Source organism: Gordionus sp. m RMFG-2023, chromosome 1 (assembly GCF_954871325.1).
Source record: "Gordionus sp. m RMFG-2023 chromosome 1, tfGorSpeb1-WG-v2, whole genome shotgun sequence".
Taxonomy (NCBI): Eukaryota; Metazoa; Nematomorpha; class Gordioida; order Chordodea; family Parachordodidae; genus Gordionus; species Gordionus sp. m RMFG-2023.
Genome location: NC_088775.1, coordinates 53,392,738 through 53,536,916, shown reverse-complemented (window position 1 = coordinate 53,536,916; position 144,179 = coordinate 53,392,738). Strand labels below are relative to the sequence as shown.

Sequence of the window (144,179 nt, the reverse complement as noted above, 5' to 3'; positions counted from 1 at the left end):
GATATATTTTACAAATATATTTACTACCAAATTTGGTAGATCGAATATTTAGTAAGTGGTCGGTTTTGAGCTCGCCATTCGGTCAAATCATAATATATTCAAAAAATTAATTAGGATAAGGCTTAACACGTTATTGTTGACGTATAAACCAAGAATGAAGAATTTTCCATGTATAACGCCAGCAAGGCAGTATTTCTGTTTCAAATCGGTTATCGGTCAAATCACAATATTTTTAAAATATTTTTTGGATAATGATTTGCACGTATTCATAGATAAATTAACAAAAAATGAACATTTTCCAAATAATATTACTAACAAATATTGTAGATCGAATATTTAGTAAGTGTGCGGTTTTGAACTCGCCATTCGGTCAAATCATAATATTTTCAAAAAATTAATTAGGATAATGCTTAACACGTTATTGTTCACGTATAAACCAAAAAGGAAGAATTTTCTATTTATAACACCAGCAAGGCAGTATTTCGGTTTCAAATCGGTCATCGGTCAAATCACGATATTTTTAAAATATTTTTTGGATAATGATTTGCACGTATTTATAGATAAAATAACCAAAAATGAACATTTTCCAAATAATATTACTACCAAATTTGGTAGATCTAAAATTTAGTAAGTGGTCGGTTTTGAGCTCGACATTCGGTCAAATCATAATATTTTCCAAAAATTAATTAGGATAATGCTTAACACGTTATTGTTCACGTATAAACCAAAAATGAAGAATTTTCCATGTATAACGCCAGTAAGGCAGTATTTCGTTTCAAATCGGTTATCGGTCAAATCACGATATTTTTAAAATATTTTTTGGATAATGATTTGCATGTATTTATAGATAAAATAACCAAAAATATATATTTTACAAATATATTTACTACCAAATTTGGTAGATCGAATATTTAGTAAGTGGTCGGTTTTTAGCTCGCCATTCGGTCAAATCATAATATATTCAAAAAATTAATTAGGATAAGGCTTAACACGTTATTGTTGACGTATAAACCAAGAATGAAGAATTTTCCATGTATAACGCCAGCAAGGCAGTATTTCTGTTTCAAATCGGTTATCGGTCAAATCACAATATTTTTAAAATATTTTTTGGATAATGATTTGCACGTATTCATAGATAAATTAACAAAAAATGAACATTTTCCAAATAATATTACTAACAAATATTGTAGATCGAATATTTAGTAAGTGTGCGGTTTTGAACTCGCCATTCGGTCAAATCATAATATTTTCAAAAAATTAATTAGGATAATGCTTAACACGTTATTGTTGACGTATAAACCAAGAATGAAGAATTTTCCATGTATAACGCCAGCAGGGCAGTATTTCGGTTTCAAATCGGTCATCGGTCAAATCACGATATTTTTAAAATATTTTTTGGATAATGATTTGCACGTATTTATAGATAAAATAACCCAAAATGCATATTTTCCAAATATATTTACTACCAAATTTGGTAGATCGAATATATAGTAAGTGGTCGGTTTTGAGCTCGCCATTCGGTCAAATCATAATATTTTCAAAAAATTAATTAGGATAATGTCTAACACGTTATTGTTCACGTATAAACCAAAAAGGAAGAATTTTCTATTTATAACACCAGCATGGCAGTATTTCGGTTTCAAATCGGTCATCGGTCAAATCACGATATTTTTAAAATATTTTTTGGATAATGATTTGCACGTATTTATAGATAAAATAACCCAAAATGCATATTTTCCAAATATATTTACTACCAAATTTGGTAGATCGAATATATAGTAAGTGGTCGGTTTTGAGCTCGCAATTCGGTCAAATCATAATATTTTCAAAAAATTAATTAGGATAATGCTTAACACGTTATTGTTCACGTATAAACAAAAATGAAGAATTTTCCATGTATAACGCCAGCAAGGCAGTATTTCGTTTCAAATCGGTCATCGGTCAAATCACGATATTTTTAAAATATTTTTTGGATAATGATTTGCATGTATTTATAGATAAAATAACCAAAAATATATATTTTCCAAATATATTTACTACCAAATTTGGTAAATCGAATATTTAGTAAGTAGTCGGTTTTTAACTCGCCATTCGGTCAAATCATAATATTTTCAAAAAATTAATTAGGATAATGCTTAACACGTTATTGTTCACGTATAAACCAAAAATGAAGAATTTTCCATGTATAACGCCAGCAAGGCAGTATTTAGGTTTCAAATCGGTTATCGGTCAAATCACGATATTTTTAAAATATTTTTTGGATAATGATTTGCACGTATTTATAGATAAAATAACCAAAAATTTATATTTTCCAAATATATTTACTACCAAATTTGGTAAATCGAATATTTAGTAAGTAGTCGGTTTTTAACTCGCCATTCGGTCAAATCATAATATTTTCAAAAAATTAATTAGGATAATGCTTAACACGTTATTGTTCACGTATAAACCAAAAATGAAGAATTTTCCATGTATAACGCCAGCAAGGCAGTATTTCGTTTCAAATCGGTCATCGGTCAAATCACGATATTTTTAAAATATTTTTTGGATAATGATTTGCATGTATTTATAGATAAAATAACCAAAAATATATATTTTCCAAATATATTTACTACCAAATTTGGTAAATCGAATATTTAGTAAGTAGTCGGTTTTTAACTCGCCATTCGGTCAAATCATAATATTTTCAAAAAATTAATTAGGATAATGCTTAACACGTTATTGTTCACGTATAAACAAAAATTAAGAATTTTCCATGTATAACGCCAGCAAGGCAGTATTTCGTTTCAAATCGGTCATCGGTCAAATCACGATATTTTTAAAATATTTTTTGGATAATGATTTGCATGTATTTATAGATAAAATAACCAAAAATATATATTTTCCAAATATATTTACTACCAAATTTGGTAAATCGAATATTTAGTAAGTAGTCGGTTTTTAACTCGCCATTCGGTCAAATCATAATATTTTCAAAAAATTAATTAGGATAATGCTTAACACGTTATTGTTCACGTATAAACCAAAAATGAAGAATTTTCCATGTATAACGCCAGCAAGGCAGTATTTCGTTTCAAATCGGTCATCGGTCAAATCAGGATATTTTTAAAATATTTTTTGGATAATGATTTGCACGTATTTATAGATAAAATAACCAAAAATGAATATTTTCCAAATATATTTACTACCAAATTAGGTAGATCGAATAATAAGTAAGTGGTCGGTTTTGAGCTCGCCATTCGGTCAAATCATAATATTTTCAAAAAATTAATTAGGATAATGCTTAACACGTTATTGTTCACGTATAAACCAAAAATGAAGAATTTTCCATGTATAACGCCAGCAAGGCAGTATTTAGGTTTCAAATCGGTTATCGGTCAAATCACGATATTTTTAAAATATTTTTTGGATAATGATTTGCACGTATTTATAGATAAAATAACCAAAAATTTATATTTTCCAAATATATTTACTACCAAATTTGGTAAATCGAATATTTAGTAAGTAGTCGGTTTTTAACTCGCCATTCGGTCAAATCATAATATTTTCAAAAAATTAATTAGGATAATGCTTAACACGTTATTGTTGACGTATAAACCAAGAATGAAGAATTTTCCATGTATAACGCCAGCAAGGCAGTTTTTCTGTTTCAAATCGGTTATCGGTCAAATCACGATATTTTTAAAATAATTTTTGGATAATGATTTGCACGTATTCATAGATAAATTAACAAAAAATGAACATTTTCCAAATAATATTACTAACATATATTGTAGTATCGAATATTTAGTAAGTGTGCGGTTTTAAGCTCGCCATTGGGTCAAATCATAATATTTTCAAAATATTAATTAGGTAAATGCTTAACACGTTATAGTTCACGTATAAACCAAAAATGAAGAATTTTCCATGTATAACGCCAGTAAGGCAGTATTTAGGTTACAAATCGGTTATCGGTCAAATCACGATATTTTTAAAATATTTTTTGGATAATGATTTGCACGTATTTATAGATAAAATAACCAAAAATTTATATTTTCCATATATATTTACTACCAAATTTGGTAGATCGAATATTTAGTAAGTGGTCGGTTTTGAGCTCGCCATTTCAAAAAATTAATTAGGATAATGCTTAACACGTTATTGTTGACGTATAAACCAAGAATGAAGAATTTTCCATGTATAACGCCAGCAAGGCAGTATTTCGTTTCAAATCGGTTATCGGTCAAATCACGATATTTTTAAAATATTTTTTGGATAATGATTTGCATGTATTTATAGATAAAATAACCAAAAATATATATTTTACAAATATATTTACTACCAAATTTGGTAGATCGAATATTTAGTAAGTGGTCGGTTTTGAGCTCGCTATTCGGTCAAATCATAATATTTTCAAAAAATTAATTAGGATAATGCTTAACACGTTATTGTTCACGTATAAACCAAAAAGGAAGAATTTTCTATTTATAACACCAGCAAGGCAGTATTTCGGTTTCAAATCGGTCATCGGTCAAATCACGATATTTTTAAAATATTTTTTGGATAATGATTTGCACGTATTTATAGATAAAATAACCAAAAATGAACATTTTCCAAATAATATTACTACCAAATTTGGTAGATCTAAAATTTAGTAAGTGGTCGGTTTTTAGCTCGCCATTCGGTCAAATCATAATATTTTCAAAAAATTAATTAGGATAAGGCTTAACACGTTATTGTTGACGTATAAACCAAGAATGAAGAATTTTCCATGTATAACGCCAGCAAGGCAGTATTTCTGTTTCAAATCGGTTATCGGTCAAATCACAATATTTTTAAAATATTTTTTGGATAATGATTTGCACGTATTCATAGATAAATTAACAAAAAATGAACATTTTCCAAATAATATTACTAACAAATATTGTAGATCGAATATTTAGTAAGTTTTGCGGTTTTGAACTCGCCATTCGGTCAAATCATAATATTTTCAAAAAATTAATTAGGATAATGCTTAACACGTTATTGTTGACGTATAAACCAAGAATGAAGAATTTTCCATGTATAACGCCAGCAAGGCAGTATTTCTGTTTCAAATCGGTTATCGGTCAAATCACGATATTTTTAAAATATTTTTTGGATAATGATTTGCACGTATTTATAGATAAAATAACCAAAAATTTATATTTTCCAAATATATTTACTACCAAATTTGGTAGATCGAATATTTAGTAAGTGGTCTGTTTTGAGCTCGCCATTCGGTCAAATCATAATATTTTCAATAAATTAATTAAGAAAATGCTTAACACGTTATTGTTCACGTATAAACCAAAAAGGAAGAATTTTCTATTTATAACGCCAGCAAGGCAGTATTTCGGTTTCAAATCGGTCATCGGTCAAATCACGATATTTTTAAAATATTTTTTGGATAATGATTTGCACGTATTTATAGATAAAATAAACAAAAATTAACATTTTCCAAATAATATTACTACCAAATTTGGTAGATCTAAAATTTAGTAAGTGGTCGGTTTTGAGCTCGCCATTCGGTCAAATCATAATATTTTCAAAAAATTAATTAGGATAATGCTTAACACGTTATTGTTCACGTATAAACCAAAAATGAAGAATTTTCCATGTATAACGCCAGTAAGGCAGTATTTAGGTTACAAATCGGTTATCGGTCAAATCACGATATTTTTAAAATATTTTTTGGATAATGATTTGCACGTATTTATAGATAAAATAACCAAAAATTTATATTTTCCATATATATTTACTACCAAATTTGGTAGATCGAATATTTAGTAAGTGGTCGGTTTTGAGCTCGCCATTTCAAAAAATTAATTAGGATAATGCTTAACACGTTATTGTTGACGTATAAACCAAGAATGAAGAATTTTCCATGTATAACGCCAGCAAAGCAGTATTTCGTTTCAAATCGGTTATCGGTCAAATCACGATATTTTTAAAATATTTTTTGGATAATGATTTGCATGTATTTATAGATAAAATAACCAAAAATATATATTTTACAAATATATTTACTACCAAATTTGGTAGATCGAATATTTAGTAAGTGGTCGGTTTTGAGCTCGCTATTCGGTCAAATCATAATATTTTCAAAAAATTAATTAGGATAATGCTTAACACGTTATTGTTCACGTATAAACCAAAAAGGAAGAATTTTCTATTTATAACACCAGCAAGGCAGTATTTCGGTTTCAAATCGGTCATCGGTCAAATCACGATATTTTTAAAATATTTTTTGGATAATGATTTGCACGTATTTATAGATAAAATAACCAAAAATGAACATTTTCCAAATAATATTACTACCAAATTTGGTAGATCTAAAATTTAGTAAGTGGTCGGTTTTTAGCTCGCCATTCGGTCAAATCATAATATATTCAAAAAATTAATTAGGATAAGGCTTAACACGTTATTGTTGACGTATAAACCAAGAATGAAGAATTTTCCATGTATAACGCCAGCAAGGCAGTATTTCTGTTTCAAATCGGTTATCGGTCAAATCACAATATTTTTAAAATATTTTTTGGATAATGATTTGCACGTATTCATAGATAAATTAACAAAAAATGAACATTTTCCAAATAATATTACTAACAAATATTGTAGATCGAATATTTAGTAAGTTTTGCGGTTTTGAACTCGCCATTCGGTCAAATCATAATATTTTCAAAAAATTAATTAGGATAATGCTTAACACGTTATTGTTGACGTATAAACCAAGAATGAAGAATTTTCCATGTATAACGCCAGCAAGGCAGTATTTCTGTTTCAAATCGGTTATCGGTCAAATCACGATATTTTTAAAATATTTTTTGGATAATGATTTGCACGTATTTATAGATAAAATAACCAAAAATGAATATTTCCCAAATATATTTACTACCAAATTAGGTAGATCGAATATTAAGTAAGTGGTCGGTTTTGAGCTCGCCATTCGGTCAAATCATAATATTTTCAAAAAATTAATTAGGATAATGCTTAACACGTTATTGTTCACGTATAAACCAAAAAGGAAGAATTTTCTATTTATAACACCAGCAAGGCAGTATTTCGGTTTCAAATCGGTCATCGGTCAAATCACGATATTTTTAAAATATTTTTTGGATAATGATTTGCACGTATTTATAGATAAAATAACCAAAAATGAACATTTTCCAAATAATATTACTACCAAATTTGGTAGATCTAAAATTTAGTAAGTGGTCGGTTTTTAGCTCGCCATTCGGTCAAATCATAATATATTCAAAAAATTAATTAGGATAAGGCTTAACACGTTATTGTTGACGTATAAACCAAGAATGAAGAATTTTCCATGTATAACGCCAGCAAGGCAGTATTTCTGTTTCAAATCGGTTATCGGTCAAATCACAATATTTTTAAAATATTTTTTGGATAATGATTTGCACGTATTCATAGATAAATTAACAAAAAATGAACATTTTCCAAATAATATTACTAACAAATATTGTAGATCGAATATTTAGTAAGTTTTGCGGTTTTGAACTCGCCATTCGGTCAAATCATAATATTTTCAAAAAATTAATTAGGATAATGCTTAACACGTTATTGTTGACGTATAAACCAAGAATGAAGAATTTTCCATGTATAACGCCAGCAAGGCAGTATTTCTGTTTCAAATCGGTTATCGGTCAAATCACGATATTTTTAAAATATTTTTTGGATAATGATTTGCACGTATTTATAGATAAAATAACCAAAAATGAATATTTCCCAAATATATTTACTACCAAATTAGGTAGATCGAATATTTAGTAAGTGGTCGGTTTTGAGCTCGCCATTCGGTCAAATCATAATATTTTCAAAAAATTAATTAGGATAATGTATAACACGTTATTGTTCACGTATAAACCAAAAAGGAAGAATTTTCTATTTATAACGCCAGCAAGGCAGTATTTCGGTTTCAAATCGGTCATCGGTCAACTTACGATATTTTTAAAATATTTTTTGGATAATGATTTGCACGTATTTATAGATAAAATAACCAAAAATGAACATTTTCCAAATAATATTACTACCAAATTTGGTAGATCTAAAATTTAGTAAGTGGTCGGTTTTTAGCTCGCCATTCGGTCAAATCATAATATATTCAAAAAATTAATTAGGATAAGGCTTAACACGTTATTGTTGACGTATAAACCAAGAATGAAGAATTTTCCATGTATAACGCCAGCAAGACAGTATTTCTGTTTCAAATCGGTTATCGGTCAAATCACAATATTTTTAAAATATTTTTTGGATAATGATTTGCACGTATTCATAGATAAATTAACAAAAAATGAACATTTTCCAAATAATATTACTAACAAATATTGTAGATCGAATATTTAGTAAGTTTTGCGGTTTTGAACTCGCCATTCGGTCAAATCATAATATTTTCAAAAAATTAATTAGGATAAGGCTTAACACGTTATTGTTGACGTATAAACCAAGAATGAAGAATTTTCCATGTATAACGCCAGCAAGGCAGTATTTCTGTTTCAAATCGGTTATCGGTCAAATCACAATATTTTTAAAATATTTTTTGGATAATGATTTGCACGTATTCATAGATAAATTAACAAAAAATGAACATTTTCCAAATAATATTACTAACAAATATTGTAGATCGAATATTTAGTAAGTTTTGCGGTTTTGAACTCGCCATTCGGTCAAATCATAATATTTTCAAAAAATTAATTAGGATAATGCTTAACACGTTATTGTTCACGTATAAACCAAAAAGGAAGAATTTTCTATTTATAACACCAGCAAGGCAGTATTTCGGTTTCAAATCGGTCATCGGTCAAATCACGATATTTTTAAAATATTTTTTGGATAATGATTTGCACGTATTTATAGATAAAATAACCAAAAATGAACATTTTCCAAATAATATTACTACCAAATTTGGTAGATCTAAAATTTAGTAAGTGGTCGGTTTTGAGCTCGCCATTCGGTCAAATCATAATATTTTCAAAAAATTAATTAGGATAATGCTTAACACGTTATTGTTCACGTATAAACCAAAAAGGAAGAATTTTCTATTTATAACACCAGCAAGGCAGTATTTCGGTTTCAAATCGGTCATCGGTCAAATCACGATATTTTTAAAATATTTTTTGGATAATGATTTGCACGTATTTATAGATAAAATAACCAAAAATGAACATTTTCCAAATAATATTACTACCAAATTTGGTAGATCTAAAATTTAGTAAGTGGTCGGTTTTTAGCTCGCCATTCGGTCAAATCATAATATATTCAAAAAATTAATTAGGATAAGGCTTAACACGTTATTGTTGACGTATAAACCAAGAATGAAGAATTTTCCATGTATAATGCCAGCAAGGCAGTATTTCTGTTTCAAATAGGTTATCGGTCAAATCACGATATTTTTAAAATATTTTTTGGATAATGATTTGCACGTATTTATAGATAAATTAACTAAAAATGAACATTTTCCAAATAATATTACTAACAAATTTGGTAGATCGAATATTAAGTAAGTGGTCGGTTTTGAGCTCGCCATTCGGTCAAATGATAATATTTTCAAAAAATTAATTAGGATAATGCTTTACACGTTTTGTTAACGTATAAACCAAAAATGAAGGATTTTCTATGTATAACGCCAGCAAGGTAGTATTTCGGTTTCAAATCGGTTATCTGTCAAATGACGATATTTTTAAAATATTTTTTGTGATATTGATTTACACGTATATATAGATATCTAAACCAAAAATGAACATTTTCCAAATAATATTACTACCAAATTTGGTAGATCGAATATTTAGTAAGTGGTCGGTTTTGAGCTCGCCATTCGGTCAAATCATAATATTTTCAAAAAATTAATTAGGATAATGCTTAACACGTTATTGTTCACGTATAAACAAAAATGAAGAATTTTCCATGTATAACGCCAGTAAGGCAGTATTTAGGTTACAAATCGGTTATCGGTCAAATCACGATATTTTTAAAATATTTTTTGGATAATGATTTGCACGTATTTATAGATAAAATAACCAAAAATTTATATTTTCCATATATATTTACTACCAAATTTGGTAGATCGAATATTTAGTAAGTGGTCGGTTTTGAGCTCGCCATTTCAAAAAATTAATTAGGATAATGCTTAACACGTTATTGTTGACGTATAAACCAAGAATGAAGAATTTTCCATGTATAACGCCAGCAAAGCAGTATTTCGTTTCAAATCGGTTATCGGTCAAATCACGATATTTTTAAAATATTTTTTGGATAATGATTTGCATGTATTTATAGATAAAATAACCAAAAATATATATTTTACAAATATATTTACTACCAAATTTGGTAGATCGAATATTTAGTAAGTGGTCGGTTTTGAGCTCGCTATTCGGTCAAATCATAATATTTTCAAAAAATTAATTAGGATAATGCTTAACACGTTATTGTTCACGTATAAACCAAAAAGGAAGAATTTTCTATTTATAACACCAGCAAGGCAGTATTTCGGTTTCAAATCGGTCATCGGTCAAATCACGATATTTTTAAAATATTTTTTGGATAATGATTTGCACGTATTTATAGATAAAATAACCAAAAATGAACATTTTCCAAATAATATTACTACCAAATTTGGTAGATCTAAAATTTAGTAAGTGGTCGGTTTTTAGCTCGCCATTCGGTCAAATCATAATATATTCAAAAAATTAATTAGGATAAGGCTTAACACGTTATTGTTGACGTATAAACCAAGAATGAAGAATTTTCCATGTATAACGCCAGCAAGGCAGTATTTCTGTTTCAAATCGGTTATCGGTCAAATCACAATATTTTTAAAATATTTTTTGGATAATGATTTGCACGTATTCATAGATAAATTAACAAAAAATGAACATTTTCCAAATAATATTACTAACAAATATTGTAGATCGAATATTTAGTAAGTTTTGCGGTTTTGAACTCGCCATTCGGTCAAATCATAATATTTTCAAAAAATTAATTAGGATAATGCTTAACACGTTATTGTTGACGTATAAACCAAGAATGAAGAATTTTCCATGTATAACGCCAGCAAGGCAGTATTTCTGTTTCAAATCGGTTATCGGTCAAATCACGATATTTTTAAAATATTTTTTGGATAATGATTTGCACGTATTTATAGATAAAATAACCAAAAATGAATATTTCCCAAATATATTTACTACCAAATTAGGTAGATCGAATATTAAGTAAGTGGTCGGTTTTGAGCTCGCCATTCGGTCAAATCATAATATTTTCAAAAAATTAATTAGGATAATGCTTAACACGTTATTGTTCACGTATAAACCAAAAAGGAAGAATTTTCTATTTATAACACCAGCAAGGCAGTATTTCGGTTTCAAATCGGTCATCGGTCAAATCACGATATTTTTAAAATATTTTTTGGATAATGATTTGCACGTATTTATAGATAAAATAACCAAAAATGAACATTTTCCAAATAATATTACTACCAAATTTGGTAGATCTAAAATTTAGTAAGTGGTCGGTTTTTAGCTCGCCATTCGGTCAAATCATAATATATTCAAAAAATTAATTAGGATAAGGCTTAACACGTTATTGTTGACGTATAAACCAAGAATGAAGAATTTTCCATGTATAACGCCAGCAAGGCAGTATTTCTGTTTCAAATCGGTTATCGGTCAAATCACAATATTTTTAAAATATTTTTTGGATAATGATTTGCACGTATTCATAGATAAATTAACAAAAAATGAACATTTTCCAAATAATATTACTAACAAATATTGTAGATCGAATATTTAGTAAGTTTTGCGGTTTTGAACTCGCCATTCGGTCAAATCATAATATTTTCAAAAAATTAATTAGGATAATGCTTAACACGTTATTGTTGACGTATAAACCAAGAATGAAGAATTTTCCATGTATAACGCCAGCAAGGCAGTATTTCTGTTTCAAATCGGTTATCGGTCAAATCACGATATTTTTAAAATATTTTTTGGATAATGATTTGCACGTATTTATAGATAAAATAACCAAAAATGAATATTTCCCAAATATATTTACTACCAAATTAGGTAGATCGAATATTTAGTAAGTGGTCGGTTTTGAGCTCGCCATTCGGTCAAATCATAATATTTTCAAAAAATTAATTAGGATAATGTATAACACGTTATTGTTCACGTATAAACCAAAAAGGAAGAATTTTCTATTTATAACGCCAGCAAGGCAGTATTTCGGTTTCAAATCGGTCATCGGTCAACTTACGATATTTTTAAAATATTTTTTGGATAATGATTTGCACGTATTTATAGATAAAATAACCAAAAATGAACATTTTCCAAATAATATTACTACCAAATTTGGTAGATCTAAAATTTAGTAAGTGGTCGGTTTTTAGCTCGCCATTCGGTCAAATCATAATATATTCAAAAAATTAATTAGGATAAGGCTTAACACGTTATTGTTGACGTATAAACCAAGAATGAAGAATTTTCCATGTATAACGCCAGCAAGACAGTATTTCTGTTTCAAATCGGTTATCGGTCAAATCACAATATTTTTAAAATATTTTTTGGATAATGATTTGCACGTATTCATAGATAAATTAACAAAAAATGAACATTTTCCAAATAATATTACTAACAAATATTGTAGATCGAATATTTAGTAAGTTTTGCGGTTTTGAACTCGCCATTCGGTCAAATCATAATATTTTCAAAAAATTAATTAGGATAAGGCTTAACACGTTATTGTTGACGTATAAACCAAGAATGAAGAATTTTCCATGTATAACGCCAGCAAGGCAGTATTTCTGTTTCAAATCGGTTATCGGTCAAATCACAATATTTTTAAAATATTTTTTGGATAATGATTTGCACGTATTCATAGATAAATTAACAAAAAATGAACATTTTCCAAATAATATTACTAACAAATATTGTAGATCGAATATTTAGTAAGTTTTGCGGTTTTGAACTCGCCATTCGGTCAAATCATAATATTTTCAAAAAATTAATTAGGATAATGCTTAACACGTTATTGTTCACGTATAAACCAAAGGAAGAATTTTCTATTTATAACACCAGCAAGGCAGTATTTCGGTTTCAAATCGGTCATCGGTCAAATCACGATATTTTTAAAATATTTTTTGGATAATGATTTGCACGTATTTATAGATAAAATAACCAAAAATGAACATTTTCCAAATAATATTACTACCAAATTTGGTAGATCTAAAATTTAGTAAGTGGTCGGTTTTGAGCTCGCCATTCGGTCAAATCATAATATTTTCAAAAAATTAATTAGGATAATGCTTAACACGTTATTGTTCACGTATAAACCAAAAAGGAAGAATTTTCTATTTATAACACCAGCAAGGCAGTATTTCGGTTTCAAATCGGTCATCGGTCAAATCACGATATTTTTAAAATATTTTTTGGATAATGATTTGCACGTATTTATAGATAAAATAACCAAAAATGAACATTTTCCAAATAATATTACTACCAAATTTGGTAGATCTAAAATTTAGTAAGTGGTCGGTTTTTAGCTCGCCATTCGGTCAAATCATAATATATTCAAAAAATTAATTAGGATAAGGCTTAACACGTTATTGTTGACGTATAAACCAAGAATGAAGAATTTTCCATGTATAATGCCAGCAAGGCAGTATTTCTGTTTCAAATAGGTTATCGGTCAAATCACGATATTTTTAAAATATTTTTTGGATAATGATTTGCACGTATTTATAGATAAATTAACTAAAAATGAACATTTTCCAAATAATATTACTAACAAATTTGGTAGATCGAATATTAAGTAAGTGGTCGGTTTTGAGCTCGCCATTCGGTCAAATGATAATATTTTCAAAAAATTAATTAGGATAATGCTTTACACGTTTTGTTAACGTATAAACCAAAAATGAAGGATTTTCTATGTATAACGCCAGCAAGGTAGTATTTCGGTTTCAAATCGGTTATCTGTCAAATGACGATATTTTTAAAATATTTTTTGTGATATTGATTTACACGTATATATAGATATCTAAACCAAAAATGAACATTTTCCAAATAATATTACTACCAAATTTGGTAGATCGAATATTTAATAAATGGTTTGTTTTAAGCTCGGCATTCGGTCAAATCATAATATTTTCAAAATATTTTTTAGGATAATGTTTATCACCTAAATATACACGTATAAACCAAAAATGAAGAGATTTTGATCAATAACGCCAGTAATATGTTCCTTACAAACTTTCAACTATTTTTCGATTCTAAACCTACTCATTAATTATATTTAAAAAAATTTTTCAAAAACATTTTTTTTATTTTACATAAATCAATTTTTAATTAATTAAAAAATTGATATATCAAATAATTTAAAATTCTATTTTTACTTAATATTATTGGAAAAAAATATATTTACTAGCTTATTACAACTTAAAATTTATTTTTCAATTACGAAATTTAACAAATTTATATAAGAGGGCGTTAAATACATAAATATGAAAATATATTCTTAGGAAACCAGAATAAATATTGGATAGCGCTTTTTTGGTATTTGGGTGTAAATACATGTGAAAAACCTAAAAAAAATTTAAAAAATAGAGGTTTCTATTTAATTAATGAGTAGGTTTAGAATCGAAAAATAGTTGAAAGTTTGTAAAGAACATATTGCTGGCGTTATTGATCAAAATCTCTTCATTTTTGGTTTATACGTCTATATTTAGGTGTTAAACATTATCCTAAAAAATATTTTAAAATATTTTAAAAATATCGTGTTTTGACAGAAAACCGATTTGAAACCGGCCCAATGACTAAATAGTGTCTTGCTGGCGTTATACATGGAAAATCTTTTATTTTTGGTTTATATGTGAACAATAACGTGGTAAGCAATATCCTGATAATTATTTTGAAAATATTAAGATTTGACCGAATGGCGAGCTTAAAATCGATCACTTACTAAATATTCGATCTACCAAATTTGGTAGTAATATTATTTGGAAAATGTTCATTTTTGGATTAAATATCTATATATACGTGTAAATAATTATCCCAAAAAATATTTTAAAAATATCGTGATTTGACCGATAACCGATTTGAAACCGAAATACTACCTTGCTGGCGTTATACATAGAAAATTCTTCATTTTTGGTTTATACGTTAACAAAACGTGTTAAGCATTATCCTAATTAATTTTTTGAAAATATTATCATTTGACCGAATGGCGAGCTCAAAACCGACCACTTAATAAATATTCGAGGTAGTAATATTATTTGGAAAATGTTCATTTTTGGTTTAAATATCTATATATACATGTAAATCATTATCCTTAAAAATATTTTAAAAATACGTGATTTGACCAATAACCGATTTGAAACCTAAATACTGTCTTGCTGGCGTTATACATGGAAAATTCTTTATCTTAATTTTTTATCTATTATATAATATCATATTAATCCAAAAAATAAAATATAATTTTATTAAATTAATATCGATAAAAGACATTTGATACAATAATTATACCAAAAACAAAAGCGAAAAATAAATATAATTAAACGAGGATCATATTTCCCTAATATTTTCATCTATATCATCATTTCCTCATATATTTTAAAAAATATTTAACAAAATAGAAATTATGAATAATCAATTAAATTATGCGATGTAAAAAAAAATATTTTAAAAAATTTTGGTATTTGTGATGATAAGAATAAAAATTAAAAAAAATTAATATTTGTATGCGATGTCAATAAAAAAAATTTAAAAAAATTTGGTATTTGTGACGATATGAATGAATAAAAGTTACAAAAATTTATTTAAAAAATTTGGTATTTGTGATGATATGAATAAAAATTAAAAATAATTAATATTTGTATGCGATATCAATAAAAAAATTTTAAAAAAATTTGGTATTTATGACGATATGAATGAATAAAAGTTACAAAAAATTAATATTTAAAAAATTTGGTATTTGTGACGATATGAATAAAAATTAAAAAAAAAATTAATATTTGTATGCGATGTGAATAAATTTTTTTTAAAAAACTATGATTAGGATGAAGCATTGTTTCGATACAAAAATCTATTGTAAAATTAAAAAATTGATTTGATATATATGAAAAAGAGTACGACGTTTAGGGCCTTATTATTTTTCAATTTTAATTTTTTTTATTGATCTATTTTTTTTATTCTAATTTTTTGACATGGTTTTTTATAATTTTTAGGCTTTAAAAGTATTAATTCCCCGCATGATGACATAACATTTTCTCCTTCCCGTTTTTTACTTCCTTTTATAAAATTTTCTACCTCTTTTTTTTATCTTCTTCACTAAATTTCTCCCAAATTGATAAATCTATCTGAAATGACTTATACCCCTCAGCCAAATAATATTCTCCTTTTCCTATCAAAGCTCTTTCGAGATCTTTTTCTTTTTCTTGTATTTGTACTTTATTATATATTATATCAATTAAATTAATTAAATTACTTGATTGCCAATTTGTATAACTTTTAAATACATGATTCATGAACTCACAATTCTTGTTAGTCCATAAATCACTTATAATTTTATTTTTTATTGGGATAAACACATGATTGTACTAATTCTTTTCTAAATAAATGTTAATATATTCTATAAAAAAAATAGTAGTGATTATTTTCGCAAAATTTTCGTATTAAGTTTATCAAAAAAAATCTCATCAGAATTGGAAAATATCAAGCCATTGTTACCAAAAATTAAAAATATTATTTTATTTCTTATTACTTCGGGAACCCCCTCTTTATCTCTCAAATAATTTTTAATATTTTCTTTTATATGTCTTGTGCATAATAATTGCACAGAATTCGGAAAATTTTGTTTTATGGAGGTATGTAGAGCTTTTTCATCATCTGTCCCAAAAATTATATTGTTTTTATTAATTAGATTTTTTTTAAAAATTCCCTCTAAATCTGAAAAGAAATTATTATAAGTTTGATAATCTGCATTCCCATGCAAATGAACTGGGCCGAGAAAAATTGGATAGTCATCATTAATAGACCCAAGTTTGATAGACTTATGCTTAAAAACTGAAGCCGTAACATATAAATCACTGAGATTAAATGTACGATCGAAACCAAGGATTGATGGATTATTTTCTGCACACATATATTTTATATTTTTTATCATTAAGGGTGTATAAAGAATAATAGAAGTAATTTTATCTTTTTTATGTATTACACTTTGTACAAAAGGGTGCTTTTCAATATTAGAAATTATATTTAATATATTATCAAAAAAATTATTTGAACAAACTATTTTATTTTTTCGATTGATATTATATTTTACATTTCGGAGCTGCTTAATATTATGAGGACTCGTTTTAAAATCATTATTTATAATTAAATTTTTATATAATTTAGGAATTTTTTCAGTGTTAATACTTTTCTCAATTTCCCTTAAAATAGTTGGATGGGTACGTATATACTCTTTTTCATATTTATCTTCATTTATAACATTTACTAGGTAAAAACCTAGATATTCAACTAAATACACGTTTTTTAAATTAAGTTTAGAGGTATTATCAAATTTATTTATAATACTAAATTTTCTTTTATAGTTTTCATCCCTTTTTAAATAAGTATAATATATATTATATATAAACATGTAACTTTTATCTGGTGATTTAATTATTATGTCATATATAGGTTTATTATTCCTCCTAGTATACTTGCAAAGGCAATTATTTTATAAAAACATATGGGCCTAATATATTATTTTTATCTAAGAAATAAATATATATTTTTAAACTGGATTTGACACTACTCCAAGCACCACAATCATCAACATATGCATTGCGATATCCAATATTTTTTATATTATTAGTATTATTAATTATATAATATTTATTATTTTTGATACCTATTGGTATAGAATTTAAAATATTTTTAGGATCTAGTATAAGCTGTATTACCTGTGTAGTCTCGATTAATGAATTTTTTAAGATAATATCACTACTATCGCATGGTAAAAAATTATTATTTTGTAAAAGTTTGATGATAAAATGTTTTTTATTGAAAAATTTGTGAATTTTTTATTATTAGTATATTTATTATCATTAATTGGGGAAAATTTTATATTATTCAAATTTGATTTTATAGGTATAAATTCATGCGATTTCTTAAAAGATTTATTATCATAATTACTGCTTATACCATTTATTGGGGAAGAGAATATTTAATTTAAATTTGATTTTATAGGTATAAATTTAGGCGATTCGTTAATAGATTTTTTAACATAATTATCATTAATTGGGGAAAATTTTATATTAAATTTGATTTTATAGGTGTAAATTCATGCGATTCTTTAATAGATTTATTATCATAATTATCATTAATTGGAGAAAATTTTATATTATTTAAATTTAATTTTATAGGTATAAATTTAGGCGATTCGTTAATAGATTTTGTATCATAATTATCATTAATTGGGGAAAATTTTATATTATATAAATTTGATTTTATAGGAGTAAATTCATGCGATTCGTTAATAGATTTATTATCATAATTACCGTTGATATCATTAATTGGGGAAGAGTTTATATAATGTAAATTTGATTTTATTGGTATAAATTTAGGCGATTCGTTAATAGATTTTATATCATAATTATCATTAATTGGGGAAAATTTTATATTATTTAAATTTGATTTTATAGGAGTAAATTCATGCGATTCATTAATAGATTTATTATCATAATTACCGCTGATATCATTAATTGGGGAAGAGTTTATATAATGTAAATTTGTTTATAGGTATAAATTTAGGCGATTCGTTAATAGATTTTTTATCATAATTATCATTAATTTGGAAAAATTTTATATTATTTAAATTTGATTTTATAATTATAAATTTAGGCGATTCATTAATAGATTTTTTATCATAATTACCCCTGATATCATTAATTGGGGAAGAGTTTATATAATTTAAATTCGATTTTTTAGCATTATCCGTAATAGTTATAAAATCATGGGATTCATTAATAGATATAGTATCAAATGAACTATCATTATTAACTATTTTATCACGTGGGTTGAAATTAAGCTTTTGTAAATAAATAAAATGATTTATAGAAATATTTAAAATATCATCGGGTATACTACAAGATGTCCACATCATGTTAATTTTTATATCAGAACATCTGCTAACATCCCGACCATATATATCAAGGGTATAAGGACTTGGGCTTAATAAATTAAATCATTAAGGGGGACAAAAAGATTTAATAGGCGTATTTAAAGCACCATTTAAAACGAAAATAATAATCATGCCCGACCAATCCCCTATTTTAAGTATGTTATTTAAGGTATGATTATAAGAATAAAATAAAATACGTTCTCTCATGGAAACTGGTACAATATAATTAACATTTTGTAAATCTTAAAAGTCCCTAATTGAGCATGACCTCGATTGCGGCTATAATACGTAAATAAATGTGGTACGTTTCTTCACCGAAAATTGCTAATGACACAGCACGATATAGGCAATTTCCATCACCATCGTTTTCCTTGGTGAAAATCTTAATAATATAGTTTGTTTTTAAAAAAATATTCATTATTTTTTAAACAATTAAAAATGATTCAAATAAAAGTTTAATATAGTTCATATTATCTAATCAATATTCATATAAAAGCAGATTTTCCTTTTAAACGGCCTGGATTCGAGAAAGTGGATCCAACAAAGACTCCAATTACTCGGGCTACGCCGGTTAATATTTTAAAGAAATCCGGCGCCGCGAATATGCGGAGATTTTTGTTTAACAATCAACAAATATTTAGCCATAGATAACGATTTACTAACAACTTTCGTCGATCTGACAAATAGGATCACGGGTGGTAAAATATTTTTAACGATAGATTTAAGAGATGCATTTTTACAATTCGGAGTTAGTCCAGAATGTAGAGAAAAAAAATACCAACCCGGGTAGAATTTTTATTTTACAAAATTTTTTGGTACGGCCATTGTCTTTTTTATATTTTAAAAATTAAAATATGGCCTGCTACATATACCCGGGGCCAAGGTTAAAAGTCTCTGATTGTTTTTGTAATATATATATTTATATTTACTTCAATAATATTGTTGGTTGAATTCTCTCTAATATATGCTTAGTAATTACATCAACATACCCGACTAATCCATTTGAAGAATGATACATCATAGGCACAACATCTTCACTTTTTATCTCTTTAAGAATTTCGAGAGCCACCTCAGAAGATGGCCTATCTATTAATCTAATATAAAAAAATTTAATATTTATAATTTTATAAAACTAACCGTTTCATATAGGGCAGGAAATCAGGCATTTTATCACAAAAAGAATATTTATAATTATATAATAATAATAAATTTTAACGGAAAATATTTAAAATTATTTATTTATTTGTTTATTATTTTTTTATGCACATTAATTTTTATTTTTTTTAGGATTTTTTTGTATAAATTTTTAAATTTTATAAAATAAAAAAACAAGAGGAACCCGAGAATTTTCGATGGAGGTGAGGGGAGGGATGATTTTTTATAGAAATTATTTTTTTTGGAGATTAAAAATTTATTATTATATTTTCAAAAAAAAATTTAGGATAATGCTTAACACCTTATTGTTTACTTATAAACCAAAAATGAAGAATTCTACATGGAGAGCGCCAGCAACGCAGTATTTCAGTTTCAAATTAAAATGAACATTTTCCAAATAATATTACTACCAAATTTGGTAGATCGAATATTTAGTAAGTGGTCGGTTTTGAGCTCGCCATTTGGTCAAATCATATTATTTTCAAAAAATTAATTAGGATAATGCCACGTTATTTTTCACGTATAAACCAAAAATGAAGAATTTTCCATGTATAACGCCAGCAAGATAGTATTTAGTCATTGGGCCGGTTTCAAATCGGTTTTCAGTCAAATCAAGATATTTTTAAAATATTTTTTTGGATAATGATTTATATATATATATATTTAAACCAAAAATGAACATTTTTCCAAATAATATTACTACCAAATTTGGTAGATCGAATATTTAGTAAGTGGTCGTTATGAGCTCGCCATTTAGTCAAATCATAATATTTTCAAAAATTTAATTAGGATAATGCTTAACACGTTATTGTTCATGTATAAACCAAAAATGAAGAATTTTCTATGTATAGCGCCAGCAAGGCAGTATTTCGGTTTCAAATCGGTTATCGGTCAAATTACGATATTTTTAAAATATTTTTTGGATAATGATTTACACGTATATATAGATCTCTAAATGAACATTTTCCAAATTATATTACTACCAAATTTGGTTGATCGTATATTTAGTAAGTGGTCGTTTTGAGCTCGCCATTCGGTCAAATCATAATATTTTCAAAAAATTAATTAGGATAATGCTTAACACGTTATTGTTCATGTATAAACCAAAAATGAAGAATTTTCTATGTATAACGCCAGCAAGGCAGTATTTCGGTTTAAAATCGGTTATCGGTCAAATCACCATATTTTTAAAATATTATTTGGGATAATGATTTACATTTATAGATATATTAACCAAAAATGAACATTTTCCAAATAATATTACTACCAAATTTGGTAGATCAAATATTTAGTAAGTGGTCGGTTTTGAGCTTGCCATTCGGTCAAATCATAATATTTTCAAAAAATTAATTAGGATAATGCTTAACACGTTATTGTTCACGTATAAACCAAAAATGAAGAATTTTCTATGTATAACGTCAGCAAGGCTGTATTTCGGTTTCAAATCGGTTATCGGTCAAATCACGATATTTTTAAAATATTTTTTGGGATAATGATTTGCACGTATTTATAGATAAAATAACCAAAAATGAATATTTTCCAAATAATATTACTACCAAATGATCGAATATTTAGTAAGTGGTCCGTTTTGAGCTCGCCATTCGGTCAAATCATAATATTTTTAAAAAATTAATTAGGATAATGCTTAACACGTTATTGTTCACGTATAAACCAAAAATGAAGAATTTTCTATGTATAACGCCAGCAAGGCAGTATTTCGGTTTCAAATCGGTTATAGGTCAAATCACGAAATTTTTAAAATATAATGATTTGCACGTATTTATAGATAAAATAACCAAAAATGAATATTTTCCAAATATATTTACTATCAAATTTGGTAGATCGAATATTTAGTAAGGGGTCGGTTTTGAGATCGCCATTCGGTCAAATCATAATATTTTAAAATTATTTTTAGGATTATAATTTGCACGTATTTATAGATATATTAACCAAAAATGAACATTTTCCAAATAATATTAACACCAAATTTGATCGATCGAATATTTAGTAATTGGTCGGTTTTAAGCTCGGCATTTGGTCAAATCATAATATTTTCAAAATATTTTTTAGGATAATGTTTAACACCTAAATATACACGTATAAACCAAAAATGAAGAGATTTTGATCAATAACGCCAGCAATATGCTCTTTACAAACTTTCTACTATTTTTCGATTCTAAACCTACTCATTAATTAAATCTCAAAGAAACCTCTATTTTTTAAATTTTTTTTTAGGTTTTTCACATGTATTTACACCCAAAAACAAATAAAGCCCTATCCAATATTTATTCTGGTTTCCTAAGAATAAATTTTCATATTTATGTATTTAACGCCCTCTTATGGATTTAAATTTGTTAAATTTTGTAATTAAAAATTAAATTTAAGTTGTTATAAGCTAGTAAATATATTTTTTTCCAATAATACTACGTAAAAATAGAATTTTAAATTATTTGATATTTAATATCAATTTTTTAATTAATTAAAAATTGATTTATGTAAAATAAAAAAAATGTTTTTGAAAAATTTTTTTTAAAAGATATTATATCATCAAATTATGATTGAATATGAATAATTGCTTTTTAACAAGACAGTATTTACTCATACCGACGAAAAATGAATATAAAATAAAACACATATGTTATTTACCATGATTTAAGCGGAATTTAAGTTACATGATAAAATAATAAAAAATACAAATACTAAAATGTTTTAAATCATGCCTTGAGGGATTTAATAAAAATATATTTATATATAATATATATCATGTATATAAATGATGATTATATTAAAATTTATTTAAAAGATTTTAAGAACTATACCATCTATTATAATAATCCTCAAAAAACGTCAATCAAATTTAGCCAATAGTTTTCTTTTAAAACATATTTGTCCAATAAAAATGATTATAGCGTAATCGGTCCAATAGTAATCACCTTACCAAGCTCAGCATTCATACACTTACCATTTCATTCACTTCACATATCATAGCAATGATATCCAGCAACCAAGTATAATTTTTTCAGTTTTTTTATAATTATATTATTTTTATTAGATTCTTCAACAAAACCCAACTACCAATATAAGAAAAAACAAACCAATTTAAAAAGCAGAATAAGCGAAATGCTTTGTTACCATCATTCCAGAGGTATGTGATGCTATATGGAAAACTTTAAAAGATATTCATATGTCAGTTCCAACTAGAGATCATTGGGAGAAGGTATTATAAATTTAGATATATTAATATATTTTTAGATTGCACAAAAATATTTTGACCTGGCTCATTAGATGGTAAGCACTTTATATCAAAGTAAATTTTTAATATTAATAAATAATTTTTAATTATTTTAGAGTTAGAAAAACCAATATCAAACACCTTAAAAAACTATGAAACCTTATCCTATGAAAAATACCAGTCCAGAAGCAAAACATTATAATTAAGATTCCTAGGTATATGAGAATTTATTGTTATTCCTATCTAAATAAAATAATATATATATAAATAACATAGTAAATTATAATGTCACAAAAAAATAGGGTATAAATTTACTTATAAAAATCTAAAGTCTGATAAAATGAAAAATATATAACTGAGCCATGAAAATTTTTGTATCCAGGGTCTTAATTTATTAGGTATACATAGCAATTAAGATTGATTGTTAAGGGAGAAGTTAAAAGAGTATTTATGAAGGTCTTAAAAGCATTTAAATAATTTTTTATGATAAGTGTAGGTTTTATATGAAATTCATGTGTATATTTAATAGTTCCTTTCTAAAAAAATCATTTTTATTATTATTCCAAAATTGGAGATAGAATAGATACCAAATTTTATTTTTATAATTTTAAGAAATATTATTCTATTCTCCAAATAACTTTTCTTTAAATCCAAAAATTTATTGAATAATAATTAACTAAAATTTTATTTTAAGCTGCGTCCAAAATGTTTTAAAAAAATCTTTAAAATTTTTACATTAATAACAACATCTTGGACACATTTAAGTTTTAAAAAAATTAAATTCAAAATGTTTGATATGATTCAATTATTAGTTATTTATTAAAAGATATGTAAATATTAAATTGTATTTATTATTATATATTACCTTTCAGTTATTAAACTTTATATGAACTTATTATTTGATAATGGTTATATTTAAATTTTATTTATATACTTAATAAATAAATATATGTTGTAAATAATTGTATCAATATTTAATAAACAATTGGAAAACTAATAATAACTTTTATTTTGAAAGATAATTTTTCCATAAAATATATATAAATTATTATATTTGAGTTATATAATAAAATTATAATAGAAATTATATAATATCTTTTAAGAGTAGGAATAGGAATATTTTTATTAATAACTATAGGGTTTTCATTTTCTTTGTTGGCATTATCTTGATCTAGCTATTATTCAATAATAAATAACAAATAATAGTAACATAATATACAGAATCATTAGACATAGGGATAGAATTTCATTAAGGTATGATGCAGTTAATTTTATATACATATATAAAATAATACTGTTCCGAGATGTCAATTTTTAGATTCCTAAAATTAAAACTATTTTATATTTTTGTCTTTTAATATTTTACATTTGTTGTCAATTTGAAAATTGACACAGAATATTTGGTAATATCATCAATATTTTCTTTCAACCATATATATTGTTTGACATATAGTAGATCCTTATTTTCCAGCAATGTTACGATCTAAGTTATTGTAATATATTTATTGTATGGTTTAAGAAAAAATTGACAGATATTCCAAGAGAAATTGCAGAGATTATTAGTAGTGTAATATTTTGAAGAATAAATAAAAGAATTAAATAATTTTGTAAAAATTGTCCACTTACTAATACTTCAAATTTTTAAATGCATTGTGACTTTTTATATATTTTATTTCAGTTCTCAACTACCAAAATTATTATGGTCTTTGGCAGGTTTAAGAAAATTTTTACAAGTGCGTGGACCTGGCTTGGAAATTTTTTTAATATTAGGCATAGGTGTAATATTTAACACAGAATATTTATATGGCCCTCAGGTAAAAGCTAATTTAAATATTTTTTTTATTCAAAAAATAGTATTCACTCTTAGTCTAAATGGGTAGGGGTGAGCTGGGTTAAGATAGAATAAAAAATTGATATGGTTTTTAGAGATTTACCTATCTCCAGGTTTGGGAAAAAATTTTGAAAATTACTATGGGTTGGACAGGCTTGAGAAAATTTTTTATAAAATTATTATGAGTTGGACTGGGCTTGGAAAATATTTTTTATAAATTATATTGGGCTGGGCATAGGGAAAATTATGAGCTTGGACGTTTGATAATTTTTTTATTATTAACTATGGGTCAGACATTTGCCTAAAACAAATTATTTTGCAGGCCTGGGCTCGGCCTGATCAAAAAACCAAGGCCCATGAAAATCTGATTATTATTGTATTTTTAAATTCATTATGATTATTTAAATGTTTTATTTCAGTTCTCAACTACCAAAATTATTATGATCTTTCATTCAGCTTAGATGAATTTTTCAAAATTATTATGACTTTGTACTTTACCTGGGAATTTTTTTTAATATTAAATATTATGTATAAATGATCAGTAAATTTAACATATTGGTATTATCAAGTAAAAGCTTTAAATTTATTCTTACTCAAACCATAGTATTTAGTCTTAGTTTTAATAGATTGAGCCTGGCCTGAAGAGGGGAGGGGGTAAAAAGAATTAAATTGGATATAATTTTCAAATAACAGGTAACATCTAGCATAAATATAAGAAAAAAATTCTCATTCCCCGTCATTTTTGACGGGCTATCTACTAGTTTGATATAAAATGAGCAACGATTAAATCTAATAAATCATCTGTATTCATTATATTTTCATTGTTATTCCATTTTGATATAAAAATATTCAGAGGTTTTTTATTATCTTTGTCTATATAATATTTAGAATAGAACAATATTAAGCCAAAATAATTTGCAAAATCTTTTATCAATATAACCCTAAATTAAAATTATGAAGAATGAAACTTTTACTCTTCTTATTCCTTGAATTGATACTATAAAAATACCACTATTTGCATTAAAAACAAAATTAAAATGCAATTTTAATATTAATTTACCTCAATAATTCTTCGGTTTACTTCTAAACCCTTGCTAAATTATAAAAAAATATTTTAAAATCATATGAAAATAACCTAAACAAAAGAGCACTCAATATTTCCCAACATGTTGAGCTTTTGTCCAAATGTGAAAAGTTTGAGTTCTATGTATTGTCTATAGCCTTTAAACTTTGATAGTTATGTTGGGATGGATAACAATAAAATTAGTCCCCATGGAGTTAAAATCCTGTAACATTAATTATTTCTAACATATAAGAACTAGCACTATTAATAGATAATAGTTTATCCACAAATTTGTGTAGAACGATAGGAGTATAAAGTAACAATAATTATAAATTGAAAAATATTCATTGATCTATAAACTAAGGAAAAAAAGTCATAGAGTTTTTATAAAACCTTACGAGAAAAATATATTGTTTGTGGAATATATCCTCTAAATAAAGTCGATGGAATTCGAAACATAAGGTATATATTAATATTGATCAACCAAATATGATTATGTTAGAATTGGATTAATATCCACATTTATTATTTGATTATCATTTTATTTTTAAGATTAAATTAAATTTTATTATATGATAAATTACATTTTTATTTTTAAGAATAATTACATTTTTTTATCTCTTTATATCAGAGTTGTACAAAAGATCTTCTTTAAAGATTTTTGAGCGAGATCTAGCTCAAAAATTTGAGCAAGATCTTTGAAGATCGTAAAATTTGAAGATCTTTTATTTTTTAAAAATTTTGTGTAACGATCTTCAAAGATCTTCATGATATTTATTTTTTTACCCCTTTATTAAAAGCCCAGATGTTTTTCAATTTTCATCAAGGCAGGAGGAGAGGTATAAAACATAAAAGAAATATTATATTAATAAAATTGAAAAACATATGGGCTTTTAATAAAGGGGTAAAAAAATAAATATCATGAAGATCTTTGAAGATCGTTACACAAAATTTTTAAAAAATAAAAGATCTTCAAATTTTATGATCTTCAAGGATCTAGATCTTTGAAGATCTTTTTATTTTGAGCAAATGTACAACTCTGCTTTATATATCTTTTTTTTAAACAATAATAAAAAAAAATAACTAATACAAATTGATGTATAAAAAAATGTTAATATAAAACCGATTAAAAATACAAATTGATATAATATAAAATAAATCAATTGCCAAAATAAATAATAAAATAACATATATCAACACATTCAACATTCCACCCTCCAAAGAAATTCGGCTTATGATTTCCTTGGATAAGTTGAGTGGTAACGTCATTAACATTCATGATCACCACGCAATACGCCACCCATTGGTGCAGTTTTCTTATCAAGCCGAACGATGGCTTGGTAAAGTAAAGACAACCCCTAGCTAATTTCCAAACCGGGTCGCTTGTGCATGGCATCGGACATCTAGATTCCTTTCGAGCAAGTTTTATTTTGTCGTGCTTCAGCCAGAAATTCAATTTCTGAGTCGTTGCATCGATCTTGGCGCACGGAATTCTCCTTGAAGGTATGATCTTAGGCACAGCATCGGGCTTCAAGTGAACTTTCTCTTGTCTGACCATTTTGGGCTTGTAGGAGTAATTGATTCGAGGTCTTTTTTTTGTTGTCGAGATTATTATCTCGAGATCATTCTCAACATTACCCACTAAGAACGTTTTTAAAATGTTGTTGAAGGTGTGGAGCCACATACGCCCTAGCAGGGGGATCTTATCACAATCCACTAAAATGGCCTCCAGTGTATGTGAGTTTCCTTCATACTTAACGTTTAAAATGGCAAGACCTAATATATTGATAGCGCTGCCGTCATAACCAGTAAGTCTCATGTCCGTCTTACGTATCGCGGTTATGCCTACAGTCTTAGCTGTCAGCTTCGGAAGTATACTACACTTAACTTGGTGCCGGTGTCAACTTGCATCAACGTGAGTATGTTGTTGATGCTCACTGTCACGTTGTACGCGTCATATGTGATATCCTTGACCCCCATATTGTACACTTCCAAATTCTGCAGATTATATTCTTTAAGGTCTGTGTTTGAGTCGTCGGCATCATCGATTACTTCGATGTTCATAGCATGGTTCGTATTCAATTGACAATCACGATCTTTGTAATGAGAAGATTTATTGTAAGTATTATTGTCAATTTTGTACTGGTTGGCGACGAATATTTCGGAAAACCATTAATATTTTGAGGGTTGTGTCTGTGCTGACCATGACGGGACTAGTTTGTTCGGTTATCACCTCTATAGCAGTCATTCCGTCGATCAGGGCTTTGATGATGGTCACAATGAGAGTCGTGGCGATTGCCATGGACGTTGTACCCGCTATTGTTGTATCGATCGTCGTAGTAGTTATCGTTTCTATTATCGAAACGGTTGCGGTTATAGTGACAATTATCGTAGCTTTGATCAAAACGATATTCGTGGAAGTTGCTGTGCCGTCCGGTGAATCGTTTGTCGCTGTCGTTGTCGTAGCGTATATCGTAACGTTCATCGAAATGCTGTGCGGGGCGATTGTCATTAATGAACTGGGGTTGCTTGATAAGAGATTTACCATGTGCGTGAGAGTCCTTAATAGGTTTTGTTGTTACATAACTATTTATGACTCTGCCCATGTGAATAATCTATTGTACACCAGGTTATTCATTCAAATGAAAACAATTTCATCTCACCCTTGATGCCACTTGGGTCATCGGTGTTTTCCTCTAGACCTAGATTGTAAATGTCTTCTATAGTCATAGAGCTCTTGACCGCTTTCCTGACAACTTTGGAATACGAGGATACTCTCACTCTCAATAATTCTCTGAATGCCATCGAATTTACATTCTTTATTGAGTGGTGCTGATAACGCAAAGGTCGCGAGTTCGAGACTCGTCTTGGCAACCATTAGAATTGTTTAATATCCACATTTATTATTTGATTATCATTTTATTTTTAAGATTAAACTAAATTTTATTATATGATAAATTACATTTTTATTTTTAAGATTAATTACATTTTTTTATCTCTTTATATATCTTTTTTTTAAACAATAATAAAAAAAATAACTAATACAAATTGATGTATAAAAAAATGTTAATATAAAATTTTCACCGATTAAAATTAAATACAAATTGATATAATATAAAATAAATCAATTGCCAAAATAAATAATAAAATGATCAACATATTCAACAGATTACATCTTAATATATGAGAGAAATTGATTTTTTGGTATTAGATAGATTAAGTGATTATCTTCCCCCACAGAGAAATAAATGACGGTGGTGCCTATTTTCTCACTTTCACAGTTTATGTGCTTAGACACTTGGAGAATACATATTTCTTGTGTCATCTCCTATTCATAATATTTATTGTGTCATATATGATTGGAAATGCACCTGATAGCAATGCAATCTTGCAATCAAGATGCTTAATTGATTTATTCCATAAAGTATATAAAGGTCACATGCCAATTAAAGCCAATCGAAGAGAAATATGTCATATATGTTTGGTTGTTACGATAAACTGAAGTGTTAAAAAGCTCAATTAGTGTAGATTTTTAAAAATGGCTAGATTAAGATTTTAGCTAAAATAATATTTTGTAAGCATAAGCATTTATGCTAAGCAAAATCTTTAGGCTTATATAATGTTATTTTTGTTATAATCTTAATCGGGCCTTTTTTTTTTTAAATCAACCCGAATTGGGCTTTTTAAAAACACTACTACTGATTCATACATATAAAATGCTCAATTCACCAAATTTCAAAAAATCATATATGTTTATACTAATGTATTAATAAAAAATTATAAAAGAAGTTTTACTAAGAGTCTTTCACTAAAAGACTAAATTTGAGATTCCCTCATCCTTCTAATTTCCTTATAGTTTTTCTCTCACTTATAAGTAATGAGTTCATCAAGTTAAAAAGGCTAGCGATACTATTATAAAGAGAGAATGTACTCAGCAATATCTAAGGTAGTGATCTGCATCGGGCCTAATTTTCAAGCCCGGCCCAAAAAATTTTTAAATATAGAAATTTATTTTTATAATTACTCAAAATAAAAGATATATGTTATATAACGTCTAGTTTTTTAAATAAAATCAAATATATTTATTTATACAAAAAAAAAATTTAATATAAAATTGATAAATTCAGATATATTTAAAAAAAATTTCAAGGTCCGACACGACCCGGCCCGAAGCCCGTTCGGGTCAGGCCGGGCCGGGCCTACTTTTGCAGATCTCTAATCTTAGGCATAATAATACTTATTACACAAATTTATAATGAGTTCATCAAGTTGAAAAAGCTAACGACACTATTAGAAAGAATGTACCCAGCAGTGTTGTTAAACGCTACTTTTAGAAGTAGCGCGCTATCGCTACCGCTATTTTTAAAAAAAAGTAGCGCGCTATCGCTACCGCTATCGTTTTCAAATGAGTAGCGCGCTAGTAGCTACTTTTTACGCTACTTTGATTTTTTTTTAAAATATTTTTTTTTACGTAACTTTATTTCCACAAATAAAATATTGATATAAAAACATGACTATAATTTGTTACATATATATAATTTATTTATTGTTGCACTTTAATAATAATAACATTTCAGTACTGTCATCCCCAAGTCTAGATCGACGTTTAAAATTATAAGCTTTGCCATACTAAATAATCGTTCAGCACTAGCACTTGAGGGCAACGCAGTATTAAATTTAATAAACAAACTTTTTATATGAAAAAAATCATCAAAAATATTTAAATTAGTATTTTTAGATTTAAAAAAAGCATCTAGAGGTTAATTAAAAATACTTCAGTATATTCTTTAATAAAAGTATGCTCCTCCACATTAAAATACTGTATTCCCATTTGATCCAATATATAATTCATTTCCATTTTTTTCTCATCTAGAAACAATGCTAAAAGTTTCATAGCATTGTAAACACTATTCCATCTTGTAGTGTTTGGTGTCAATAAATAACGTCCTAATTTTTTTTTGAATCAGACGTCTTTGATGACTTATTTTGTTTATTCCAAAGAGCTTGGCATTTAGAAAATGTAGATCTTGATACTCTTTTAAATCCTCATTTAAAAATGCTTCTTCAGCATCCACTGCAACTAAATTTAGGTTGTGCCAGGAACAACGATGATGGCTAGGTAACATAGAAGACTTTATTGAAGATCCTAAATATTATAAATTTTATTTTATATTGGTGAAAAATTAAATATAAAATAATTTAAAACCAAGGATGTCATGAACATCAATTATCTCAAACTCCATTTCATCATCCTCTTCTTGTTTTCCATCTTCAATATTTTTGTCAGGAATATTACTAGTATTGTTATTATTATTATCTTCCCCAAATATTCTATATTATTTATATCATATTATAAAAAATTATAATAAATTTAAAACCTGAAGGCCTTCAGGAAATTAGACCCATTAACCGTAATCATCTTATAAACCTTGTTTTGAATTTTGTAAGACCTATGGATTTCTGCAATAATATTGGCTAGAATGTCATAAGTCTGACAGCCAATTATTCTCTTTAGAGCTAACGCTAGATTTTCGTTTAAGATTTTTAGGATCAATCCAATGTGCAGTTACTCCTAAATAAGCTCTAAAAATATGAAATATTATAAATCAGAAAATAAACATTTTTACCTTCTATTGTGAGTCCAGCAATCTGCCGTTGTACAGACGTAGGAGACATCTGATAGATTTAATATCAAAGATTCTTTCATTTCCTTAAAGCTCTCCAAAATTCTTGCTATCAATCTGCCGGCAAAATATCTTGGTCCGTGGAGAAAAAGTGTTTATCATCTTTATAAAAGAATCATTTTCCACCAAGGATAATGGTTGAACTGTATCTATTATAAAGTTCATAATGACTTTGTCAGCCAATTTTTGGGATACACCAGGTGTTGATGAATCCAAATTGATTAATTTTGTTTGTATTAAATTTGATTTGAAAGTGGGTTTATCTTCTTCCATTACCGCAAAACTTTTGAGATATTTTTCAATCTCTTTATAATTTGAAGTGTGCACAGTCTAAAATTATAAAATACTTAGAATAAAAATTATGTAGGAGATAAGTACATAAAAATGATTGAAATAACTATTTTAAAATGTTTTAAATAATTTAGATAAAATTTATGAATATATACAAAAAATGATTGGTTTTTTATTTTAATTTATTTTAAAAATTAAAGATTAGCCTACACATTGATATTAAATTTGTTTAATATATTACCTTTAAATGTTTTTTCAAATTAAAGCTGCTCGTATGATTTGAAGAGATAATTTTGCGGCACATCTTGCACCGAAACCGATATCCAGTATTAATTTTTTCTTCAAGGTTAAAGTATTTCTTGAATTTTGGGAAAGGATCATCTATATTGCTCATTTTCCAAAGAAATTTCAATATCTTCAACAATCTCACACTAGTGTTGTTAAACGGCTCGTTTTGAGCCTTAAAAACGGCTAACTCAATATTTTAGCCAGAAAAATATTCCCTAAGCCTCGAGATTTCGCTAATAGATGTCCAAACCTTTATTCCTTCTACAAACAAAATCTTCAGGCTTGCGTAATACTATTCTGGATGAAATATTGAGTTAGCCGTTTTTAAAAATCGGCTCAAAACGAGACGTTTAACAACACTATCTCACACATAATAAGATTTATAATGCTTAATATAAAATGTAAAATGAAATATAAAATAAGATAAAAGCAAGGACATATCAATAACGGAATTTCAAAAATATATAATTTAATGAATGCGCGAAATATAAATTAAATACAGATTGCTATTTAACAACTGTTTATATCTAATATATAACAATAATGTATATTTTGAAATATAAATATAAATTTCAAAATTAAATTAAATAAAAGGATTATAATTTTAGATTTTATAAAAAATATATTTTAATTATTTTTAGATGTATTTATTATGTAAAATTAAAAGTAGCAAAGTAGCGAACTACTTCGCTACTTTCTAAATTAGTAGCGAGCTACCGCCATCGCTATTTTTTTAAAAAAGTAGCGCGCTATAGCTACCGCTACTGAAAAAAGTAGCGCGCTATTTTAACAACACTGGTACCCAGCAATGCTTAAGATATTATAACACTTATTATACATATTTTAACGGAAGTGATAATATTTTTCTAACTTTAACATTTTAATTTGATTTTATATTTTACAGATATTTAGGATTATTATTAATAAACCTAGTTCTAATTTTTTTAAATGAAATTTTACATTCGCGGTTTGCTGGTTGATTACGTGCATAATTATGTAAATTTCTAAAAATGGCTGGAATATCATCTAATATTTTGCCTATTAAAAACTTATATTTATGACTTTAAAAATTGTTATACACTTACTATTTCTAACAGCGCTGTCAACGCTTTTAAAAACGTTACCTTTCCATAGTATAAGTAAAATATATATTTTAATGCATTTAGTACCTTTATTAAATCATAACCTAGATGAAAAATAAAATATATATTCTCGTTATTTCAAGACTTTATAAAAAAAATATTACCAATCAAAACTATGCCACCAGTTATATATATATCCCAATCAATTTTATCTGATTTATTTCAAAAGAGTAAAAAATTCAATAAGTTATTCAAAATATTTATAGTACCAAATTATATTTACACTGATTATAATATGATAAAAATGACTTCCAAAGATAAATACAATAATTATGGTGTATATAACACATTGAAAAGAGAGTACGACACAAGGATTGATATTAAAAATTATAAAAATACACACTTTGAAAATCATATTTCACAAAAAAAAGATAAGCGACTTAAACAAGTCCATATATCTTATAAATTTGATCAAGAAAAACATCATTTGACACCAGCTATATCATCAATTGTTAAAAAAGTTTACCAGGATAATGGTTATATTTATTGTTTATTGTATATTTAATATGAATATTTTAGATAAAAGAGAACATATATATTCTAATCATATAAATGAAAAAGAGGTTTCAAATTGTTTAAATTTCAAATAATGTTTACTATTTATATAGATATATGACTATTGTAATTGGAGTGAACATATGAGTAGATCAGGTAGAAAATATTATTTTAACAATCGTACAGAAGTATCACAATGGGAAAAACCTCAAATTATGCAAGATAAGGAATTAAATAGCAAAGGCAGAAAGTAATCATAATATTTTATAAGAATGAACTAATTTTAACTAAAATCATCATCTATTATAATCTATCAATATATGTTATATACACTTAATGTTAATATCTTGGAATTGGTGTGAGATTGACAGTTATTTTATGCAAAATCACCATCTTTCAATTAATATAAACTTTAAATAAGTTAGTTATCAAGCAGAATTATTTTAGAGAGGAGTCATTATTGGCAAATGAAATCAGCCTCCATGTTTTGGATTGATTTTAACCAATTTTTTTGCCAATATGATCCTACAAATCTTTTCTTATTAAGGCAATAAACTTATTGTTTAAGAATTTTTATATATTGTAAGATGTTTATTATAAAATTTAGCTCTCAATCTGGTACTAATTCAGAAGTTATAACCAGGCCATTTCAATATTGACATATGCCTAATTTTTTGGCATTAAAACAGCTAAAAAAATTGGTAGTTCTCCATTTCTTGTTATAATCTACATATTTTTAGGAAGTATCTAAACCACACCATGCTCCTCTTACTGGTTAAATTTTTGCCACCAATTTATAATAATTATTATTTTATACTTAAATTTATTAATGTTTTAAATTCTTCCAAAGAATTGGAAGTTCTATAAATGGATTTGAAATGGATGTTTTAATTAATTTAGCAAATCATAGCATGATTAAATTGATTACAAATTTAATAATTGAATTTCTTAACTGATGTTTTTATGTCCAAAATACCTAATAAAATTAGTAAAATTTTGTTTAAGTGAAAATTCAAATCAATGTTATTTTATCCAATTAAAACAAGAAGCTAATAAAAATATGGCTATATAATTTTAAAATATTTTTTTTAAATGAAAACAATGGGGAGATAAAAATGTAATTCAATTTTATAAAAATTTCTTCTACCAATTAATAAAAAATATAAATCTGCTATATATAAAACACAAGATATATAAGAAAAGAATATAAAAAAATTTGAACTAAGTTTTTAAAAAAAACAAATAGTTATATATAAAAATGTTTATTTGTATATTCTGCCTAAGGAATAAGAATTCCCTAGGTAAGTGTTTGTAATATTATTTCATAAGCCAAATTTAAAAAATAACTAAAGGTGATATGAGCAAACTGTTTGTTGTTAGAAGTAGCTATTGGCAAGAATATGAAATTATTAAGGCCTTTGTATTTGTTTATTTTTTAATCTCATCTCTTCTAATGTAAGCAGGTTACATTGATTGGGGAGGATGAGATACATTTAGTTCACTAAATTTATCTAGGGCAATTTATTAACAAATATATAGAAGTTTAACTTAAAGAATAACATAGGAGCATTCCTGGGATAAATTGAACTAAATGAATGCTTTATTAATATAAAATTTTGCATACTTGATTTGCCAAAATTATGAAGCTTATGAAAAATAACTAGAAAGTGTTAATATCTTGATATAATTAGTCATAGGTAGACCTGTGCACCGATGTCTCAATCGACGGTGGCGGTATTTTTTAATTTTTTTATTGGCATTCAGTGGTGCGCCGATTTTGCCGCCGCCTATTAAATTGTCGGCAGTGTTGGCACAATATTTATTTTAAAATTTTGTTTAATGAATTTAATTTATAAATCAGTTTATTTTTTAATGAATTTAATTTATAAATCAATGTATTACATTTTTTTATAATTTATTTGGCTGATCTTTTCTAACACATTGTTAACATAGTTTAATTGATCTTAAATTATTTCCTGTATCACTCCAAGTTAAATTTATGTATTTTCTCATTCTCAGAAATAAACAAAGGAATTGTATTTTTACTCAGATCGAGTCACATCAACAACACATATAAGAAATATTCAATTGATTTTTATTATAATTAAAATAAATTTGGAATGCAAGAAAAATATAAAGTATGAAATATACTAAGTCAGAATTCAGATTTATCGAATTTAAATATTTTGAAATAACTTTAAGATTTTGAAATCTGGGATCAAGTAGAGTTGCTAATATCTAATGTTTCAATGTTTGCATTGATTGCAAAGGCATCTGTCATTGTTTTTAATTTACCCCATTTGATGCATGGTTTCAGTTTTATCTGTTTTGTGTGGATTTATTATATGTGTGAATCCATGACTGTAGCTTGTATTGCGCGGCTATATCTTCTCCTGGGATGACTTTGCAGTCTATATTTTCTGCGAGAGATTAGCATGTACTATCTGTGTTTTCCTTGTACCACTTTCGTATGTTATTAAATGACTGTCTTTTTTCCTATAGTAGGTGTTGGTTAAGGCAAAATCGAAGGCTTGCGCAAATTTCAGTATATGCTCTCTTTCATCATTTTTTTCTCCACCAAAACCACCATGATACCTTTTGTAGCTATCTCTTGCTTTTCCCACATGTGCATTTAAGTCACCACCTATTATGACTAGGTCATCCTTAGGGATCTCCATTACAGCTTCATCAAGGATAGCTTTAAAGTCATCTTCCTCTTCTTCTTTGCAACCCGTTTGAGGAGCATATACTGAAAGGATGTGTAGTATTCAATGCAGAATTATCAGAGATCCTGTTGACTTCTACTACGAAATTAGATCTTGACTGAGGAACCGACGAATTCCATAATTTATACCCATCTCCAATCATTAAAGTTTTCTGACCTTTCCATTTCGTCCCTTGTATTCACGCTATATCAACATGCCAACTCTCTCGTCTTACCTTTAAGCGTCCTAATATTCAAACTTGCTAATCTTGTCTTTGCTTTGACCTTTACTTTACTTTTCACAGGATGGAGGTCTACACCCTGCGCGTCGCTTGGGGGGGTGACGCACTAGCTTTCATATTTCTATTTGTTTCCTTCATTTTGTTTATTGGACAGCTATCCTTAGCACCCGGCTGTCCAGGTCTGTCGGTGACCGGGGTGTCATCTCTAAGCTCCAAAATTCATATTACCATATGTCTTTACACATCAGTCATCGAAGAAAAACTCGAGAGTTTTTATGCTCCTTACCAGGATTGAACCTGCGTCCTTGTTCGTACTTTATTTCTAAGCATACATCTAACCCATTGGGCCACCCCGGCGATTCATTAAATATATGTTATATGGGCAAATATATAATAAATTATAAATAATTTAGTAAATTGAATTTCTTTATCGATACACAATTTCTATAATTGAATGAAAGCCCCATTTATTATTATCTTCACTTACAAGATGAATAATCCTTTAAATCATATCAAATAGTTCAAGAAAAACCATTAAAAACTTATAATTTTATACAAAGACACCCCCATTCGGGAAAATATTTATACACTTCTAAACATTTTTATCGATTTTGAGAATGAGGATAGCCGCGTCCCAGACTAATTTTTTTTATAAATATAAAGGAAGAGTTTAGTAATGTCTACTAAATTTTTTTTAAAAATTGAAGGTCGTATTATTTCCAAAAAATTGTTTTTAGTCCTTACATATTAAATAAAATATCCGGAAATTAGTAGAATCTTTGTACGTAATTTTGATATTAAATTTGTTATTTACAATTATGATTGAATGAAGGCACATTAGTTACATTTACCTTTATTTGCTTACCAAATTTTAAAAAAATCGAAAGGGATCGGCCGAATCGTTGTTGATTTGTTATGGAATGACCCTTAAATAACACCTAGTATGGTCTACAGACTAAATAATACTTTACAAGGTGGCATAATTAACCAACTGAATAATACCATAGAGGGCGTGGTATATTATAATCTAATTAAAATATATTTTTATAATTCATATGTTAATGTTTTATAGATCAACAAACTTCCTTAATGATATCCATATTAACCAAGATTTTTTGAATAATGCAGATGATCAAAAATCCAATGACCCTAGAAATCTATTATGCTGTGAAAAGGGTTTATTTTTTGTTTACAATAATAATTTAGTATTTTTATGGGAATTCAATAATAGAATGATTTTTATGGAACCTTGGTGATTTGGGTGACATTTATACTTTCTAAGAAAGTACAGTACCTAAAGTAGTATTCAAATTTTAGCATCCTTATTAGGAGAATCAGGGGCAAAATATGAGAATTGCCTATTTTTATGCTTAACGATTGCCATTCAATTAAATATATAATAAACACTACAGAATTATAAATAATGATTATAATATCAAAATAAAAAGTATGCATTCTATTTTTTAGAATTATTTTTAATGTGATCGATTTATCCAATCCCAATAAAAATGATAAGTTTCTCCTATTTTTTTTAAATAAAATTTTAGGCCACTCCAATCTATATTAATATAAATAAACTGTAATCTCATGTTTTTGCTTTCATGTTTAAAATATAAACAGCATTAAAAATAGAATATATAAAATTAGTTAAATGTCTATTTGCCCCTTAACAAACTATTTTTAAAATTTCTGATTAATAACCACTCTTCCTCCAAAAATGGGCTTTCCTAGACTGAACAACTATTGGAGCACTTGATGTAAGTGCAAGATTATATATAATAAAATGTAGGGATGTACCGATATTTTTTATCGGGCCGATATTTCACCTATGTTAAAATATCGGTCATCGGCCATTATTATAAAATTTGCCTATCCGATATAAAATGGCATCTTTAACAAAAATAAAATGTTATAAATTTTTTAAAATAGGTTATATCTAAAATCATATATTTTTATAAAAAAATCGAAATCCATATTTTTTTATAATAATAATTAATAAACATTCGACCATATTGTTATTTTTTGCACATTCTGTTTATAAAAGTATACGATAATCTCTCCAGAATCAGTTTTTAGTGAAGCTGGTGATGTTAACAGTTACCATCGCTGCAGGCTGATTTCTGATAAATTGGAAATTTTGGTATTTATAAAAAAAAATCTTCGATATATTAATGTTAAATATTATTTTAAATATTAATTCAAAGTTCATAATATATTTGTTTATTACTTATTATGTATATAGATTAATGTTGTTACTTAAAAAGTGATTTAACAATAAAAATATTTTATATACTTTTAGAATTGAATATAAACTATAACTGATCATTATAATATATTTAAATGACATAAGTTAATCTATAATTAAATTATAGATGTTATACTAATTAAAAGTATATTACAAATTAAAACCATTGGTATCTTTACATAATACAAAATTAGATATGATATCGGATCGGTAATCGGCCGATATCAATTTAATATAGGAAATATCGGATACACCCCTAATAAAAAGCATTTTTAAATATAATGTATTATTGGATTATATAAAATATTCTATACTTTCATTATCAACAATATTTTATCCTTTTAAATTAAAAAATTTAACATTATCAAATGGAATTAGCTTTGGGCCTATTCATTTAAACTTGAGGGGACAGTTAGTTTTAAAGATGTAGGAAGAATTGCAACAATCATGTTATCTTATCGTCATTATAATAAAATTTATGCAATTTAATTTTTTAAGCTAACTTAATTAGTTCCGGAGATATGGTGTGCGTCCTTCATTATTTAAAAAAACAGATATAAAAAAATATAAATGATAGAAATTTATATTTTATATCATTAGATAGCCATTGAATCCATTACATAAAAATAATTAATTTTTTTAAGAAACTCAGGTGTTTTTTACTATGTTAAACAAATTATGAAAATCACAAATAATATGTCAATGACACTTAGCTTTTTAACTAAATCCGATTATTTTTGTGAGCTATTTAAAGGAATTATTAACATTAACGAAACTACTGTCAAATATAGCTACAACATTTTTTCTGATTTTACGAAAAGTATCTTTGAGGAAAACATTAATTGTTTCATTGCAAGAGATTTAAGAATCTCCCATTAAATCTTATCGGATATCGGAAATCAAATATACAGTAGCAAATTTAAAAGATGAAATTTTACATACAATAACTGGTAAACAAAAGAATTTGGTTATTTCACTAGGTCTGAGGACTATTGTAAAAAAATGTATTCAAATGCTCAAAGGCAAGTGGAAAATATTAATTATGAAGATACGAGATTAAGAATGAATGATATTAATGGCTTTATATGCAGTTTTCTGCATCCAACTTATTATATATTTTAGGAATCGTAAACCCCAATACAATAACAAACTGTTACACTGCAGAAGTTTTGAAAAACACTAAAATGTGATCATTGGCTAATGTTTTAATAAAAAATAAGTGATTGTTCATTTTTTAATCACATTTTTTAACAAAAAGGTGTGTTTTGCGCCTTCCATTATTAAAAGCCCTTAAGGAAGGATCAATTTCATAATTTATTAAATTTTGAATTATATAAAACTATAAATCTTTCAATTAGGTAATTTTTATGCATAAGTAAATATTTACATCTCTCTTATCTTTCTGAAACCCCAATATAATGGTATAAAATTCTATATTATACATAAATTCAAGAATTAAAATCTTATTCTTATTGAATTGGTACTTAATGTATTTAAAGTTCTACTGATCCCTAAATATTCAGGAATATGTATAATATTAGGCATGTATTCAGTGCATTCAATTAAAAAATGTTTGATTTTCTAACTCTAAAACAATTAAAAATTATTTATTAATATTAAAAATTTACTTTGATATAAACTACGTGAAAGTGCCATCTGGATACCATTGCTTTGCCATGTGAAATGAATGAAATGGTAAGTGTATGAATGTTTAGTTTGTAAGGTGATTACTATTGGACCGATTACTCTATAATCATTTTTGTATTACAAATATATTTTAAAAGAACACTATTGGCTAAATTTGATTAACCATTTTTGAGGATTATTTATATACTAGTAGATACCTAATCAAAAATGACCCGGAATGAGAATTTTCTTATTACTTTTATGCTAGTTGTTACAAAATAATATCCAATTTTTATTCTTTATACTCCCCCCCCCCTTCAGGCCAAGTTCATTCCATTAAAACTAAGTGTAAATATATGGCTTTAGTAAAAATAAATTTAAAGCTTTTGATAATACCAATATTATTTGTTAAATATTACTGATCACTTATACCTAATATTTAATATTAAAAATTCCCAGGCAAAGTACAAAGCCATAATAATTTTGAAAAATTCTTCCAAGCCCAATGAAAGATCATAATAATTTTGGTTGTTGAGAACTGAAACAATATATTTAAATAATCATAATGAATTTAAAAATACAATCAATATCAGATTTTCTTGGGCCTTGGTTTTTTGATCAGGCCAAGCCCTTCATTAATCTATTTAAACAAATACTCTAAAAAGATAAGCAGATTATTTATTAATTATATATTTTCTTATTTTTCAATTTTTACCAATGTAAATTACTGCCGGGCCCTGACAGTAGGGTAAATTATTGTCACTTAGTGGATCAGTTACCATCATCCTTCTTTAATTAAATGGGCCCTGGCAGTAGGGTAAATTTTACCACTGGATATGCCCCCTTTTGGGTGATGGAAGCCACTTAATTGAGTTTTATTAAATGCACTGATATACCTTAAATTTTTATATTAAATATTAACAGTTGAGTCTTTAAATCTTCCATCAAGTTTATTCTTAAATCTGGGTATATATTTGAGTATCATAATAATATTTTCAGAGTTTCCATATGATTTATAAATAGAACTGACTGAATGAATGTTTAGTTTGTAAGGTGATTTTTATTGGACCGATTATTATTGGACAAATATATTTTAAAAGAACACTATTGGCTAAATTTGATTGAAGGTTTTTGAAGATTATTATAATAGATATAATGAGGGTAACCAACCTAAAAATAGAATATAGCTTTTTTTCTTAGATATAAAATGTTAATTTTTATTTTTCCTAACAACTTTCCTATCATCTTAATGTTAAATAATCGATGTAATGTTAAATTTTAAGAAATTTTTTTGTACATCACGGGATTCGAACCGATGACTTAACGATTTAAAGGCAAATGTTCTTCCACTTAGCCATCTTCTATATTAAATTTTGTAATATAATCTTTCTTATATATGTTATTACTTTGCTATTACTTTATATTTTTATTGGCTTATTAGTCTTTTTTTTATTGACTTATTATGCTTTATTGGCTTAAATTTATTTTCTTTGTTTTATTAATTAATTTAATTAAAAAATTAACCATTTTTAATTTGCTTCCATATTTCATAAAATTAACCTAAGTCATTAAAGATATATATTGGAAAATTTTATTATCCCAATCATTCAATCCCAAACCTTTATATAAAATGAATATGGAAAGTGATAATTAAATTTTTTTTCCACATAATATTTTAATGGATTTCTAAATAATATTTTTTTATACGTTAATTTATAAATCTATTTTTACTTTTTTTTAAAAAAAAATCAATTTTTTATTAAATTTCATATACAAATATGATAAAATATTATTATTTAAAAAATTATAATATAGAGTATAATAAAATATGTCATATATCAGTTTAAGTTAAAAAAAAGATTGATACAAATGTATATTTTTGTAAAAAGAAAAAAAACATTTAAAAAAAAAGAAAATATCAAATAGCGAGGTCGGGCCATGATGTTTTAAATATTTGATAATTAGATCTAATTATAGATACGGCGATTTTCTGCTTGAGTTTGTAAAATGGAGCAAGGTATGATTTTTTTTATTGATTTGGATATTATGAATAGATCTTGTCCAAAAGACAGGTTGATGTAGCTGCTATGGGAATAAAGTGGTTAACACACATTATGTGTGAGTATTTTATATTTTTTAGAGATTTGGCTCTGTTAGGGGATCATGGGAATTATTAGATGGAGCCATGGGATCAATGCATGTGAAATCCAAGATTAAAGGCTCCCCATGAAAAAAGGTACGATGTTTTTGCCGTCAAGGCTTTTTATCTAAAAAGGATGTAGGTTCTAAAATACAGGGAAAATTGGCTTTATTTAAAAAAGAAGCTATTATTGCATTTTATCATGTCAGCTGATTTTTGATATAAATTAACAGTGGAGTGTGTCTCTCCCATACACGTCTGCCTATTGATTGCGGGTAATTCCATACCAAATCTATAACTTTTCGGCCCGACCTTTTTAATTTCGATAAAATTTTGCATGCTGAGAGTATATCATTTGAAAACATCGAATCCAAAATTTTAGCTTCCTAGTACTCATAGTTCCAGAGATATCAATGGTCAAAAGTGCCAAAAATGACTTTTTTCGAAAAATATTGGATAAGTTAAAAAATAATGATTTTAAAAATATAAGTTATATGTCATTTTATAACTCTATTAAAAGCCTTTTATTAAATATTAAGGATTTTTTTGAAATAACATTGTTACGGTTTTTATTTACGTTATAAATTTTAAACATAAAAATTCCAGGTGTTTCGCTTTCCAAATTTTTCTGAATTTAATATTTTCTTATTCTCTACCCTATATCTATTCATAAAAAAAATTTAATTTAAAAAATCAAAAAATAAATATTTTTTTCAAAAATAGATGGCGCTCCTTTATAAAATAACGTGTTTTGTTATAATTATTATTTTTTAAAACTTTTTTTCAAACATAAATAATAAGATTTTCCAGCATTAATATCATGAAATGAGATTATTTAGCTGCGGTTATAATCATTTTTTTTTGAAAAATTTTAATTTTCGAAAAATTATTTTATAAATACTTAAGATATATAGGATAAATTAAAATTCATGAAAGATATTACCTATTTTCGGTTTTTCATTAAATTTAGTTTTTTTAACGCCATGAAAATTTCGTTTTGCGATAAATTATATGTACGCCCAGTAGCCGTTGATTGGCTAACTATTGTTAAAATATTATTTTTTGGTATGAAAAGGATATTTTGTGCAGCTGGATAAACATAGAATTTGCTGGTCCTTTAGGGTGAAGAAATTATTTTTTACTTCATCTCTAATTACATTCACTTCTTGTACAAATCCTAACCACCAATCGTTTTCATATGCACATGTTACATATCCTCTAATCTCATCGATTATCAGATCCTCAATCAAATATATTCACGTGGATATATTGACATTCGTTGCAGTCACCAGAATAACAGGTGGGTAACGGGGGATTGCAAATCATTCTGCCTATAACATCTCTATAAGTTGTTAATGTATTCTCAACATTTTTAGTCAATGTTGCTAATTCACAGCTTAAAATCATAAGTTTAATATTCTGATGTATGCTACAAACGCATACACTATGTGTTCCGCTAGCCCCTGCTAATATACAATTTTTTGGTCTTAAGCTAGCAAATTTCGAAAATCCAATAAGAACTAACCTTTTTTGAGCGTTCACTCGTTCCCCCTTTTCAATGATAGATATGCAATCTTTTGGTAATATCCACTAACTATCAATGCAAAAAATTTTTTTAAACAATATCAACTGTTTTTTGATTGAGATATTTTGCAGGCTTTCGATTTGGAATTGAAAGACTCCCTTTTCTTCTAAAATGATTTTGGAATTATATGCCATATGATATGTAGCGTTGAATGTCGTTTTTATTTTATTTGCGCTCCAATTAGGAGGCAGAATGTCAGCAATTGATATTTTTTATTTTTAGATAAATTGGGATATTGTAATTTCATGTTATTGAGTATATCATTATTATCTTTCGTATCCGAATCTGGATTGTTAATTATTATATCTGTAATCGCTTTTGTTAATTTTGCTGCCTTTTTTTTGGATAATTTTTTTCGGATAGTTTTTTTTCTTAATAGGAGATATTCCTATTTCATTTAAAGTTATATTGATTTTATCTATTGATGTTGATGCTGTTATTTACATATTCACTATCAGAATTTATTTTTTCGATTTTATCACAAATATAATGTTCCGCCTCAATGTTTGGATATTGTGTCATCCACGTCATAACTTTGCGCAGGTCTTTTGATATTGGGGTTCAGCCATGTTTAGTATTTTAATTTATCTCCAATCCATTCTTTGACTTTCACTAAAATTAAACATTATAATTAAAAAAAACTTTTTTTTTGCACTATCCAAAAATATTTTTTCTCAGGCCATTCATTTTTAGGCTGAGCCTTGATATGAGCTGAATAACAATTTTGTACACTAGAATATATTGAAATTTTTGATAAGAAACTAAATTGAAGTTAATATAATTTCATTTATGCTATTTGATCACCTCAAACCACGAATTTTGAGTTTTACTTCTTAATCCTGGCGATAATAAGATATTGGTAAATTAAATATATTTTCACAATATGCATACACTAATTATTTTTATATGGATATGAAAATTATAACTTTATAATTTATCTATTTTATTTTAGGAAAATTAGATAACACAACCTTAACACATAATCCTAACTATAACAGAGCTTTCATTCAAAAGTTGAACAATGAAACTGAAAGTACTAACAACTCTTCCAAACATCTGGCCAAACAAAATCAATTCAACAATCCGCCTATTGACGATGGATCAACATCACCCACTGTCAAAATTAATTTACAAACAGGTTTATATTATCTATTTTCTCATAAGCCAATAACACGATTTCTGAACATATTTTTAATGTAAAAATAAATAATAACCTTATTTTTTATTTTTTTCTTCTAGAGTTTGAAAAACAATCTTCAAATATTTATTTTAAGATTTTTTATCATAAAATTTTGAGCAAAATTATTTTTAAAGAATTTTTGATATCATAAAAGATTTTTTACAAAAAAAGAGGAATTGAGGTAAAGTTTTGTTCAATGTCAATTTAGCGAAACTTATCACGAATCCTTATTAGCGAATACTATTCTGCAAAGACAACATAAAGAATTTTTTATAGCGAAGTCATTAGCCAGAAATCTAAATAGCGAAAACAATATAGCGTAAGCTATTTCGCTAAACATATATCGCCAAGATATTATGGCTAGGTCAATATCTCGATAATTACTATTAGTTACTATTTTATTTTGAAACATATATTTTTATGATCTTATTAAGAAGTGCAACAGGGAACTCAGGCTTTATTAATATATTAATCATTGAATTCATTAGTGTTAAACCTTGATCTTTACTGGTGTAATTGATATCTGGGTTGGGTTAATATTTATTGTCTGATGAATAAGTCACTAACCAAAAATAGAGTTATAAGCTAATTAAAAAAATATAACATTACTCATTGGGTATTATAAATTGCAAATTTATATCTATAGAAGATATTCTATATTATTCTATTCAATATTTTTGAAAGTATTTGTGGCAATTCGAAAATAAATTACATATAAGTGAAATAGAGATTATCTCAATTTCAATATATTTTCTTATAGATATTATTTGATCTTTTGAGGTTACTTGAAAGTTTACCAAATTTTATCAAGCATTTATTAGTTTAAGCCAATATGTAATGCTTAAATACATGTAGTTTAATTCTTCAACATATATTATTTTTTTTCCCTTAATTACTCAGAATTAAAACTACAATTCTTACTGAATTATCAAAAGATGATTTTGCCAAGTAGAAATTTTAATTTTCTTACAATTGAATTATATTTAAGTGCATAATCATGATTTTTTGAGTTTTAAAATTAATTATTACTCGATATCTTCTGCTTTATGTCATGAAGGAGTTGGAGTGAACATTTTCCAAAAAATATCTAGACAAAAGTAAAATAGAAGCCTTTAGACCCTCGGGTCAAAGTTTAATAACAGCTCATTGATATGGGATAGCGGGTCGATGTAAAAACCCACTTTGAAATAAATCTCCACAAAAGTATTAAAGGAAAACTAATTAAAAAATATATTTAATCATTGTTATAGTCCTTTCTTTCAAGTCTGAGCCTGGCAGGAAGGATAAAATATTTATAACATATATTTCCACATGGGTATCAGATGAAAGCTAATAAAAGGATGTGTTTACATTGTTTCTCATCTCTGTTTTTAGGGTAAATCTGGGGAGGAGGGAGATAAAAATTATAACATAATTTCTCATGAATCTCAAATAAATATCCTTCGACTGTTTTGTTAATCATCTTCATCATTACAAATCATGAAGAAGATCAAATTTTTTAAAGCTTATTAAAATATGTACCTTAGCATGGAAGAGAAGGGGGGGGGGTGTTATGACGCGTGTTTATGATTGAAGGACCTTTTTTCTGTAAATTAATATATGTTGTTTTCAGGGTTTTTAACCGTTTAGTATAACGGTTCGGTTCGTTCCGGTTTTTAGTTTAAAATTTTATAAAGGTTTTGTTCAATTTCGGTTTTTTTAAAAAAAATCATATTGGTTCGGTTCGGTTTATAATTTATAACGGTTCTTTTCGGTTTGTTCCGGTTTTTATAAATTTAATTTTAAAAAAAATTAATCATTAACCATGTATATATTAATTTTAGAGAAAAATCTTTTTAGTTTATAATTTCTTATTTAATTTATCCATGATAATCTAATAGATATTTTTATTAAATTTAGGAAATGTAAATTAGACAAATTAGTTTTTTTTTATTTCATAAATAAATAAGATAAAAACAAACATGCGTAAATACAATAATGAATAAAATAATATGTATACTATACTATTTAGGTTTAAAAAGAGAATTCGAACGGATAACTAAAATATTTTTCTAATATTTCAGGATTTAATTTAGTTCTCTGCGCAGAGATTATAAACTTAAGGCTTGAAAATGCTCTTTCTACGGAGACCTGCCTAGATGGAACTGCTAGCACAGTTATAGCTAACTTATAAAGTTCTGGCATACTATTCTTTACATTTTCCCAATAATTCAAAAGTATCTTTCTAATCTCTCTATATTATCAAATGACCGAATTATATATTCTATTTCTATACATTTATTATAATTTTCGATGCCCTGAGAATTATTCTTATTAAGACTTTCATACGACTTTAATAAATCTTCAAAATCATCATCAAAATTATCCTTTGAATACGAACACGTAGGCATAGTATTTAGAATTTCAATATTCTGATTATTTAGATTTTGTATCAAGTTCCAAGTTTTACAAAGATGTTTTCTGGCGATCTCTCTTTCTTCAAAAGTTAAAAATACATTATATCTAGGGTCGAGATAAATAGCAGAGCAAAAAACTTCATTTTTGAAATTTATTTCTCGTGCTTTCATCGTAGAAACTAAAAGTCTGGCAAATGGATTGTCTACTTTACTCGTTTGCATGAGACATTTGATCCACGCAGCATAAAAATCGCCCATTGTCAATTGTTCACTTTGTAAATATTTTGTCAAAACATAAACTGGATATAAAGCTTTTAATATGTCACTAATTATTTTCCATTCATTCTCTGATAAACATTTTTCGCGATCGCTTTGGAGCGATATTTCTTGTCAAAAGCTTTTTAACTCTAGTAATCTCTCCAACATTAAATAGATAGAGTTCCATCTTGTGCAACAATCTATTAGTGGATTTTTCAAATTTAATTTTTGAGAGAATAGCCATTGTTGTGTGATTTCTTATTTTTTTGCAGATGTTTCTTGCTTTATTTATAATGACAATTTCATTTGAATTTTTAATGCAATCATTAATTGCTAATTGAAATGTATGTGAAGCACATCTATTACCTATTAATATGGATCTGGCATTTGTTGCAAGATTAATATTTTCAATATTAAAAGGTTCTTTATTTTCATCATGAATTATTTCATTATTATTTAAATCATCATTATCTATATCATTATTATTTAAATCATCATTTAAATAATCGTTAAGGTCATCATCTTCTTCATCGTGTAGTATTAATAGCTTAATTAACTTAATCATATTTGCTGCATTATCGGTGGTTATTGTGTAAATCTGTTTAATTTTTATTTCATATTCTTTTAGAACATCTAGAATAATTTTTTTAAGATATTCTGATGTGTGTCGTTCTTTAATAACTTTCATGCATAGAGTCCTTAATTTTATTTTTCCGTTATTTATAAATTGAATATTGATCCCCAATATGGACCTATCATATCTAGCTGCTATATCTAATTTTAACGAAATAAGTTTTTGATATACTTCCTTTTTTATATTTTCCGAAAAATCTAACGCCATTTTTTTAATATTATTGCGTATATTTTCAGAATTGATAGTTAAATTTCCACCCAATCCTATAATTATTGGATCTATAATATTTCGAAATGCTTTGTCGTCAATTGATTTTATTGGCCTACCGAACTGTTATTAGCTAAGTGCAGGAGCGGATTAAAGTTTCTCTATTTATATTGATTTGTATTGTAGTAGTGTTGGACTTAAAAGCATCTTGGATTGTATTATACTGGTTTGCAGTTTTCGTTATTTGAATTTTTTTAATAGTCAAATTTTCTTTCTTTTTTCTTAATAATTTGAATTCCCTATTGTGGAATCTTTCTATATGTCGTTCAAGATTTGCAGCATGGTCCCCAGTTATGACCTTACCACAATCTTCTATTTTGCAAATAGATTGATTTTTTATGATATCTAATTTAAAATAGGAACGCACAGGATTTGACTTTTCCCGAACCATGAAAAGGTTGTAGAAATCAAAGGCAGAAATCAAATGTTATAAACGTATATTACGTCAATTTATTGATATTTAAATTTAAAAAATATAATGATCACATAATTCAAAATAGTTTCCTATATATATTGACAATTTAATTTAATGTAGTTTATAATAAATTGATCTTTTTTTTAAAGTTAAAATAAAAAATTGAACATTAGTTTATTAAGTAAATTGATTTATAAAATTTAATATTAGTTTATAAACAAATTGATTTTTAAAATATAAAAGTTGTTTTTAACAAAAAGAAAGAAACAATTCTTATTACATTTGAAATATATTAAGTTACGCCATAAATAGCTTAAGGATGTAAAAGAAAAACAATTTTTTAAAGTTAAGATAAAATACATGAGTGTCACTGTTTAACATAACAATTTTTTAAAGTTAAGATAAAATACACGAGTGTCACTGTTTAACATTTCACACTTTATTTTTTATTTGCCCTCTGTCATGATAATGACAAACTAGAAAGAAAAGAATATAATTTATACAATTTAGACATAAACAATATGGATACCGATAATAATTACACAGCTAACGATGCTTATAAGGTCACTGTATATTTGAACGACATGCCTATTTTGATGCAGATCGACACCGGGTCAAGGTATAGTATTCTACCGATTCATATCGCGAAAAAGATTGGAGTAAAAATCTTAAATAAATAAGATATTAAATTAACTGGTTATGATGGAAACACAATAAATGTTTTAGGAACTACCAAAGTCAAAGCAAAATTCGAAGACAAAAGTCAAATCTTAACTGCTTATGTAGTCCAGAGTGATAAGATTGCACTGTTAGGAAGGACCTGGATAGCAGTCTTTAGAAATATACTAGATAGATTTGTAAACTTAGTCGAAGAAGATTATGACAATACTATTCAAGAACTGATCAAACAATGCGAGTCAAAACTTAGCAAGAAACCAATACTACGCAATTATGTCAAACTACATCTAAAACAAGGTGCTACACCGAAAATCATACCTCCCAGGCGTGTACCTTATTCAAGAATTGACTTGGTTACAAAAGAACTACAGAAGTGGATAAGCGACAAAATAATCCAACCTGTTGAAGAGGTAAGATGGGCCAGTCCTCTCACTCCTGTTGTCAAGAGCGATGGTTCAATTCGGCTATGTGTTGACTTCAAGAATACTATTAATCCTGCGTTAGAGGATTTCAAGTACCCAATTCCACGCATCAATGATCTTATGGCAAAGTTATCGAAAGGCAAGAAATTACAAAGATCGACTTTAAAAATGCATTTCTTCAAGTTCCAATACACAAAGAATCAAGAGATTTTCTCACTATTTCAACTCATAAAGGCTATTTCAGGTTTACAAGACTTTCGTTTGGATTAAAAACTTCGTCAGCAATATTCCAACAAACTATGGATAATATTTTCGGGAACATGAAAGACGTCGTGTTTTATATTGATTACTGGGGAGGATGATGAAGCTCACGTGAACAACATAAAAATGGTATTTGACAAAATATCAAAGTATGGGCTTACACCAAACTTCACAAAGAGTATATTTTTGAAGAAAAAACTACGGTTTCTAGGTCACGATATAGACGACAAGACAATGGAATCCATCCGAACGCAGATAAAATAAAGGCTATTTCTAATATGCCGGAACCTAAGACAAAAGAAGAGTTGGCAACTTTTTTGGGGATGGCGAGCTATTATCGAAAATTTCTGTGCAATTTTGCTGACATCGCCGATCCCTTATACAAAATAGTAAATAAAGACAAGTGATCATGGGATAGTACACATCAAGAAAGCTTTGATTACCTAAAAAAACTCATAAGCACTCGGCCTACGTTAAATTTTTATAACCCGGATCTACCAGTGGGCATTGCAACTGATGCTTCAAAGAAAGGTTTAGGCGCAGTCTTATTTCATATTGAGGGTGATGGCAAAGAAAAACCCATCGCTTTCGCGTCAAGAGCACTATTGAAATCAGAGTTAAATTATACCAATATCGAAATGTCGGTAATTTACGCGGTTAAAAAATTCCAGGAGTATTTAATAGGCACAAGATTTGTAATAATTACCGACCACAAGCCACTCGTGTATATATTTACGAAGGGACTCAAGGACAATTCTTCCATATCAATGCGACTCCAAAAAATGGAACTTGGCTATGGGAGCGCATGACTTTACGATAGTTCATAGACCTGGGAAACGAAATATTGTACCATGTTTATCCAGATTACCACTAATGAATACAGAAGAGATGGTACAATAGATGATGACAATTTTTGGGACACACCAATAAATTTTAAAAGAATAGTTAAAGAAACTAATATTGATCAAGAACTAATGGAAGTAATCAACGATATAAGGAATCATGAGCAGATAAAGAACAAAACGTATAAAAATATGGTATTGGAATTGAGTTTAATCAAAGGTTGCCTTTTTAAAGAGAATAGGATCATAATACCGAAAGGTATGAGAAAAGAGATTTTGCAAGAGTTGCATAATGGGCATCTCGGTGCTGGAAAAACAAAATCATTAGCGAGAGAGTATCTGTGGTGGCCTGGTTTAAATGCAGAAATAGATCAGGAGGTAAAGAATTGCGATGCTTGCAATAAATACGCAGACAATCCTCATAATATTGAAAACCCATGGGAAACAGCAACGAAAGTATTCGAGCGCGTACACATAGACTTTGCAGAGTTCAAAGATAATAATTTTATGGTATGTGTTGACGCCTTCAGCAAATTTCCTATTATTAGGAGAATGAGAAACACAACTACGGAATCAACAATTAAAGAATTGATGAAAATAATAAGTTTATTTAGTATACCTAATAGAATAGTCAGTGATAATGGAACTAACTTTACCAGTAAATTATTTAAGAAATTTTGCGAAGATCACGAAATCGAACACTTACTCACCGCACCTCACCACCAACAGTCCAATGGCCAATGTGAGCGTATGATTAGATCAATGAATATGAAAAGGAATATGGAAAATAATAATAAAATAGACGTAGACATAGCTCTAGAAAAGTTTCTTTTTAATTATCGTAATACACCCAACGCAACGACCAACAAAATACCAAGCGAAGTAATGTTCTCCAGAATGATTAGGACAAAATGGGAGTTGATAAAACCGAGGGATGAAAGAGATCATATACTAAATCGCAAGATATCAATAGATAGGGATATAGAAATAGGAGACAGCATATGGTATAAAACTTTTAAAGATAATAATTGGGAAAAAGGTACAATAATGCGCAAAAACGGAAATTTGTTGTATGATATAGATACTGGGAACAAAATTATAAAAAGACACTTGGACCAAATAAAAAAAGATCAACTAATGTAGAACGGTGCAACAGTTTTTAAAGCGAATGTTAATAATAATGCATCACCTTATACATTGAATTTTAGAAGGGGAGGTGATGAATCAAGAAACCAAAATGTACAAGTGAATGATCAGAATCGCAACGTTCAAAGACCAGTTAGAAATAGTGTTTTGCCTAGAAAATTTGAAAATTTTATAATGAATTAAATTTGATAATAAATTTTTTTTTCTCTTCCTTATATTAAAACAAAATTAGTTTTTTTGTGTGTGGAACTAAATAGATAAAACGTACAAAAAAAAGATCAACGAAGGGGTTAACAAGCAAGAATGACAAACGACAAAATTATAGACAGAGGGTAAATAAAAAAAAAGTGTGAAATGTTAAACAGTGACACTCATGTATTTTATCTTAACTTTAAAAAATTGTTTTTTTTACATCCTTAAGCTATTTATGGCGTAACTTAATATATTTCAAATGTAATAAGAATTGTTTCTTTCTTTTTGTTAAAAACAACTTTTATATTTTAAAAATCAATTTGTTTATAAACTAATATTAAATTTTATATTTTATAAATCAATTTACTTAATAAACTAATGTTCAATTTTTTATTTTAACTTTAAAAAAAAGATCAATTTATTATAAACTACATTAAATTAAATTGTCAATATATATAGGAAACTATTTTGAATTATGGGATGATTATATTTTTTAAATTTAAATATCAATAAATTGACGTAATATACGTTTATAACATTTGATTTCTGCCTTTGATTTCTGCAACCTTTTCATGTAATGAATATTTTTCTAAATCTGTATTTTTAAATAATAAAAATCTTACTTATAAAAATAAATGTAAAACGTACTTGATTTCTATTAGATGTTATTTATTAATAATAGAATTATATAATTTTTTCCTAATTATTAGCAGGTATTATTCTAAAAGCTTATTAATATCTTATATATTAATTTGTTAATTTAACCAAGAATAATTATGTCTGATTTTAAGATATCTTATCTAATTAACAGATAAATTGTCTAATTTCTTATAAATTAAGTATTTAAAGAGAAAACAACAAACATGGTATTATTTGATATATAATGTTGATAATATAAAAATATTTAATTTGATATATAATGTTGATAATATAGAAATATTTAATTTGAAAAGAAATCACCAATTTAAAAAATGCCCCCAAGGAAAATTAAAATTTTAATTTTAGGTTAATAATTTAAATTAATTATTTTTAAAACCGTTTTGAACCGGTTTAAAATATTTATTACGGTTCGGTTCACTCTTTAATTATTTTCTTCATAACGGTTCGGTTAAGGTTACGGTTCAGAAAATCATAACGGTTCATTCCGGTTTTGCGGTTCGGTTCCAACCCCTGGTTGTTTTCTTTTAAATAATGCCATCGCAATATATATTTTTTTTTTCGCGGCAATGCGCCCGCGATAATGACTTTTCGCGACAAAAATTTCTCTTTGAAGTATTGGCGGTTTGTCTTCTATAATTCGCCGAATTGGTTTCGCCATATTACTTCCGCTAATTCCTTCGCGATAAAAGTTTCGCTGAATTGACCTGATGCGTTAAAATTTGACTTGCATGAGCTATATCAAAAAATCTTTAAATTTTGAAGAGCATTTCAAACTTAGTTTATTTGATTGCGCATATTATAACTTAATTTTCACCTCTGAAAAATATTTAACGTTCTTTTTTGTGATTACTTTATATATTACTGAATTATATAATTAATTTTTATATCTATACTAGTTGAGAACCCGTCAAGTATGGCGGGAATATGAAATTTTTTAATACCTTTTTTTTATAAAATAAATGAGAATCTTCTGTGAATTATTCTTAAAGATTTAAAAAAGGTTGTGATCTTCCTAAAAATTTAATTAAAAATGATTTTCAATAGTTTCTATGATAATTGCTAAATAAAGTTAAATTTTATTAATAAAATAATTATACTTGACAGGGTAAGAAATATTTATCTTCTTAAAAATTTAAAAAAGGTTATTTCTTTAACTAATTTATATTTATTTATGTTCTTCTCATATTTTTATATGAACAGGGTAAATATTGTCATTTTAAAAAATTTGAAATGATTCATTCATTCCTAGCTCCTCATTATTTCATATTTTTGCATAATTTGGCATCTGTCTATCCTCATTTATATATGTCTGTAATCTTGTATTTATTTACTTTTTGTTCTTAATCTTTAAAGTGTCAATTATTTTTTACAAATCTTAAAAATCTTGTATTTCTTTAACCTAAAACCTAATTTATATTTATTTATGTTCATCTCACAATATCTCATGACCATATTTTTAAGTTAAATTTTATTAATAAATTAATTATACTTGACATGATAAGAAATAATTTTATCTTCTTAAATATTTAAAAAAGGTTATTTCTTTAACTTAAAACATATTCTTAAAAATTAAAAAAAGGTTATATCTTTGACTTATTGAGAGGTACATTTGCTTAACCCTACATTAAGTTTTCCATGGTATAAAACAGGTAATATAAACCTACATGTAATAATAAAATAATTATACTTTAAGCATTTTTAAAATTTAAAAATGGTTAATTGATATTTTAATAAATACTTACGTTAATTATTTGAGCATATTTTGTAGGTACAATCATAATTTTAGGTTTTTTGAGAGGTACATTTGCTTAACCCTACATTAAGTGTTCCATGGTATAAAACAGGTAATATAAACCTACATGATCGAAGGGTTGACACTGAATTATAAAACAGGTAATATAAACCTACATAATTGAAGGGTTGACACTGATTTAGGAACTTGAAGAAGTTTTAATATAAAATGTAGTTGGATTTCACTTGGTACTAAAGAATTTGAACAAATTTTTGGTTTGTATAAATATTTATATTTTCCATGATAATGTATATATATAATATTAAATTTTATTAATAAAATAATTATACTTGACTATCTTCTTAAAAATATAAAAAAGGTTGTGATCTTCTTAAAAATCGTTAATTAAAAAAACATCGTTAATTAAAAATGGTTGATTATTAATTAATAAAACAAAGAAAATAAATTTAAACCAATAAAATAGAAAGAAAATAAATTTAAACCAATGAAGACCTTAATAAACCAATAAAAATAAAGATTTAAGCCAATAAAAATATAAAATAATAGAAAAATAATAAAGTATATAAGAAAGATTATATTACAAAATTTAATATAGAAGGTGGTTGAGCGGGAATAACGCTTACCTTTAAAACGTTAAATCATGGGTTCGAATCCAGTTATATACAAAAAATTTTCTTAAAATTTAACATTAGAGAGATATAGTCTCCATCGATTTATTTAACATTAAGAAGATAGGAAAAATAAACATTAACATTAAGAAGATAGAAAAGTTGATGAGAAAAATAAAAATTAACATTAAGGATATACGAAAACGTTCATTTCTTGATTACGGTGATTATATATATTGATTTTATCTCGGGTCGTTCCATGTCAAATGAGCAAGAAGTGATAGATTTTCTGCCACCCCCTTAGATTTTTTTAAAAATCGTAAGCGTAGGAAGTTTAATGTAACAAAGAAATAGCCAAATTTTTGATAACCAGCCCGGATTTTTTAAAATAATTTCTGGCCTATTATGCTCCGGGTTTTATAATTTCATCCTGGCTCGTCCTTAATTTTTTGAAAATAATTTTATCGCCTCTTGATTTTTTTAAAAATATATTACATATATTTAAAATTTTATTGCTAATAATGGCGATTTAAAATATATGGCCCGGCCCAGGTATTTTTTTTAAAAACATTTTGGGCTCGGCCCGGGTATATTAGAAATATTAAACAGCCTTTTTATTATCATGTGAGTTAGTTAATCAATATTATTAGTGCTCAAGAAAAATATAATCGAAAATGTCTTAATTTTGTTTTATCTGCAGTAATATAACATTTTTGATATGGTTTTTAGAGATTACCTATCTCCTGGCTTGGGAAAAATTTTCAAAATTATTATTAACGGGAGGTTTGTTGTTCGAAATTAACATTACACTGTATAGTCTCCTTAGATTTTAAATAAATAAGAAGATACGAAAAAAATCATGTTTTGATTATGGAGATTATATATATTAAGATATACAATGTTTAACAAAACTATCCACTTTAATAATTTCAATAAAAAAAATAAATGTTATTTTTTTTATTTATATATATTAGCTTATGTCCAAGACGTTAAGTAAACTGCATGAAAAAACGATCGGTGGTTAGGATTTATGCTAGAGGTGGATATAAATAGAGATGAAATGAAAATAAATTTTCATCATCTTAAAAGACCATTTGCCACACCAAATGTTCTTTTCAAACCAAAAAATAAAATTTTTAGTTGCCAACATGAATATATCATGAAATGATATTATTTCGCTGTCATTAATCATCTTTTTCTTGTAAATAAAATTTAAATTTTGAAAAAATTATTTAATTATTTTTGTAACTATAAAAGTGAAATTAAAAATTATGACAAATTATACTTAGGGTCGGCTTTTCATTAAAATAAATTATTTAGACGCTTTGATAATTTAGTTTTGCCATAAATTTTAGGTGCATTCCATCGCTCTTGATGAGCTTACTATTGTTAAAATATTATATTTTGGTATGAAAAGGAAATCCAATGTCTAATTCACTCATCACTTAGGATTAGGAAAATTTATTTTAATTTCAACCAGTTGATCTTTAAGTTGCACTGCCCATTTTTAATGAAGAATTTACGATCCCTAACCTGTCTTACAATTACTATGCTTGGAATCAGATGTCCATATCAACTCTGATCTTTTTCTTTAAAAACGACAATCGATTTGACAAAGCAACAAAAACCTTCACACCTTGACTAACAACAAAGTAGGAGTGGGATGTCCCGATAATTATAGGCATTCAATACTATATTCCAATCTAAAGATAATTCTTTCATGATTGTACTGGTTAAATTTCTAGAAAAAATTCCCTCTAAAATTCTTGAATATTAACTTAACATACAAGAACCTAGAATTACTTTAGTAATACATCTGAACAACAATATTACCCTCATAATTGCGCGAGATGCCACAAAACTATCTCAGTAAGATATTGTTTACAATGTACTCGATGGTAGTGGAAAAGTCACTCTCCCACTTTAGGAATTCATTTACATAACGAACCCACTCTGACTAAACTGATAGATATTTTCGCCGATAAACCAAAATGGATAGCATAAAAAGAATTCCTCAGATTCTATTTTATCTATGTCGACCCTCTCGAGCACTCAAACATTGATAAGGACATCATTTTCATTGTTAAAAAAGCTAAATCAGAAAAATATAATTATTACTCGTGATTTATAATTACATATTTTTACCCGGCTAAATTTTCAGCTGAAAACTATCACTTTTGCCTCGAGATTTTTCTTAAAAATATAGGAGATCAAATTTGAAACTATTATAAATTAAAAGCCGAAATAACCATTACCTAACTTTACTAAAAGAGAGCTTCTGCTATTATCTTATGACTATATTTAAAAAAAAATTTAAGCTATCATATACAAATAAAAGGTCACCAATATGATGAAATCGTAATTTTCAAAATTTTAACATTATGGCCAATTTTCAAAACTTTATAACTTTATCATTATGTCCCTTCCATGTAGTTTTGTTAAACTAAAAACGGCGAACTCAATATTTCATTCAGAAAAATGTTAAGTAAGTCTGAAGATTCTGCTCATAGAAGGAACAAAGTTTAAACATATTATCGAAATCTCGAGCCTTAGGCAATATTTTTCTGGCTAAAATATTGAGTTAGCCCTTTTTTAAAATCGGCTCAAAACGAGCCGTTTATCAACACTAATTCCATGTCAAATCGATTGCGATTCAGCTGACCCCCTTTTAAAATTTTTGGAATTTTTAAGTCTACCTATAATTTTTTACCCATCTTTATAAGCTATAAAGGGAGTTGATTGCCTTTTATTTATGCACCTTTTATAATTATATATAAGATGTGAAAACTTTGGCGACTCAATCAGCACTTTCGAAATGTTCATTTTAACCAAAAATTGAAATTTTTTATCATAAAATAGATGGCACTATATTCGAGTTTCGATTAAATTTACCAATTAAACTATGGAGCCAAATGCCCCTTAGTAGTGTTAAACAGCTCGTTTTGAGCCGATTTTTAAAAACGGCTAACATAATATTTTATCCAGTAAAAACTACGCAAGCCTGAAGATATTGCTCATAGAAGGAACAAAGGTCTAGACATATATAAACGAAATCTCGAGTCTTAGTCAAAATTTTTCTGGCGAAAATATTGAGTTAGCCATCTTAAAAAATTGACTCAAAATGAGCCGTTTAACAACACTACCCCTTAGACATCTTAATGTATAAAATTTCCAATTATAAATATCTTTCATATAATTTTTTGTTATTCATTCTTATTAATGCATACGTTATAAATGCATGTTATATATTCATTTATTTTTTCATCATATTAAATTCGCATTAATATTCAAGTTTAATGTTTTTATACTTTAGATTTATGTTTTATCTAATATAGAATTTATTTTCGAGATTTTCATAATAAACATATATTTGTATTTTTATGTATTACTGCCTGATGATGTCAAATTGCCTGCATATTTAAATTTTTTTTTTTCATGTTGGGCGTCAAAATGTTATAATCATTTTAATTGAATTTATAAACGATTTAAAAATTACAGGTGCAAGGATTTTAATTTTTTTACACCTTTAAGGCCCTGTATCTCGGAAACCAGGTGTGCTAAGCTAAAATAACGTTTTACAACTAACATCCTTTAATTTAATCGATTAACAGTTCCTCAACCCAAACATCCTTTTATGGATTTACTATACCACTGCGAATTAGAATAAATATTATTACTAAGCTTAGTCAACTAGATTTGAAATAGTTCGTGAAATTTTTGTTATACTCTGGCAGCCTTAAGAAAAATTTATAACTTTTCTATGCTCTTCCACATATTAATAAAATTATAAAGGTACAATTGTTTGAAAGGTCTTTGTAAGCTTTCCTTATCAACATCATTTTACTGTGCCGCATATGCCATCGCTGGCACTTTCACATCTGTGCGTTAAAAAAATACCAAAATTGATTTCAAGGTAACTAAGATGATATTTTTCTTCTTTTTGTATTAGGTTGTTTAACCCTAAGAAATGTAATAAATTTTTCTGGTGTATTGTCTAATTTATTTAAAAAGAAATAAATCAAATGCGATTAGAATGAAATGAAAACTATTAAAAATTAATTATTAGAAGGTGCGTGTAAACTGCTTTTTATCCTTCAACATTAATATATTTTCATGTAGGAAATATCAGAATCATAAAAAAACCTCATGGCTCTCCCATGTTTTTATTTTTTACAAATAGATATAATATAAGTGAATAGTAAAATATTAAATTTGGAAAACGAAATACCTGAAGCTTTCAAATCTTAATTTATAATGTAAATAAAAATTCAACATTATTATTTTATGAAATGATGTTCTCCCAGTGTGCAAAATTTTATCAAAATTAAAACGGTTTGGCCGAACCTTTAACAATTTGATATGGAATTTCCCCCTATATAATTTATGTATTTTTCGTTCTCCGTGGAATAAATAGGGTCGAAATCGCTAAAAATTAGGTCACTTATAATCTTCTAGATAATTTTTTAAGTAATGATGAGTTTCTATTAAAATCGCTAAAATGGAAGGAATATCATTGTTCCTAGAATAGGGAACAACCTTTGGGAATATTAATGATACTTCTCTAATAATTAAATTTAGATACAAGTGTTACTTTATTATTAATTTCAAATTTACTTAAAAATTTTCAAGGATATAAACGAATTTTAAACCTTATTCCCAATAGACTTGGAAATTTATTTTATCAGATTTACTTAAATTATAATTGTCATGAATAAATATTATTTTATCGAGATTGGTAGGGTACAAAGAGCTTCTTTTGTCATTATTGGTGGCCTGTATTCTAATTACTTTAGCCAAATTAGCAAGTCTATTGATATCGTAATTTCTAATATTTAAATAAAATACTTTTTTTATCTCGGTAATTGGATACCTATGACATTTTTTTGCATATTTTTTAGATAAATAATATATAAACTATCAAATTCATTAATATGTATATTTTTTTATTTCGCTGCAAAATAATAAACCTAAATAAATTGTTGATCCCTTATGAGTGGAAAGAAATTATACAGACTCTCTGAATGAATTTAATAATATGAATAGCTTGTAAACTAGATCCCATTCTATTGAAAATTTTTAAACATTGTCACATTATTTTTAGAACTCCTGGTGACACCAGGGATACTTTCTAGCATAATTATTATGCTGTGCCAACAGGTAGTGTTGTTAAATGGCTCGTTTTGAGCCGATTTTTAAAAACGGCTAACTCAATATTTCGTCCAAAAAAATATTACGCAATTCTCAAGATTTTGCTCATAGAAGGAACAAAGGTCTAGGCATATATTATTGAAATCTCGAGACTTAGGCAATATTTTTCTGGCTAAAATATTGAGTTAGCCGTTTTAAAAATCGGCTCAAAATGAGCCGTTTAACAACACTACCAACAGGTTTAGCAATTTTATTTTAAGGTTTTCATATTAATTCGATCTTTTGATGCATTGCAACTTACATTAACAGCTTTTATAATTATGATTTACTAATATTATATTTATTTTTTTACATGTTATATAATTGATAATATTATAATCTTATTATTGACCTTTCCTTTTATTGCTAGTTTTATTTAATATTTTGACTTTTTAGATTTTTTTTGACGATAATATTTTAATAATAAATAAATTCTTCTATTCGTACTCTTCTTTAATTTGTTTTATTAGTCTCCAAATATAATTCACAATTAAACAAAATAAACTAATATACGTTTAATAATTTATAAATCGCGAAAACAAAAAATAAGAATTTAATATTTTACCTTTTTTTTCCTAGGCCTTTATATCTTTTTAACCCTTCACTACAAAGGTGGAAAAAACTCCCTTAACTACAAAGGTGGGGTCTATTTTACCCCAAATTTTGATTAGCTATATCTCAGAACATATTAAAAATTGAGATCTAAAATTTTGAGTATATATTTAAAAAATATTGGAGATAATAAATACAAAATCTTAGATTAATATTTACTTCCAAAAAAAAGTTAGACAAATTTTCCTAAAGTTACTGAAATAAAATTTTCTTTTTGAGTACTTCCTTTAATTATGGTATTATCACTAAATAAAATTCAAAAAATGCAAATTTTATTAAATCAATGTTGAATAATGATAATTACATAAATTTTATAAAAAAAATATCATATATCAAAAAAAATATTAATCAGCAAATATCATGTAAAATCTTGAGATAACATTCGCGACAAATTGTATGCATATGATCTTTACAAATTAATTTTGAACAATTTAAGCAAATTAATGTTGTTTTTTTATCTTTTACCCTTGGACACTCATAACATCTTCCTTTTTTATTTATTGGAATATGTTTTTCATCAATTATGTTGAGAACATCCCCTATGTTGTTACGTAATAGTCTACATATACGAGGGTTCTCGTATCTACTGGATGGAGTTATCAGTTTCATAGCTAATAATTTTATGAATTTAGACCTTTTTATAGTCAACAAATTATTGGCTTTATAAACTATTAGTGCATTTATTATTGAAATAATCATAGTATAAAAAATGGTAAGTGGCCATCTATTTGATCTCCTAGATATGGAATATATTGAGCAAAGTTGATCCACTACATCAACTCCTGCTTTGGTTAAATTATAAAAAGTTATAATTTCTGGTTTTAACAATTCACCAGTTGTTACATCAATTTTATTATCATAATGTAGTGTTGAAAGCAACACTACATTCTTATACCTTTTTGGTATATATGAAACAATAGTAGTATTTTCTTTGAATCCAAATAAACTTGAATATATATCTCTTTTTTTATTAAAAAATAATGCAGGTAACTGCTTTTTATTCTTTTTAATAGTTCCTACTATTGTTAGGGAATGTGAAGATAATAAATAATTAGCTAATTCATAGCTAGTAAACCAATTTTTTGAAATTGGTTGAATTAGTCTTTCAACTACATCAAATGGCTTGTTTGACAATTTATATGGCCCTTCTGGCTGATTGCCAGTATATAATTCTGTTTTTAATGTATAAAAAGTTCTAGAATCAACTAAAGCATATATTTTCAGACCATATTTTGATGGTTTATTTGGCATATATTGCCTAGATAGACATTTTCCTTTGAATGCAGGAAGCATTTCATCAATAGTGACATATTGTCCAATAGAATAAGTATTATTGCAATTATCATTAAAAATATCAAAATTTTCTCTCCTATGTGTGGCTTTATCAAGTGCTTTCCTTGTATTTCTTGTATTCATATCATCAAATCTAAGCACTTTCAATAGAAATTGGAATCTATTTATATTCATAGTATATCTAAATATATCAACACCAAATCCATCTTTATTTCATAAATCTCTTATATTTTGATGACTGGATTTATAAACTACAGCTATCATTAGCAAACCAACTAAGGCATTCAATTCATTTTCATCCATTTTGGCATGATAAATAGAGTCATCTTTTTCAATGGACTCTTCACACACATCACTATCTATATTGTCATTCTCTGTCTCAGAATTATGATTGCTGTTATACAAATAATCATCATCTGACTCAAAATCTACTTCACCTATATAAATTTTATTGGTAGATATATTCTTTATAAGAAAATATTAAACTACTATAAAAATTGGGTCAAGATATCTTCAGGTTTTTTTATTACCAAGATTATAAAAGCCGTGGGGTATTATTTACCCCACCCTTGTAGTGAAGGGTTAATTTGCGCAATAAATATATATTTATTAAAAATTTCCTCCAAAAATAAATATCCAAAAAAAAAATTTTTTTTACTATAATGCTGACTCACTAAAATGACAATATTAATTTTTATAAAGATGACTTGAAAAAAGAATAATACTAATTTTGATAAAAATCACTCGACGAAATAACAATATTACATTTGATAAGAATGACTAGCAAAAAAATACATATATATAACAAGCTACACCTATCATATTAAAATGTTCTTCAGTGTATGTATCAGAGACCTGCAGAGGAATTATTTGCACGGCCAGGCCCGGTTTTAAATTTTTTAGGCCCTGCCCGGATATTTTTTAAAAAATTTTTTTACGGCCCGGATTTAATGATTTAAGGCCCGGCCCGGATTTAATGATTTAAGGCCCGGCCCGGATAAATTTAAAAAAAATTTTTTACGACCCGGCCCGGATTTAAAAATTTCAGGCCCGGCTCGGAATTTTTAGAAATATATTCTACCTGGTATATACAAAAATTCACCTATGAGGTATTTTACCATATTTTTCAGCGAGTATTATCGCTTATTATTTAAAAAATACATGAAAAAAGCTAATATTTTGAGAATATTATATTGAATTTATAAAAATTATAAAACTGTTATTTATAAAAAATGGATATTTTGAGCATATACTATATTTTTTGCATCTATAAAAATAAAACTAATATTCATAAAAATGGTAATAATATTTTGAGCATATACTATATTTTATATTGCATTTAAAAAAAATAAAACTAATATTTAATTTATAAAAATGGAAAATATTTTGAGAATATAATATATTGTATTTAATTTATAAAATAAAAATAAATCGCTATTTAAAAAAATGCATGTATAATAAATAGTATTTTGAAAATATAATCTAATTGCACAATATTAATATAATTTATTTTATAATTTTTAAATATTTTATATTACATTTATAGGTTGGTTTTTCAGGTGTAAAAAAATTTATTAATTTTCATGGATTTACCATCACATTTATGTCTTTTTAGATGTGATGTAGCATGTTTATAATTATAAGATAATATACTTGAAAAATTCTTACATTGTACGTAGCCAATGTTTTTTTTTATTTTCATCTATGATGATGTTAAATTTAGCCCATATTTCAGATTTTAAATTATTATTTGTATTTCTAAGAGAATAAATATTATTTTTAATTTTATTAATTATATCATTAGTATTTTGTGCCATGATATTCCTTTATTTGATTGTTTTGGTAAATATTCTAAAAATTTAGATATGAATTATAAAAAATATATTATTAATACTTGAATATTGGGGCTTATTTAATATATTCCTTTATTTGATTATTTTGGTAAAATATGTTGTAAAAATTTAGATATGAATTATAAAAAAATATATTTAATACTTTGAATAAATTTGCAGGAAATTAATAATTAGATCGATCTGTGGGTGTTAGGTGTGTTAACCATTACCCAATATTATATTAATCATAACTATAATATAATATTATAACCATTAACTCCTAATGTAAAAATTTTCATAAAAAATATTAAGGCCCGGCCCGGGTTTAACAATCTTAGGCCCGGCCTGGCCCGGATATATTTTAAAAAAATTGCCCGGGCTTAGGGCCGGGCCTGCAGGTCTCTGGTATGTATCAAAATTATTAATATCTAAAATCTACTTTAATTTTACATTCCTATCGGTCAATCGACATAAACGAGGAGTCAATCTTATTTCTATATCTTTAAACAGTTTATTTTAATAATATTTAAGAATATAATTAATATCAAATTCTTTGAAATTTTTAAACTAAGAGCCCATTTTATTGGTTCGGAAAGTATAATAATTTCTGCCGATAACTGAATCTTCCTGATCCAATAAAAATATTGCTACATCTTTACTCTACCATTACAAATTTTCGATTAATTATATTTTTTCATTAGTTCTATTTTCACAACTCGGTTTGATATGCTGTTCAAAAATGAGAATATCCTTTCATAGATATGATTTAATTTTTAGTTCAACATATTGTGTTATGAATTATCAAAAAATGTATATGTGCTAGTATTATTTATTTTCTATTTCATTTTCTAAAAACTAATTTTAAATATTTTTTTATATTTTAGCCCTCCATAATTTACACCAAGCCATCATGTTGTCTCAAAAAATCAAACAAAATCATGATCACCTTAGTAATTTGATATAAATTTTGTCTGCTGGACTGCAAACCCTCGTGTCTGACATTTTACAAAATAATTTTTTTGCATAAGGTTTTTCAAGAGAACGTCTTTTATATAATCATGTATGAAATAATTTTTCAAAAAATTTTTTTGTATCCTGAATTTTTTTTCAAAAACAGACACCGCGGTTAGCTATGCAGCCAACAAAAAATTTACAATATTATAAAGAATTTTTTTAAAACAAAACTACTTGCAAGTTAATCAATGAAAAGGAAAAATAGAACCTACATGGTAGGCAGAACTGGTCAGTACTGCTAATAATTGTATCCAAGATTCATCCGATACGAAACTCAATCCGATCATTAAATTTTAAAATTGACAAATTCATTATATCCAAACATCTAATTTGTTTCTTTTTAATTTAATCTTCCATAGAAATTTTTTCCACATACATTACATTAAAATTTTACAATTAATCATTTTTAATAAAAAGTATCCAAAAGAGTCATTTGGTAAATAAAACATAAATATATTTAAGGAAAAAATTAATAAAAGACATATCAAAATTTTCCCATATAGATAATTGCCAAACATTTATAAATATCAACTATAAAACAATGGTAATTGTAGGGTGCTATCGCTATTTTGTTTGAAACTAGCTAATTAGGCTACCGCTACTATAACAGCACTGTTAAAAATGGAAATTGAGTTTTATTTTTTTTATTTTTAGAAAATAATTTTGTATCATAAAATTTTTATTTGAATTTTTAAATAAATATTTTGGGAAAATAATACAATTTTGATAAGTTAAAATTGAAAAGAAAATAAAAAATTCAAAATATTTATCATCATATATATTTATCGGAATCTGTAAGTCGAAATGCTAAAAAATAATATTGAAAATAAAAATAAAGTATTTTTTTTATAATTTGAATAAACGTAGTAAATTCGTAGCCCAAAATGTGGGCTAAATTTAAAAAAAATTGAAACATTTTTTTTTGAAAATAGGGCTAAGCTTTTAATTTTTTTAACTCAAAATATATTTTTAAAAATTTAAGCAAAAAATAGATTTTTCTAGGATTAAAGAAATTATTTTATATTTTTCAATTAAATTTGGGACAGGAAGACCTAACATTTGAAAATAAATAAAGATTTTTGATGGAGCTTTTGCTGAAATAATAAATTTGCAAAGTGCTAAAAAAAGTCTTATTTAAAACATTGAGCCAAACAGATAATTAGTCCTCGAAAATCATTTATATTTTAATTAGTGAGGGATTAGTATTGTGTTTTTTTTATAATAAATTTGTATAAAGTGTTCTCTTATTGCTAACCAAAAATACAAGGCCAAAGTTTATCACAACAAGACACCAAACAATATTCAGCATCATAGGTAGATTTAGAATTGAATGACTACCTTAGAACTTAATTCATTTAATCTCTGATGATGAAATTGCGATTATTGTGACTAAGGAATTGGGAAAACAATATTATAATATTGATTCTTGTTAGGTTCTTGATTCCTGATGGTTCGTTTTTCTAGTTATGCCATTAAAAACAAAAATTTTATAAATGGATATAGAAACATATTAAATAAGTTTAGCGAAAATTGAATGAACAAATTATGGTATATTTCCATTTCAGTTGTTACTATATTTTATTAATCTGGCGAATTTCGTAAATTTTATTAGAGTGGCGATAATAGTGATTGTGCATTACTATCATCGTTTTGTTCTGAAGATGAGAAAATTTCATGAAATAAAATATTTACGTTGTGAGGGAAATCTTTATTCTCGCAAAACAATGTTGTTTACTTCAAGGAGTAGATGTACAACCCTAAAAAATCGAAAAGCGGAAAATATTTATTTTTTATATTTTCTATGCCTTCATGTTTTTTAAATGTGCATTCTTCCAGACTAAAAGATAGAAAGATTTAAAACAAGCATAGACAGATATTATATTAATTAAATGAGCGGAGGCGAACTTATTATCTAGGATTTCACTTTCTACAGTCGAAAGCAAGGCCCTATAAAAAATGCATTAGAGATATCTTTCACAGGAAGTGTAGGTCATGAAAATCCTTATGTTATGCTGGGAAATAGAAATATTGCTTTAATCAGGAAATATTTTTTATTAAGAAGCACCCCACCCCCCAAGGTATAATTATTTTCCAACCTATGATAATTTCGACAGAAATTGATCTAGCCAGCTCTGGTGGTGCCTATCCTATGAATATTAGACAGTATTTTTAGTGATCTTTTAACTAAACTTAATTATTTTGGTTTGATGAGTATTGTTTTATCTTTTGTTATTATATGCATTTAAAATCATTATTTGAGTAAGTTTTATTAAATTTAAAAATCTGATTTTGCCAGAAAAACATACCAATAAGTGTAGAATTTTTAGTAATCTGTTAAAATTCAATAACGTCTTAGCATAAAAATAGACGAAAAATAATTATTCAAAAATTAGGCATCTGCTAAGGAGCTCGGCTAATTGTCCGTCATTAATATATCGTTACATAATAAATAAATATAAAATAATTATATATTAAATTATTTTAATAAATATAAATACATAATAATTAAGGCTAGGCATATTTTTGCATAACCCTCCCGTGCTATTAGCCGAGCTCCCAGTCCCTACTTTTTGTCCAATTAGTGCTAGGCGATCTTTCGGCTAACCCTAATTAGGTTTAGCCAATTTCTAGGCTAATAACGCTACTATTACAATATGAGAAATTTTAATTTTTATAAAATTTTTTATAATTTTTCAAAATAATTTTAATGTAAATTAAAATTTATTAGAAGTTCAATATTAAATATTCTGAAATTTATAGGGTGGGTATTCTACACATATTGGAATGCATTTCAGGCAAAATCAGATTTAAAATTTAACGCAATAATTAATTATTTAAAATGATAAAAATAATACAAAATACCTATCAAACTATCGCCTTACTTTAATTTTGATTGCCTTTTTTATATGGATTTCCATTATAAATTCTTAAATACAAATAAATTTAGCAAAATCATATGAAATTCTCAGAGTAGATTCTTCGGAATAAATTTATTAAAATCACATTAAACGCGCAAAAAATTAGATCAGAGACATACAGGCCCAGCCTTAAACCCGGCTTAGGTACACGGGCAGGACCGTATTTTAATTTTTTTAAATATACCCGGGCCCAGCCTAAATTTTTTTTTAAATACACTAGCCGAACTATATATTTTAAAACCACATAGATTCATACAAGAAAAAAAGGGATAGATTAATTACATAAATTATATTTATTATTTTAATAATTTTACCGATCTCAAAATATGCTTTGGGTTTTCCATTATAATTTATAATTACAAAAAAAAATTTAAAAAAAAGGCGAGGGCTATAAATCAATATAATGGAACACGTCTAGCCTATTTTTAAATAAATAGAAATAAATGAGGGTCAGGTATTTTTTGTCCAATATTAGTATTTTTCTAAAAAACGATTGAATCTAATTATTAAAAAAAATTGAGGATACGAAACTTCATAAATGGCAATTGACGTGTTTTAGAGTTATAAAAATTTAAAAACGCTACGTTAAATATATATAGAAACGTCATTTAAGCTGGTTTTCTGAATAAGATTTGTATTTGCTAAATGAGTTACAATATAATTAGAGATATCGGTAGAAAAATATTATCAGCCAGGAACTTCCAAAATGTGACAAATTTAAGGTTCCCGATATATCTAAAATATAAAAACATAATAAAGATGAAGTGGATAAGTAGTCAAGAATTTTAATACTTTATATTAATTATATCAATCATTTGTCAAATATAAATAAATCAGTATATACGTGATCTTTAATTTATGATATTACATTCGCCCAAAAAGTTTCACGGTATTGACATGTTACGTAATAATATATTATTTTTCAATATTTATTAATATAAATTATTTTAATTGAAAATTAGATAAAAAGTTATTCGACGAATAATATATTCGAATCGTATAATTGTTTCGTTTTAGGTATAGTTGATAATAATAAAATATTTAAATATAATATCATGAACCATTCTTATCACACCTACCAAAATGTTTTACCTAAATTCCTAATATCATTTACATGGTAAGTTAATATAATAAAAGCGAAAAATTAAAAAAATGTAACTATATGTTTTTATTTTTGCATCATACTCAAAAAATAAATGACGATCAACTATATCATATATAAACCTGTGCGCCTGGTTACGCCGCCGCGCCGCTATGAAATTCGGCGGAGCGCTGGCGTTCTTTCATATTTCATACCTTTTTATTCTAATAATTGGTCAACATCACTGTTGTAATTTTTTTAAATGTCAATCAGGATTTTGATGAATTTTTTTTAATACTATTTTAAAATCATAATTATATTGACGTCATTATAGAATTCAATCAATCAAAAATCTAAAATTCCAAAAGTTACCATAATTTTACATATTTTTAAAATGGATACATGTATATTTAATAATTCTATAAATAATTTTAGTATCCTAACTCTGGATAATAAAAAATCCATGGTCTGGAAATTTTTTGCAAAAGAATTAGAGAAATCATTACTGCTCTAAGATATAAAACTGCAGATAAAATTTTTTAACGTACATCTATTTAAGCTTTATCTTTATTATTTATTTCGTAAATCAAATTTTAAACCTTATATTATAGCGTGAAGTTAGCCCTCCCTTTGATGATTCGCTGATAATATTTCCTTCACTCACGAAAAATTTCAAGTTATATTATCACTAGGGCTCTGCCGATCCACATATTTTTCTATATTTCTTCAAACCCGATCCGATATTTTTACTGATTTATTATCACCCCCGTTTGAACCAAATGTAATTAAGAAATCAATATTTTTTATGCAAAAAATCGAATTATGAATAATTTAATTTTTTTATTTCTACAATTAAGACTTAATAAAAAAAAATATATTTAATAATATATCTATTTTATGTTGGAATAATAAAATTGTAATATTTAATATATAAATTTATAATATATTAGATTTTTTTAATAAATTTGAGAGCCTTTAGATTTTCTGGGAATAAGCTTCTACGATATTGACTATCTATATCTCCTGCCGTACTGATGGCAGACTCAGATGATTCCACAGATAATGCATTTTGCAAAATTATCTTTGTCTTTTGTAAAATATTTCCATAATTCAGAAACCATATTAAAAAATTTTTTTTTATTTAAAGTATAAATAAAAAAATTGGCGTTATTTAAAAAGATTTAAAATAAATAAAACTTGGGTGTTCCTTTCTATTTTTATAAAAAAAGACTTTATCTTATAGTGAAATTATTAATTTTAATTCTCCGCAGCACTTGCAAAATTCTTTTAATTTGGCTTCCATTCAAGTTCCAACTAACAAAAGCAAACTGTCCATTACCCTACATATTAAGAATAGGTTAAATTATACAATATTTTAATGTACATAATCTCTAAATCGAGGTTATCCATAAATTCTTTTAAGATAAATGTTAATTTAGTGGGGAAAAACTTGATAATTTAGATATAAAGGGGTACTTCGTCTGGCATCTTCATCATACACACCACCCCCATTAATTTTCAAATACTCATTTAGTTGTGAAGCATCCCTCACATCAGGCAACTATAACTGGATTACCTGATGTAATTTTTCACATCTTATCCAACAAAATTTTCCCCAGAGGAAGTGAAAAAAGCAATACCTTCCAGAAGATTCTGTACATGATTTTGTAGTAGTGCAGTAAAGTAACGGCGTTAGTAACGACGTTACTTTTTTGAAGGAAAGGAACCCTATTTGTTACCTTCTTCTAAAGGTAACGGTAACGCGTTTCTTTTTTTTTGAGTAACGGTAAGGCAAAACGTTACTCGGTATTAAAATTACTTTTATTTATTTTTTAATTCTTAATATAAATAATTTAAGCCGAATTTTTTATTTTAAATTCTCTTTGTTAAATTTTCTGTCAAAATTGATATTCAATCAAAATTCAAAGTAAATATTAATAATGATATTATTATCCTTATAATTTATTTTAAGAATATTATGTCCATAGTACTTGCTTCTTCAGATGAAGATGATCTAACCCTTCCCTGGCCCCAATTTGAAATATATTTTAAACCAATAAAGAAAATTAATTGTACCAACTCTACACTTTGTAAATGTAAATTATATCCCAACGCAAATATTTCAACCTCAATGTTCAGCACTTCAAACTTTAAAAAGCATTTGAAGGTAAAAAGATAAATTAATATACAATTATTTTAAACATTCCTTTAATAATATTTTGAAAATATAAGTAGGGCTGTTCCGATATTAAGTATCCGATAGGATCGGCACCGATATTTAGCGTCTCCAAAAATATCGGATCGGGCCGATACCTGTAAAAACCGATCCGATCATTTTACTTATTTTTTTTTGTTATTTAATTTAATGTTATTTATTTTACATTATTATAATATTTCCTAAATATTTTTTTAAACAATGCAAATGCACACCCTCTAAATTTTATTCTTTTTTAAAATAGATTTATAGTATTTTAAAAGTTTTTTTATAAAAATAGAAAGGGAACACCCAAAGTTTTATTTATTTTAAATCTTTTTAAATAACTCCAATTTTATTATTTATACAAATAAAAGAATTTTTATAAATATGGTATCTGAATTATGGAAATATTTTACAAAAGACAAAGATAATTTTGTTATTTATACAAATAAAAGAATTTTTATAAATATGGTATCTGAATTATGGAAATATTTTACAAAAGACAAAGATAATTTTGCAAAATGTCTTATCTGCAGAATCATCTGAGTTTACCTTCAGTACGGCAGGGGATACCAAAAAATCGATAATTTTATATATTAAATACAATTTTATAATTCATACCAACATAAAATGAATATATCAAATATGTTTTTCTAATTATAGTCTTAATTGTAGAAATAAAAAAATTAAATTAAATGCATAATTTGATTTTTTGCATAAAAATATTGATTTCTTAATTACATTTGGTTCAAGGGAGGGGGGTGGTGAAAAAGCAATATTAATATCGAATTGGTATCAGTATCGGATCGGTTTTAAAGTAATATCCGATGAGATCGGTGAAAAATATGTGGATAGGCACAGGCCTAAATATTAGCAATTAAATTTTACTAAAGTATTGGGCTGGAAACCAACAGTAAAAACCCAAAATATTGGTGTTGGTTCAAAGTATTATATTGAGTTTTTTATTTCTTGTTTTAGTATTGCTATTGGTTTGACTATAATTGTTAATAAATTTAAAGAATAAAATATAGTAATTTTAAAAAACTTTGTTTAAATAATATATATATGAAATAATGGCATAGCCAGGATTTACCAATAACAAAATTTTACAGAGAATTTCATTATTAAACATCCCATTATTTAACCAGCTGTGTTGAGCACTAAGCGCTCTTGTTTGTCTGATCAAAATTTTGAAATCAATAGTTGCTAAAAATAAATAAAAAATTGTTACATAAAGATGTTATCTTATAATATATTATTTTTGTATAATTTTATTTATATTTAATTAAAAATTTTTTTTATAAAACGATCTTATATATTTTTTTTGTATAGTTTTATTTTATTATATATATTGTCGGAAAAAAATATTATTTTTGTATATATTAAAGTATTTTGAAATGTCGGTAACGCGCGTACCTTATTTGAAAAGGTAACGGTAAAAGCGTTCCTTTTTCCAGATGTACAGCAATTAATTCTGTTTGGAACAAAATTAATCACTTCTCCAAAACCCAACAAAGATTTATGACTAATTGCCATAGGCACCCTCTTTGGGAGATTAGTATCAAAATTAATCTCGTCTCGTATCAATGAGAAAGTCTTCAAAATTCTCACTTCAATTCAGCTACGAAGAACTAACACATCTTGGCTCACTAAGCCCTTTTCCAAACTACGAAGCCTATATCATTTGGAAAGCCTCAGTCGACGATGAATGTTAACCTCCAGCCTCCCATAAACAAAAGGATTGGGATAATCCGATGATTGTAAAGTCCGTTGATTACCTCTTTTCGACCCTGCTATCTGAAGATCATGCCTTATCAACCTCTCAACCAAGGTTCTGGATATAAATACCTAGACTCAATTCTCTCTAAAAATCTTGATTTCGAGCCGTCAAACCAAAAATTCAACTTTGCAGTTGCCATTCACTTAAATATGACAACCTCAGTTTCATATGAGTTCGCCAAATGCAAGAAGCCAGTAGGTTAAACTGATCGCATTGCATCTTTAGCAGTGCAACATAAAACGGGCTTTACCTTCACTTTACAACCCCCAGGTTTCTTTACTGATAGGAGACGACCCGAGAAATTACACAAATACCTTTGGAGAAAGGCCGATTTTTAGCTTGGGATTTCTTCTACGTTGACCCTCTCTCATTTTGAACACATAGAAGATTTTAAAACGAACAAATATATGGATATTCTTGATGAATATAAATTCGTACCAGTTGTCACTACAACTTTAATATCCTTTGGAAGCTAGGCTCTTAACCTAATTAAAAGCAGAGCCTTAAGAACTAAATCAGGCCCAAAAAAAGGCGTCAACGCATAGAAATTCAGATTATAAAATCTAATTTCATATGTTTCATTAGCTCAATCCCTGCGCAGCCGTAATAATATATATCTTTTTCCTCTTCCCTTAATTATTTAGAATTTTTTTTCTTTCTCAAATTAAGAAATATATGTACCTTATTTTTCCTCATTTATATTCGCGATTCTGATATATAAAATAATTTTTTTTCCCTTTTTTAATTATAAATTTTTGTATGAATTAAATTGATTTATCCCGAAAATTTATAAATAATAATAATCATTATTTCTCTCCTTTTTTCTGTTAATTTTTTTTTTGATATTGTTTTGTAATAATTTTTTATTTATTATTAATAATAGATTTTCATTATTTTCGTAATTATAATGTAAAAAAATGATTATTAATTAAAATTTTTAAAATTATATTTTGACTTGTTCACTTTCATTTTCTTATAATTAATAATCTTTGAGAATATGTTAAAAATTATAAATAAATGGCATAAATGAATTTAATTGTTTAAAATTTATTAACAATCCTATAGGAATCTTTGTAAATTTAAAAATGGAGTATATGAATTAAGCTGTTTAATATTTATTAAGACTTCACTTAATTTGTATTTACAATTATACAAATATCTTATATTAATTTAAACAATACACTGAACTTCAAATAAAATTCCCGGGTACGGTTCGGGGTTTTGAAAATTTTATAAACGGGGTTCGGGGTTATATTTTTTTCTTCTCCGGGTTCGGTTCCAACCCCTGCCTGGGCCATGTCGGGCCGATATATAAGTTTTAATTTTATATACAAGTTTTAATATTTTATATATAAGTTTTAATATTTTATACATATATTTTTTTATTATATTAGTCTTAATATTTTTAATATGAATTTTGCATTCTAATTTAAATATAAAAAAGCGTTAAATAAACGTATATATTAAAATGTATCTTAAAAAGTACCACATTCTTATATCTAGATACTATAAATCGGAAATTTAATATTCAAAATTCGTACTAATATTATGCTTATTTTTCTATTTTCCGGCTATTTTATTTAATATATAAGAATTAAAAACGATTTTTTGGAAATAATACCACCTTCAATTTTTATAAAAAATTTCTTGAACCAAGATCATAAAAAATATTTCCTATGCAAAAAGAATAGCTGTAAACTGGGCAAAACAAGAAACTTCTTATAGCCAAGGAGATATTTAGTGCATTATCATGAATGATCTTGTGTGTTTTATATTTCCTTGGAGGTAATCTTTTCTTTAAGTGTTTTTTTTGAATGCCACTCGTTAAACATAAACTATTTTATTTATATAGCCCCTTTTTTATCAACCAAATATGACTATAACCAGTCCCGGTTCAAGTCTAGTGTCTCAAATCATTCATGCGGTTCTGAATCCCTTGGCACTTCAAAGGAGCCTGAAGGAGATATTGAATCCATATCATCTCCCGAAGGAGATGGGTGGCTCTCTCCCGAGGAATTGACAAAACCTATTCATATCGACAGAACACAGCATATTGGTAATAATTGAAGAGTAAAAATGCTCTATTCTTTTAACGACTTTTTATTTTTTATGCATTATCTGTGGCATCATTTTATAGTATTAAAAAGAGTTCATCATAATAGGCTTTATAAATATTTTTGATATATATTTCCTAATTTTAAATTATCCTAATATAGGAGTGATAGCTTTTGTTGTAATTATTAGAATTTTGTAGCAAGGTTTTTACAATTGGATGTCCTACCCAACCCCTTTAAGTGGTTTTTACCCCCCGTCGAGGAGACGGTTATCCAATTCTATACTCAAATCATAGGGAACATTTTAGACCTCCATTAGCCACCAAAAGACGTTGCCACTCCCCCACCACGATGAGTCTGAAAATAGGATTTGAGGAGTTGTTTAGTTTATGGCAGCGAAACATGGGCAATGAAAGTGACTCACGAAGCCAAATTAGAAAGAACAGAGAAGAGGATGATTAGATGGATGTGTGGGGTAACTCTATGAGAGATAAAACTAGCAAGTAATTAGAAATGGTTTGAATGATAACACGACGAAACAACTAAGAAAGTTTGGGCATGTGGAACGTATGACCAAAAATGCCTAGAGGAAGGCCCAAGATGACAGATAAATGTGATAGCAGCGGATATGAGAAGCATGAATCTCACAAATATTGATGCTCAGGACCGTCAAAAATAGAAAAGAAAAATCAGGGGAAAAAGTGGCCTATCTGGCTAAACCTGGAAATCGCCATAAAAAGTGAAGAAGAAGAGGGGTGATAGCTTTACAATATGAAAAAGATATGGAATCTATACAAAACAGTGTTAAAATATTTTTATAAGTTCCAGTTCCGAAATTTTTGAAAGTTCTAAATTTACTAATGTTTCAAGTTTTGGGCTTTTGATTCCAAACTAGGTATAAATTGATCAGATGATTAGTTTTATTTGTAAAGGAATAAAAAATGTATAATGACTATTAAATATATGATGTGCTAAATCGAAATTAAATTTTTTTGTCTCTAGGTCCAGCCCATTGCAGTCTGTGGCCTTAATAATCCACGTTCTACTCCTACCTAAAATAGATAGTTATCTTTATAATACATAAATTATTGTATATGTATCGCCGGTACAACCATGACGATATAATTCTGGATATATTGAAGAATTTTTTTCCCAGAATTTTAAAATATTTGTATCCTTATTTATTCTCAACTTCTGAGAACTTTTCTATTAAAGATGCAATAGGAATTTTTTGATCCACCTTTCTATCAGATGATAGTTTGATTTTTCTTTTCTCTATCTAGAATTAAAATTTCAAGATTATCAATGTTGCTATCATTACAATTGTTATTACTAAAATCAGTAGGTATTATTGCTCCAGTATATTGTAAATATTTTGTGTATGCCATAAATCCTTAAGATGGTCTTTAGGCATTTGTTTTTGCTCAATACTCATAAAACTTGATATAGAGGGATTTACATGTTTTCTAATATTTCATATGAAAAAGGACTAGTAAATCTCTCTAAATCTAATCCATATGCCATTAAAATCAATTAAACATAATTTTTCTGATTGTAATCTTAATGTTATTTTAAAGGAACTAACACACTAGTAAGGTCCTTTATTTGGCACCAATCATCTTCCGATTAAATTACTTCACATGCTCCTATAATAAAATTATTACAGAAATCTTTCAAACTTAATAATCGATGCTTTAATTTTTTTACCAAAACTAATTATAAAAAAGTTGATCAACCCAAAGATTCAAATTATTGTGATCAAAAGACTCTTAACATCTGTCATACAACTACAAGCAAATTTGGTATACCAATATCTCTTATCCCCACATTAAATATGATCGATTTTGGTTCATATTCCTTGTTCAGGTTTTTCACAATTTATATTTTGGTTGTATCAAATATTTTTTAAGTCTAGTATTTATCTTATGAAAAATATTTATTACTTCTATATAAATTTAATTAAATAAAACTTAAATTAATTAGTAGAGCTGCACCGATGATATCAGGTTAAGTTATTTAATATTAGGGCTGAGCTGATATTAAATTTTATATTGGGTCAATATTTTCAAAAAACATTTGATCCCATATTATTATTGTTTTGGGTTATTTTATGATTACATATAATAATTTATATATTTTATTTTATATATAATACCAAAATTCAAATTATATTTTATAAAATCTAATTCTAAAATAAAAATTTTAAAAAATTAGATATATCGTTTTTAAAACTAATTCTCTAGATTTAATGAGGTGATTAACTTGGAGCCTAAAAAAATACTTAATCATTCTTGATATTGCACCAAATATCGCCTTGGCCATGAGAAATGAAAATTTTCAAGGTGCTTCTAGTTTTTTTCATGATTTATAGTTAATTTTTTACTCTTAGTATAGGATAAGAAATTTTATGTGATGAGAATGTCAAGGGATTGTAAACTATCCTGGTCAAACTATTCTCTGATAATTGGTAGATTCGATAATGTTTGGGGCGTGACTTATTAGATTAATTAAGATTGATCTTGGTTTCTGCCTTGACTATATAAACAGTTTCCTCCCCTTATAAGGGACCAATGTGCTGCAATTAATACAATTATGTGGTTAGACAATGTCATATCCTGGTGGTAAATCTATGGCTACTCTCACTTGTTCACTTTAAGAAATTATCAAGGTTGACTGGGAATAATCATTCATAATCTTCTAGTCTGTCGTCACACTGGAGGAGTTGTATAGACTTAAAGAGAGATTTGATAATATGTCGCATGAAAATTATCAATAAGAGGTATGATTTTTTTAGCCAGATATCATGGAATTATTTATCAATCAAGATGTGATAAAGGAAGATAATGATATAAGATGGATCGGAAAAAGATCTAGTCCACCAGATTTGCAGCCACTTGAAAAGTTAAAATCCGTTAGTTTAATATTTTATATTAAGAAGAGGAATATCTAAAAATTTTGGTATTGACATTTACGAAATAAAAATAATCTTTATGGGTAGGTTTTAAATTTTTTTATTAAAAGCTTCTTCTGACATTGAGGTATTAGCTAATGCAGAACCTATAAACTTAATTTATAGTGTGACACTGTTTTATAGCAAACTAAATCAGTGAGTTAGCTGTTTAAGAAGCAAATCTTATTGTTTTTTCTGAGGAAAAGAGTTATCCTCAAAGTATTTAATAACTTAAAAATATTAGATGATGGCCCACAGTGTTCCATCATCTATGTACTATATAGGCTAAGTTTAATTTATTTAATTGCATAAATTATTACTTTGTTCGATACCCTACTATCCTGAGTAGAGTTGTTAAACGGCTCGTTTTGAGCCAATTTTTCAATAAGGTTAACTCAATATTTTACCCAGAAAAATATTGCTGAAGCCTCGCGATTTTGATAATATATGTCTAAACCTTTGTTCCTTCTATGAGCAAAATCTTCAGGCTTGCGTAATATTTTTCTGGATAAAATATTGAGTTAGCCATTTATAAAAATCGGCTCAAAACGAGCCGTTTAACAACACTAGTCCTGAAAGTTCAACTCAATTTATAGGGGGTGCTCGCCCCATATCCTCTATGCAGCGAGATTGCGACCGGCTTTCCCCTGGCCAGCAAGTAAACTTTTAATTATTTGCAAACCCTGAATCAATATTCTTAATTTCATATTTTGTCATTTATGATACTGATACTAGTATATAAATAATGAAGTTAAATATTTTAAATAGAAAATATTTATCTATTTATTACAGCATTATATTTGTGATTGCAGAATATATATTTTAATTTACAATATCAAAGAGCTTATATATTATTGATTACGAAAATAAAATAATTTTTCAAATCAAGAATTGCAAAAGTGTTAAAAAAATTCATTACAATGTCTTATTACTCAACCAAAAACTACCCAAAGCAATATAATTCTTAGTAACTCACATTGACTAAAGGTCATGCAACTAATATAAGGCTCTGAACCAAACCATTTTTTATACTTATAATTCATAAGTAATCTTTTTATTATCCAAATTATCTAAATAAGATTATTTTAAAAAAGTATTTCATCAAATGTACCAAATCTATCAGTGATTCGGCCGACCATCTCAAAAATGAGTGAAGCATTATGTTGTAAATGTTAATAAAATATAAATTTTAGATCGCCAGCTCAACCAGATCTAAAAATATACGCCTTCAAAGTCGAAAATCGCGTAATGCGTGATTTCATTAAAATTTTTTTAAAAATGCTTAAGATAGAATTACAAATAATCAGAGTTGTTAAAAGATACTTTTTAAATGGATCTAGATACAGATACATCGTCTAAAAAGTTATCTTGATACAGATACAATTTAAAATGTATCTATGTACAGATACATTTTTTAATATACTCTTAGATAAGGTTTGAATATACCTAAATTAGGATTATATTGTGAAAATTCATGAAATGATCTAAAAAATTTATTGACTCGATATCACATTTATCGAAATATAACTAAAATACTGATTTTTAGATATTAATATAATATATGATTATTATATATCATTAATAAAATAATATAATATATGATGAAATGATTATAAATAATTATTAGATTTCAGTAATAAAATATTTTCAAAATTTTGGTCACAAAGACATCCTCGTTTATCTGTAAAGACATTTTTAGCTATACTAAAAAGTCTTTCAACAAGAGCGCTGGACGGGATTGTGGTGTTATATTTAATGAATAACATTTTTATATCAGGTTCATTTGTTTAAAATTTTTTTCAATTTAATAATGAGCTGAGAAATAGTTGCACAGTAATAAGCTGTGAACATATATTTATCTCCCTGCAGGATATCAAGTGAACTTGCTGCCGGCTTCATTAGCTAATTTAAAATAATGCCGTATATATAATTTCTATTTATAACTTACTAAACAATATTCATGAATAAAATCACATTCAATAGATAAAAATCTAGATAGTTTTATTCCATCGCAAATCTTGTCCAATTTTTCTCAAATTTAGTCTTAATAATTTTTGACATTAATTGTAAGGCATTATAAGTGGAATTCCATCTAGTTTTATTGTAACATAAAATATCGGCCAATATTGTTTTTTATAATCTCAGCTGAATTTTGAGATTTATTTTGTCTATTCCATTTATTTTGGCATTAAGACAATGTTGTGCTATATATCTAAGGAATAAAATATTATAATTAAAATTATAGTTTTACCCTCTGATATTGTTTGCACTGCAAGGCTCTATTTGCATCAGCAACAAGGATTCAATGTGTGACTGGCACAACATTGATGATTAGGTAAAATATATGATTCTAATATTCCAAAATCCTGAGCTGTAGTATAAAGACCTGATATTGATATTGGTGCAACTGTTTCTTCATCTTCCAGATCATCAATGGTTTCACTAATATTTTCAATTGGCTTGAAAACTCTATCATAAATAAGTAATATTATGTTTATATTTATAATAATTAAACCTAAAAGACTTAATAAAGTTTTTGGCATTATCAGCAATGGATTTGAGATTTTATTTTGTATGCAATAATCCTTTGCTATATCTTGTAAATTTTTTGCTATTTTATCATATGTATGACTACCAGTCATTCTTTTACAAGTCAACGCTACTCTTTCCAATGACTCCTATGTATAAAAATTAACATTTCTTAAAACTGCTCAAATAATTTGTTTCTAATTAAATTATTATACAAATAAAATGTTCTCTCCAACAATCTACTGTTGTGCATATTAACGATGGTTCTATTAGACTTTTAATGATTTCTTTCTTTTCATTCTCTCATCTTTAGAAATTCCAGCAACCACTGTCTGTCGGCAAATTATATTTTTTTATGGAGCTAATGTTTTGATCATTTTCATAAATGAAGGATTTTCAACAATTGAAAATGGCTGAATGCTATCAATAATAAACTCAGTTATTAAATATCTAAAGTGGTTTGGGTTAAAGTCTGAGGTCTCTTAGAAAAAAAATCAATGGACGATGAACCTAGTCCATATTTTCTTTAATAGATTTTTTCTCCTTCCCCTTTTTTATTTGGATTCAGAGTGTTTGATGTTTTCTCATTGTAAACTATTTAGTATCTATACTCTTAAATGTTTTACAATATTGCAAGTTGAGGTAATGCTAACTGAAATTTGCATATTTTTTGGTAGACATGGCAGAGATTTATTTTGAGATATTATTTTAAAATATGGTCTATAAATTGGCCATGGAAGAATGTCGTCATTTTCGTCATCAATATTAATCTTAAAAATTAATATAAAATAAAATACCAATTCCATTGCAATTAAATATGGCAAATTCCTTGAGATGGATTGTAATATCAGAATTTTCTTGTTATTGATAACTCGGACATAATATTTAATTAATATTTATATATTCTTTTTTATATATAAGTTTTAATATTTTACATATAATATTAAGTTATATGCTCATATGAAATAAAATAAATTTTACATTCAAGTATTTTTATTTATAATATAAAAAAACGTTTAATAGAAGTATATCAAAATATATCTTAAAAAGTATCTAAAAACAGATACAGATACCTCTAAAATAATATCTAATACAGATATAGATACTTTAATAAAAAATCTTTCTAGATACAGATACCACATTTTTATATCTAGATACTTTAACAACTTTGAAAATTAATGGTAAAAATAAAAAATTAGCATTGTTAGGAAGGGATTTTTTTGGGTGTTGAAATTCTCTAAAAATGATTATTACCTTTATATTAAACTATTTAATAAAAAATCTCGATAGCCATCTTTGTTTTTTTAATTTTATTAAAATTTTTAATATTTTTATAAAAAAAAGATAATAGATGGCGTTATATATTAAATTTTATTATAATTTAATATATTAATAAAAATATGTATTATATTGGTATTAAAATTTAAAAAATCGATTCAATATAACCAATACGATATCTTGGGACAATAAGTGAGAAAGTAGCCCATACGGATATGGTTGTTAGGACGCTATATTTTAAAATAAACATTTTAGAATTTTATATATATAAAAAATACCAAACGTTATTATTTGATTTGGCTAACACTACCAAAAATCGACATAAACATATGTTACAAATTATAAAATCCTCAAAAAACGTCAATCAAAATTAGCTATTAGTGTTCTTTTAAAAAATATTTATCCAATAAAAAGATTTTAGCGTAATCGGTCCAATAGTAATCAACGCACAAAATGAACACTCATATACACAATGCTACCATCATATCATAATCAAAATAACCAATTTTATATTAAGTTTAAGTAAAAAAACATTAAAAATGATGTGGAATCAAGATTTTCTACTTTATTCAATGATGAATGAATAATAAATTTTACTTTATTTGATGATTTTATTAGATTAAATTGCTAATCAATAATGATGGGGAATCAGAATTTTCATCTTTAAATTCAATTAAAATAATTAATTTTTTGATTTTTATTACTCATTTTTACCTCCAGAGCTCCCATTAGCATTATTGTGTCTGCTCATTTATTTAAAATATTTTGCTAAATTGCCTAATTTAAACTTAATTTTACCTTTATTTATGATACTCCCATTAGTCAACATTCTCCCAGGATATAATATTGGTTATTTTTTATTGATACATTTAATTTAAATACCAATATATTATATATTTTTATTAAATATATTAAATAATCTTTTTAATATAACGCCATCTTTATTACTTTTTTTTATTTATAAAAATAAAATTTTTAATAAAATTAAAAAAAAACAAAAATGGCTATCGAGATTTTTTATTAAATCATTTAATATAAAGGTACTAAACATTTGTAGAGAATATCAACACCACAAAATAATCCCTTCCGAATAATGTGAATTTTTTATTTTTACCTGAAATAAGAAAACACTTGTAATTTTATAAAATTTATTTTGATATTCTCCAATATAAAATTTTAAGGGCTGTAAAATGATATATAATTTGTATCTATCTTAAATATTTAAAAAGAACAATATTTAATGATATCACGCATTGCGCGATTTTCGATTTGAAGGCGTATATCTTTAAATCTGGTTGAGCCAGCATTTTAAATTTTAATTTACTAAAATATAGAAAATAAATAACTATCATGCTAAGTGTCGTTAATTTTAAAGATGGTCGTCCTAAAATCCCTTTTTTTGTCGATTTGACATCGAATGACCCACTTTTAAACTACAACTCTTTCATTAACCAATGCTACCAACTCACACTTGCAATACCATCCTCATCAGATTTCATACTTATTCCTATTTTATCTTTAATTATTGCACAATTATTATTAGTATTATAGTTCATATCTTCAGATTCAACCTCACATATAGCTTCTATTGTTTTACAACTAAAACTTGTATATAAATTAATTTACCTATTTTCTTTCACTTATATTTTTTGCCACCATTATTTATATCTCTCAGAACTACAATTAATATTTTCTTTTATTATCTAAATCAACTCCGTCACTGTCTCCTCTTGCTTCCACATCTTAAAGCATTCATCTCAAACTCAATATTTCTTTATTATTTAATATATATATAATAAATAATTAAAAGATGTTTGATTAAATATACTTAGAGTTTTAACAAAGAAGTTGCTTATACTAGTTTGGATCTTGGGAAATGTCATAATAAATTAAATTTAAAAATGAGTAATATAGTTGATTAGTTATTTTTAACAGACTAACAAAAATTACAATATTAAATTAGATTAATTTTATTTTTAATTAATAAATGATTATATTTATATAATTAGGATTGTAAAATATTTTAAATAATATTAAATCAAGTAAGCTTCTACTGTTAATGCTTTAAATTTGATATTCCATTTTTAACACAGAATTTCGTTAACTTAATGAAATATAATTTTATATGGATTAATTTAATGATTTAAATGGCACTCATTAAATAAAATTTTATATAATATTTCTAAAAAATTGTTCAAGGGGTTGTCAAAATTTTTTTGTCCATTGGTCTATCAAGTAGCCATTAAAAAATTTTCGTTCAAAGGCTCTTGCCCCCCGTCTTTAGTGACACTATTGCTCCTGTGAAATGATTTTAAAATGACGAAAGATGAGTATTTTTGCAAGTTATTGCGCATGCTTTACTAAATTTTTTAAGCAATTTAATTTCTAATTCATTCGTATGTTATATATAATGATTATCACTATAAAGAAATTAAAATGCACAAGACAATAACTGGATGCAAAAGATACAAGCGATTATTGCACTTGAGAATTATTGAAACAAATTTTATTTAAATGATATAAAGTTAAGATAGAAAATATTGCTGATTAAGATAATATTTAGAATGAATAATGGCTAGCTAATTTATTTCTACCATAACGTTTGGTGGGTGTCAGTTGTAGATAAAAATATAAAATCTCGACTTATTATTGGTTATCAGATTAAATTGATGAAAGAAATTACATCATTCGCCATACTAAATCTTTATTTTTGATAATATTTACATTTACTTGTTTGTTTATCATTTGCAGACCTCTGACTTGTCTGCCACTTTTTAATATATGAAGAATAAATACACCTAGCGATGGGAGGTCCGTTAATGTTATCATAATTAAACTTTTGAAACTCTTTTAAATCATGGGGGCATTTATTACTTTCAATTTTTTTAATCGTTTATTGGTGGTTTACCCGGCTGAACCAGTATGCCCTCTACATTTCTCCCCTTTTTACAATATTTGGCTTCCTTAATAGTAAGACCCATTGTTTTCAAGTTATTCTTTCACCCACTTCTTTGTTGGTCTTCTTTTCTTTCATTATTATCAATATATTCCCTCATCCTTTATTGTGATCTACACTGAGCCTCAGTCGATAGGAAGCTAATAAAAGGATAAAATTGTATTATTTTTAATTATCGGAATTGTCATCCATTGCCCTTTTTGTATATTGTCTATTAAGGTAATGAATTAATTTTCATTGGTACCGAGTGCCTTCTGTTATTTTTCAATATTACTACGTAATTTATTTATTTCTAGCTTTAAATATTTTCATATGTTCTCCCTTAAAAATATTAAATAAATATTCAAATTATAGAACCTTAACAGATTTTTTATATAAAAATAATAAACTATTGTTTAAAAATTCAAATGATTGTAAGAAAATTAATTATAAAAAAAGAAATTTTTTAATATATAATAAGAAAATAAATTGACAAAAAATTCCGCAAGATAGAGTATTTAAAAAGTTAATTTGTATATTTTTTATATAATAAAAATAGCGGTTTCATTTACATCATAATATGAATATATATTTTTCAATATAAATTGACATAAATTTAAAATTCATTTTAAAGGTTTTTTGATTTTTTTGGAAGAATAGATAAATTACAAAATGCAAGAAGACTGAATAATTACCCTATATTTCATTAAAAGATAAAATATTATATATTCAATTAATTTATTTCTAATACTTATTTTAAATTTAAGCTTTCATACAAAATGCCAGGAACTATGAGTAAAATTAATATTTGGAAATGTCTTAGGGATCCAAATAAATTTTATTTTAACATATAAAAGTGCTTTATTGTTAATTGGAGACTTAGATAATTTGAAAAAAAAATGATAAGCAATTTGTGAAGCCATATCCTATTCCATATAAATAAAGTGGTAAGGAATAAAAATAATGGGAAAAAGTAGTCCGCTGAGATATTGCAAGAAAATATCTATGTTAAAAAATAATAATGTTATTTAACCAGATCTTTTTTTATTAATGCATACTTACAATTAATTGTTACTTTATTATAGTATTGTATTTTAAAATAATAAGAAACTTGTTTAGGCCATTTAGATTTAGCTTGCAAATATTTTGTAAATGGAAAAATTTTAAATCCGTTAAAAACACATTTTTTTAATTGATAAATTAGAACAACCAGGATTATGATAACTTGTTGATGTTGGATAAAAAGATTCATTTGAAAAATATGCAATGCAGAGACATAGTATTTGCTTTGTTTAAAAATTTTGTTATAACTGCATGAGACCACTTACTTGAGCTTTATTGTTTTTTGGAAACTTAAATAATTTAAAATAATAATCATCATTTTATTAGTCATTCTAATAATAGTTATCAGGAATAAAAATAATAGAAATAAAAAAGTCAGAATTATGTCCGTAAGTTAAAAAATAATTATATTTAGATTTAATTTTCATTAAGCTGCGTCCAAAAGTATTTGCTTTGTTTAAAATATTTTCTTTTAACTGCATGAGACCACTTACTTGTGCTTTATTGTCTTTTGGAAACTTAAATAATTTAAAATAATAATCATCATTTTGTTTCAAATCGCATTCTATTCTATATAATAGTAATCAGGAATATAAAAAAGTCAGAATTATGTCTGTAAGTTAAAAATAATTATATATTATATTCAGATTTATTTTTCATTAGGCGGCGTCCAAAATGTTTTGAAAAAATCCTTAAAATTTTAAAATTTTCGCAAATTACATTTAAGTTTTAAAAAAATAAAATATTCAAAAAATTATTAATTATCTATTAAAATATATGTAAATATTTAATTGTGTATTTATTATTTTATATTACCTTTCAGTTATTAAACTTTGTATGAACCTATTTGATAATGGTTATATTAAAATTTTATTTATATTTAATAAATAACATTTGGAAAACCAATAACTTTTATTTTGATAGATAATTTTTCTATAAAATATATACAAATTATTAAATTTGAGTTATATAATAAAATTGTAATAGAAATAATATAATATCTTTTAAAAATAGGAATAGTAATATTTTTATTAATAACTCTAGGGTTTCATTTTCTTTGTTGGCATTATCTTGATATAGATATTATTCAATAATAAATATCAAGTACATAAATTATAGTATCATCAAAAGAATCAATAGACATATTTTGCACAATATTTTATATATACATGAATTTAACGTTTCATTATAAACATAGACTTAATAAATGTTGCTATTTTGTACATCCCTTTAAATGAAATATGCTTTTATAACATATAAAATTGGTCTTTGAGCAGGCTTTGTTAATATAAAATTTTGCCTTTCCCCGGTGTAAAACCAAACTGGATTTATTTCATAAACTTACGTTTATTATCTTATCTGCTTCTTATAGCACCCTCATAAATATTTTCATAGCATTTTCCATGTGTAGTTCTATAAAACCCGTAATCTACCGGATCACCTTTCCCTTTGTATACTAGAATAACTATAGTTCTTCTCCAATCCCTAGGAATAGTTCATTTTGTGACAATTAGATTGCCTAAATTCCTTAACCATAGTTACCATTAAGCATTATTGTTACCACTCTTGTTAAACCCCCTGCTTTATTTTTACATCTTTTTTAAGCTTAGTAATTTTATCTTTGCCATGCCTACATCCTGGACCTTCTACCTTTGCACAGCTAACTTCATTATCCCATTCATTCTCTTAGATCAATGTTTTTTCCATGTAGGTCTTCCAGATATTCTTAGTTCCACTATTATCAATCACCATTATTTCTTCCATATTTTCCAGACATTTGACTACTCCATCATGTTTCATTTTTGCCATCCGGACAGTATTTCCCATTCCTTCCTTACACTCCATCTCCTTAACAAATCCTGCCTTTGATCTTTTTGCGCTTTTGCTATTTATTTCATAGCATTTCTCTTAGTCACCTTATATATAACGTTATGACTAGTTTCTTGTTATACAGGGACATGGAATGGAACTTTGAGTAAATTTATGGAACAGAACCGGAACGTGTATTCCAGAACCTTCCCGGAAGATCTAAATTATATATATATATTTCTATAATTAAAAAAAATAAATTTTCCTAATCCATCTAAATGGTGTTTTTTTTATTTTCTAAATCCTTACAAATGGTACACCCTAATCCATTTCTCGTATGGATTGGAAAACTGTAGAATAACGGTAGCTTCATTGGAGCGGTTAAAAAAGCAAGCCCAATGTTCCAAAAAAGAACATTTTCCAGATGACTTTATAAGTCAATGGATTAAATGTAAAAAAAGGCTTCAAAAATTTAATTCCTTGTTATCACAAGACTAGATTTCAGATCTCAACAGGGAATAAATCCGAATGGATTAATTACTTTATTATGCCTTATATATATATTCTAGTTTAAATCTCCTTTGAACGAAGAGGTAGTATAAATCATTTTATTGGCAATATGCAAACATGGGAACATAAAGGATGAAGAATTAAATATAATAGGTAATTATAATAAATCTTCTGAAGAAAGACAAGAAATAATATGATGATTAGAAATGTTTCTAAAGTCAAGAATAAAAAGAACAACATAGAAAAACTTACAAGAAAAAAATTTCGAACGAAACTTCTTAAATAAATCAAAAAATTTCCTATATGAATTGGTCTAAATCGTATTAGCTACTATATGTAGCCAGGTAAGTGTAACGTAGTTTTTCGACACTCAAATTTATACTAACACCACAAAGAACCAATATAAATGATAACCTTTGAGAAAGTTTATTTTGCTACGATGTAATGATTAATTTATTAAATAAAGATTACTTAAAATGTGTAGATTTAAAAATATTTTTCTAAGAACGTTCCGAAAGGTGAAACGGAATTTTTTTGACCGGAACGGGAATATGAACTTAAAAAATGCCCTTGTTCGGGGCCCCTGCTATTATACCATTTTTTGAAACACTTTCGTTTCTCATCTGTAGCCTTTACTACCTCTAGATTCACCACCATGTTTCCTTATGCCTAGGCAGTATTTTGTTCATCAACATACCCGTCAATTGTCCCTATCTAGGCTTTCTTTATGGTTTTCGCCAATTTTATTGAATTGACGTCTATAGCACTCTCTAAAAGTGATATTTCCTATCAAGTCGGTGGCTCAATACATTTCTCCCCCGGTCACCTTCACATTTTTTAACATGCACCTATCACATATCCTTACTAACAAATAATCCACTGCACTGTTAGCACTACTTTATTTGTAAATCATCAGCTTCTCTGCTTTTTTCTATTATATTACAAGCATTCTTTCTTACTTATAAATATAGAGCGCTATTAGCTACTTTTTACGCTACTTTAGAATTTTTTTGTAATATTTTTTACGTATCTCATTTCCACAAATAAAATATTTGACTAAAATTTCATATATATTTTTTTATTGCATCATAATACATTTCCATACTTATCATCCCCAAGTCTAGAGCGACGATCAGAAAATATAAGGAAGGCTAACTTAATATTTCCTAGAAAAGTATTTATTAAGTCTCGAGATTTCGTAAATAGATGTCTGAACCTTTGTGCCATCTATATTAATAATCTTCAGGCTTGTGTAATATTTTTCTAGATAAAATATTGACTTGGCCGTTTTTAAAATCTGGTCAAATCGAGCCATTAACAACACTAGCTATGACTACATAATCGTTTAACACTAACTAGCACGCAATGCAGTATTAAATTGAATGTACATATTTTTTATAAAAGACATCAAAATTATTTCAGTATTTTTATATATATAATATATGCATTTAAATTATTTTCAATAATATTAATATTTATTTCAAAAAAATCATCCATAAGTAGGTCGCGTTTTTGATCTGGTTAGGGTCAGTCAAAAATTATTATAGTAATAGTTAGAATAATAATTATGTAGGGGATAAGTGGATAGCCATGTTTACCGACAAGCCATGTCACCATCCTTAAACATTTTATTTAGGGTTCGATATTTTTTGAAAACCCGATTCTCCGATATTTATTTTGTATTTTTTTTTTCTCTTCTAGCTTTTACCTTTTCTGGTGGTAAGCTCCTTCAACATCTCTCTCCACTTTATGTTATTCATACAATCTCTTTTATCTATTTTATACTTCTTTATATTGGCTCTAACTTTATGGCCCCATTGAAGTTTTGGCCTTCCTCTTTTACGTTTGCCCATCACTTCCAAACTTTCAACTTTATTTCCTATGTAGTCCATAGGCCTTCTCATTGTGTGCCCATACCACCTAAGTCTGTTTACCATTAACTTAGTCTTAATGGGCACTACCTTTAAACTATTTAGTATTCTTGTACTGCGCACCTTATCCTTTCTTGTTACCCCAGCAATCATCCTCAGCATTCTCATCTCCATAGTTTGTAGACTTCTCTCGTCTGATTCTTTGGTTGGCCATGTTTCCGAACTATATAGAATAGTTGGTTGTACTATGGAACTGAAAATTTTTCCCTTTAATTTGTCTGGTATTCTTTTGTCAAATAGCACTCCAGATAAAGATCTCCATTTTAACCACCCTTGATCAATTTTACTCTTTATCTCTTTTTCTATTGTGCCGTTTGTTTGTATAGTGGAGCCCAAATATTTGCAGCTTTCAATTGCTGATATCTGCCATTCATTTCTCTGTTTCATCTCCTCCTATCACCATATACTCCGTCTTTTCTCTATTTACTTTTAATCCGTGCGTTTATAGGATATTTATCCAACTCACTAACCTTTCTTTCATTTCATCCTTGGATTCGGCAAGTATCACAATATCATATTCCACGGGACTGTTTGAGGTATAGACTGTGCTAATACATCTATTACTGTAATGAAGAGAAGTGGGCCGGGAACTTTTTTGGCGTAGCGCCCACCAGATAAGTTTTCTTGGGATTCTATCGAAGGCCTTTTCTAGATCGAGAAAGACCATGTGTAGCTTTTTGTTCTTTTCCCTGTATTTTTCACTCATTTGCCTAATTGCATGGATAGCATCGGTTGTTGATCTTCCAGGCATAAAGCCAAACTGTGTCTCTCTTATTTCGATTATATCTCTCAATCTTTTTTCTATTATTTTTTCGTATAGTTTTAGACAGTGTGACATTAGTTTTAGGCCCAGTAATTTTGACAATTGTGTGGATCCCCTTTATTTTTGAAGATAGGAACTAGATAGCTCTGCCTCCATTTTTGGGGAACCTCTTCATTTCCAAGTATTTTATTGTACAGATTTGTGAGGAGATGTATTCCATCATCTCCTAGTGAGGCTTTCTATTGGAATATCGTCTGGACCCCTAGCTTTGTTGTTTTTCATATGCTTGAGGCATGTGATTATTTCTTGTTCTGTTATAGGTTGTACAAGGTTTTGACAAGGGGAGTGTTCATCGAGATGCAATATGTGGGAATTAAAGTTGAGAAGCTCCTGAAAATATTCTTTCCATCTATTCATTATTTCTTTTTCTTTTATTATCAATTTCCCATCTTTATTTTTGATTACTTTCGGAGCTCCGTTTATATCCCTAGAGTTCTTTTCTCGCTGTTTGGCTAATCTGTATATTTTATTTTGCCCTTCTGGTATGTAGATCTTCATACATGTCATCGTATGCCATAGATTTGGCCCTAGCCACCGCCTTTGTAGCTATTCTCTTGGATTTTTTGTATCTTGACTTGTCATCTGCATTTTTGGATTTGTACCATATTTTATAAAGGGCCTTTTTCTCCTGTCATTCCACCACCATAGTTCTTTGTATGATTTGTTACCTGCCCTTGTCAAGCCTAGTGTTAATTTGGCAGTGTCTATTAATCTAGATGAAAGGTCTGTCCACATTTTTTCACTGACTTGAGAGGAATCTATTGTTTCAATGTTTGCATTGATTGCAAAGGCATCTGTCATTGTTTTTAATTTACCCCATTTGATGCATGGTTTCAGTTTTATCTGTTTTGTGTGGATTTATTTGTGATGTGTGAATCCATGACTAGTAGCTTGTATTGCGCGGCTATATCTTCTCCTGGGATGACTTTGCAGTCTATATTTTCTGCGAGAGATTAGCATGTACTATCTGTGTTTTCCTTGTACCACTTTCGTATGTTATTAAATGACTGTCTTTTTTCCTATAGTAGGTGTTGGTTAAGGCAAGGTCGAAGGCTTGCGCAAATTTCAGTATATGCTCTCTTTCTCATTTTTTTCTCCATATCCAAAACCACCATGATGCCTTTTGTAGCTATCTCTTGCTTTCCCCACATGCGCATTTAAGTCACCACCAATTATGACTAGGGATTTCCATTACAGCTTCATCAAGGATAGCTCTAAAATCATCTTTCTCTTCTTCCTTGCAACCCGTTTGAGGAGCATATAATGAAAGGATGTGTAGTATTGATTGACCAATGCAGAGTTTTATCTTCATTAGTCTATCAGAGATCCTGTTGACTTCTACTACTGAGGAGGTTAGATCTTCACTGAGGATGATGCCGACACCGTTCCTATTGCTAACAAGTCCATTATAGTACAATTTATACCCATCTCCAATCATCAAAGTCTTCTGTCCTTTCCATTTCGTCTCTTGTATGCACGCTATATCAACTTTTCTCATGTTCAGCATTGATGCCAATTCTCTCGTCTTACCTTTAAGCGTCTCAATATTCAAACTTGCCAGTCTTGTCTTCTTTGCTTTGACCTTTACTTTATTTTTCACAGGATGGAGGTCTACACCCTGCGCCTCGCATGGAGGGAACGCCCTAGCTTTCATATTTCCATTTATTTCTATTTGTTTATTGGACAGGTATCCTTAGCACCCGGCTGTCCAGGCCTGTCGGTGACCGGGGTGTCATCTCTAAGCTCCGAAATTCATCATACCATATGTCTTTACACATCAGTCATCGAAGAAAAACTTTGAAAGTTTTTGTTCCTTACCAGGATTGAACCTGCGTCTTTGTTCATACTCGTTTTTCCAATCGTACATCTTACCCATTAGGCCACCCCGGCGATATTTATTTTGTATATATAATCATATAATTTTATTTATAAATAATTTCATAGTAATAAATTAAAAAGGAACTAAAATACAATTTATTTGTTATAATGCTTTAATACTTTACACTATTTTTTGTTATATGATCTGCAACAAGAAAAGTTTTTGTCGTAGACGGGTGAGAAGACCCAAGGGATACTTTGTGCCGTACCCCGCCCATACTATGTTATAATTATTAGGGATTTTGTAGCTTAGTTTTTACCATCGGATACCCTTCTTGACTTCAACTCTTTAGGTGATTTTTATACCCCGTCATTCTAAACCCAAACCACAGTTTTAAACCTCCATTATTAGCCAGAAGATCTTGTTACTCCCAAGATGAGGCTGAAGGTAGGATTTTTGGGGAGATTTAGACTAATAGTATATTAAAATAATACATTTTTAAAATTTGAGAAATATAATTTTTTAATTAAGTTTTTATAAATAATGTTGTAATTTCCAAACAATGTTTCAAATATGAATTTTATTGCCATGACTGATAAAAGCCATCTTGTTATTATATTATGCCCATTAAAATTTGATATGCTTATTTTTATTATATATTTGCTCCCTTCTCTTTGTCTTATAAAAATATTATTTTATATTACGGAACGGTAGGTAATCTATAAAATAAATCTAGGATAGTTTGTTTTGATAAGGTCTGAGATCAAAAAGTGATTATTGGCCTATATTTTTTGAAAACCTGTGCTCACTTGTAAATAAAATAAAATCAGCTGTGACAATTTTACCAATTAAATCTCCTAAAAGGGTTCTATGTCAATTCAGCGAAACTTTTATCGCAAATGCCATTTATATAGAATGGATTTTATATCGAAACTTTTATCGCGAATCTACCTTAGCAAATACTATTCCTTGAAGACAATATCGTAAATTTTTTATCGCGAAACCTTTAAAGCGAATACATACTGCTAAACTTTTATCGCAAAAATTTTATAGCGAAGACAATATAGCGAGAATTATTTCGCTAAAAATACATCGCGAAGATATTACAGCAAATTTAATATCGCAATAATTCCTAATAATGACTATTTTAGTTTGAAACATTTATTTTTTTTTATAATTATATTAATTGGATAATTTTTTTTAAAAAATAGGTGCAAGATTCATCGATAGAGTTTGTAATTTTTTTAATTTATATAATAATTAATGAACCCAGATCTGGTTTATAAAATTTGTTATTGGAATATACTTTTTTTGCTATCCTATCTTATGCTTTTCTTCGAAATTCTTATTTTAAAAGAATCGCGCACAAGGAACTCAGGTTTATCAATATATTAATCATTGAGTTTATTAGTTAAATCTTGATCCTTTCTTTCTAAATTGATATCTAAGTTGCATTAAAATTTATTGTTTGATGACTTAATATTTATAAATTCATCAATCAGTTTTAGCCAAGTTTGGCAGGTCAATTGAACGGTAAAATATTTGTCCTGGTCAAATATTCCAAAAAATCTGAAGATAAAAATATGTTTAAAAAAAGGAAAAACAATATAAATACAATTACAATGCTGCTTATTTATTAAATCTTAATTTTAAGGGGAGCATCTTACTAATTGTATGTAATATAATACAAGAGTTAGGCATACAAGGTTGTGAGGATCAAAATATTAAGTGATATCATAAATTTCAGAAGTAAAAGCGGCATGTTAAGAAAATTATGGAGATAGCAGTAACTTCCATAAGAAACGATCAGATTCCAACCTCAAGCAGTGGAAATAGCTTTAGCCACCATTGCTATTAAGAGAAGTGGCATTCACAATTCATAGCTACTTCTTCATCCGAAGGAAATTGGTCGATTGGGTTAATAATCTTACTAAAACATAAATCGATTTAAGATTTCGATAACAAGAAAGTTGATTTAAAAATTAAATATGAAAACAATGTTCATTTGAATTTTACCAGTAAAATGCGTAACTCTTCTTTTGAATCACTAACCAAAAACAGAGAAGCTAAATATGAACTATAACATTACTGTTTAGAGTCAATTTTGAATGACAATTCAAAAATAAATGATTATTAAGTGAAATAAGAGATTTCCCCAATTCCAAATATTTTTCAGTTTTGTTTAGTTATATTTTCAAAAAATTTAATAGGAATCTAAATTATAATATTAAGACGTAGCCTTAAACACGAAGTTTGCCAAACTTTGGCAATCACTAATTCGGACGCTTTAAGCCAATATGTAATGTTCATAACATTACTGTAGGTTGGTGATTCAGCATATATTTATTACTCAGAATTAAAACTTCTTAAAGCAATTTTTACTTAATTCTAAGAAGATAAAAATTTTAATTTTGCCAGAATTGAATAGAAAGAATAATATATCTCTCAGAAATTTAATTCTTTTTTTTTATTTTTTAGTGCATAAGCATGATTTTTTCAGTTTAAATATTAATCATTACTCTATGCAGGGTTTTCAAAATATTAAAAAATAGCTATACGAAAAATTAATTTAATATTATTGACATATATGATAAATTATAACTATATAGCTATTTTTTACTCAAACTGGTGCCATTCCCCTATATAATCAATTATAAATATTTTTGCCATGCTTGCCTCTTTATTTCGGAGTCGTATAAATTAAATTATCAAGAAAAAATAAGGAGATCTTACCTTAAAAATTATTTGTTCCACTAAAGTTATCTCAAAGACAAACTATTATAGATGTCTTGACCTTAGATATATTTAAATGTCCTGTACGACTTACAAAAAAAATATAAGATAGAAGATATACATAATCATCCCCTAAAATCCAATCGAAATGGAAACCAAGAAAATAATTAATTCAATTAAGAATGAGGCTTTGAATAACACTATAGAAACTCCAAACTATTGTGGCGAAACACGTATCTCAATTAAGTGATTCCATATCAATGGCACTACCTTCACCCTTATGAAGCGATTAATTCACCTAACACGAAGTTCAAATAGTTTTGCACCCCCGAATTCTAGCAGCCTTATCGAGCTGGTAATTCTGCATGAACATTTAATCACAGATAAGTTATGAGGATTTCATACTTCATCGATGGTCCAGAAAGATTTTCTATAAATTTTTTGAAAAAGTAAAACTATAAATTTAAATGTTTATTATAGTAAGCTGCCCGATAAATAACCCGGTTCCCGACCGTGTTATCATATTCGGATTGCATATTTAAATCGTCTAACCTTCTATTTATTAAATTTATACAATCCATGTGATTAAGAATAATAATGTTTTAATTTATCAGTAAAAAAGGATTATGAAACATATAAAAAAAATATTTACTATTATACGTGACAACTTAATATGCACTCCAAAAAATTATGACGGATTTCGAATGACCAGTGTAAAAGCTAGTGAAGTGTTGCCCATTTCACAACACAAATATTGTTATTTCCATTTTGGCCAATCCTTTTGGCGAAACATTCAATAATATCCGGACATATCGCAGAAATATAAAATAGATGGAATTTAATTTACAACTATGAATGATGGTTTGCTTGGCATTTGTACCACCATTAAATATAATTGAAAATTTGAATTAAACTACGTTTTTTATTCTAACAATCAATTTTTACTCCAGTTTCTTATTGAGACTTTTGAAAAACTTATTGTTAAAACATTTGGAAGAGGCAAACTACTTTCTATTAAATATTGAACTATGGAACTATTACCTATCAATTCTGAACGGGGAAGCGATGGTCAACCGTATCAGGTCAATTCAGTGAAACTTTTATCGCGTAATTTTTTCACGAATATCGTTTTTTTGAAGAAATTTTATAAAGACGGTTATATCGCGAAACATTTCTAGATAATATTTCGAATTTATAATTCATTTCCTCGTTACCATAACCGCAAATGCATTTGGGCGGAATTTTGTACTTTATTGTCTATTAAGTAAGCATGGAACATTCATCTTATGTGATCGAAAATAAATAAGCCTTTCTGGTCTCTCACCCATTTTTATGAGTACGAGAGAGGACATTTATGTTTAGTTTTTACCACAATAGCCCCCCCCCCCCCCAACATAAATTTTTAATGTGTTTTTTTATGTCATTAAAAGTAAATTTTAGCAAATATTCTAGAAAAAATATTAAAAGCGTAGAATTTTTTAATTATTTTTAAAATAATAGAAGATTTTAATAATAATTATTTATTATTTTCTCAGAATTTTTTTTATTAAATTTTCGGAGTTAATGTTTTATAAAGATTTTTCTTAATTGTTGTGTAAATAAAAAAAAGGAATCTCATTTTATTTCTATTTTATCGAAACTCAAAGGATAAAACCTGAAATGTAAATTATATAATGTCTAATATGATATATTTAAAAGTTTCATAGAGATTCATGTCTCATTTTTTATATACCAATTTTTTGATAATGCACATCGACATATCTTTCTGATATAATAGTAATTAATTTGAATATTGACATACCATTTTTCTTCTTTCCGAGCTTCAATAAATTGAGATTATTGCAAAGTTATGATTAATCAAAAAAAAAATTCAAAATATTCTATTTGGATTAGATAAATTTGTAATTGTTTATGAAGAGTAAATTATGGAAATAAAAAATTTTATCTTTAGTTGTTTTAGTTTTTTATTTTTGCTGATTTCACATATTTTATTAATAAAATCTCTTTCTCTATGTGATTCCAGTTGTCTAATATTTTAGCTTCCTATATTTATTATACAATCTATAACTTCATCTCCTCAAATTTCCTTATCTTGACTCTTATCGCCTGATGGTTCAAAGAAATTTAATACTTCTTGATAATATTATCTTTACTCTCCAATAATAACTATATTAATATTATATAAATAATTATAAGATTTATACTTTATAAATTATTACCAGTATAGTAAGAAATTTTAAAATATAATTTATTTTATATTTTTTTGAGTTTATTAAATTTTAACACAAAAGATTATATATTATAGTCTAACTAAAAAATATAAAAGAATTTCACCATTTTCTAAAAATAATACCAGTTCAATTTAATACTCATTTTTCCCAATAAATTGGAATTAAAATAAATCAGGATTTTTTGAAAATAAATATAAAATTTACCAAATCAAGAAAAAAAGATGTTCCAGTATCGGGAAATCGGGCAAAATGGGTTAAGTCTTTATTTAATTACTCTTACATTTTTATTCAAATCTGCTACAAGCTATGTCTTTGGATTTTTTACTATCTGAGAAAAAATTTTTAAAATAGTTTTATTGAAACGCCCTATTTTTATTGAAATAGCGGAGGATCTAGGGAAATGTTTTAATATTTCCCTTATTAGATGCATCTGTTATGCTTATGAATTCAAATCGTCAAAAATTAACATCCTGGATTCAGGTTTTAAAACATTGGTGATAGCCTTACTCATTTTTGTTCCACCACAATTAAAGTTTTCTCTTATCTTGGAGTGGTTATATTATGTGGAAAAGATTCGAGCCACATTGTGATGATAAGTAGCTCTGTGAATGTTGTACTACATGATAAGTGTATATCTAAAGTATATAAAATATAAAAAGATAATCAATTTTGTTTGGATATTTAAATCAAAAAATATTATCACTGTATTTTATTAAAAAATAATTTATAAGAACTAACAACATATCCTAATCTTTATATGCTCATTTTTCAAGAAATCTATACTATTTTCAGAAAGTTATCCGTCTCATCCGAATTTAATATTGATTATGAATACGTAAGTGATTTACGCTTCTGAACTTCTATTCCTATATAATTATTTTAAAATGTAAATTTAGAATATTTGTCATTAATTTTAAAAGGTGATTTCTTAATTAGTTATAAAGATATTTGCATAACACATATGATAAATTAATAAACAATCTTAACAAATAGAGTTTCTTATCGGTTTATAATAAAAATTTAAAATTTATAGTTATATCTTTTCAAACATCGATAAAGTATGAAATCCTCATATTTATCATCAGCGATTGAATATTTATGCGGAATTACCAGCTCGATAAGGCTGCTAGGATTCGGGGGTGCAAAGGAACTCCATGTTTGGTGAATTGTACGCTTCATAAGACTTAATTGAGATACGTGTTTCGCCACAAGATTTTGGAATTTCTATAGTGTTATTCAAAGCTTCATTCTTAATTGAATGAATTATTTTCTTGGTTTCCATTTCTATTGGATTTTAGGAGATGATTTTGTAAGTCGTACAGGGCATTTAAATATATCTGTAATAGTTTGTCTTTGAGACAACTTTAGTGGAACAAATAATTTTTAAGTTAAGATCTCCTTATTTTTTCTTGATAATTTAATTTATACGACTCCGAAATAAAGAGGCAAGAATGGCAAAAATATTTATAATTGATTATATAGGGGAATGGCACCAGTTTGAGTAAAAAATTTAGCTAAATAGTTATAATTTATCATAAATAATATTAAATTAATTTTTCGTATAGCTATTTTTTAATATTTTGAAAACCCTGCATAGAGTAATGATTAATATTTAAACTGAAAAAATCATGCTTATGCACTAAAAAATAAAAAAAAAAGAATTTTAAATTTCTGAGAGATATATTATTCTTTCTGATAAATTCAATTCTGGCAAAATTAAAATTTTTATCTTCTGGGAATTCAGTAAAAATTGCTTTAAGAAGTTTTAATTCTGAGTAATAAATATATGCTGAATCAGCAACCTAAATGTAATGTTAGGAACATTACATATTGGCTTAAAGTTTCAGAATTAGTGCTTACCAAAGTTTGGCATTAATATTATGATTTAAATTCCTATTAAATTTTTTGAAAATATAACTAAATAAGATTGATAAATTTTTTGAATTGGGGAAATCCCCTATTTAACCTATATGTAATTTATTTTTGAATTGTCATTCAAAATTGACTAAACAGTAATGTTGTAGTTTTTATTTAACTATTCTGTTTTGTTTAGTGATTGCCAAAACAAAGGTTATGCATTTGACTGTAAAATATGATCAAATTCAAATAAATATTTTTTTCATATTCAAGATGAATATTTTCTTTAATATTTTTTAACAGTTTTCTTGTTATCGAAATCTTCAATCGATTTCTGTTTTCGTAATATTATAAATCGACCAATTTCTTTCTGAAGAAGTTGAATACTAGGAATTAATAGTAAATAGTGGTTAAATTCCACTGCTTGAGGTTGGAATCTGATTGCTTCTTTTACTGTTTTCCCGATTATTTTCTATAAAACATCCCGGGTTTGCTTTTTAAATTTATATCACTTACTATTTTTATCACCACTACCTTTTATGCCTAATTCTTGTATTATATCATATACATCATCAAATTCATTATTAGTAAAATGCTCATCTTCAGTTTTTTAGAATATTTGACCAGGTTAAATTCCTCCGTTCAATTGACCAACTTGCCAACCCTGCCCAAAATTGATTGATGAATTTATAAATATTAAGTCATCAGACAATAAATATTAATGCAACCCAAATATCAATTTCACCAGTCAAGATTAACTAATTAACTCAATGATTAATATATTGATAAAGCTGAGTTCCTTATTCGCGATTTTAATAAAATAAGAAGTTTGAAGACAAGCATTGGACAGGATTGCATAAAAAGTATATTCCAATAATAAATTTTATAAACCAAATCTAGGTTATTAAGGTTAAAATATAAAATCATTGAATCAAACCTGCTTAAAAAATATTATTGTAATATAATTATAAAATAAATGTTTCAAAATAAAATAGTTGTTATTAGCAATTATCGCGATGATAACCTCGCTATAAAATCCATTCACGATAAAAGTATCGCTGAATTGACATGGAATCTCCTCAGTAATCCAGGATGTCTAATTTAAACGTTTTAATCAATAAAGTAATTTAGATTTATCATTAAAATTTTGAAATATTGGATTGAATTTTAGTTAGAATATCTTATGACTGGTAGTAGTAGTATTCATTTGTAATAAAATAAAAATGTCATGTTTCTTTGTATAAATGATTACTATGTATGCATAGATATCCACCAACTCTAAGATAACCAAAATGTTTACCCATCTTAATTTATATATCCTATTTCAAGATATTAGCTATTTTCTTCAATTTGTAGTCTTAAATTTTTTAAAATTGGTATAGGTTCGACCTCCATAAATTTATCTATGATAGTTTGACAAAAAATTAGCAAACATATTAGCCATAAGTCGATTTACCAATGGTCATATTTTATGTAAATTTAGAAATCCTGGGTTTTCGAATTTACTCATAATAGAGGACGTCTATTAATATTATCTTTGAAAAATCGGAAAGTCCCTTCAAAATATGATTATCAAATTTATGCAATTGTAGGACGAGTTTCCTCATCAACAACGTTTAGATTCAAAAAGATATTAATTCCATAAGAGAATTTTTTTTATTACAACAAACTATTTTATTATAACCTAAAAATAAATCAGTAATCATTTTTAGCAACATTTCAAAGAAGAACAGATCAAAAGAAAGGGCGAACACATTATGTAGCGAAATGAAAATTTTTTAAATCTTGGCCCTATATGCAATAGCGGTATAAGACCCAAGTTGAAAGCTTCTATCTCTAGAAACCGTTAAATTTTAAGATAGTATACAAGTTTAGATTGCACGAATGCAAAGGGCATAGGGTGCATTTTCTTTATAAATATAATAAATGCTCTTAGTTTTATTTGAAAAATAAAGTCTATGATTGTATACAATAGATAAATTTGGTCATTATTTAGCATTATCATTGTACTATTATAATAGGTCTATAATAAAAATATTAAATAATATTTTACAGCAATATATTTTGTCATTTCTTTTAAAAATTAACCAGGATTTGGAAAGATTTTGAAAATAATCATATTTTAGCATAGTAGGACATTTTTCAATAAAAGTTTTGAAAAAATTGAGTTTTCATGATTATTACTTAAATTGAAAATTTAAGCATCTATAATATAAGAGTGGTCACATAAATAAAGTGTGGTAGTAAATGCTTGTTTTTAATTATTATCTTTTCAATCTAAAGTTATTAATTAATCTTTAAAATTCCAAGATATTTAAATTTTTTTATGAATTTTTTAGGCCTTCCTCATTATCTTCATCGTATCCCTTACATGATTGGATAAATGATCTTGGCATATGGAATGATATTACTATATCATATAAAAATATTCTCGGTACTCGCAATGCAAACAACCTTATCACATTACCTCTTCCACTTGAAAAAGATTTAGCAAGTATTTTTATGTTTATTCTAATCACCGATTGAATACATCCCCATTGTTAAATTCCTTATAGTTTGGTCTCTAAATTTTAAATACAAATACTGCCAATAATATTTATTTTCAATTTTCAGTCATGATTATATTATTTAAAAAAATATAATATAGGTTACAATATTTATTATCAGAATCGATAAAAAATATTTATTAATCTTTTCTCAATTTTTTATTTTTGCCTTTTTAAAAATAATTTATTTATTTTCCCTGTCTTTATTCTTCTCACTTTTTTATTTTTTTCATTCTACATAATAATTTTATGATTTTTTTCTACTTATAATTTTTTGAATTTCACTTAATGGCAAAAAAAATTTTTTATTAGTATTTAATGCATATCAAATTATTTCATTATAATTACGATGTATTTATAGTAATAAAAAACAAAAATTTATATTAATCATTAATAATTTCCCCTCTTATATTTTGGAATATTGGTCTCCATATTTCTAAAATCATTATGTACATTTTCCTCAGATATTCCTCTTTCTCCATGTTCTATAAAGCGAATTAATCCACATTATTAGGATTATTATTTTTGACAAAATCCTTTTGAAAAAACAAATTTTCAATGGGAATAAGATAAGGGCTGTTTTGTTGTAAATATTTTATTTTATGCCCTCTCCTTTCTATCGATTCTCGAATTAGATGGCTATGATTAATTAAAACATTATTCATCATATTACCTTCTTCAAAATGATTGATTTAGTATTTCATTTACAAAGTTACTAACGTGTAGAGCGTTGAAATGAACCATCAAGAACCTCGAATCTTAGTATTTCCGCAATCTTGAGAAGAGCAAGGATTTTGCAATCCAAATTTAAATGTATATAATTTAATGTATATTCTTCCTGTTCTTGATTTAATTTATTGCGTGCACCTGAACCTCCTTTGGGTATTATATTTTATTCTATTTTTAAGATTATTTTATATTTATCACAGTTTTATGAGGATATATTTAAAAAATATTTTAAAAAATTTTGATTGCCAAAAGAGAGATAGAAATTAAGGGAAATTTTAAAAATATTAATATAAGGAGAAAAAAATTATAAAAAGTCAAATATAGGATTTAAAAAAATTTAAATAACAGAGAAGTTAATAAAAATGACATTAAAAAATATAAATTATTTTTAAAGAGACAAAAGATTAAAAATGGCTTAAAGAGATTTGCAAAAGGTTAGAAATAAAATAAGAAAATTTGAAAAAAAATAGCGATCTTCATTTTTTGAATGAAAATTTTACATTTTTTATTGACCATTTTTCTTTTTGTTTAACACCTTTCCTTTTTATTAGACCTTTTCCTTTTTTGATCAGACTTTTGCCTTTTGATTGACATTTACATTTTATGATAGGATCTTCCTTTTTGATTGGAACTTTTCCTTTTTTGAATGGGAAACCCTATAGCCTAAGTCTTTCTTGGGGGTTTCGATCATTGAGAGTATAAAGCTGAGATAGTTGCATTTTATTATGCTCATGGCTAACCTTTGACGTAGGTAGAATCCCTCGTTGGGACTCTAGCAGATAATGAGAGCCGAAAGATGTTAGAGTCGTGGTGATTAGTGGTACGAATATAAAGTTGGCAGATAGCGATGGTAAATACTTAGCTAGTTTATTCGTGGCGTTAGAGCCTGCATATTTATATTGGAAGTGGCAAGAGGAGGATCGATGCATGATAAATCTATGGTTAGGAATTCCCCATACTTCCAAGAGACCGCTTACCATCGGAATTGTAAAGGCCAGTAGGTTCAAGGGTTGATGTGATGCCGGATTTCAAGGCCCTGACAATATTGTTATTAAATTTTGAATGTCTAATGAATTTGCCTCGTGCTTGCAGTGCAAAGAGTGACGGCCTTTGAAGTTTACCGACGTTTAACAGAGGATACATTCATAGAATATTACCTTATCACAATTAAGTCTAAGTCCGACTTAGCTCATCATTGCTTAGGAGCTGGTCAAGGTTTCGTGTTGGGAAAGCTTCGAGAAATTCGTACTGTACGAAAATGGAGAAGAGTAGAGAGTGGTCCTCGGGTTGGCTCCTCGATTTAAGGTATGCAACTGCCAACTAGAGGCGTATCCCAGTCCTTCAGTAGTGCCAATGAGGAAGGATCGACTAATGAGAGAGACTTCCATAGATCAATTGCTTGTAAGAGCAAGGGTCAGGATGTTTTGTGAGTGTGTGTATGACAGGCTAGCAAGACAGGCGAGAGGATATGAACGCACTAACCGAAAGTAGAGATGGTGACCTTATGCCAATGCAGCCGGATTTGGTTGGTAAGGTAGCCTGTAATCAAGATAGGTCTCCAAATTTAAGATTGAGTATATCTTTTATGAGGCGTTTAATCTCGAGTTCATGTGCAGCGAGGTTGACATCGTATTGAAAGATTCATGACGATCGGAGTGTATATAAAATTCTTGGAATTAGAAGGTAGTTCTTTAATAGGAAGAAAGCTTGGTGAGCTGGGAGGCGGGATAGTGTATTGCGCATGAACGATATCTCTTAAAATATCGGCGAAGAACTTGATAAAGGATTCATCTTTACCTACTGGAGATCCGAGATGTGTTAAAGCTTTCAGTGGTGTATAATTGAACATAGTATCATAGTTAAGGTCGATGATCCCAAGAGGACAATATTTATTGTCTTGATTAATTCGCAGTCCCAAACTGCTCTTGCTGGATTTTATTATTTGGATTGCCTTCATAACTTCAGCCGGTGGGCCGCCTAGTATACCATCGTCGATATACCAATTATGAAGATTTAGCTTGCATTAATCATTATCAATTTTAGAAAGTAAAATATGCAATCAATAAAGAAAAAAAATACAATTTTTCTAGATATTCAATTAAAATTTAAAAATTATGTTTCTTGAAATACATATTTCCAGATTTGCCTGGAAATCTTAAAGAGGATATTTTGGAACATGTAATAATTCTGATATTGTATAAAACATTTAAAATAAAATTAATTTTAAATTTTTTGCTAGTAAATTATGTTCATATATGGAGTAGAATAGAAAATAAATAAATAAAAATTAGAGCCACTTGGATTTAAAGTTAAATAAAAATTTTATGTCTGGTTAGGTTCGATATTGTATATTGATCTCATATTTTATTCAAAATAAAATTTTTTTAATTTAATTTTAATAAATATAATATTTTTCGTTGTACCTGTTAATAATAATTGGATATGGTTAACTTTCGCTATCTTTTACAAAATTTCCCCTAAGAACTTAACGATTATTCCTAATATAAGGTCAAGCCCTTAGTCAGGAATTTTCAGCTGGGCTAAAAAAGTTAAAATAGTGTAAGTATGTGTAATGAACAAAATCAGATTCGTGATATTGATAATCGACCGATATCAATTTAATATAGGATCGGCCTCCAAAAAGAAATGTATTGATTTTCATTTCGTGTTTAGAAATCGATTGGAGGGGGTGGGGAAATGGCTGCTGAATAAAGTGAGCAATTTGTTTTTTAAATTTTGGTTCATATTTAATAATGATTGATACTTATTTAGTAGTAGTTACACATAAATTCATAAAAAAACCAAAAGACAATATGCTTTTTCTTTACCCGATTATATTATTCCAATTCATATATCGCCAATTCTCTCTTATTATTTTTGAATATTTCATTAATTTATTAAGAACCTCCTGATCGCTCTTGCCTTTTAACACTTGACTACAAACCCTTAGCTCCTTTAATCAATAATAACGATAATATACTCACTATAACTTCGAATATCTTGAATAAATACAACAGCAATTGTCTCACCAAAATAACTCATGATTGCAAAACACTATTGATGGCTGCCAACTCATTTCTGAGTACTTTATCTAAATCATATCTTTATGAAGACCCTTACTCCATTATTCATCACAATATGGTCCCAAATATGCCAACATCCCGATTCCCTACCAGCCTAGAAGAAGTTTTTAAATTCGAGGCCACCGACATTATAAACAAAGTAACTATAGAAGAATTCTAATAACAATTTTATTTTCTTCCAGATTAGAGATCTGCAATTTTTATATAAGGGCCGGGCAATTTATATACAATATTTTCAATCCAGGCCATAAAATTTATACATAAAAATCAGGCAGGACCTCGCAAATAATTTTTCATTAAATTTAGGTCAACCCGGGCATTCAAATTGGTATATTTTTTTGAATTTCAAACTAATATTCTGATTAACACTTTATGAAATTAAATTACAATATGCTTATTTCTTGGTATTTTAAGAGAGTATCTATAATACTTAATTCAATAAAATTAATAATAAATTCACAAAAAATTGAACAAGTTATTTATTAGTAAAGCTCACAAACCGGATCGCGGTCCTCCGATAAAAGAACTGTCCACACCGTGGTTCTAAATAAAAAGATTCTTTTATCTTTTTTGTTATTTTAAAAATATTTTTTTTCCCTTATTTAATTTTTTTTTATCATTTTATTAAATATAAAACATTTATGTTAACAATATCACAATGTATTTTACAAATATCTAATTTAAAAGTAAAATGCTTTTTTGACAATTTTTTCGTTTTCGTAGTATTAATAAATAAAAATAACTAAAAATTACAAAAACTAAAGTAATTCTTCTAGAAAAGTAAGAAAATAAAATATACACAAAAATTTACTAAAATGAAAATAATTAAAAGACCGATTCGGACTCTGGTTCTTAAATCAATCCCTGTCTAAAACGATCGATCGAACCGTTAACCTTGGCTATTTTTTATGATATGATATAAATAATTAATTAATAAAACGGTTCTAGAAAGAAGATACCCATAGAGGAGAGATATAAGAGCCTTAATTGACATTGGGAAAAGAGTAAACATAGATGTAATAGCAGTAAAATTCGAGCGAAAAGATTAACGAGCCAGGGCCTACTTTTCGTAAAATTATAACAACCTGGGACAGCCCTGACTTCAATTTTATACGGGCCGGGCATTTTTTAAAAATAAATATTAAATTTTAAGCTTGGGACTGTTATTTCTAATGATATCAATATTTATGCTTTGTTAATTTTCATGATCTTGGTCAAATAATTTGGGTAGTTCAGAGGTTAGATCATAATACGAAATTAAATTTTAATTGCAAACAAGAGTCATGAGTGAATATCTTTAAAAGCTCATAGTCAAATTGATCACGATTCCGTGACCCCTAATTTTAATGAAATTTAATATACAAATTAAGGATCATGTAACCTACCTTCAGGTATAAGGCGTTTTCAAACATTTTTGATATTTATATCAGAGACTTGCCCATAAAATCTTTATAAATAAATCTGGGCCTAGTGCACCGGCCGGCCGTTGGCCACCGCCATTGAAACTCACGCTCTAATGGGCGGCGCAATTAAAATAATTTTCATATTTTATACATTTTTATGTCAATAATTGGTAAGCATTACTGCTGTATCAGGATTTTAATGAATATTTATTTTATAACTATATTGACATAATTATCTTGACATAGAATTCATTTAATCAATCTAAAATTTCAAAAGTTACCATAATTTTGCTTATTTATAAAATGAAGACCCAGTGTTAGAAAGGTTGTTTTATTAGGTGAATACGAACACAGTGTATGCTTAGGTTGTTTTAAATGCTATTAAATAAAAATTTTATAGCACTAACTCACCCCGATCCAAAGAAATACGCGAAAATCGCGCAATGCGTAATTTCATTAAATCTTGTTTTTTTTTAAAAAAAAATACCTAAGATAGAGTTAAAAATTATTAGATATCATTTTAATAGACCTTAAAATTTTACATGGGAAAATATCGAAAAAAAATAAAAATTTCAAAGCGTCTATTTTCCATAAAAATAAAAAATTAACATTGTTAAGAAGTGGTTTTTTTAGGTGCTGATATTCTCTAAAAATATCTTTATATTAAACTATTCAATAAAAAATCTCGATAGCCATTTTTTTAAATTTTATTTAAATTATGTTTAAAAATACAAAAGATTATATAGATGGCGATATATTTAAAAATGATTATAATATTACATATTTAATAAAAATATATATTGGTATTAAAATTTAAAAAATCTATTGAGTATAACCAATATGATAATCTGGGGCATTATTTAAGCAAACAACCCAATCAGATATGATTATTAGGATGCTATATTTTAAAATTTTATATATAAAAAATAACACTTTTTTAAGCTTATTATATTTTGTGCTTATTAATAGAATATTTTTTTTAGGTAGATCCTGTCACTGTTATAGGATCTTTTTTTAATTGTGGGGTAAAAGAAGGATGATAATGGTTCATGGAGATGTAAAAAGGATTGTAATCTCCTTAGTAATTATATTCTTTTTTGTACTGTGTCTAACCACCAAAAACATCATCAAAATATAAATCCTTTGATATCAACAAAAAGCAAATTATAGGCATTTGAGATAATGTTAATTATAAAGTTGCATATTAATATATTTTTGATTTAAGTTTATTTAAGCTCAAAGGAAATGCAGCATGTATTTCCCGAGTTTCTGGAATGCAGAGTTATTAACCCTACTTTTAAATTATTATTTTTTAAAAGTATTGTCTACCTTTTATAAAAAAAATTATTTTTTGCTTATAATGTAATTGTATAGTATATAATACATGAAAATCAACATTTATAAATATTAAATATAAATAATTTTTATTAAAAAATTTATGGTAATATTCATTTATTTATTTTATTGCATTTTAATAAAAATCATTTCTATGCCCCTAGTCTAGAGCGATTATCAAAAAGTATTAGCTTCGCCTTACTAAATAATCTTTCAACCTAGCACTTGAGGGCAAGACAGTATTTAATATTAAAAATTTTAAATTTAAAAAAATGATCTACAGGATTTTCTATTATATTAGAATCCTTTATTTCAAAAAAATTATCAGTGAAAGTCGTTTTTGTGGTTGTAACTAGGGCATCTTTGTTTGTTATGAGACTATTCAGCTTTCACATGAGCCTATCAAGTGATCTTTAGCATTATCGGAATTGGTATATGGGCAGTTAATAAATTATTTAATCAGATTCAAAACAATTATATATCATCTTAGATTTCTATATATATAATATTGAATACAAAATAAACTAAACCAACTTTAATTATGAATCAATCATATTACATTTATTTTTGCTATGAAAATAAAATTTCCATAATATAATAAATAAATTTTATTTACTATCTCTCAATGCCTTTTACTATAGCTGTAAGATCAACGTTTGGGTTATTTTGGGATTTATGCCCATTTTTTCTTTATTTATAAAAAATTAGGTATAATCTTCTACATGAGCATAATGAAATAAATATGAATATAATGGAGAGAAAAAGAAATAGATATAATAAAGAAAAGAGCTAAAAATTTTATAATTGAAAAATTTAAAATTCATATGCTCCATAAAGTTTCAACATTTTTAATACCAATGTTCCGACAAATGAGGATGTTTTCGTTGGAAGAAATTAATGAAGTAAAAAAACAGATTGAAAACTTGTTAGATTTGATTTACATAGAAGAATGTAACATCGACGTAGATGAAAATTTGATTTTACCCATTTCCCCAAAAGCAAAGAGAATCCAATTAAAAGGTATTAATAAATTATAAATTCGTTTAGCTACTTATTAAATGTAATATTTGAAATAAATAGCATCCACATCAAAATTAAACCCCAACAGATGGGAGGATAAGGTTGTTACTGAGGATAATACCGTACATAATGACATAACAAAATATTTAAATCTTAAAGTAACCATTTTTGATATGTATAATTTAGCATAATTTTAAGATGCATATATTACAATTAATATAAATTTATTATTATAGGTTCACTTTTATTTAAAGATTTCAATTGAGGAAGAGGATATACTTCAAAAGAATGTCCTACTTTGGTGGAAACGGCAAGAAAAAGATTTGTCAAAGCTATCAATATTAGCAAGAAAAATATTAGCAATTCCTGCAACTAGTGCTACTTCTGAAAGAGGATTTAGCATTGCCGGAAGGTTTTTATAACAAAGTAGAACGTGTTTGAATCCCGAAAATGTGGATTCATTATTATTTTTGCATTATAATTACTTATAATATTTATTATATATTTATATTTGATAAAATAAATTATCCATAATTTAAATTGAATATTTTTTAAGCTTAATATAGTAATTTCCTAGTTTATAAAACTTATAGAGATGTAATGTTGAAACTATTTTCATTAAATGCTTAAAATAGCGGGCTTGGGTAAAAAAATTTTTATAAATAATGGGCGGACGGGCTAGAAATTTTAAACTAATGGGCGTGCGGGCAAAAAATTTTAGATTAATGGGCGGGCGGGCGGGTATATTTTTTTTAAAACTATGGACGGGCGGGTTAAAATTTTTTTTAAACATTGAGTGGGCGGGCATATTATCAAAAAACCCGCCCAATGCAGACCTCTACCCTACATCTTTCTTCGAATCCTTAAATAATTTCATGGGTATAGGCCAATACCAACCCCTATTGCATGTGACCTAAAATCGTGGATGTTTTTAGTAAACGCTGAATCTATTTACAACCCAATCTTCCGAAGTTGGTGCATGTCATTCCAGCGCAGATCTTTATTGTGTTTGGTGAGGTAATAGAAAAAATTTCAACTATAGGAAAAGTGACTTGAGTGGTTAATATTGGAGTTGTTAAATTTTCAATATATATTTGTCTTAAACCCGGATGAAAATTTGGTTCCGTGCAACGTATTTGGTAAGTAAAAACTTAAGCTTGTTGGTAAGGTTGGCTTACAATACTATAATATTGTTATTACTTTTAATTATTATCAAATCAAATAATTACAATTTGACTTTTTAAAATAATTATGTTAAAAATAATAAATAGATGTGAATTTTGTACAATTACCTTAGTTACATCTTTTTATTTACATTATATTTGAACCTGAGATTTTGATGTGTTTCTAACAAAATTAAACAAATTGGAGAGTTATTAATGTTATATGGAATTACCGTTTTCTTATTTAAATTATATCGCTACTTTATAATATTATTTAAGCATATTTTAAAAGTTAAGTTAGGCATAAATTATTTAGGATTCAATTTCTATGAAATTTATTCTTTTGGGAATGTATGATCTTGTTAGAGAAAAATTCTAACCTTTTAATATTAAAGTACCTTATATACATAGTTTTCTTATATTGATTTCTTTTTCTATTTACAATTATTTTTTCAGATTAATCTTAAAAAAGCCAAAAATATTTAATAATTAAATATATTTCTAAATTATAAAAAGTTAAAAGTAGCCAAGAAATAGCACGCTATTCTTTTGGCTACTTTCAAAAAAATTCTGCAGGATTCTTGTTTTTAAAAGAAACCACATTTATCTCATTTGCTTGATACTGTATAAGTTCGAGATATATTTTACCTAAGTCAACACTGATAATCAGCATATTAAATTAGAGGTCTGCATTGGGCAGGTTTTTGGATGATATGCCCGCCCACTCAATGTTTAAAAAAATTTTTAACCCGCCCGCTCATAGTTTTCAAAAAAAATACACCCGCCCGCCCATTAATCTAAAATTTTTTACCCGCCCGCCCATTAGTCTAAAATTTCTTGCCCGCCCGCCCATTAGTCAGAAATTTTTTACCCGCCATCCCATTATTTATAAAAAAAATTTACCCAAGCCCGCTATTTTAAGCATATAATGAAAATAGTTTCAACATTACATCTCTATAAATCTCTATAAGTTTTATAATTTAGGAAATTACTATATTAAGCTTAAAAAATATTCAATTTAAATTATGGATAATTTATTTTATCAAATAAAATATTTATAAAAATATAAATATAAAATAAATATTATAAGTAATTATGCAAAAATAATAATGAATCCACCTTTTCGGGATTCAAACACGTTCTTCTTTGTTCTAAAAACTTTCCGGCAATGCTAAATCCTCTTTGCACTAGTTGCAGGAATTGCTAATCTTGATAGCTTTTTTGGCAAATCTTTTTCTTGTCGTTTCCACAAAAGTAGGACATCCTTTTGAAGTATATCATCTTCCTCAATTGAAATCTTTAAATAAAAGTGAACCAATAATAATAAATTTATAAAAGTAATTTATATTAATTGTAATATATGCATCTTAAAATTATGCTAAATTATACTTATCAAAAATGGTTACTTTAAGATTTAAATATTTTGTTTATTATGTACGGTACTATCCTCAGTAACAACCTCATCCTCCCATCTGTTGGGGTTTAATTTTGATATGGATTCTATTTATTTCAAATATTATATTTAATAAGTAGCTAAACGAATTTATAATTTATTAGGTAAGCTGAAAATAATTCCCCGAAAAAAAATCCAGGAAAATAATTCTCCGGAAAAAAAATCCACGGAATAAAATTCTCCTGGAAAATAATTCCCCGGAAAAAATTTCCCCACTATATATTGAATTGCTAAAAAGCAATAAATCATAATCAATCATAAATCAATCAAAATTTTATTATGTATATTTTAATAATGATAATTTTTTAAACTATACTTAAATCATTTTTTTATTATAAATGAAGAATACTGATTAAATATCATATAGTATATAATTTTATTTTTATTTAATATTATTAGTAAGAAATTTATTTTTCTAGCTTATTGAAACAAAAGTACATTTTATTCAATTTTAAAAATTAACAAATATATATCCGTAAGAGGGCGTTAAATGTTTTAATATATATCATTTTAGGAAACCGGAATGATGAATGGATATAGCACTTTTTTTATATTTGGGTATATATACATATGAAAAACCTAAAAATTAAAAAAATTTTTTAGGTTTCTTTAATGTTTAATTTATGAGTAGGTTTAGAATAGTAAAACAATGGAAATTTTCTAAAGTAAATATTGCTGGTGTTATTTATCAAAATCTCTTCATTTTTGTTTTATACGTATATATTTACGTGCTAAGCATTATCCTAAAAAATATTTTGAAAATAATTTGATTTGACTGATTGCCGAGCTCAAAACCCCACTTACTAAATATTCGATTTGACTGATTGCCGAGCTCAAAACCCCACTTACTAAATATTCGATTTGACTGATTGCCGAGCTCAAAACCCCACTTACTAAATATTCGATTGATAAAATTTACTAGTAATATTATTTGAAAAATGTTCATTTTTTGTTTTATATATCTATAATTACGAGTAAAACATATACGAGTCGGTTATCCGCCAAACCACGATATTTTTAAAATATTTTTTGGGATTATGTTTTATATGTATTTATAGATATATAAAACAAAAATGAACAATTTTCAAATTATATTACTAGTAAATTTGAATCTAGGAAAATAATTTCCCGGAAAAAAAATCCCGTGACCCGGATCTGCTCTGCAGTATTTAATTAAATAGAAATGTTTTTTAAAGTCAAATTTCTTCGAGGATTTGAGATTTTAAATAATAAAACGAAAGTTAAATAAATCTAGTTAGTTCACCTTTACAAACTTTCATCAACTTTTAGGTATTATTGAAAAATTATTTTTACACAAATTTTAATTTTTTAGAAATATGATAAAAGGCTTTTCAAAGTTTACTAACTCTTAAATAGCGCCCCTTTTTGTTTTTACAAGGATAAGCTATTTAATAATATAATTTTATAAATTTTGTGGCGAAATAGGAAATTAGCAATTCAATCTGATACCCTCTATTTGATAAAAATTATTTTACTGAAGTATTTACCTACTTTAAGAATTTAACTGACTGAATACAAAATCACTATAAAACTTGCAAAATTATATTTTTTACTGCCCAATTTTAATTAAATACTGCCAAAAATACTGACCACTTTAATCAAAATACATCCAGAGGTGATTATCAGCAGTGAGTATTATATTTTTCTAATCTAACAATTATTATTTAGCTTATGAATTTTTTTCAAAAGTTACAGAAAAGAAATAATTATAATTTTATTAAATGATATATAGAATAATAAATTATATTATTCAAAAGAAACAATTCTAGAACGTATACTCCAATTGAAGAGAGAAAATTGGGCAAGTCCCTTCTCTCTTCTAAATAATCAATGCATAAATTTTTAAAATAGTTTGTTTCGTTGCATAAATACGATTTTTTGGGGGAGTGTATGTCCCAATATTCCATTGGCCGATTTTTCCCATATCAACCCCTATTTCCATCCTTATTTTTTCGAGTAGTTCTCATATCTTCGGTTTTTTGTTGCCTACAATATGCTTAAATCAGTTATTCCATCCTTAAATACATTGTTTGTTCGATTTTCCCCAGCAATCGTAACATTTAACACATTCCATGTTTCTGGTGGGAACTATGGCTCTAATTGCCTTTGAGAGTTTTTCCCATGTCTCAATTCTCCATTCACATAATTTTTATCAAAATAAAACAATAATTCTTTGTTTTCATCCGATACAATGGTTTTTAAATACTCCATACCTCGTTTGACATCGTGTATAGGTAAGAATGCTAATCCATGGATCATAGCTGCAAATAAGCATAACATTGGATCATTCCGATATTATGATTCTAACCCCAATTCCTGAATCTTTCTATGAGTTGATTGAGTTAGATGATAAAAACATCCTTGGATGTTGATATCTCTACCTAAAAGTTGAAAAAATATAGATTAAAATTATGTATAGGTTTTATTTAATATTTATGTCTTTATCAATTTTTATTAATTACACTGTGTGACAAGAAAAATGGGAGAAAAAATAAATAAAAACAAGTTTTGGTGCAGAATTTGACATTGAGTTCGAATTCGTTTTCTAAGTTTTCCCTTCACGTCAAGTTTTAAAAATATTATCGTATAAAGGCAAGTTTTCGAAATCTCATAAATGGTAAAATTTAGGGCTTTATACGGATATATTTTAAAAAGTATCAAATGAAAATCCCTGAAAATTGGTGATAGTTTTAGACTTATATTTTATTAATTTTTATAATTTTTTATCGATTGTTTTTTGAGAAAAATGGTAAAGAATTTCGTTTTGGGGGTCTTAAGTTTCGTATCACGTCAATACCGCGAAATGCATTTTCGCGAATGTCGATTACCGCGAAAAGATATTATAGCGAATGCATTACCGCGAATGTATCATAGCGAATATATTAACGCGAAAATATTATAGCGAATGCATTACAGCGAATGTAATACCGCGAATGCATTATCGCGAAGGCATCATAGCGAATGTATTATAGCAAATATATTAGCGCGAATGCAATACCGCGAAAACATTATATCGAATGCATTACAGCGAATGTAATACCGCGAATGCATCATGGCGAATGTATTAGCGCGAATGCATTACCGCGAAAACATTATAGCGAATGCATTACCGCGAAAACATTATAGCGAATGCATTACAGCGAATGTATTATCGTGAATACATTACAGCGAATGCATTACAACTAACATTATCACAATGCAATAGTGATTTATATTTGACAAAATTATATTTAACCCATTTATTAAGTTCCAAAAAACCAGAGAACCAGCTTAATTGTCTATATTTATTTAAAGTAGCGTTTTAAATTTATTTACCTCGAAAACCACTTGTTATTTATGAAATTCGTATTTTATTAAAAAATATGTAGAATTTGGTATACTTTTTAACGATTAGATTAAGCCGTTTTTTACAAAAGACCCTATTAATAAATATTTTATATTTTAAGATTGATTCTAGTAAAAGTTAATTTTTGCCCCAACAAGCCCCAAACCCCAGGCTTGTAGATTATATTGGTTTATTAAGTCTCCTATAGGATAATTGTTATTATCAATAATACATCATTTGTATATAAATAATTCATAAAAAATTTCAAAATGTGATATATTATTTTTAAAAATGTATAAGTTTTAATTAATTTTTTTTCTAATTCTTTTGATTATCAACCACCAGAAAAGGTGAAAGTTAAAGGGAAAAAAATAGAATTTAAAGCTATAATAGCCAATGAATACTTATTATATCATATTTTTAAGCATAATATAATTAATTCGACCTAATTCTACTAGCCCCTAGTTAATGATATGATTATCCCTTTCCAGCACTAAAAAAATATGTTGATAATTTTAAAAATTTTTTAAATAAGATAAGAGGAAGGGGAACATTGGATTGAGACCTCTATCTTATTAAATTTTTTGTAATCGTCAAAATTATTAATTTTATAGCTTTAAAACATAAAATCTTATCTTTTTTAAATTTAAACATTGTTAAATTTAAAAATAATAAAGGCCAACTCCTGTTTCAAATATAAATCTTAAAATGATAAAAAATATATTTAATTATATATTTTGGTGGTTTCAATAGAGATGATATGTGAATTTAGTTCAAATTTAATATTTTGTAAGTTATTTTCAAATCATATTATTCTGCCTGAAAGGGAATGCCTACAATAAATATTTTTAAACATAATGATTATGAGACTTTCTGAAATGGGAAAAGAAGATTTTTTAATTTCATATTCTGTCTATTTAATTATTTCTAAATCTCACTATGCAAATTGGTTTATTATTCATGATACGGTTTAAAACAATTTCAACTTTAAGAGAGACAGAAGGCCACAAATCCATATTTTTATGCCGTTTAATATTATTGTGAAAAACATTTTAATTATGCTTTAATATTATTTACTTATCTTAAATTTCGTATAAAACAATTTATAAAATACAGAGAAAATATTCAAAATAACGAAATTTGAAAATTTAGGGCAGGGCTTTAAATAATCAGAGCTAAAAAATGCAGACCGAAGAACACAGGTATATTAATTTACGACATTTATATTATTTATTTTATTACCAATTATGACATTGAAATATGTTAAATTCAATTTTGTCTGTACTATAAAAAATAGCTAAATATTAATAAAAGTATAATTTTTTTGGCGTTGATAAAGCTATCCTTTCAAAAATAACCCAGCGGCTGAAATAATATTTTTCTATTAAAATCTTTAGACATTTTTGGAATTGGATAAAAATAAAGTTATTACCAAATTATAATTTACTTCTGACACCTTACTAAGATGAAAGGTGCAATAATTTTTTTTCAATTTTTTTAAAGATTTATAAATAGATTACATGACTTGTTTATTAACTCATATTTTGTTATATTTTATTACTCTAAAATAATAATTTAATTTTTTTTAAATTCTGGAACCCTAACTGAACTTGGGATCAAGACTAGTGCCTGAAATCTAACTCGTTATATTAAAATTTATTAATGTTTACAACCCTTAATATTTTTGATTAGTAATTTTTTTAAATCTCACTTTCGCGTTTCAATTTATAAATAGAATTTAATTTTATTTATAAAACTCTTCATATATTATTAAAGATCAATTCACTATATTGCCACAAAAATGAATTTTTCTAACCAAAAATCTAATAATAATAATATGAGAATACAATTTGCTAGCTGCTTATAGAGTTTTATATTTTTACTAAAAATATAAAATAATATAAAAATATATATTTGCTATTTTCTTTTTTATTATAATTGAATACATTATTGTAAAATTATATATTTAAATAAAAGTACTAATTTTCTTAAGGTTTGCCTTTAGGGTTCGCCATAACCCCGTTCTCCCCTACAAGTTTTCAATAAATTAAAAAGAAAAAACTTGACGTTTAATATTTAAAATAATTAGATTAGAATCTTTTTTATATATTTTGAGTCAAAAAAAAGAAAAGCCTTAGCCTTAATTTCAATAAAAAAAATGTTTTTAGAGCCAATCCCCATTTTAACTTAATTTTCAGATTCAACTAAGTCAGTCGAAAAGTCGATATATATAAAATTGTAACTTTCATGTTTAATATTTAAAATGATTATATGAAAAAGAGAAATCTATTTTATTACTTAGAATCTTTTTTATATATTTAGAGTCAAAACCTTAATTTCAATAAAAAAATGTAACTTTCATGAAACTCCATTCGCGATATGATAATGCATTCGCTATAAATGCATTCTCTATAATGCATTCGCTATAATGTATTCGCGATTATTCATTCGCGATAATTCATTCGCTATAATGCATTCGCGATAATATATTCGCGATAATTCATTCGCTGTAATGTATTCGCTATAATAAATTCGCGATAACATTTTCGCGGTATTACATTCGCGCTAATACATTCGCTATAATATTTTCGCTGTATTATATTCGCGGTAATGCATTCGCTATATTATATTCGCGATAATGCATTCGCTATAATATCTTTTCGCGTAAGCGACATTCGCGATAATACTTTTCGCGGTATTGACATGTAACCCTTAAGTTTTTAATTTGAATTCCCTGCAAGAATCGTATAAATATGTTGGCGGACTACTGCTGGAGTATCTTTTTTGAAAATAAATCATCAACTTCATATTCGCGAAAATATATTTAGATTTACCATTAAATGTTTTTAAATTCGATAAAGTTATTGTTTAATTTGTTTTAAATTCAATCAATTTATTGTATATTACAAGTTAAATCCTAAAGGTTTGTTAAAAGTAAAATATGAGATAGGTTAGCTTAGCATAATATATTTATTTAAATATGAGAAATGTAACTATTTCATTTAAAATAAATTAATCGTACCTTGTGCAGAGAAGAGAACGAAAGCCACAATAAATATATTAAATGTAAGCTATATTAAAAAAGAGAATCTAGGAAAATAAATCCCCTAACTGGGATTATGTAATAACATTTCTGGAGTTGGAAACTTTTAAATAAAAAAGTTTTTATTTTAAGATTATAGTCCCTCATGTGTTTTCTTTAATGAATTGAATATATTAAAAATTATAATATTTATAAAAATAAACAAATATTATTTAGAATAAATAGTATATTTTTTTGTAATGTTCTACTTGAGATAGTCTTTGAATTAAATAAGCTTGTAGGGTATTTTATTTCCTAGGAATTATTTTCCTGGCGATTTTTTTCCGGGGAATTAATTTTCTGGGATTTTTTTTCCGGGTAACTATTTTCCTAGATTCAATTTATTAATACCTTTTAATTGGATTCTCTTTGCTTTTGGGGAAATAAGTAAATCAAAATTTCATCTACGTCGATGTTACATTCTTCTATGCAAATCAAATCTAACAAGTTTTCCATTTGTTTTTTTACTTCATTAATTTCTTCCAACGACAACATCCTCATTTGTCGGAACTTTGGTATTAAAAATGTTGAAACTTTATGGAGCATATGAATTTTAAATTTTTCAATTATAAAATTTTTAGCTCATTTCTTTATTATTTCTTTTTCGCATTTTGTTTTTCTCTCCATTTGTTTTCATTATGCTCATGTAGAAGATTATACCTAATTTTTTTATAAATAAAGAAAAAATGGGCATAGTGTAGGCCTGCAATCATCCTCAAGAGCATTAGTTGCATCTTTATATGGTTCCAAATAATCTATCAGTGTTTTTAAATCTTCCTTTCCCATAGATCCCATTTTTTCAGTCATATCACGAGATTGTAAGAATAAAAAAATCTCATACATTATATAAATGCTTTGTAGCATATTATGCTTTGTATTCCATCTTATATCAATATTTTGTAGTAACGTCTTGCTTAGATATTTTACGTTGCCACTTTGTTTGAAATAAGTCGTCAATGATTTTGCAGTTACCAAAATATTATTAATCTCGGGAGCATTTTCTAAAATAAAAGTTGACTGGAAGGTATTACGAAGTATTGTGTTCAGCATATGTGCTGAACAGTTTAGTCTATTAAACCTAATATTTGAAAAAATAAAAGGAAAATATAGTTCTTTAAATAGGAATTCTCAGAAATTATTATAATATCTACCTAATTAAATTTTATTTAATAAAAAATTTACCCTTCCAAAGCTTTTTTTATATTTGCTCCTTGATCCGTAACAAAGATGAGCTTGGAAAAATATTCTCGAGGAACACCAATTTTTAAAAATTTTTTTAATAATTCTTTAAGAATATTTTCTCCCGTCTTTTTTTCATCTTGAAATTTTGAAATAAAAAGAAATTTTTTTTCTAATTTCCAATTTTTTATATAATGGATTGATAGAGATATGTAATCGGTTTTGGTAAATTCTTCACACCACATATCAGTAGTACATGAGCAAATGGAATTCTTTATCATTTCTACAAATTTAGGAAATAATATTTCCTTAAGATCCTCAGTAACTTTGGATACGTTGCGGCTAACTGTTGTAGCACTAGGGATGATCTTATTAACATCCAATTTACCATATGTTGCCCCTAAGTCGGTAAATATTTGTAAAATATTTATAAATCCAGGTCTTGAAATGCCCTAAAAAAGATAAAAGAATAATTTATTAGATTAAAATACTTAATGTCTATAGCGCAATATTCTACAAAATTCGCTATTAGACCAGATTTTATCGTTTTGTTTAATTGAGAATTGTCTTTTTCAAAATATCCAGTTATTTTTTTATTATCTATCAAATCTTCATAATTTGCAGATGAACATTGATGCCGAAGGAAGAAGGAGGTGCCACTTTTGCTATTATATTTAAAGATGGACTCGTAATCATTGCAGCGAATCCAATCTAGTTTTTTGTCATTTTCATCAAAAATAATTTTAAATTGTTTCCACATTGACCATTTAAGTTTATTATTATTATCTTCATTGTTTTTTATCTTATAAAAATTATTTTTTATTTTCTTAGCTGTATATTCTTTATTCATAATTTAAAATTAAATTAAAAAATATTATTTTGTTAAAATTATGTTATAAAAAATAAAATTTATATATTATATAAGAAAATGAAAATAAAAAGGGCAATATAAAGATAAACAATCATTACTAAAATAAAATAATACAATGGAGTAATTTCATTATTCCCATATGTCTAAAAAATTATTTATTTTAAGAAAAAAGTTTTATTTTATTACCATAAAAGAAGATTTTAATTTGTTTATAGAAAAAGGTTTTTTTATTTGTAGAAAAAGTTTTAATTGAAGAAAAAGGTTGATTTATTTAATAAAAAGTTATACCAGAAAAAGACTTTTTTATTTTTTAAGTTGGTAAGAACAATTTTTTATTAATTAAAATAAAAAATTATAATTTTTTAACCCGCCCACCCATTGTTTAAATTTCTTAACCCACCCGCTCATTGTTAAAAATTTTTTTTAACCAGCCCGCCTGCCCGTTCTTAAAAAAATTTTTCCCGACCAATGCAGACCTCTGTATCAAATTACAATAGTTTTATCAATGTAAAGTTTTGGAATGTTTTTAATGTAACCAAGATATGCAAATTTTCAATATTTCTGATTTTATTTTAATTGTTTAATTCTTTATTAATGGATTTGCCAATAACGATATGATTTTTTTAATAAATAATTTAAAAAAAGGCGAATTTGATATATTACGAGGGAGTTCAAAATTTTTTGCACTACACAAAAATAGAATTTGATCTATTGACTCACGATTCGCTACTTAATTTGTTTCAAACCCAAGTTTATCTTTTGGACGAAAAGTATGTTCGATATAATTATATTTTTTTATTTTCTAATGCTATTTAATTATTCTATTCATCAAAGAATAAAAGGAATTCAAGCGCGCTCCCAATACATCAACGAATTGAAATTAGATAAAAAGGGAACATAATCCCCACTAACATTTAATTACTCTATCCAATTTTTATTACCAGGTTATATGTAAACATGCACACTATCTTTTGTATAAAAATTCTATACATCCATTTATTATGAATTATTATAAACAGACATAAACCCTCCATCTCAATTACATTATTCATAATATGTAATTTGATTTTCCATATCATGATATTTAAATATAATTTGTAAACAAAATTAGTTTTTTATTGGAAGACATATTTCTTTTGCAATCCCTCTTAGCCAAAATAATATATTGTAATATATATCTTTTCAAACATTTTGACGAAGTGTATATAAGAAAAACGAACATATTTGAGATAAATATTATTGTTAAATTTTGTTATTTTATGTTTTTTTTAGAAAAAATGCATTTATATAATATATCCATGAAAATCTGAAATTTCATGCTGGAATAATGAAATAGAATATGTTGATAAATCAATAAAACATTTAGATTTTTTATAATGTAAGATTTATTAAACACTATATGGAGGTAAATTGCAACATATATAACTAAAAAAATAATCTTGAAAATGTCTCCTCTGTGGAGCCTGGCAAAGTAATTTTTTCACGGGCCGACCCCGAATTTAAAATTTTTTATGTCCGAGTTAGACCTACCTTATTCTAAAATTGAGGTCGCGTGACTTTCAATGATTAAAATAATAAAATTAATTTACAAAGCGGAATTACGCGGGATAAACGCAATTACATTTTGTGTTGGTGAATTTATTTTATCCATTTTTCATATTTATAAAATCAAAATATAAAAAAATTAAATGGAAATACATATTTTTCGAAAGCTATTTTATTTAAAATATTCTAATTTTTAAGAAATAAATTTTGCTAATTCTTCAATTCATGTGAAAATTTTGCTTTATCATTAATATAGTTTCTAATAAATCAAGAGGGAGGAACGATTTTTTAATGATCTATCAAAAATATATAATTACAAATTTTTTTTCTAAATTTATAGCTTGATAGGTATAATACTGAAATCCTTTTTCCTATTTTGAAAACTTCAATAATATATCATTTATTGTAAAAACTTTATATTAATATCTAATATCATGAAACCATATCCTTTCTCAATATATTGGATAATTTTTTTTAAATATTTTTGAGCTACCTTTTTATTCTTCAATCTGGCCAATGTTATAACATTTGGTTAACATGGATTTTACAATTATCCCTTAAAATCCTTGCTATTATTGAGCCGCCAATCATATCCTCCATAAATGAGAATAAGTCGATTATTACAATATTATTATATTCAATTTTTATTTTCATTTTATCTAAGTAGCTACATACAAATACAAAAATCATCTTCAAAACCTAGTTTATGGTGTGTACATCCTATCTGTTTTTAATTAATTTTAGACGATTTAAAAAGTTTGGAAATTTGTTTTTTTAAGGGCTATGTGTGGAATAATTGTAAGCAGAAGCTAATCTGATCATATAAAACTTAGATTGTTTCAATCTAATACGGGAGACCGGACCGGGGTTATTTTTATCCATTAAAAATAAGTGTTATAAAAATAGACTAAGCAAATTTATCAAAATATAGAATTTTAAAAAATATCATGGTTTGTCAAGTGATTAAATCTATATTTTATTTACTTTTAATTTAATGACCCGTATTCCCTCAAAACTATAAAAATCGTAACAATTTCATTAAAATTATTTTATTTATTCTATGACAAATATAAAATTATTTACAAATATTAATAAAATGAATATCAAAAAAGATAACGTTGTTTAACAAATTTATATTAAGTTTTATGATTAAAATATCGTCTAAAGTATATTTGTCAAATTTATTTCGTAATGTGGTTACTTTGTAGTGCACTGAAGGATCTTTCCATCGATATATGTGAGCAAAGATCAGCTAGAACTACTCGCTAGAGGGATATTTTGGATAAATGTAAAAATATTTTGATGGGAAGGCAATTTTAGGCTATACATTAATTTGTAATATCCATTATCGAATTAGAGTTAAACAACAAATAAATTGATTTCAGCTTAAAATTAAAGTCGGGCTACTAGAGTCAACTCATGAGGTGACTAATGTCAACTCCTGAGCCAGCATATCTAATCTGTTTGAGCCTTAGCCAATTTTTACAACTTTAGGGCAAGAATTAAATCAACATAAATTATCCTCATTTTTCGATGATATATGAATTATAAATATCTAAAAATCGATAAATTCCTATAATAAATTTTTCCCGGTCTCAGAAGGTAATTATTTCGAATTCCATATCAATTATTTAATTAATATGAAATTGAATTACTCGTCCTCTAATTTTTAATTTTGAATATAAGTTTACAATTTAAAAAAAAAGACTATTATTGAAATATTAGTCCTCTATGCATAAAATTGAGCAAAACATTAACAATAAATTATTATAAGTTGATTTGGGTTGGTGCTCGGGTCTGTTCTCGGGTCGGTGCTCGAGTCGATTCTCGAGTCGATGTTCGGGTCTGTGCTCGGGTCTGTGCTTGGGTCGGTGCTCGGGTCGGTGCTCGGGTCGGTGCTCGGGTCGGTGCTCGGGTCTATGGATTTGGTCGACCAGGTCGACCAATTTGGTTGCTTTGGATCTGGTTCATTTTTTTAACCAAAAACCAGAGTCGTGGTCGTGTAAAACCAGCAGTCCATTAATTGATCCTTTGAAATTGTTTAACGGTATACCAGTGGAAGGAACCTCTTGTGAATTATACATTAAATAGAAAAGTTTTGGAATTTTGACAAAATCTAAAATTAGAACCAACATTTTTTAGTTAAGGCCAATATTTAATGCCTTAATTGATTCTCTGTATTTTTCAAACAGAATGATCAAAAAAAATTAATCGGAAGTTAGTTATCAACAAATTAAAGAAAGTGAATAGAGCATCAATTACCGAAACGTATGCCATTGTGTAGCCCGTTAATTGATCTTCATACAGGATGCCTGCAGAATCAACCGTTAGCGAGTTATGAGCAAATTAAAAATGGTTTGTATATAGCAAATATCGGATATGGCAGAAATAATATTCTGAAACATACTATATTATTTAGTGTTTAATTTGCACCTTTATAATCTCCAAACCGGATATCGATAACACTAGCTAATATCAATTACTGAAACTTATACCAATGTGTAGCCCATAAATTGAACTTCAATCCGGACCAAACGTTACTAAGTTATAAGCAAAAGATAGGCATTAACACTTTGCCAAAACCGAAAATAAAAAGATCATGAAATTGGCAATTATTTAATTTTTGCTTTAATATTCTCCAAAATGGTTACATTTAAAAGCGTGAAATTGACGGAATTACTTGATGTAAATGAGGATCAATTACCGAAACTTATGCCAAATGCCAATGTTTAGCCCGTTAATTGATCTTGAATCCTTTAACTTTATGCCGGTGGAATGAACCTCTTGTGAGTTATAAACAAAATATAAAAGTTTTTGTCATTTTGTTAAAATCTAAAATTAGAGCAACCATTTTTTAGTTAAGGCCAATATTTAGGGCTTTAATTGATCTTCCGCATTCTTCTAAACGGAATGTCAAAAAAATTAAATTGAACTGATTTTTCAGCAGAATAAAGAAAATGTGAATTTTTAAAATGGCGGAACAACTTGAGAATCAATTGCCAAAACCATTCCATTGTGTAGCCCGTTAATTGATCTTCATACCAGACACCGGTGGAATTAACCGTTAGTGAGTTATAAGCAAAATAAGAAAGTTTTGGCTCTTTGCCAAAACAAAATAAAAAAGATCATATTTTGATAGCTTTGTGAAGTTGGTTAACAATTGAAATCACTGACGACGAATAATATTAGTGCTTCGTTAGTGCTTCAATCCGTATAGTAGGCGAAGTTAGAATAAAATAGTTATAAGCAAAAATAAAAACTTTGGTCAATTTCATTCTTAAAAGTCGATTAGAAGCATGAAACATATATTATTCTTTAGTGGTTCGTTAGTTGGCTTAGTGCTTCAATCACTTTTGTAGCCGAAATTAAGAATAAAAAGTTACGAAAAAATAAAATTTAAACAGTAATGGCGGCCAACCAAAACAAAAATATAGAAGTACTAAACATCCAGTTTTCGCCGCTATATAATGCTTAATTAGTACATTCAAATTCCGTAATTAATTTAGTTAACCGTAATATAAAAATAATTAATACGCTACGGAAATGTTTTGAGGTCAATTCTGACCAGAAAAATTATGGAAGCACTAATGATGAAATAGTGCTTCGTTAGTAAATGTTAGTGCTTTAATCAGTTTAGTAGCCGAAATTTAAAAAAAAAGTTATTAACGAAATAAACAAAAAAATGGGGGCATACCAAAACATGAACTAGGTTAATTAGTTCATGAAAATTTTTTATATTACCACAATTTTTATACATAGGAATAGGACATATATGTTGAGTTAAAAAATAAGTAGGAAGCTCATTAGAAGTCTTTTGTGAAAGAGATAAGGATTTAAAAAATTTATACAAGTAGTTAACACATGTACACAGAGTAAACAACCATAATTCATCTATAATATATATAAAAGCCATGTTACAACGTAGTAGCCAATAGTATTATCTTTTAAAAAAATATTCGTCCAATAAAAATCACCATATTATTCGGTTCAATGATAATATCATACCATATCAAACTAGAATTCTTAGGTTAATGATAGGTGCATTAAGTTAGTACCTATCAAATTTGTATTTTGTTTATTTTTCATTTGGATAGGTACTACCAAATCTATTTATAATATATATTTTAAAAAATGTAAAATTCTACTTGGTGGTTCCGTCCTTGGAGAAATGATATATAGGAGGCCGGACTCGACCACGTGATTCCGTTATAATATATGTTAAATAATAAGTTTTTTACATTTTAATAAATTTTGGTCTGTATTTAACAAATTAGGTAGGTATTTAGGAAATCTCCATGCGTTGACTTGGTAGTATCTATCATTAACCGAGAAATATTCATTTTTCAAAAGTATAATTTTTAACAAATTTAATTTAGATAAATAAAATCTCAAAACTCTTGAGAACATGTGCCTTCTATTATAAATATTCCCATCTAATAATATTTGCATTTTATTCAATTATATATCTTTGTTACAATCTTTAAAAAAATTGCCGATTGGGCTTGAAAATGTTGTCATTTGCAGACCTCTGGTGATAAATACATGGGAAAATAAAAGTGACAGACGCATATCATTTATAAATGGACCATTTGGCCGAGGTAAAATCCATTATAATCTGCTCTTTTCTTAATGTCATCCTGACTAGAGGTCTGCAATGGACAAGTTTTGTTGCACCTGTCTGCTCATTTATTTAAAAATTTTGTTTAACTTGCCTGTCCAATGTTTAAAAATTATTATATTTGGCTCTATGTATTATTTTAATGTTTTTTTATTTAAACTTATAAATTATGAAATAAAAAAATAATATCTAATAATAAATAGAAATTAGTTGCTCATTTTGCCTGAAATATATTTCAAATTCACCTGCCCATTGTTTTAAAAATATTTTTTAACCCTCCCACTCACCAACCTAGTGGTGTTAACAGCTAACTTTGATCAAATCCAATATAGCATGGTCAATATTATCCCCTAAAAAAACTTAAACGTCTATATTTAGCTTCAACTTAATGATAGAGACTATTTTTTTTAGAATAAAAATATGGCTAAAACGATAGCTGGCCAAAGTTAGATGGTTTAACAAATACACCAACCCAATATATTTCAGTCTATCCGTAGAATTTTGAACTTTTTTGAATTTTTTTAAGGCAAATGGGTAAAAATAGGTATTGTTAACATGTTAAATTGAAATTGCAGTGAAGATGAAAGTGACAATTGTCATAATCGTTATTATTGTGAATTTTTTTAAGGCAAATGGGTAAAAATAGGAATTGTTAACATGCTAAATTGAAATTGCAGTGAGATGAAAGTGACAATTGTCATAATCGTTATTTTTGAACTTTTTTGAATTTTTTTAAGGCAAATGGGAAAAATAAATATTGTTAGCATGTTAAATTAAAATTTCAGTGAAGATGTACCACAGGAAAGTGACAATTGTCATAATCGTTATTTTTGAACTTTTTTGAATTTTTTTAAGGCAATTGGGTAAAAATATATATTGCAAACATGTTAAATTAAAATTTCAGTGAAGATATACCAAAGGAAAGTGACAATTGACATAATCATTATTTATGAACTTGATTAAGTCAAAGAGCAAAAATCGATATTGTAAAACCTATTCTTTTAATATTTAAGAAAAAATTTTTTAAATATTTTTAAGTATCTCTATTTCCACAAATAAAAAATAATTTTTTTTTTTACTACATATAATAATATATCCATGTTGACTCATCCCCAATTTAGAGCGGCATCAGAAAGTATAATCCGAATAAATAATCGTTCTTATTGTGATAAAATGAGATATATATTTTTATTTATGTAATTTTTATAATATAATTCTTTAATATCTTATTGCCGGAGGCTGGGCCAGAAAATCAACTATCATATAAACTCATTCAAATAAAATACTTATATAAAGATATTTTATGTAATTATAATGCAAAAATAATAATGAATCGACATTTTATGGATTCAAACACGTTCTTCTTTGTTGTAAAAACCTTCCAGCAATGTTATATTCTCGTTCAGATGAGGTACTATTTGCCGGAATTACCAATATTTTCCTTGCTATGACAACTTTAGCAAATCTCTTTCTTGTTGTTTCCACCAAAGTAGTTTTAAATATACAAGAGTTTTTATGATATCAAAAAAGGACATTTTAATATTTAATATCCAAAAAGTTCATAATAATCATTTTTTTTAAATATTTACTTAAATGATTTTAAATTTTTTTAGCCCACCCGCCCATTGCTTAAATTTTTAACCCCCCCTCCCCCCCCCCCATATAATGCAGAGCTCTAACAGAAATCATCAATTGATGGTTTTTGTAATTTACTAAATATATTAAAAATACCGATAGACATTGATGTCTTGTTTGAGGAGATTGTAATTCTTTTTTTTTTATGATTCGCCAGAATACTTAAAGTTAGATGGTCTAAAATTAGAGAAGAATTGGGTGAAATTTTTTTCTTAATAACGATAAATCCCCATACTTGGAAAAAATAGGTATGTTTTTTCCTTATCTCATTTTAATGGCTCATCACAGCGCATTTTTAGCCTGGCGAGGACTGCCTGGAGAAAGGAGAGAAATCGGATTGCTCTAACAACATTAGAGGCCGAGCTAATGGTTAAATAAAATTATAATATGTCATGCCAGCAATTTTATAAATATCTCAATAACGATGGTAAACGTTTAGTTCCATTATTTAAATCTCAAATAAAATATAATTAATATTATAACCCTAATTTTCCATATTTTTTTATTATTTTATAAAATCCTATTTATACATTCGCATAAAATAAATATATTTTAATAAATCAAGATGTTAATAAATCAAGATGTTAATAAGTAAAAATATGTAACTATTTTATTTTGAAAAATAGTTAGCGACTTTGTATTTATATAAAGTAATTATAAAAAATAACAGGCGGATAACTAAGTCAATTCAAAATACTGGGCGAAGGCCGGCAATTTAGCGGTAGCAATTTTTATATTTCTACCGCAATTTTAAAATTTTGACCTGGCAACCCTGGACTGGACTACACATTAATATTGTAATTTAAATATTTGGCCAGCTACTAGTTGTATTTGATTATAAAACCTACCTAAATAACTAACAATGAAATTTATACCTTGTTTTTTTTTATCGAGATTATAATTTATGCGATATCAGGAAAAGGAAATTGCATTATCATTGTACAAAATAACTTTGTATATATTATCTGTCTGTACCAAATTAAATTTCAATTCCCTATCGTCGAAATTTTAAATTATTGAAACTAGATTATGTAGATTTCTAAATATTAATTTATAAAAGATTAATATTTGCATTTTATATAACATTGAATATAGAGAAGTAATATTGGAAAAGAGCTCGTTTTGAGCCTAATTTTTAAAAATGATCAAGTCAATAATTCAGGTAGAAAAATAATGACTAAGCCTCAGATTCTTATAATAGATGTCTAAACCTTAATACCATATATAAGAAAAATAGCTCGCTTAATATTCTTAATTAAATAGTGAGTTTATAATAATCGGCTCAAATATAGTCTTTTAACACTTCATTTAATTAAATTTATAAGGTGAAGGGAAACTAATTAAAAAATGACGAATAATTGAAGCACAAAATAAAATTGTTAAATATATAGGATGTAGTGTTGTTAAAGTTACTTTTAAAACATAACTAGTTACAGTTACTAGTTGCATTCGCAAAAATATAACTAGTTACAGTTATTTTTCAAAAGTAACTAGTTACATTATAAGTTACTTTATACATCATTCATATAACGCATTTATTTAATATAAAAAAATTATGATGTTTAAAAAAATATACAATTTATTTATATAAAAAAATAAGTAAACCGAAAAAAATATCGGAAAATAGAATATTTATATTTACATCGAATAAAAATATCCTATATATTTGCATTGAAAAAAAAACATATTTATTTTTCATAAAAATTTGAGTTTAATAAATGTTTATTTGCTTTTAACAACAATTGGATTTCAAAATATTTATCTAGGAGACGCGCTCGTTTCTCTCCAAAGATGAGCTTCCCTAGACTGAATAAACACTCTACAGGAGCATTTGATGTAATAACAACATTATATTTAATAAAGAGTATTTTTAAATTTGGAAAATCGTCATACAAAGATAATGTGATGTTATTGGATTTAATAAAATTTTCAATAAATTCATCATTATCAATAATATTTTGACGCTTTAAAAAATCCAACTCATCTAATGATGTTTGTTGCGAACATGAGCCATTTGTGTTAGATTCACCGCGAGGTATTAAAGTATTTAATAAATTTAAAATTTCCATCTTTTTGATTTATTCGAGTAATGTTTCTTCCAAATGTTTTATATAGGCACTGAGAAAAATGTTTTTTAGACCTAAATATTTTTTAATTTAATATGATAAAAGAATATACATTACAAATTTATATTAATTAAGTTACAAAAAGTATGATCTGGTTATAAATTTAAACCAAATTGATATAATTATCCTGATTGGTACTTAAAATCTAAAAATATATTTAATATTAAATTTAACTAAGGATAAATTAGAAAAAGTTGCTCTATGCTAAGAGATTTTAGACTAGGGTGTTAGTAAAAAATTAATAAATGCTTATTTATTTATTATAAAATGATTGATATTTACAATATTTATTGACCTTAGTAGCCTTTAATGAATATTTTGGTTAATTTTAATTAATATAATTTTTAGTTGAAATATACTTAGATTTTTATCAACCTATTTTAATTGAAATGCCTAGAGAGATTATTGCTAAACATAGTGGAGAAAAAACACTTATAGTTTATTCTTACAATGAATTAATTTAACCTATAATTAGTTGATGTTATAATTTCTGTTTAATAATAGGATCTATCAGGTTAAATTGGTCACTTCAATGTGAGATATATTTAATAAGGTGATTAAGGAAAAAAATAATACATAAGAAATTGAGTTAATTATAAAGCTTAAGTTTAGACAAAGGAAAACTTAACTTATTTTCAATTAACTTAATTTAGATTTGATATTGCTACATATTTTGTTCTATTTAAATTAATAAGATTTATAGGTTATATTGGTCACTTTCAGGTAAATGTTTGGTCCAGAATTAAAAATCATCTCTTGACCAATCATCTAAATTTACATACAACACTTCTTCATTTCAACAGACTTTTGTTTCATATAAAGATACTCAGAGTTGTTAAAAGATCGAATCGAAAGATCGACGATTTTGGATTCGATCGCAAATTTGTCAATTTTACGAGATTTATGATTCTGACTTAAATTGAGGATCGAGATCGAGATCATTTTGTTTAAAATTCGATCCCGATCTTTTTAAAAATTAATTTTTTACTTAAAAAGCAATAAATAAAATAAAAATTTTGAAAATTAAATTAAAATATTATTTTAAAAAAAAATATCTATCGTCATATTTTATCAACTTCCATTATCAACTTCCATTCCATCATTTATTTTATAGATATATTTATTCATCCTAAATTTTACGAGATTTAGAGCTCTTACAAGTTATTTAATATAAATTTATAATAATATATTAATATTTATTTTAATAGGTAAATGTAAATGTCCATTATAGATTTAGAAGATTCTATTGCTTCTACTATTGATCTAACAGCAGATATAAGTGAGAATGAGAATCTTTTACCATTTTTGAAATTACGTAAGTATTTTACTTTATGTGAAATGGATGAAAGCAACTCTTATAATATGATCAGCACCAAATGCCGTCTATGTAAGAAGATAATATCATCTTCCAAAATATCGTCCTCGAACTTAAAGAGACATTTACAAGTAATTCTTTTAAATTTTTTTTATTTGATAATCTTAATGTCAACATGTTTAAATTTAATTTATTACATTCCTGAGTTGAGCAGGTCCTACAGAAATAGAATCTAGATACAGATTCTTTATAAAAAAAATGAATTATTAGATACAGTATAATTAATAAAATATTTGATGAAGAGTTAATCTTGGTTTTGTTGTTTATATTTAATAATTAGGCATTTATTTTTTAATACTACTATTATATTAGTTTAATAAAGAAGAGTATTTATAATAAATGGAAGTGTAATAATGTATTTTGACTTTCTTTAATATAATTAAAACATCCAGTTCAATGTTATTTGATTGAACTTAGCAATGTTTCACCAAAAGAAAAATAAATATCTATTCTATTATTTCTTTATTATAATATGTTAAATCTAATCAATTAGTATTATAGTTTCAGTTTGAGCTTGATTATATAATCCTCTTGACAACATTTTTAGGGCTTTTTTTAATAATATATTTTGAATTGAAAGTATTTTTTGTATCATTTGACTCAATCCATAAGTTCTTAAATGCCAAAAAGCCTCATTATATTCATAATAGGAAAATACTTTTCAAAATCTTTGGCCCATATCATCTTGGGAAACTTTTAATAATGATAGACAATATTGTAAACTTAAATTTTTAAAATAACCTACCCCCTTTTAACCATTAATAAAACATACTTTAATATGTTTAACAAAATTTGTTGAACCCTTAATCCATAGTTCTTAAATGCCAAAAAGGCTAATTATATTCATATATAGGAAAATATTTTATCAAAATCTTTAGCCCATATCATCTTGGGCAACTTTTAATAATGATAGACAAAGACAATATTACTTAAAATTTAAAATAACCTATATGAACATTTTTTAACCATATATAAATTAAATAATATACTTTAATATGTTTAACAAAATTTGTGTTGAACCCTTTATCATTTTTTTGTTTATATAGGTTTTACATTCAGCCTGTACATTGTTTTTTTAACTTTAAATTTCCATATAAAATTTAAAAAATGAAATTTGATTCAGGAGAAGTTATTTTCATCCAACTTTGATACATACTTTTTTTTTCTTTTATAAAGAAAAAGCACAGTGAATTTAAAAATGAGATTACCAAACACCTCAACGAATTCTCTACACAAAAAAATATATCACTGCAAAACCAAAGTGGTTCTGGTTGCAAATCCAGACAATCTAAATTAAATTTTAACAATCTAAACATTCCAGCTGTATCGCAAAAAACAGCAGACAAGGTTATCATGAATTTTATTATTGACACCTTCCAACCACTGTCTCTGGTTGATGATCCTTCATTTGAAAAAATGATTAAAACTTTTTCTCATGCGACAAAAATTATTTGTCGCCAAACACTGGGCAACAGGATATCTACTTCCTTCTCTTATATGACGACAAATCTTATAAGAGATTTGTCTGAAGTTTCATGCACCACTGCTGATTGTTGGAGTGGGCATCGAAGGTATATTATATTTATATGAATTTTATAATGTTTATTTTATTAGGGCTTTTATTGGACTTACTGCACATTGGCTGGATCCGTTAACCCTCAAGAGAAGGTTAGCCGCTTTGGCACTAAGGAGGATAATTGGGAGGCAAACATATGATGTTTTGGCCAACGAAATCATGGGTATCCACAAGTTTTAAAAAATTCTTAATAAGGTGGTGAAGATGGTGACTGGCAATGTAACCAACTTTGTCAAGGCATTTAAGTAATATTTATATTTAGCAAAAAATATTTAAATAAATTTATTATTTCTAAAGTTTTTGGAGAAAATGAAGAAGATAGTAGTGAGGATATGGAATTGATAAATTTGGATGACATATTATCCGTTGATGACCCAATTATTCCTACTATCAGCCTACCAAAACATCAACGTTGTTGTTGCCATAATCTTAATCTTATTGCAACAACAGATGCGGAGATGGCAGATAGTTGATCTCAATTATAAACGAATATCTAGATCCACTTTTGCAAAATGTTTTGCTTTAGTTATTAAACAAAATATGTCGTCAAAAATGGCGGATATTTTATTGGAGAAATTGGGAAGATATTTAATAGCTCAACAAGACAAGATGGAATTCTTATTACCAATCCATGATATTAATAGATAAGATGCTTTCTGAAAAGTTTGAACAAGTATGTGATCAAATTAGATTTGCAATGTTTAGGCAAGAGGAATGTTTTTTTGTTAAAGAGTATGCAACAGTAATACAATGATATTCTCTAAATAAATTTAAATTTTATAGGCTATGGAATTTTTGGCGATCTCGTTAAAAATCTTGGAACGGGAGGATAATATGGAGCAGGGATATCTAACTCCCGTTTTATCGATATTGATAGATAAATTAACGAAATTTAGCTTCCTGCGGTATTGTCAGCCCCTGGTAGATAGTGTTTTTAGAGGTATTGATAAAAGGTAATATTTTTTATGCAATTATTTTATATTATCAGATATCTGCAAAATATATTAAAAAATTGCAAAGATCTGGCAAATTTAGTAAAATATTTTTAACAGGCCAGTTCTACTAAACCTCTGATATCTAGTAAAATATTAATGGGCCTTTGATGACATTAAAAATTTATTAGATTATTTGAATTTTAAGCTAATATTTTGATAAATATTCTTTGTAAATAAATTACAATGTTAATTTCTTTGTATATTAAGTATTAAGTTTACATTTAATCAATATTTATGATATGACCCAAATATAAATAAATACCATACAGATGATGTGCCAGACTTGACTGTAAAATTTAAAAGGGTTAAGTTTTGCAGATACTTGATTTGATTTATATGAATAAAATGAACACTTATTTAATAATAAATTAATTATCATTTCATAATATAGATTTCCTTTACTGTATGAAGACAGTAACATTTTGGCAGCCATGATTCACCCTAAATTTAGACTTAATTGGCCTTATATTAATCTGCCACAAAATATGATGGTAAAAGAAAGATTAGTTGCCCATTTGGAAAATATGCAGGAACAACCATATGCGGATACCTCAAATGAATGTATGGATGAGATTGATGCTTTTTTGGGAAAAATACTGTACAAAATGTTTGTTCCTAGTGAAGGTCAACGGTCCGGTCCTATAGGTCTTAGACCGGGACGGGATCGGACCGGACCTATTGTCGGACCGATATTTTTGTTGAGGACCGTGGTCCGGACCGGTCTTTTATTAATATTTATGTTTACTTTACTATTCAATTAATATAATTTATTTGTATATTTTATTTTATGATATTTTTCTAGAGGAGTTATTTTAGATTTTGTTAATTTTTATTTACAATATGAAAACCAAAAGTTTGACCAAGAAACATTTTACTTATAGTCCTAATAAAAAACATAGAATATGTGTTCACTGTAATACCAAATTTAACATATCGTCAGCAACAAGTAACAAAATAATTGTTTATAATTTTTTAAGCAATAAATTAATCAAAATAAGCAGTATTATTATTAAAATATTTTGGTTATTATTTATATATCTATTTTTTCTTAAGAAACTGTCTGAATAATTCATTGTCAAAATAATTTAACCTTATTCTTAATAAAATAATTAGCTACCTTAAGCAGACATTTGATAAAACTTAAAATTTATACTTCTAATAATGAAAATGAAAATATCTCAAAAACACAATCTACTCTTATAAATATGCCCTCCACAAGTACAAAATCACTTTCTTCAATACCATTGGATAAATTCCAAACAGATCATATGAACCAACTCATTATAAAATGGGTAATAATGGACTCTCTGCCAATGGAGACTTTTGAAAGTTGATCAAATATTTAAACTCAACTGCTACAATTTGGTCAAAAAATAAAGTTAAAAATTTTTATACAGCTAATTTTGAGAAACTAAGAAATTCTCTAAAAGATATTTTAAATAAAAATAATTCTTTAATAAGCTTTACCACAGATATGTGGAGCAATATAAATAAAATTTCATTTATAGCCATTACTGCACATTATATTGATTCTTCTTTTACATTAAAAAATATTTTACTTGATATAAATCATATCCCATTTCCTCATACTTCTGAAGAAATATCCTTAGCTATAAAAGAAGTAATTGATGTATATCAATTGGAGGAGAATATACTGGCCTGTACTACAGATAATGCCAATAACATCCTAAAAAGCATGGATATTTTGCAGAATATTTATAAGGAACAAATATTTAAAGGCTTTAGATGCTGTGCCCATATTCTTAACAAAATATTTTCTAATCCAAATTTCGACATCCAATTCCATACCAGAACTGTATCAATTTTTCTTTCCAATACCCAAAGATCCAAATTTATTATTTCTTTATTTATTAATACCGGTAAATTTACTTTTCCCAATACCATAATTTCTGAACCATTCAATTGTTTTACCCTCATTTTATCTTTAATTATGGGTTCATTCGACCATAATTTGTAAAATTCATCATACCCCATTACAGATATTGTTGCCCCTGTATCCAATAACATCGAAATTTCTTTATTTCCTACATACACTTTTACTCTTGGACATTGATCAAAATTTTTATTATCTTCCAACTTTAAAATCGGTAAATTATTAATTTGTATATTCTTTCGTGTTACATTTTTCAACATATTTTTATAAATCCCATAAGTGTTACTTACATTTTCTTCATTTTTTCTTTCTATTTTGATGTAACTCCTCCAAATGTTTTTATTTTACTATCATACAGTCATCCTAATGTACAATCTTTCGCATAATGACCAATATTACGACATTTAAAAATTTCTTCTACATAGTGCTGTAAACATTTCTAAAAAAATAGAACGCGTTCACGTTCATGAACCGTTCAAAATTTTATGATAAATTTTTTTTTAAATGTAATTTAATATAAATAAACTTATATTTTTTTAATACATAAAAAATAATATAGTTTTATTTTGATAATATAATTATAAATATAATATAATATAGCGAATAAAAGATATTTTTATTTATAAAAAATTTTTCTTATTAAATTTTAATAACAATTGTTTTCAAAATATTTATCTGATAGACAGAAACACTTGGCAGTTAATACGGCATTAGCTTTACTAAAACCGCGCTCTACAGGGGCAGATAGGGGATTGCGGTATTATACTTAATAAACAGCTCTTTTAACGTAGAGAACTAATTATAAACATTTATTTTTTTGTTATTTGCTTCAAAAAATTGAGATAAGTCATCCTCCTCCAATCCATTCTCTACTTCCTTGACAAAAAAAGGATATCTCGAAATTAACAGTTCTCTAGGGTTTTCAAAGAATTTTTTTTAATAACGCTATAAGTTTATTTTTAATAGGTTCGTTCTGTGGAAGTTTTATCCATGGCCATTGAAGTTTGAATTCTGGATGTATAATTGCAGAAAGAACATATTGATCTTTATATATATGTTCAAATCTTTAAAAAAATAAAATATATGCAATTAATTGAGAGTGATAGGTTTAATACCTTTTATTAATCCTATTTAATACGGCGTCTATCAATGGTTGACCATATTGAGGCCACTAATTTTTTTTAATTTTAATCGTTATTGTTGGGGTCAAATATCCCAAATGCATTATTTTTTCAAATTTAATGATTTTACTTAGTTATATTATATATAATAAAATTATTAATATTACAATCAAATGTCGTTTTAAATTGGAACCTGAAGATTTTGACAATATAATACCTTTTGGCCACATTTTACACTTGGTAAGCATTGAATTAGTTCCTTCAATATAGGATGTTACTGTAAAATATTTATTATATTTGGCCATGGTAATGATAATTCATCTTATTTTCGATTTTCAGAATCAGATGATGAGGATTAAATAATAATATCCATGCTATGCTAATCTATTAAATGAAAATATAAACAATAATATTCAAATTAATATACTATGTGTTAAAAAAATGAAATGTGAAAAGGGAAATACACAGCCGATTAAAAAATATAAATAATACTTTTTTTAAAAAAAATTCAGAATTAAATTTTCAAATAAATAAAATTAAAAAGTATATTTTTAAAATTGAACGAACGTTAAATTCGAACGCGTTCGTCATAAAAAAAGGAACGCGTTCACGTTCAAGGTTCGTCAAAAATAAAAGGAACGCCTTCATCATATTTTTCAAATAAACGAACTTTTTACCTTATTTCGAATTTTTTTATTTTCCACCGTGATCGTATATTTTATAAGTACACTGCGTCCACTCTTCCCAGATATCTTCTCCGTGGTTGAATAAAAAAATAAACGGCACCAACTGTTAGAAGCTCTGAATTATAGATTTTTGAGAATAGATTTTGTTTTATACTTTTTAATATTTTATTTCTTTAAAATCCAAAACTTTACAACGTAAAAAAAATTGAAGAATTAAAAATATATATCATAATTTTTTTTAATATTATTTTTTTTATCAATTATTTTTTATATAATAAATAAATAATAAATATTTATTTATTATAATATAACACTAACAACCATTTTTGCAGCCGGTATGAAGTCATTAATTCTTTATTGCCCTTTTTAAACAAATAAACTAAAGACTTGTGATCCGTATATAATAAAAAGCTTTTTCCAATCAGATATTCTTTGAACTTGGTTAATCCAAACTTAACTGCTAAAGCTTCCTTTTCAATTGTTGAATAATTTCTTTCAGCGCTATTAAATCTTCTAGATAAGAATAAGATCGGTTTCTCAATATTATCCATCGTTTATAATAGCCCTCCTCTTATACCTTCATTAGATACATCTACTGATAATATAATATCTAATCCTAGTTAAAACAATTCAAAATAGATTTATCTACCTTTCTATTTTAAGCATGTCAAAATTTGCATCGTTCTTTTCCCCATTCAAATCTTATATTTTTCTTTAAAAACTTGTTCAACGGTGACGCTATTTCCGCAAAATTTGGCATAAACCGATGATAATAATTTGTAGCTCCTAAAAACATGTATTTCCGCCTTAGCTCTCATGCTCATGCTCATAATCTTATCTATATTCTTTGAAATGGCATAAATTTTATCTCCCTTTATTACATGTCCTAAGTATGTTACCTCCTTTACTCCAAAAACACTTTTTTTTATATTAGCTTTCAGTCCATTTCCTAAAATTATATAAAATACTTTGATTAATCTCGTATTATTCTCTTGTTTTGTTTTACCTGAATACAAAACATCATCTAAATAATACATAATACCACTTAATCCTTGGGACATAGCATTCATCGTTCTTTTAAATATTGGAGCCGATAATTTGAACCCAATAGGCAATCGAGAGAATGCAAACAAACTTATATGCGTCATAATCGTTAATATCTTTTGCTTCCTCACATAGCTTAATTTGTAAGTAGTAGAAAAATCTATTTTCGAAAAAATTGTTTCTCCGTTTAAATTAGCCAATAATTGCTCTGTTCTAAGCAAAGGATATTTCACATTCATTATCTATCCAAGGGTTTGCAGATACCCTATAGCCTATGCATAGCCCTAAACCATTGTCCTGTTCTCTTACGGGGACCGATGGTGTCACCCATACACTATAAACTATTTGTCTTATTGTACATTCTTTAAGCCATTTGTCTAGTTCTTTATCTATTTCTCTATCCAGGAAAACGCACAAAATTTAGACCGGTAATTTTCCTCTAATCATATATCTACCTCAAAATCTTTTAGCGAACCTAATTCCTCTTTAAAAACCTCTCTGAAATTATTCTCAACAATATCAAATTCTACCTTAAATTTCATGTTGTTTGACTTCGACTGAATTAACTTAACACTAATAATAAGTTATATATATCATATATTAATTCCTTTTTTACCTTATTTTTTAATCCTAATAATCTCCAAGGTATGGTTCATTTAATCAGGTACCAATATATTAAATGCAATTAAGGTACACAATTTATCTAAACTAAAAAACCAGTAAATATATTTATTAAATTAATCAAGTTACAACTTTTTTACAAAAATAAAAAACTATTTGTTATAACAATTTTAGCGATCAAAAGATATAGAGAAAGAAAGTTAAAAAAATATAACTATATAAAAATCATTTTAAAAAAATATATTTAAAAAATGAGCGATCAAAAGATATATCAACGTAAAAAATGACAATATAAAAAATAAATTTTAAAAAAATATATTTTTTGGAAGCGGTATGATTAAATACTGCATGGGTAAACTGCATTGCTAAAATGCATTAAAGCAATTAATAATCAATCAAAATTTGATTATTTAATATTTTTTAAAAAATAATTCTCAGAAACATTTTTTTTAATGTACATAAATCAATTTTTTATTAAGTAAAAAATTGAGATTAAATATCTAAAATTCTATTTTTACTTAATATTATTGGAAAAAAAAATATATTTACTAGCTACAACTTAAATTTTATTTCATTTGCAAAATTTAACAAATATATATCCATAAGAGGGCGTTAAATGCATAAATCATCTGAGGATACCAGAATATTATTGGTTAGCGCTTTTTTTATATTTGGGTGTAAATACATGTGAAAAACCTAAAAAAAATTTAAAAAATATAGGTTTCTTTGACATTTAATTAATGAGTAGGTTTAGAATCGAAAAATAATAAAATTTGTAAGGCACATATGGCTGGCGTTATTGATCAAAATCTCTTCATTTTTGGTTTATACGTGTATATTTAGGTGTTAAGCATTATCCTAAAAAATATTAGAAAATATTATAATTTGACCGAATACCGAGCACAAAACACCACTTATTAAATATTTTGTAGTAATATTAATTGAAAAATGTTCATTTTTGTTTTATTTATCTATAAATACGTGTTAAACATTTTCCCAAAAAATATTTAAAAAATCGTGATTTGACCGCTAACCGATTTGAAACCGGCCCAATGACTAAATACTGCATTGCTGCGTTATCCATGGAAAATTCTTTATTTATGGTATATACGTGTACATATACTTGGTAAGCATTGTCCTAAAAAATATTTTGAAAATATTATGATTTGACCGAATGCCGAGCTCATAACCAACAATTTATTAAATATTCGATCGACCGAATTTGGTAGTAATATTAATTGAAAAATGTTCATATTTGGTTTATACATCTATAAATACGTGTAAAACATATCCTATTTGAAAATATTATGATTTGACCGAATGCCGAGCTCAAACCCCACCACTTAATAAATAATTTTAATTAAAATAAATTTTTAATGTTTCAAAAAAATAATTTTAATATTACAAAAAATTATTCCTCCTCCACCTCTGTCGAGATTACCTGAATGCCTAGTATTTTTCAATTTCATAAAAATTTAAAATTCTAAAAAAAATTTAAAATTTATAATTTTTTTAAAAAATATTTTGGCATTTTCCTAAAGCAAAAATAAATGAAAAGTGAAAGTACGTAAAAAAAAATAAACAAATAAATAATAATTTTAAATATTAGCCGTTAAAATTTAAAATTATTAAATAATTATAAATCATATTGTTTTAAAAATGTCTGATTTCCTGCCATATTTAATTTGGTAAGCTGAGGCCGTGCCAGGCCCTTCTAATTGTCTTTATTTAAACTATATATCTACAATTAGTAAAGACGATTGAGATAAACAATTATCAATATAATACAATTGGTTACAATTTGGTAAAAAATATAGCGGAGTTTACATTGTATATAAATCATGGCTAATTACAAAATGGTCAATTAATATTACTACATTTGAAAATCGTTGTATATGTCCCGATCTAACTAACCTTCAACTGCTCAGAAACTCAAAAAAAAATTCTAACGGCCATGAATGTCTAGAGGCGATTCCGAGTGGTAAAAAGGAAACGTTACTCACAGACGATGAGTTTCAAACTGCCATTGGTCAATACTTTGCTGCATTATCTCTTCTGTGGTCACCTGTGCTGCCTGTTGCAAACAGGTTGATCCCTTCTCTAGACATTGCTTTTCTTGTCTCAAAGTCAGTGGCCGTTTTCTGAGGCACGACAACCTTAATAGGTTAATCGGCAAAGCCTTGATTTCGGCCGGTTTCCCCAATAGTTTGGAGCCATTAGGTCTCCTAAATGTGGACGGTAAGCGCCCCGATGGCATGTCTTTGACGTCTTGGCACGGCGGCAAAAGACTTGTCTGAGATGTCTAGTGTGCTACCTCCTTTCCGGTTAACGGAAATACCGACCCCTTGGAACTCCAAGAAATCAATAAGTTTAATAAATATAGATTCCTCCCTAATTCTTTTATATTTATTCCCCTAATTTTTAGCGTTCTGGGAAACCCCGGTCCCCAATCCCTAAAGTTCTTAAATCAATTGGGTAGAAGAATTTCATTAACAGAGGTCAAAAACGAGTCCCTATCTCTTAAACAAAAAATTCAATTCAAAATACAAATGTTTCTTCGAAACACTCCCTTTTCCCTCCTAGTTCAGCACCTATAATTTGAGAAATATTTTTTTAGCTGATTAAATATTGTTATAATTTTAGCTTTTAAAATGATAATGTAATATGTATATATATATAATATTATTTAATATCTT

The 144,179-nt window shown here is 26.6% G+C and overlaps 2 protein-coding genes and 1 long non-coding RNA gene across 7 annotated transcripts; all 3 read left to right on the top strand.

Moving 5' to 3' along the window:
• Nucleotides 1–23,380: 23,380 nt before the first annotated feature.
• On the top strand, nucleotides 23,381–23,820 carry LOC135922685 (uncharacterized). Its single transcript, XR_010570998.1, has 3 exons — nucleotides 23,381–23,539; nucleotides 23,575–23,629; nucleotides 23,671–23,820. It is a non-coding gene; the product is annotated as an uncharacterized LOC135922685 (long non-coding RNA).
• Nucleotides 23,821–33,715: 9,895 nt separating this feature from the next.
• On the top strand, nucleotides 33,716–123,611 carry LOC135923391 (uncharacterized). Of its 5 annotated transcripts, none has more exons than XR_010571209.1 (13): nucleotides 33,716–33,850; nucleotides 33,902–34,329; nucleotides 34,373–34,416; nucleotides 34,462–34,598; nucleotides 38,367–38,470; nucleotides 45,843–46,028; nucleotides 66,411–66,476; nucleotides 76,369–76,572; nucleotides 78,298–78,436; nucleotides 103,377–103,531; nucleotides 107,215–107,534; nucleotides 118,232–118,317; nucleotides 122,893–123,017. XR_010571209.1 is itself a non-coding variant. In XM_065458109.1 (13 exons), exons 2-13 carry the CDS (start codon nucleotides 33,969–33,971, stop codon nucleotides 123,146–123,148), a joined length of 1,908 nt encoding a protein of 635 aa, XP_065314181.1. In that variant the 5' UTR covers nucleotides 33,716–33,850; nucleotides 33,902–33,968; the 3' UTR covers nucleotides 123,149–123,604. The 5 variants fall into 5 exon arrangements, 4 of the variants coding, with proteins under 4 accessions (XP_065314181.1, XP_065314197.1, XP_065314208.1 ...); XM_065458109.1 differs by lacking the exon at nucleotides 118,232–118,317 and adding an exon at nucleotides 123,082–123,604; XM_065458125.1 differs by lacking the exons at nucleotides 118,232–118,317; nucleotides 122,893–123,017 and adding an exon at nucleotides 123,082–123,611.
• A 9,778-nt stretch (nucleotides 123,612–133,389) lies between these two features.
• Nucleotides 133,390–135,595, top strand: LOC135927364 (uncharacterized). The gene is made up of 4 exons (XM_065463334.1): nucleotides 133,390–133,617; nucleotides 134,723–135,117; nucleotides 135,161–135,285; nucleotides 135,420–135,595. Exons 1-4 carry the CDS (start codon nucleotides 133,390–133,392, stop codon nucleotides 135,593–135,595), a joined length of 924 nt encoding a protein of 307 aa, XP_065319406.1.
• Nucleotides 135,596–144,179: the final 8,584 nt, after the last annotated feature.

Excerpts from the sequence above, each read along its gene's own strand:
- LOC135927364 (XM_065463334.1), top strand. The coding sequence starts at position 133,390 with ATGTCCATTATAGATTTAGAAGATTCTATTGCTTCTACTATTGATCTA. Across the intron at positions 133,618-134,722 it reads ACTTAAAGAGACATTTACAA|AAAAAGCACAGTGAATTTAA; the intron begins GTAATTCTTTTA and ends TCTTTTATAAAG. Across the intron at positions 135,286-135,419 it reads TTTGGCCAACGAAATCATGG|TTTTTGGAGAAAATGAAGAA; the intron begins GTATCCACAAGT and ends TTATTTCTAAAG.
- LOC135923391 (XM_065458109.1), top strand. The coding sequence starts at position 33,969 with ATGCCACCAGTTATATATATATCCCAATCAATTTTATCTGATTTATTT. Across the intron at positions 103,532-107,214 it reads ACTTGAAAAAGATTTAGCAA|AACCTCCTGATCGCTCTTGC; the intron begins GTATTTTTATGT and ends TAATTTATTAAG. Across the intron at positions 123,018-123,081 it reads GTTTATCTTTTGGACGAAAA|AATAAAAGGAATTCAAGCGC; the intron begins GTATGTTCGATA and ends TATTCATCAAAG.